General features: G+C 53.5%; 10 protein-coding genes, 1 long non-coding RNA gene and 5 other non-coding genes across 27 annotated transcripts in view; 11 read left to right on the forward strand and 5 right to left on the reverse strand.

The window, feature by feature from the left end:
- Nucleotides 1–504: 504 nt before the first annotated feature.
- LOC128154052 (40-kDa huntingtin-associated protein-like) lies at nt 505–3281 on the reverse strand. The gene is given in 4 exon segments (XM_052814109.1): nt 505–1202; nt 1204–1560; nt 1562–2346; nt 3203–3281. Coding segments are annotated over 4 exon segments (1674 nt in total). The 3' UTR covers nt 505–749.
- A 6279-nt stretch (nt 3282–9560) lies between these two features.
- Nucleotides 9561–11457, forward strand: LOC128153894 (probable G-protein coupled receptor 34). Its single transcript, XM_052813810.1, has one exon. The coding sequence runs from the start codon at nt 9652–9654 to the stop codon at nt 10735–10737; it is 1086 nt and encodes a 361-aa protein (XP_052669770.1). The 5' UTR covers nt 9561–9651; the 3' UTR covers nt 10738–11457.
- A 1564-nt stretch (nt 11458–13021) lies between these two features.
- LOC128153978 (40-kDa huntingtin-associated protein-like) lies at nt 13022–14530 on the forward strand. The gene has a single exon (XM_052813976.1). The coding sequence runs from the start codon at nt 13044–13046 to the stop codon at nt 14136–14138; it is 1095 nt and encodes a 364-aa protein (XP_052669936.1). The 5' UTR covers nt 13022–13043; the 3' UTR covers nt 14139–14530.
- A 9940-nt stretch (nt 14531–24470) lies between these two features.
- LOC128153954 (uncharacterized) lies at nt 24471–31313 on the forward strand. Its single transcript, XR_008239172.1, has 2 exons — nt 24471–25800; nt 26365–31313. It is a non-coding gene; the product is annotated as an uncharacterized LOC128153954 (long non-coding RNA).
- Nucleotides 31314–32017: 704 nt separating this feature from the next.
- On the forward strand, nt 32018–44344 carry DKC1 (dyskerin pseudouridine synthase 1). Of its 3 annotated transcripts, none has more exons than XM_052813287.1 (15): nt 32018–32160; nt 32985–33046; nt 33373–33459; nt 34039–34130; nt 34674–34858; nt 35366–35430; nt 36008–36134; nt 36519–36649; nt 37629–37772; nt 38230–38350; nt 39643–39761; nt 40903–41006; nt 41468–41534; nt 42301–42459; nt 42964–44344. In XM_052813287.1, exons 4-15 carry the CDS (start codon nt 34060–34062, stop codon nt 43030–43032), a joined length of 1362 nt encoding a protein of 453 aa, XP_052669247.1. In that variant the 5' UTR covers nt 32018–32160; nt 32985–33046; nt 33373–33459; nt 34039–34059; the 3' UTR covers nt 43033–44344. The 3 variants fall into 3 exon arrangements, with proteins under 3 accessions (XP_052669247.1, XP_052669246.1, XP_052669245.1); XM_052813286.1 differs by lacking the exon at nt 32018–32160 and adding an exon at nt 32406–32428; XM_052813285.1 differs by lacking the exon at nt 32018–32160 and adding an exon at nt 32600–32682.
- LOC128154082 (small nucleolar RNA SNORD17) lies at nt 35533–35782 on the forward strand. The gene has a single exon (XR_008239236.1). It is a non-coding gene; the product is annotated as a small nucleolar RNA SNORD17 (small nucleolar RNA).
- On the forward strand, nt 36340–36415 carry LOC128154084 (small nucleolar RNA SNORD83). Its single transcript, XR_008239238.1, has one exon. It is a non-coding gene; the product is annotated as a small nucleolar RNA SNORD83 (small nucleolar RNA).
- Nucleotides 36823–36957, forward strand: LOC128154087 (small nucleolar RNA SNORA36 family). Its single transcript, XR_008239241.1, has one exon. It is a non-coding gene; the product is annotated as a small nucleolar RNA SNORA36 family (small nucleolar RNA).
- Nucleotides 38609–38860, forward strand: LOC128154080 (small nucleolar RNA SNORD17). Its single transcript, XR_008239235.1, has one exon. It is a non-coding gene; the product is annotated as a small nucleolar RNA SNORD17 (small nucleolar RNA).
- On the forward strand, nt 40080–40155 carry LOC128154079 (small nucleolar RNA SNORD83). Its single transcript, XR_008239234.1, has one exon. It is a non-coding gene; the product is annotated as a small nucleolar RNA SNORD83 (small nucleolar RNA).
- A 459-nt stretch (nt 44345–44803) lies between the features above and the next one.
- MPP1 (MAGUK p55 scaffold protein 1) lies at nt 44804–65431 on the reverse strand. Of its 3 annotated transcripts, XM_052813288.1 has the most exons (12): nt 65187–65429; nt 58336–58479; nt 57911–57989; nt 56809–56894; nt 55498–55566; nt 51468–51664; nt 51077–51183; nt 50083–50163; nt 49379–49459; nt 48696–48898; nt 47993–48067; nt 44804–46181 (listed from the first exon to the last, which is right to left on the reverse strand). In XM_052813288.1, the coding sequence occupies exons 1-12, from the start codon at nt 65286–65288 to the stop codon at nt 46005–46007; spliced, it is 1401 nt and encodes a 466-aa protein (XP_052669248.1). In that variant the 5' UTR covers nt 65289–65429; the 3' UTR covers nt 44804–46004. The 3 variants fall into 3 exon arrangements, with proteins under 3 accessions (XP_052669248.1, XP_052669249.1, XP_052669250.1); XM_052813289.1 differs by lacking the exon at nt 55498–55566 and having other exon boundaries at nt 65187–65431; XM_052813290.1 differs by lacking the exon at nt 49379–49459 and having other exon boundaries at nt 65187–65431.
- A 7364-nt stretch (nt 65432–72795) lies between these two features.
- On the reverse strand, nt 72796–101214 carry F8 (coagulation factor VIII). Of its 3 annotated transcripts, none has more exons than XM_052813756.1 (26): nt 100706–101213; nt 96861–96985; nt 96444–96566; nt 95728–95940; nt 94611–94682; nt 94039–94146; nt 91861–92082; nt 91347–91581; nt 89515–89689; nt 88429–88522; nt 86099–86310; nt 85656–85806; nt 85300–85509; nt 81230–84002; nt 80750–80915; nt 79707–79913; nt 78894–79122; nt 78614–78796; nt 78291–78407; nt 76977–77048; nt 76576–76661; nt 75924–76079; nt 74967–75111; nt 73949–74097; nt 73457–73633; nt 72796–73222 (listed from the first exon to the last, which is right to left on the reverse strand). In XM_052813756.1, exons 1-26 carry the CDS (start codon nt 100855–100857, stop codon nt 73067–73069), a joined length of 6708 nt encoding a protein of 2235 aa, XP_052669716.1. In that variant the 5' UTR covers nt 100858–101213; the 3' UTR covers nt 72796–73066. The 3 variants fall into 3 exon arrangements, with proteins under 3 accessions (XP_052669716.1, XP_052669715.1, XP_052669717.1); XM_052813755.1 differs by having other exon boundaries at nt 80750–80918; XM_052813757.1 differs by lacking the exon at nt 72796–73222 and having other exon boundaries at nt 73526–73660; nt 80750–80918; nt 100706–101214.
- A 9304-nt stretch (nt 101215–110518) lies between these two features.
- Nucleotides 110519–116022, forward strand: FUNDC2 (FUN14 domain containing 2). Of its 2 annotated transcripts, none has more exons than XM_052813201.1 (5): nt 110519–110622; nt 111148–111298; nt 112679–112754; nt 113948–114082; nt 115853–116022. In XM_052813201.1, the coding sequence occupies exons 1-5, from the start codon at nt 110604–110606 to the stop codon at nt 115928–115930; spliced, it is 459 nt and encodes a 152-aa protein (XP_052669161.1). In that variant the 5' UTR covers nt 110519–110603; the 3' UTR covers nt 115931–116022. The 2 variants fall into 2 exon arrangements, with proteins under 2 accessions (XP_052669161.1, XP_052669162.1); XM_052813202.1 differs by lacking the exon at nt 110519–110622 and adding an exon at nt 110696–110942.
- A 3454-nt stretch (nt 116023–119476) lies between these two features.
- CMC4 (C-X9-C motif containing 4) lies at nt 119477–130025 on the reverse strand. Of its 2 annotated transcripts, none has more exons than XM_052813207.1 (3): nt 129970–130025; nt 124299–124366; nt 119477–120968 (listed from the first exon to the last, which is right to left on the reverse strand). In XM_052813207.1, exons 2-3 carry the CDS (start codon nt 124354–124356, stop codon nt 120799–120801), a joined length of 228 nt encoding a protein of 75 aa, XP_052669167.1. In that variant the 5' UTR covers nt 124357–124366; nt 129970–130025; the 3' UTR covers nt 119477–120798. The 2 variants fall into 2 exon arrangements, with proteins under 2 accessions (XP_052669167.1, XP_052669166.1); XM_052813206.1 differs by lacking the exon at nt 129970–130025 and adding an exon at nt 129516–129564.
- MTCP1 (mature T cell proliferation 1) lies at nt 124325–126197 on the reverse strand. Of its 2 annotated transcripts, none has more exons than XM_052813204.1 (4): nt 126077–126197; nt 125805–125975; nt 125600–125651; nt 124325–124366 (listed from the first exon to the last, which is right to left on the reverse strand). In XM_052813204.1, exons 1-3 carry the CDS (start codon nt 126182–126184, stop codon nt 125604–125606), a joined length of 327 nt encoding a protein of 108 aa, XP_052669164.1. In that variant the 5' UTR covers nt 126185–126197; the 3' UTR covers nt 124325–124366; nt 125600–125603. The 2 variants fall into 2 exon arrangements, with proteins under 2 accessions (XP_052669164.1, XP_052669163.1); XM_052813203.1 differs by lacking the exon at nt 124325–124366 and adding an exon at nt 125384–125518.
- Nucleotides 130026–130224: 199 nt separating the features above from the next.
- The window catches only part of BRCC3 (BRCA1/BRCA2-containing complex subunit 3), a 6095-nt gene continuing 1512 nt past the window's right edge, over nt 130225–134807 (forward strand). The window contains exons 1-7 of one of the 3 annotated variants that reach the window (XM_052813719.1): nt 130225–130560; nt 130984–131103; nt 131743–131830; nt 132527–132615; nt 133247–133302; nt 133886–134017; nt 134597–134640. In XM_052813719.1, coding sequence (XP_052669679.1) covers nt 130456–130560; nt 130984–131103; nt 131743–131830; nt 132527–132615; nt 133247–133302; nt 133886–134017; nt 134597–134640 — 634 coding nt within the window. In that variant the 5' untranslated portion in view covers nt 130225–130455. Of the gene's footprint in view, nt 130561–130590; nt 130911–130983; nt 131138–131742; nt 131831–132526; nt 132616–133246; nt 133303–133885; nt 134018–134596; nt 134641–134807 lie in introns of those variants that run through there. The other 2 variants (XM_052813716.1, XM_052813717.1) reach the window with 2 other exon arrangements.

Below are 134807 nucleotides of genomic sequence, written 5' to 3' on the forward strand. Positions count from 1 at the left end.
GGACGGAACAACTCTCTCAATAGCAGGTTAACATCGACCCAGGATGGATTATATCCCAAACAAATATTAGAAAATAACGACACACATCGACCCACATCTTCCCTTAACCTGCGCATCATCTTCCCCACACAACCAAAGCCCCGGGGTTCCAGGGTGATGGGTGTACGCATGTAACACACTGGAGGTGGGGGTGGAACGTTTCACACACAGACACACGTCCCCCCAGCTGCACTGCAAGAGCATTAAGGATAACATTAAGACACCACAGGGTGAAGCCCAACAGAAGCAGTGGGGACAGCAGAGGCAACGGGGGACGGGACATCAACAAGCAGTACAGCGGGAGGAGTATAGGGTGGTGCAGAGACCGACTCTGCCAGCTGTTCTACAGCAGATGTAGTCAGGCAACCACTTGCAGGTCCGCGACCAACTCCTCCGGTCCACCCCGAGAGCCAAACGCATGGCCTCACGCTGGCTGCAGTGTCTTTCTTCAGGAAGCACACAATATTAAAATCTCACTTTAATGTGGTGGTTTTTTTTCTAAAAGGCAACTCCAGCAACATTTTACTCCCAGATGTGCAAACCCTCCAACACACGTACCCGGGGTGATACGCTCCCAGCAAGTTTTCCTGTCTGCAAACTGCAGCCGGTTCTTTAAGGAACAGCCTGGTTCTGCCTCGAATCGGCCTTTCTGCTTTGGGATTACACTTTTTCGATCATGACAACTTCCAACACGTACAGCGAGCAGTTTACTACGACGCAAGATGAACGGGTGAAGGCGTTCGCTTGTCAGTTATCACTCGCTTCTGTTGGAGCACTCCTATTAACGCTGACACAGCTCGCGGCTTAAGTAACAAGTCCAAGCCTGGGCAAGGCCTGTCCGTGCCGGCGGCGCTCAGAGCCCCCTGTCCGGCGGGGCTGAGCATCTCCTGCAGCACCAGGTGCAGCAGGTGGTTCTGCTCGGCGCTGAGCAGCGGCCACAGCTCGGCCTGCAGGGCCTTCAGCGCCTCCGCGTCCTTCTCCTGGCACGCCAGCACGGCCGACTGCAACAGCAGGAAGAGCTCGGCCGGCAGGTAGCTCGCCGCCGGCGGCAGCCCGCCGCCGGCCCCGGGGCCGCCCCCGGGCCCAGGCCCCGGCCCCGCGCCGCCCTCCGGCGCCTCCCAGCAGTACTGCTCCAGCGTCCGGGCGTGCTCGGGCAGCAGCTTGGCGGGGCGGCGGCTGCAGCAGCAGCAGCAGCAACACCCGCGACACCTCGCAGCGCGCCAGCACGTCCAGGAAGGCGCCGCCGGGCGCGGGCGCGGCCCCGCCGCCGCCCAGCCCCAGCCCGGCCCCGGCCAGCGCCTGCGCCCGCGTCAGCGCCGCCAGCGCGCCGGCGTAGTCGCGGCCCAGCAGCAGGCAGGAGGCGCGCTCGGCCAGGCAGCGCAGCGCCTCCAGGGGCAGCCGCGCCGCCGCCAGCAGCTCGGCCGCCCGCTGCAGCGGCGCGGCGGCGCGGGCGGGCCGGCCCGTGTCGCGCAGCGCCGCCGCCAGCTCCTGGCACAGCCCGGCCGCCAGCGCCGGCTGCCCCCCGCTCCAGGTGCAGGCGGGCGGCGAAGGCGCCGCAGCTCTGCGCCGCCGCCACGTGCTCGCCGAAGCCGCCGCGCAGCCCCAGGCGCTGCCGCAGGTCCCGCTCCTGGCGCAGGAAGAGCCGCGCCGCCTCGGCCAGGGCGGCCGCCTCGGCGGGCCCGTGGAAGAGGCTCTGGGCGCAGCGCGCCACGGCCAGCTGGCACCAGGCCGCGTAGGGCAGGCTCTCCTGGGCGCGCAGCTCCCGCGCCAGCGCCGCGAACTGCTCCGCCGCCTCCGCCACGTTCGGCTTCCGCAGGAACCGCCGCCGCAGCTTGGCCGACACCAGCCGGTACCGCGACAGGAAGTCCCCGTCGCCGCCGAGGCCCGGCCCGGCGCCGCCCGCCCCCGCCGGGGCCGGGGCCGGAGCTGGAGCTGCCCGCCGCCGACAGCATCGCGCGCCGCCCGGAACTGACGCGCGCCGCTCCGCGCCGCGCCGCTCCGCCTCGCGCGCCGCCGGCCCATCGGCGCCCGCTCCGGGGTCACGCGGACGGCGGGGCGGGGGCGGGGCTATTACAGACAGAGACTGGATCTCGGCGGCGCCCCGCCCACGGGGGGCGTGCTCATATGTGGCGTGCCCCGCGCCCGTCGCGGGGCGTGGCGGCAGTGTGCTCTTCTGCGGCTGGGGCGGCCCCGGGATAGCCGCAGTGTAGGGAGGCAAGGGCTCTGGGATTAAGCCGGCAGCAGCCACGTTCAGACAGGAAGAGTTCACCCGAATGGTACTAGGTGGGTGAGACTCTGGGCCAAAGGCTTTGTGGGGACAGGAATTTTACATGAGTTCAAAGGGTGACAGATAAACATTTGGATGAGAAAGCTGTTGGGGTTCATAAATAGATAAATCACATCTGACTCTGGAAATCACCAGCACTGAAAATATTTGGTCCCAGAGCATGTAAGTGGGTGGGGGAACTATCACGTGCTCACCTGCTTCTTGCTTTTCCCTGAGCATCTGCTTACAGAACTGCCAGGGGCAAGGTCCTGTGGTGGGCAGGCCCTTGGTCTGGCTGAGAGAGGGTGTTCTTACACTCCTATATATATGAGCACATATGCGAGCTGAGGTGACATGGCTGGGGAGCCCTGCGGGGTCCTTTGCAGCCAGACTTCCTTTCTGCTCTTCCCCCACTCCTGAATATCATATTGCACAGGCTTGGTGCGGGGCAGCACTCAGCTTTCAGCTCGTCCCAAAAAAGTGCAGAGCAGCTGTGTGGTTGCTGTGACGTGTAGGCATTTTCCTACACCATCCTACTGATGTCCCATGAGTACGCTGGTAAAAGGTTAGTACCAAAGGACAACATGGGTGTCAATGCCTGAAACTGAAGTTCAAGTTCAGTACTTCATTTTGATGCTCAGAGTTCAATTCCTGTAATAAAAAAACCCAAACAGAATTATAAGAAAAACCTACTCTGACCTATGCTCTTAGCTCACAAAACGTACTGCAAAGCTGGCAAGTGAAACTGAAGTGTGATTGATAACGTAGCTCATCCCTCTGTGAGTCTTCAGAATGAGTAAAAAATTCTCCAAGCAAGTGATGATGGTGCAGCATAACAATGCTCACAAAACACCAGCTCACAACAGCTGCGGAGACCACAATCTGCCAGTGTCTCACTGTGGTGCGAGACAGCCTGCGAGCTGCGGGTCACTGTGCTTCCTGTGCTTGAAGCCAAGCACGGGCAGTAGCCACACATCCTCAGGACTACAGACCTTATTCCTGCTCCCAGTCCTAGCAGGTCCCTCTGCTCTGCCAAACTCTACTGGGGACTGGGCTGCACAGCCAGGCTGGTGCCAACCCAGTGGTACCAGCCAGTCTAATGGAAGACGTCCCTCCCTGCAAACCTGGCCCCACTTCTCTCCTTTACGCCCTCGTGGCTCCCACCCAGGGTGGTAGGGACCGAGAGCTCACTCCTCCCAGCTCGGTCCCTGGGCCCTTTCAGGAACTGGGTTGCTACAGAAGGGCTGGGCAGGAACACGGGGGACGCAAGTGTGGCGGTGTGCTTATCCATATGGATATGTTTGAAAGTGGCTGACACCAGCCAACTGGTGCTGTAGAAATGCCCTTTCAAATCTCCTGGCCTTTCTCGGTTTACAGTTACTTCTCTGCCTGCCAGCTGGAAGGTCTGCTTAGGTGCATCTCTCCTAATATCATATTGCATTACTCAGCAAGGGCTAGAGGTCAAGCTGATACAGCACAAGATGCTGGGACGAGCTGGAGAAATCAGGAGTTTGACAGCCTCTGACCTCCATTCTTCAGGTTTTAAGATTTCCACGGCCGGAACAAACCCTCCTCCCTTACTCATTTCCTACACTGGCCCTGCAGGGAAGCCATGGTTTCTCTCTGGAGGGAAGCAGCACCTGGAGCTCACCCAGGGCAGGGATGCTGTCGGGGCACAGGTTGTCCGAGGAGCACAGCCAAGGTGTTTCAAATCAAGCCACATGCACCAGCTGGTAAAGCAACCTGTGGATCTGGATTTCATTCCTGTTTCCCAGAGCCACTAAGTCGGTATGTGATAGTGCACTGTGTGGAACAGAGGATGGCAGGTGACCCAGCCCATCCCCAGGTCTGGCTTAGGCTTCAGGGTCAAGCCTGAGGCTGCTGATACTGGGAAGGCAGGCTGGGGGGCTCCTGCTGAGGGGAGACAGATGAGCAGCAGATTTCTGCTGGCCTGGGAAGTGGCATTGCTGCAGGAGGGCAGCTGGTGCTGACACAAGCCCCAGCAGCACAGCGCCTGCCTGCAGGCTTCCTGTGCAAGTCCCTGCCAAGGGTTAAGAGCACAGGCAGGTACAGGCAGGGGTTTCTCTCCAGCCTGCATGACTGGTGACTTGTCCTATTTTTGAGGGGTCTGAACGTGTCTGGACCTAAAGTCTCTCCCAGGGCATCTGCAGGGGTGGGAAGCAGGAGGGTAGGATGTAGACACCTTTCCCCAAGGGGCTCAGACCCCTGTAGCCCTCACGAGCTGCCTGGCAGTCCCCATGCTGTGGTCACAGCAGGGATTTCTGGTGCAGAGGGCTCTGCGCTGCCCGCGCTACTGACAGACGTTTCGCACTGCTGACATTCAGACGTATGTGGCCAGAGGGACTGACTCACTCCTTGAGACCTGCTTCATTTACTGCTTTTTGGGAGTCACCCTGGAACATGAGTAGCAGATGAAGAGATGCTGAGTTCAGGTCCCTCCAGGGGGCACGAGGAGCTGCCTGTGTGGCTGGAGACAGGTGTATTTGTGGAAGAGGGGCTGCAGGACTTGCCATGGGGCTGGGAGGATGCTGGGCTCGACACTGAGCTCTGCCCAGCCACCTCGGCTGTTGTTGCCTCCCCTTGCTTGCGTGTACAGCAGTGCTGACAGCACAGAGGGTGCTGCCCCATCCGTGGTCAGGACAGCTGTGTACAGCTCCGTTTGCTCTCTCAGCCCCGGCCAGACCCTGCAGCAGCAGGCGGTGGTGAGCAGCATACAAAAGGATTTCTCCTTTCCACTGCCACCACCTGCCTACTCCTCCCCTGCCTGCTGGGGCTATTTGCATCTGTGTGGGCGCACCTCACGCTGCTCTACGAGCTAAATTGGGTAATGTGGAAACCGTCTGCAGAACGATCTGCTCCACACAAGTGGCTGTTGTGCTTTCAGTCTGGAATGAGGGCTGGGGGACAAGCCACCTGTCTCCTCTCTGTGCAATTCCCACGCCCAGAGGAGCTGTCCTGGCAGCTCTGGTCTGTCTCCACACCACCCCAGCCAGACACTTGGTGCAGGCAATGCTGGGAATATCATTTGGGCAGGGCTGAAGCCAGTGCAGGACCAGGCCAAAGGTCTCCAAGAAAGTAGATGCTTCAAGGACTTCCAGCTGAACTGCTTCCACCTCGGCATGGGCAAAAGCTGGGAGAACTCCCCTCCTTCTGCCCGCATAGACCCACGCTCGCAGCCCCGACACCCATGGGGTAGCTGGGAGTAGCAGCGCACCGCTGTGCCCCACCTCCCTGTGGCTGAGCTCTCCCCTAAGTGCGTGGCATCCCCTGTGGTCCCCAAGTGCAGTGGATGATGCAGCATGGGGTGCTTTCATGAGGCATATCAGGTTTGGCTTGCAGATTGACCCATGCTGGTGCGAATGAGCTGATTTGGAGAGAGTAGCACTCTGGGCTGGACCACTGCTCTCTCCAAATTGGCTCACTAACATGAGGTGCTGCTGTGGCCAGTGCTTGCTTGGGGAATTGGGTGCATGGGGTGCATTGAAGAGCCTGCATCAGGCATAAAGATGCCTGCATAAACCCCTGCAAAATGCACCCCTTCTCCAGGGCCAGAAGGGGAAAAACCCACCAAGCCCACATGGGAGGAGCAGGGAAACCACAGAGGATGTTTGTCACGGTGAGAGCTGTCGTCACCAGCCAAGGGGTTATCGGGGCCCAGTGAGAGCAGGAACCACTGTCACAGCAGAGGAAGGAGCAGAGGAGAGGTGCTGAGAGAGGTAGGTGACTCTGGGGTGGCTTTTCTTCTTGCTATGAGTCACTGGGATGTTTTTGTCATAGGGGTGAGTGTTGGGGGGAAGAGGGAGCGGGGGCTACTGAGGCCACCTAACTCAGGTGGGGGCTACAGCTGGTGGGAAAAGCGGGGCTGGGGCTGGGTGGGGAGAGCTGCAGGCTCAGCAGAAGGTGCCCAAGACAGGCAGGGACACCTGCCACATACATGGGCTCAAGCATGGCTGGAGTCACACACAGGCATGGGGACTGTGGCACAGCCGTGCACACTCAGGCAAACTGTCACAGCTCCATAGTAGTCACAAGTGTGCAGACACATGCAAAGCGTGTTTATCGCTCTACCGACTCTCACTTGCACGTGAAGGTCACGCTGCCATGCAATTGTACATGCATGCACATACCCACACAGAGCTGTACATACATGCATGCACCCCTGCACGACACACATGCAGCTCTCTATATGCTTGTATCGATAGTCAGTCTGTGCACACACGCAGTTCCTGCCCTTGCAGGGACCTGCACAGCCTCCCGAGGTAGGAGGCACTGTGGTGAGTGCGTATGCAGGTGCACATGGATGCTGCAAGGATCCAGCTTGAAGCAATGAGGTACCCGGTGGCATCACCCCCATGCAGCAAGGCAGAACTGTGAATTTGAGGCATTCAGCCCATGGTGTTTTTAAAGCACTGTGTGTTGCAAGCAGCAAATCCAGCTAGCTCTGCTGCCTTGTCCTAAAGCACCCAAGGCTGGCTCTGCCCTGCAGTCCATGCTGGGGAGGTATGAAGGGAGCAGAGCAGTCTGTTAGAGAAGTTGTGGCAAGTGGGAAGAAAGTTGGAGGGTTTTGCAGCTATGGGTCACTCGACATCATGGAAAGCAGGAAGGGGAGTGAAGCATTGTCACAACCTGGACTGGACAGACCAGGAAGTCATGTTGAATTTGGAATTCCCTCGGGCTAAATTAAGGTGAAACGACACCAAACAATCAGTTAAACATCTTATTCATGACAGAAGCAAACTGAACTTCGGAGGCATAAGGTTTCTCACAACAGGAATTGGCATGGAACTATCTCAGTAAACCAGGTAACCTGTGGTAACCATATACATCAATTTAGGGAAGAAGGAGATCCCTTCCGTTGAATCACGAGGTTCAGAGCAGACCAGCTTGCTTTCTAGACTCCTTCTCAGAGAAGGGCCATGGGCAGCTGGATTCATTCTTAGTCCCAGACTTGGTCAACAGTTTTATGTCTTAAAGGGATGAGGTGTAGGGATTATGGAAAAGGAAAAAGAAAGAGAGAATAAGACAGAGAGAGAAAAAGGAAGAGAGAAAGATTTCAACGGTCCTGGGTCCAGCATTGGTTCAGTCAGCCAAGGGGTCCAATTCCAGTGGACTTGCACACCTGGGGCTTCAGTTTGTGTCCTTTTATCATCCTTGCCCCTCCTTTGGGCGGGCATTCAAACTTATTAGGCCAATTAGGTGTCATTGTTAAAGAATTCTCAGTCATGGGTTTCTCTAGGTTTGCTTTATTAACAACTCAGAGTTGGGCCACCACCGCAGTGAATGGCAACCCACAAAATTTTCTCTCGATTTTATATACCCTTTAGGTAGTTCATTATCTCAGTCCAAAGTCTTTGTAATTTTCCAGTTGATCTCGGGATCCCATGTCGTTATCATTCATCATCATCTTATCTCATCAATTCTTGTCTCATTCAGTCTGGTCATCATCCTCTGGTTTTTGAAGTCCATCTTGGGTCAGTCATCTTCTCATCCCCCTTACCTTGAAGTCTGATACCTACACAATTCTGAGAAAACCTCTCTGGTTGTTCCATTAACTATTTCACCTTTATCTTTGTAAGCTCTACATATTTTAATCACTCCCCAGCTAAGCACCTGTATCTTGCTGATTTTTCATCTTTTGTTTGATCTGTCTCTACCGATTACCTTGACTGGGTTTTAAACCGGTCCTGGATTGGGGCTATACAGGGGGGCGGGCTGAAAACGCTGTTCATGGCCTGTTGAGCAGCTCTGTTCCAACAATAACCTTAACTCATTTTATATTAATTTCTAACAGTCTTATAGTCCTAAATTTCTAAAATCTTCTACAGTCATGAGCGGTTTGTGAGCCTTTGGGACTTGGGGTTTGTTTGGGGAGTAACTTCCCCTTCCATGCAGACGTGATCTTTTGTCATGCATGGTGAGCTGTCCTGCTCAGCATATCAGAACAGCATCTCAGAACACAGAGCAGTGCACCCTCCAGCATGCTCTCCCTGTCCTGTTGCTGATCAGCTTCTTTCCACCTGTGGTTCCTTGCTAGGCAGAGTTCATTTTTATGAAGAGTTCGTTGTTCGTAGTTAAGCAGAACTTGCCTCACCACAATGTTTGAGATATTAACTCTTTCAGTCTCTCACAAGCATGAGGGACTGGAAGGGGCCAGGCCTCCGATCCCTGTCCAGGGGAAACGGGAGCTTGTGGGCATGCAAAGTGTTTCTGGGGTCAGTCCCCAGCAGGGCTGGGGAGAGCTGGGCCACCACGGCTGCAGTGCCTCCATCCCTGACGTGGGCTTACTCTCTGCCTTCTGTCGCTGGCGGAGGAGCCCTGTGGCTTTGCACCATGGATGGAAAAGCACCTGTGGGTAAAGTCATGAGAAGAGGGCTGAGACCAAAACCATGCAGGCACACACATGCATGCAGCGCCCGGCGTCAGAGCTGCAGCCTAGCCACTGGGACCAGCAGCATGACTGCACCCCCCTGCACCATCACTGCTGGTGGAGAACTGCAGCCCTATGCCACTGTTCTGCACCTTGCAAATGTCAGGATCACAGGGGGAGAAGGGATGGACATGAGAAAGAGTTGGATGGGAGGGAAGAGTCTGGTGGAGGGGTCTTGCTCCTGAGTGAAGCCCGGGTATCTGACGTGAGAGCAGGGGAATGGCAATGAAGGAACAGCCAAGTGTGGGTTTGTTTTCCCAGCCTCAGAGAGGATGGTAGGGAGCTCTGACAGACCTCAGCAGTGTCCCTTAACAACATCAAGATACCCATATGTATCATGCTGCATGTTGTCTGAATTCATGTTTGCTATACCCATTGGGTTGCTCATGTACAAGCAAAAACGTGGTCCTCCCCTGCTGAGGAACCGCAGATTTTGCTCTTTAGTAGGGTGTGCTTACCTAGCACACAGCAGCCAACTTCCACCACTCCAGCCTCACATCCTTCCTTAGCAGAGGGTAGCACAGAACAGCACGAGAGAAGCCAGGAGAAAAGATGGTTACCACACCTGGGACAGCAGAGTGCTGCTGGCTGCCCAGACCAGCCTGTGGCAGCAGTGTGGTGGCCTGTCTTCTCACCAGTGTGGAACAGTAAGATTCTCTGTGCAGGCTTCCCTGAAGGCCTGAGCCCCACAGGAGAGAAGGCAGTGCTAAAAAGCCAGTGTGTGAGGCTGGCAGGCTCATGCTCTTAAGTCCCCAGTCTGGTTTTCCATGTGCTACGCAAGCTGGTGGCCTTCACGTAACAGTTTGGGGACCGTGAAGCTGTGTTTGCAGTGACCTGGGGCACCAGGGAACGACAGAGGTACCGCAGGGGTCTTCAATACCTACAAGTGACGGTATGTATGGAGCCAGCTCATGCAGATGTCTGCTCCAACACCTCCTGCATTTTTCTTTCCAGTTCCGTGGCCCTGACGATGGATTCCCAGAGCACCCCCTTTCCTGCCAGCCAGCTCACAGAGCACAGACTCAGCAATTCCTGCTATCAGATCCAAGACGAGTTCCTCTCTGTGACGCTCCCTGTGATGTACTCCCTCATCTTCATCATAGGGCTGCTCAGCAATGCCCTGGCCCTCTGGGTGTTCTCATGTGGTGTGCAGCGCAGGACCTCCATCACCGTGTACATGAAGAACCTGGCACTCTCTGACCTGCTGCTCTCCCTCTGCCTGCCGTTCCGCATCACCTTTCAAAGCAAGAGCGAGCCTCTGATCTTCTGCAACATCATCGGGGCCTTCTTCTACCTCAACATGTACGTCAGCATCACATTCCTCAGCCTGATCAGCCTCAACCGCTACCTGAAGATCATCTGGCCCCTGCAGAAATTTAGGATTCACACTATATCCTGTAGCACTATGGCCTCTGGGGTGGTTTGGTTGGTGCACACAGCATTCATGCTGCCTTTCTTTTTTGAGACAAGAGGAAAGGGGCCCTGTGACCACAAATGCTTCCACTTCAGGAGCAAAAGCACCACAGCAGCAGCTTTTAACATGGTTGCAGTAGCTACTTTCTTCATCCTGCTACTGCTCTTCCTCTACTTCTACAGCAAGATATTTGCCAAGCTCCACAGAGTGTCCTCAGTGAAAGCTCAGCAGCTGAACAAGAGGACCAGCATGAGAGCCATTGCCAAGACCTTCGTAGTCCTGATCATCTTTATTGTATGCTTCACTCCCTATCACATTGTCCGCATTCCTTACATCCTTGCGCAAGTGGGGGCCATTTCTACTCTGCCCTGGAAGCAGGGTCTCCACCTCGCTAATGAGCTTGTGCTCTGCATCTCGGCCCTCAACAGCTGCCTTGACCCAGTCATCTTCTTCTTCTTGTCCAGCAGCTTCCGGAGGGCTGTCCTCTGCACCATCCGGGGCAGGCTGAAGAGAGCTCTTCTAAGGAACCAAGGGGGGCTAAGCCACAGCAGGTCTGTGACAGAGATATAGGCTTTCCAGTGGGCCCAAGGTCTCAGGCATGGGACCTTCTCATCAAGGATTTGCTCTGACTGCTGGTATTTACCAGCAAGACTTGCTGGGAAGATGGAGAAAGAAACTGGAACCACTTCATGTTTCTTCCACTGATATCACCAGGGCTTGAGCTTCCTTGAGGGGGGTAGATGAAGAGGAAAGGATAACTGGGACCTTACTTTTTCCTGCACCAGCTCTGCTGACACAGCTGAAGAACGTATTTCCCAGGAAGAATGAAGGCTGGAAGTGTCAAAGGAGAAACAGCCTTGGCCTAGGGTCTCCACCCAGCCTGGGGAAGGGCAGGTACAGAGCCCAGGACTGAGACAGGCTCCTTCAACGCGAGAAAGGGGAGCGATGGGAGGAATGAGAATCTGCTGTGAATGTTTCCTAAGTACCACATCATCTCCACACCAGAGAAAGCAGGAAAAGGGAAAGGGAGATGAAGAGTGCAGAAGCATTGGGAAGAGGGAGACACCCATCAGAGCATTACTTGGGGAGTGGGTGAGTATTTTGCTCCATGACGGAGCCCAGAAATGTGCACTGCAGGGTTTGGAGGACAGGCATGCCAGGAAACATTGCAAACCTGTAACCCCAAACCAGGATAATGATAACTTTTCCTCTCTTACCCAGAGTCTTTGTAACTCCAGGTTTTCTGTGTACTCAGACAGATAGCTCCAGGCCTTCTTTAGCAATTTTCCTTTGCTCATTTCACTGCCATGTTCAGCCAGGACCAGCAGCCGTGCCTGGCCATTGCACAGCACTTGTTTGGTGCTTGAACCGTGCCAAGAACATCCAACAAGGGGTCCAATGCCCAAAGGGAATGCACCACAGAAGGGCCTAGCAAGATTTTCTGCTTTTCTTCTTCTTTGGTGTCCATTCTCTTCCTGCAAAAGAGAACATTTCCCTGATTGTATTTTTTCCATTTTATATGCTCATCCGTTTGCTTATTTTAGAAGACTGCAGACTTGGAGACAGAGACTTAGCCATTCACACATCAGGCAAACACAGCCTGGGCTATGAGGAGGATTTTCACTCAGACTGTAAAGTGTTCTAGTAACTTTTTAGCTCAAACACTTGAATAATACTTGGGAGAATAAAATGTTTCATTAAAGACTGAATCCTCTGACCTTTGCAGTTAAGGTCTGAGCAACCCCAAACCTCACTGTAGTTCTGTTGAAGGAGCACCTTAAAAATCAGAGGATAAGACTCATTGTGCTTTTTCATCTCTGCTACTAAAACCGTTAAGACCAGGAGAGGGATATTTTTCTCTTTATCGGGGTTGGGGTAAACACTAAAAGCCAAGCTCTTCCTGTGGAAAGCTGCAAATAAAGGTCACAAAACTGTTCACATTTTCCGACTAGTGTTAACAAGAGTCAAAGCAGAAACACTATGTGGTTCAGAAGCCTCAGCATCGCAACACCACGGTATGTGCACCCTATACAGCCCTTCCCTTGTGGGAAGTCAAGTTTCCCGCCTCGTAAAGCGGAGTCCCCCGACACCTCCCTGCCTGTAGAGTAGCACAGAGGCTAGAAATCCTCACAAGCCCAGACCTGGCCAGCACCCCGCGCCCTGCTCCACAGCGGAGGTCCGTGCAGGACACAAAGGACCAGTGCAGGTTTCCCCTTTGGGGGAAACAAGACGGTGGTGGCAGTGAGAGGAGATGGGACCCCGAGTGCAGGTGGGGGGCCGGCAGGCAGGAGGAAGCAGGAGGCTAGCAGAGGAGCGGAGACAGCCCCCGGGCAGTAGGGGAAGCCACAGGGCGAAGGGGCTGACGCTCACTGCCGAGAGGCAGGTGCCCCACGCCATGTCTTTTCCTTGACGGAGAAAGGAGATCCTGCCGCTGCTCAACCCCGGCACAGAGGGAGGCGGGCTGGGCCGGATACTTCCCGGAGCTAGGGGCACCTCCCAGCACGGCTCCTCGCAGCGCAGCACGTCCTGGACTCACGCAGCTGGGCGCTGACCCCGGCCCCGGGAAACGAGCCTCGGGAGCGCGCCCGGAACGGGAAGGCATAGCACGAGGCCGGCCGGGGCCCGCCCAGGGAACGGCCGAGGGGGGGCCCGAGACACAAGGCGGGGCAGCCGTCCTCCGCCACGCCCCCAGCGGCCCGCACTGGGCCCGTCCGCGGGGCGGCCCTACGCGCCGTACCGTTCCGCTTCTTCACGGTCAGCTCCCAGCCCCCGCCCCGCCGTCCGCGTGACCCCGGAGCGGGCGCCGATGGGCCGGCGGCGCGCGAGGCGGAGCGGCGCGGCGCGGAGCGGCGCGCGTCAGTTCCGGGCGGCGCGCGATGCTGTCGGCGGCGGGCAGCTCCAGCTCCGGCCCCGGCCCCGGCGGGGCGGGCGGCGCCGGGCCGGGCCTCGGCGGCGACGGGGACTTCCTGTCGCGGTACCGGCTGGTGTCGGCCAAGCTGCGGCGGCGGTTCCTGCGGAAGCCGAACGTGGCGGAGGCGGCGGAGCAGTTCGCGGCGCTGGCGCGGGAGCTGCGCGCCCAGGAGAGCCTGCCCTACGCGGCCTGGTGCCAGCTGGCCGTGGCGCGCTGCGCCCAGAGCCTCTTCCACGGGCCCGCCGAGGCGGCCGCCCTGGCCGAGGCGGCGCGGCTCTTCCTGCGCCAGGAGCGGGACCTGCGGCAGCGCCTGGGGCTGCGCGGCGGCTTCGGCGAGCACGTGGCGGCGGCGCAGAGCTGCGGCGCCTTCGCCGCCCGCCTGCACCTGGAGCGGGGGCAGCCGGCGCTGGCGGCCGGGCTGTGCCTGGAGCTGGCGGCGGCGCTGCGCGACACGGGCCGGCCCGCCCGCGCCGCCGCGCCGCTGCAGCGGGCGGCCGAGCTGCTGGCGGCGGCGCGGCTGCCCCTGGAGGCGCTGCGCTGCCTGGCCGAGCGCGCCTCCTGCCTGCTGCTGGGCCGCGACTACGCCGGCGCGCTGGCGGCGCTGACGCGGGCGCAGGCGCTGGCCGGGGCCGGGCTGGGGCTGGGCGGCGGCGGGGCCGCGCCCGCGCCCGGCGGCGCCTTCCTGGACGTGCTGGCGCGCTGCGAGGTGTCGCGGGTGTTGCTGCTGCTGCTGCTGCAGCCGCCGCCCGCCAAGCTGCTGCCCGAGCACGCCCGGACGCTGGAGCAGTACTGCTGGGAGGCGCCGGAGGGCGGCGCGGGGCCGGGGCCTGGGCCCGGGGGCGGCCCCGGGGCCGGCGGCGGGCTGCCGCCGGCGGCGAGCTACCTGCCGGCCGAGCTCTTCCTGCTGTTGCAGTCGGCCGTGCTGGCGTGCCAGGAGAAGGACGCGGAGGCGCTGAAGGCCCTGCAGGCCGAGCTGTGGCCGCTGCTCAGCGCCGAGCAGAACCACCTGCTGCACCTGGTGCTGCAGGAGATGCTCAGCCCCGCCGGACAGGGGCTCTGAGCGCCGCCGGCACGGACAGGCCTTGCCCAGGCTTGGACTTGTTACTTAAGCCGCGAGCTGTGTCAGCGTTAATAGGAGTGCTCCAACAGAAGCGAGTGATAACTGACAAGCGAACGCCTTCACCCGCTCGTTCATCTTGCGTCGTAGTAAACTGCTCGCTGTACGTGTTGGAAGTTGTCATGATCGAAAAAGTGTAATCCCAAAGCAGAAAGGCCGATTCGAGGCAGAACCAGGCTGTTCCTTAAAGAACCGGCTGCAGTTTGCAGACAGGAAAACTTGCTGGGAGCGTATCACCCCGGGTACGTGTGTTGGAGGGTTTGCACATCTGGGAGTAAAATGTTGCTGGAGTTGCCTTTTAGAAAAAAAACCACCACATTAAAGTGAGATTTTAATATTGTGTGCTTCCTGAAGAAAGACACTGCAGCCAGCGTGAGGCCATGCGTTTGGCTCTCGGGGTGGACCGGAGGAGTTGGTCGCGGACCTGCAAGTGGTTGCCTGACTACATCTGCTGTAGAACAGCTGGCAGAGTCGGTCTCTGCACCACCCTATACTCCTCCCGCTGTACTGCTTGTTGATGTCCCGTCCCCCGTTGCCTCTGCTGTCCCCACTGCTTCTGTTGGGCTTCACCCTGTGGTGTCTTAATGTTATCCTTAATGCTCTTGCAGTGCAGCTGGGGGGACGTGTGTCTGTGTGTGAAACGTTCCACCCCCACCTCCAGTGTGTTACATGCGTACACCCATCACCCTGGAACCCCGGGGCTTTGGTTGTGTGGGGAAGATGATGCGCAGGTTAAGGGAAGATGTGGGTCGATGTGTGTCGTTATTTTCTAATATTTGTTTGGGATATAATCCATCCTGGGTCGATGTTAACCTGCTATTGAGAGAGTTGTTCCGTCCAGACGAGAAAGATAAGATAATTGTAAAGGATGCGGAATTAACCCTACAGCCAGGAGGAAATGGGACTGCCTGGCCTCCGGTTGATCCTAATTGGGATTATAATCAAACAGATCAAGATAATTGCTGAATGTGGGGGGTTAGAAATCTGATAAATGCGATCAGAGCTTGCGAGGAGATGAGAGTAAATTGAAGCAGGGTTACGAGGGGGCTTTGGAGAATGGCGGGGGGTCAGCTGGGTGCTGGCTGCCATCACAGCGGGATGGGCAGGGTAGGTGTGCCTGTTGTCCCATAAGCGGGGTTCGATACCCGGTGCACAATAAGCCAATCTTACACGCAGAGCCGAGATCCTTATTTTCATGTTTGCGCAAAGGTGGGTGCGAGGTGATCATTCCACAAAGCTAGCGCACCACACCAAAGAACTACAATGTATTTATCCTGTTACATGATTAGTAAAAACCCGCCTAAATTTACGTTTATTGGCACATTGGTAGTCACCATCTCACCTACTATTGGTCAGTTATATTTCAATGAGCCTTGCTTGCTATGTAAATTAGGAAGCATGGCCCTTGCAGGTGGCGGGGGGTGGCAAGAGCAAGTCTTTCCAGTCTTGAATTGAGGCGGCGGTCGTGATCTCCTCCTGCTGCCTTTACCTTTCCCTTAGTTCCTGCAGTATTTCTGACTTCATGTTTCTTTGGCAATCATCTGGCCTTTGGCGCCTTCTGGGGCAGCATGTTCCCTTTTTATCAGTCTCTTAGTTCTTCTTCAAGGGCATAGTCGTTTGTATCATACCTTACTAAGTAATCAGGCCTGCATAGTGAAACTGTTGAGCAATGCTCCTCCTTAAAGGACAGTGCATCACGTTTAACCCTAAATTAAGCAGTATCATCGCAGCCTAGGCATTAACTCAAACACGGCTACCCCCCCCCCCCCCCCCCCCCCCGCCCAGTGTTTGAGACTGTAAAAGAGGAACCTCAGTGTGGTTTCTCTTATATCGGTCTCACCTCAAGTTATTTTCCCATAAACCTTAGATCCAATAGTAGAACAGCCTTTAACAACACAAGATATTAGTGCGTAAATACATGCAAAAGCTATTAAAGCAATTGTTACATGGCTCAATAACCTTTTTACCCGTAAACTTAAATGGGGGAAATGAGTACAGATCCAACAATTGGACTTGTTTGCCATTTATCTTGGTTTTTGCATCAAAGTAAAATGCCAGTTCTGCTCCTGTGGATTTCCTGGTTCCCCACAGAACACCCTGGCATCTTTTAACTTTATCCATAGGCAACAGAGGAGTATTACCCCCCCCCCCTTAGTTCCTTCATGTTTTTTTCTTAAAGAAATCTGTCTGTCTACATAATTTACATTCACAAAGGTATGAAAATAGTTATCAAAATGCAATACAATGTTACTAGGCCTTGTATACAGTCTAACTCAATATATGACTTGTTCAGAGTCCCAGCCACAGTTCACTGGGATCGAGAGAGCTTCAGCTTCGGTGGTCCCACCTTTACAGAGATCCATTCCTTCTGCAGAGCTTTCTTCACGCAGGTATAGTGTACCCACGAATCTGTGCCCTTTACTTTCACAGCGGTGTAAGTAATAAGTAGCACCAGGTAAGGTCCTTTCCGCCTTTCTTTCAAAGGCTCATCTTTCTAGGTACGGATGTAAACTTCATCTGCGGGTTAAAATTTGTGCACCGGCGAGTCTAAAGGTGAAGGAGCTCGCTGGTTAGGGTACCCGTGCAAGGAAGATAAAAGTCTGCGACAAGGATAATAATTGATAACCGTTTCCTCTCCCTTCAGGTGCATTTGGTCCCCTTTTCCTGTCATCCAGTTTACAGGATATGGTTTCCCATACAGAATTTCAAAAGGACTCACTCCTCCTCTTACTCTAGGAGTGATCCGAATTCTCATTAATGCTGTAGGTAGGACATCTACCCACTTCATTTGTGTTTGTGATGGGTTAACGCTGGCTGGACGCCAGGTGCCCACCAAAGCCGTTCTATCACTCCCCCTCCTCAGCTGGACAGGGGAGAGAAAATATAACAAAGAGCTTGTGGGTCGAGATAAGGACAGGGGAGATCACTCACCAATTACCGTCACGGGCAATACAGACTCAGCTTGGGGAAAATTAACTCAATTTATTACAAATCAACCGGAGTAGGGTAATGAGAAGTAAAACCAAATCTCAGAACACCTTCCCTCCACCCCTTCCTTCTTCCTGGGCACAACTTCACTCCCGGATTCTCTACCAACCCCCCAGCGGCACAGGGGGATGGGGATGCGGTTTACGGTCAGTTCATCACACGTTATTTTCTGCCGCTTCATCCTCCTCAGGGGGGAGGACTCGTCACACTCTTCCCCTGCTCCAGCGTGGGGTCCCACCCACGGGAGACAGTCCTCCACGAACTTCTCCAACGTGGGTCCTTCCCACGGGCTGCAGTTCTTCATGAACTGCTCCAGCATGGGTCCTTTCCACGGTGTGCAGTCCTTCAGGCACAGACTGCTCCAGCGTGGGTCCCCCACGGGGTCAGAAGTCCTGCCAGAAAACCTGTTCCGTGGGCTCCTCTCTCCACAGATACGCAGGTCCTGCCAGGAGCCTGCTCCAGCGCGGGGTTCCCATGGGGTCACAGCCTCCTTCAGGAACCCACCTGCTCCGGCGTGGGGTCCTCCCCGGGCTGCAGGTGGATATCTGCTCCACCGTGGACCTCCATGGACTGCAGGGGGACAGCCTGCCTCACCATGGTCTTCACCACAGGCTGCAGGGGAATCTCTGCTCCGGCGCCTGGAGCACCTCCTCCCCCTCCTTCTTCACTGACCTTGGTGTCCGCAGGGTTGTTTCTCTTACATGTTCTCACTCCTCTCTCCGGCTGCCGTTTTCCTCCGTCCCAACTTTTTTTCCTTCTTAAAAATGTTATCACAGAGGCGTTACCACTATCGCTGATTGGCTCGGCCTTGGCCGGCGGCGGGTCCGTCTTAGAGCCGTCTGGTATGGGCGCTCTCTGGAACACAGGGGAAGCTTCCAGCAGCTTCTTACAGAAGCCACCCCTGTAACCCCCCCCGCTACCAAAACCTTGCCACACAAAGCCAATACAGTGTTTCCTGACACAACTTTGAGATTTGTCTCTTTAGGGTCCAATTCATCCTTTTTACCTTCCCACTTGATTGGTGTCTCTAAGGTGTATGTAGATCCTGTTGTATTTGTAGGAACTTGGCGACCCCCGAACTACTTCAGCTATAAAGTGAGGCCCGCTGTCTGATGACATCCTTTGTGGAATGCTGAATCTCGGAATTGCTTCTTTGAGCAAGATTCTAACTCCTTCTCTAGATTTGTTGGTATGGCGCGGGAAGGCTTCAGGCCACCCAGAAAAAGTGTCTGCCAAAACCAAAAGATACTTAAACTGATTACATTTTGGTAATTCAGAAAAATCTATTTGCCAGTATTCCCCCGGGGTTCGGCCTTGTCTTGCTTCTCCGAAAGGAGGCTTTCTTTGAATTTTTGGATTATTCTTGCAATACCGCTGACCTTGTCGTACAATTATATCGGCTAATTTTTGCATTTTTGTTCCTACAGCATATCTTTTAACGCTCGCAACCAAAGCATCTGCTCCCATATGGGATGCATTGTGGGTTTTCCTCAGTATTTCTCTTACCGCTGGGGTGGTGCTCAATACCTGCCCGTCTTTAGTTGCCCACCAACCTTCCTCTGATTTGGTACATTCCAAATATTTGGCAAGCCGATCCTCTTCTTCAGAATATTCCGGAGGTTCCCATTGAACTTCTCTTGGTGGGATCAATGCCCCAGTCAGTGATGCCCTTTCTGCAACTCTTTTAGCCGTTCCATCTGCCTTTCGATGTCCTTTGACTATCTTGGTTTGCCCTTTCTGGTGAGCTTTGCAATGTACAGTTGCAACTTCTTTTGGTCCGAGAACAGCTTGCAGCCGTTTTAAAATCTCTGGTCCGTATTTGATAGGGGTTCCTTGAGAGGATAACAGTCCACGCTCTTTCCAAATGGCTCCATGTGCGTGGACCGCTCCCAATGTCTATTTGGAGTCTGTGTGTATGTTTACCTTTTCATCTTTGGATAGCTCTAGAGCTCGAGTTAGAGCTATCATTTCTGCTTTCTGAGCGGAGGTATTGGGGTGGCAATGCTCGTGCTTCAGCTTCCTCTTGTAGGGTTATCACGGCATACCCAGCTTTCTGTTCTCCATTCACCGTGAAGCTACTTCCACCTGTAAAAAGTTCAATTTCTGGTTTGATTAATGTTGTTACATCTTTCAAATCAGGTCGGCTAGAGCATACCTGCTCCATAACCTGCAGGCAGTCATGTTCCAGCTCTCCCTTTTTGTCTATGGGCATTAGAAGTGGCAGGATTCAAGGTCAAAGACATTTTTAAAGTGACATCGTCCTGTTTGATCAGCACCAGCTGACCTTGGGCTAACCTGCTAGGAGAGATCCAGTGGTCCCCCTTTTGTTCAAGTACAGCTATCACTGCATGTGGTACAAAAACTGTGATAAGGCTGCCCCAAGGTTAATTTCCGGGCTTTAACTAACAGCACCACTGCAACCACAGCTCTCAAACATGCAGGCCATCCTTCGCTTGCTTTGTCTCACTGCTTGGAGAAGTAAGCTACTGGTCTTTTCCAGTCTCCCAGAGTCTGAGTCAGGACTCCCAGTGCTATGTGTTGCCTCTCGTGCACGTATAACGTAAAGGGCTTGCTTAAGTCCAGCAGACCCAGAGCAGGGGCTCTCATTAGTTCAGGTTTAATGGACTCGAATCCTTTCCGGCACTCTGGTGTCCATTCCAAAGTTTCTCCAGGCCCCTTCATAGCCACGTATAATGGTTTGGCAGTCGGGCTGAAATTTGGTATCCAGAGTCTACAGCATTCCAGCCGTTCCCAAGAACCCTTGTCGTTCTCTCTTAGACCGGGGCGGGGGAGGTATTTGACAAGTAGCTGCTTTTCTTTCTGCGCCTAGTTCCCTCTTTCCCTGAGATAGCTCAAGTCCCAAGTAAGTTACAGTGGTCTGTATTATTTGAGCCTTTTTCTGAGATACTCGATATCCAGCCAGTCCCAAGAAATTTCAGCAACTCTATAGTTGCAATTTTACATTCTTGTTCAGTCTTTGCCCCAAGTAGGGAGTCATCTACATGCTGTAGGAAAGTAATGGCCAATTTTCTGATTCCTTGGCAAGTACGTGACCAAACAGTGTCGGGCTATTCTTGAATCCTGGTGGCAGCACGGTCCAGCAGAATTGTATTTTCCTCCCTGTGGTAGGACTCTCCCACTCAAAGGCGAGTATCTTCTGGCTTTCTTCTTCCAAGGGGCATCTTTTGGATCTAACACTGTAAAATACACGCTATCTTCTGGTATTGCCGACAACAAGGTATAAGGATTTGGGACAGCTGGGTGTACGTCAACTGTGACTTTCTCCCAAGTCTTGTGCCAACGGATACTCTTGAGTTCGAGGTTCCTTAGCTGCTAAGATGGGGGTGTTACACTCTGACTGACATTCCCGCCGCAGTCCATACTGCACAGAAGTATGAATCAATGGTTCTAAGCCCACTCTGGCCTCTTAACTTCATAGGATACTGTTTTTTTCCTTACCGGTTGAGCTCCCAATTTTAATTCAGCTTTTACCGGAGTAGCGTTTTTGTCTCATCCAGGTTTCTTGGAGGCCTATGCCAGGGGTATTACAGCATCCAAAATTTCCTCTGAGATTCTAGTCCCCTCTTGTTTCTTTTCAGTCAATAGACACAATTGGGCTCCCCATGCTGTTTCTTCAGGCACGTGTAGCTGAATAGACTTACCAGAAAATGTTAGTTGCGCTTTCAGTTTACACAATAGATCACGTCCCAGTATCACCACAGCCTAGGCATTAACTCAAACAGGCCAGCCCATCAACAGCCAGCGATTGGCTTGTGGATTCCCACGGCACCCCATCAGAGTCAGGTAGTCTCTGCTCACACCTACGAGGTGTGGCCTGGGGCAGCTCTGAGGAGAGCTCCGCCGGCAGCACCAGGGGAGGGTCGTGGTGGGGACCCCAGGGCCCTGCCATGAGGCAGGGTGGTTGTGCGAGGAACGGCTGCTGTGAGCCACCCAGCTCCTTGCCCGCCCTCGGGTGCACTGGGCTGGCTGTGGTGCACGCAGACGCTCCCCTCCACGGCCTGTGTCCGGAGGAAGCAGGGACACATGCTGCGGATCAGCCCGGTGGCGTGACCTGCCTGGGAACCCACACCCAGCGGAGATGAGAAGCTGGTGTCTCAAGTGACAGAGGGCTGAAAAAGCCTCATGCAAGTGCCGGGCTCCACGCTGCTGTACAAGGAGCCTTTGCAGTGGCCCTGGCAGTGATTACATTACAGCACCAAGCAGGAGATGCAATCACCCTTTGGCTTGATTGCATTCTGACCATCACCAGGCACAGATGTGAGGAGGGGCTGCCTGGCAAGTGGGGCCTGAAGAGAGGAATTGGAGCCATAAGCTTCTCAAAGGGGAGCATGCCTGCCTGAGGCAGGGTAGCCTTCAGCCTGGGAGGCCAAAACCTGCCACCTTGGGCCCTTCTCAAGGCAACCTTCCTCAGCTCCAAGGCAACTACATCTCTCCTGAGCGCAGTGGCCAATGCTGCACAAGGACAGCTGGCTGCAGTCTCTGGACCAGCAGTGCAGAGGAGCATCCCGGGCATGGTGAAGGGCCTGGTGGCAGAGAGAACAGAGCCGAGACATCAGCTCAGCCCCAAACAGCAGCTGGACTGTAGACAGAGACCTGCACGCACTCGCTGAGGAACTGGCCCGGTCCCCCTTGCTGATGCCCTTGGAGAAGGGCAGACACCTGCACCCTCTGCCCATGGCTACCACTGCAGACCAGGCTGGGCCTGACCAGCTGAAGCTTAAATACCCATCAGGGTGAGGGGCTGACAGGGACTGGTCAAGAGCAGGGGGTTTTGGCAACACAAAGTTGGTGAGGACCACAGGCCCACCCAGGAGCTGGCTCAGATGCAGGTGTAGCCAGCCACACAGGACTGGCTGCTCCGTATGGTCCTGGCTGCCTTGTCTCTCAGGGCTGGTACCCAGCTCTGCTTGGTGAAGCAGGGACACGGTCCCTGCCCGTACCAGTGGATGCTCGGGCTCATCCTGCCTCCAGAAACAGGCTGCCGTGTTGCGGCACATTTGTCCGGTGACACAGGCTTAGGTCAGAGAGAAAGCTGTGTGCACCAGAGTCCCCTCTGGATCATTTTCAAAGAGGAAACGGGGCTCAAATCTTCTGCAGGTGACCGAGCAGCGTCCACCAACCAGCCCTGAGCAGCTCCAGGATGTTCTTCAGCCGCCCGGGAAGCAGTGAAGGGGCGGCTGTGCTGAGCGAAAGCACTGGGAAGGGGCTGTGGGCAGGCCGGCAGACGTGTCAGAGCCTGCCAAGCTCTGGTGTCCGTTACTGGAAGCGCCTCTTGACATTTATCTTGTGGGGAATGGAGACCAGGCGCCGTTTCCTCCTAGCGCGATGCAGACCTGAGATGCATCACAGCCTCCCCCAAGCTGCAGACGTTTCTGTGCAGGGGAAGGGCTGGACCAGCACAAAGCCCTCTGCCTCTCGGCCAGGGGATGCCCTGCCTGGTCACCACCCCGCAAAGAGCCCTGCTGCGGCAGGGCCTGCCTGGCCGAATCCTCCCGGGCGCTGGGGATCTTACTCTTTCTCGTGGCTCGGCTGCTAGGATTGCCTGGGCTGGGGGATCCAGTGATCACGAAGCTATCTGGTGTCTCCAGGAAGACAAAACACATCCCTGCCCTCCCTTTCCAGCATAGCCCAAGCTGAGATTATTTTGCAGTCCAAAGTGTGCAAAGTGTTTCAATGCTGAGCCCCAGCCAGATGAGCCACGGGCCAGGGCCGCTTCTGAATCTGGCTTCTCCTGTGCTGGATGGAGAGCCCCCCGTATGCAGCCCCCACCTGAGCCAGACGTGGGAGATGTATGCAGGTGTTGCAGCTGGGCAGACGGGCACCATTTTCGGAAAAAGCTGCCAGCACATAACAGAAACGGGCAGCAGCATGCTGAAGAGAGCACCTGAGCAGGGACCGTGGCCGACGGGGAGCGAAGCGGACTCGGGAAAGCACAGCTTAACTCCCAGCTCAGCCATGGAGCTAGGGCCAAGCGGCTCACCACCTCCTGCACCTCGGTTTCCCCCTACGTAACCAAGAGGGAATGAACAGACCTAGACTTCCCTTTTCTGTCTGTCAGGTGTCTCTTGTCACATTTCTCCCTCCTACTATGTGTTCCACGATTAATTGCAGGCCTTCTCTCTGCTCTCTGTACCCCTTGCCTCCTACCCACCACTGTTACCAGCCTGTTTCTAGCCCGTGAGTGCAAGAGGAGCCTGGAGCCAAGGCGTCCTGCTTCCCGGACGTGCTCAGGGCAGCACGTTTCAAAGCCATGCCCCCCATCCCGCTGTATGCCTGTACTCTCCCGCCAGCCCGCTCTCTCCAGAAGACGTGAGGCTTGCTCTCGATGGGTACTCCTCCTCCCAGGCTGCCTCAGCCGCTGGGTAAGGATGCTCCAAAGTGCTCTGCAGATCCTTCTTGGTCAGCCGGGCAGGGCTAGGGGAGATGACGGTCCAAGCAGCATCCTCCAGCCTACTGGGCACGTCTGTTGGTGCTGAATGCAGTCGGGCACCCCGGGACTTTTCTAGGCCCCCGACCTACTCCAGTATTTTCTCATCCTAATCTGATTTTACAGGCTTTCCAGGGAACCCTGCAGACGAAGCCTGGGCCACAGGTCCCACCATGCCCAGCTGCAAAACATGGCCCTCATAGCTGTCTGTCTTCTGCTCCTGGTGCTGACTGCCCTGATCTTCTACCGTCACTGCAAGCCTGTCGCGCGATTTGGTGTACTACTTACACAGAACTTGCTTCGTATAACTTGCTTAGCATTAGTAGCTAAATTTGCTGAAGCCTTAGGCTGCAAGCTGTGAACTTGCATCCAGATACACTGAACTTTTACCTAGTTAAGTAAAAGAAGGCCCCAGCGCTGGTTCGAGCTGGAAGATCAGGAAGCAAGGAAGGCCGGTACCGTCGTCAGCTGACGCAGCAACCTTAGAGAGAAGAGAAGAAACAGCCCGCCTAGAGACAACGAAGGGACCCAGTGAAGAACGGGAAGACCCCAGACCCTAATACTACTACTGGTCAGAACTGTTGCGTGAGGAGCGAGGAACTTGGACTGTAAGGGTATAATTGCCCAGGGGCGTCTTTGTTGGGCGTCCCTCTTTGGAGGCACCCAGCTGGAGCTGCTCTGCACGTCAGATAAATATGCCACTTATTTACTCGGTGGATTGATTGGCGACTTGTCTTCTCTGAGCAGGAACCGAGGGCTAAGCCCTGTTGAGAGTGGCATAATTCCCTCAACAAAGCCCAGGGCCACCTCCCAGCTGGGCAGTGTGAGGCTGAGGAAGTGGATCTGGAGCTCCATGTGGATGATGCAGAAGACTCCAGCCAGGTGATCCCACATAAGTGCGCAACAGCTGCCACAGGAGAGGGACTGCCGGGAGGAGCCTGCCCCGAGCAGCACTGACTGCCCACCCCAGCCACCTCTGAGCGGCAGAGCCATGGGTTTCTGCCTCTTCATCCCCATCCACTTGACTTACCTGCTGTGGAGGAGAAAGGGGTGGGCAGCTAGCCCTACGGGGCAGTCCTGGGCTGGAGAGCACTGCAGGAACTTCAGCCCAGGGGGCTGGAGTTTTCCAGGCAGTTCCTTGGGAAGGATGACGTTTTCCAGCGCCGGAGGGGTGGGCACACTGTCCCTCGTGATTTGGGGGCTCCCTGTCCACCCTGTTGGCCTCAGCCTGCAGCAGACAAGGCACCCAGCAGCCCCAACCAGGGAACGCTCTTTGTGCTGCCCCAAATGACCCTCTCGTCCTCCGTGTACGTGGCTGCACGACCAGGCTCGCTCCTCCGCTTGCTGTGCACGCAAGTAAAACCGGTTTGCACAGAGGGCGCTGGCTTTGTCCCGGGGCTGAAGTTCCTTATGGTGGCTCCAGAGCGAGGGAAGTGGCGCGCGCGCAGGCGTGCGTCTGCGTGTGTGTGTAGTGAGAGGGGCTGGATGCTGCACGCCAGCACAGGGAAGAAGGCCTGGCCCTGCCTCAAAATACACTCGGATCTAAGAAAAAGGAGGGTTTCTGGTGTCCCTCCGCTCTTCCCAGTAGGGAGTTTTACTGCAAGACTCAAAAGAGCTGCTGGGATCAGAGGGGTTCTTTTTGGCAGCATCGGGTGCGTGAAGTTGGAGCCGGGATTGAACATCCCTGGGTCTGCTACCAGCAAACCCCCCGAGGCGAGCAGCCCTGACCACTGCCTGTCCCACAAAGATCTCCTGGGAGGGTGGGCCCTGGCTCACATCCCTCTCCCATCACTTCCTCGCAGTCACTAGGACACGTCTCTTCCGCAGGCGTCCGCTGGTCCTGGCTGGCGGACTATCTGAGCGACGTGTGTTCTCACCTGTACGAGAACTTCCCACAGGCACTCCCGTACATCCTCCCTGGCACCCTGCTGCTTCTGCTGCTCCTCTGCTGCCTCACGTACGTGTGTGGTGGTCCCTTTCTCTGGGGCGGGTTTGCTCCTCTGGGTCCTGCTCTCTGGGTCATAGCTCCGAAATCCCCACTGTCATGAGCAAGACATGGCAGCGAGGAGGTGCACCTCTGGCCACCTCTGGAAGATGCAGCAGGAGAAGATTTCCAAGGGAGGATGCTAACCAAAAGCTAGTCCCCAGTCTGCGAGGCCACAGTTAAAAGTAAGTTTAAAAAAAAGCAGACAGGGCCCCAGAGCACAAAGCTCATATCAGAACTTTCCCCAAGTTTCCAGATCAGGGCGTCTGCTCAAGAAGTAAGCTTTCTGGCTCCATTTGCGTACAAAGGTGATGCATTCCCGGTGACACGGTCTGAATTCCCCTGTGGGATGTGTTACGGGCAGGCCCCCAGCACCTTTCCCGCCTCTGAGCACCCGCCTTGTGAGGGGCAGGGCTGGGCTGCCTTGCCGCAGCAGAGCTCTCCCCTCGCTCCCTGCCCAGGCTATGCTGCTGGGGCTCTTTCCTCCCGGCAGCATTGCAGCAGCTGTCGGAGCCGGTCGCATCAACGCCTGCAGCTCCCACACCTCCTCTTCCCCACGTCTCGCAGCACTCCGGGCTTTCTGATAGCCCAGTCAGTCAGGAGCAGTTTTATTCCCACAGGGCAGGAGAAAATTGCTGTCAGAGCAAGATGGATTTTCTGTCTTTTCTTTTTCTCCTCCTCTTACTCCCCTGCTTTCTTGTTTCCTTTCTCTAGGGATTTATGGTCGTCTTTTTTCTTGTATTTCTTAGGGTAACTTTAGACCGAGGCAACCTGGGGAACTCGTCGAGCAGCAGCGTGGGAGTCCGGTGCAAGGAAACCTCAAAACCTGCAGGATCCCAGGGATGGCGTGAAAAATCCTTTCAGTGATTATCTTAGAGAAGATTCCACCAGAATTAATTTCCCATCCCCCAAGTCATTTTTGAGTGAATTGTTCCACCCAGACAGAAGGACAGGGTAATTGAAAAGAATGTGGAATTAACAGTACAGGCAGGGGGAAATCGGACTGCCTGGCCTCAGGTTGACCCCGGTTGGCATTAGAATAATCAAACAGACAGAGATAATTGCCAAACAGTGGTTAGAAATCTGATAAACGTGATTAGAGCTTTGGAGGAGATGAGAGTAAAGCAAACTAAAGTACAGGAATGTAGACAGAGGCCAGAGGAACACCCCAGCGACTACTGGGGAAGATTGCGACAGGCTTTGTTGACGTATGGGGGAATGACTCTTCAGAATTTCAATAATGAACTGGCAGCAAGTGTGTTTGTGGAGCAAGCCACCTCTGACATCTGCAGCTATTTTAAGGATCACATGCTGGGGTGGCAAGGAGAAAATTTGAAAGATGCTGTATTACCTGGAGGTTCTATACTTGTACAATATGTAGATGATTCGTTAGTTGCCAGCAAGACGTACGAAGATTGCTTGAAAGATACTATTTGTCTATGTACTGCTTTAGCAGAAAAATGTCACTGTGCATCTCTTTCTAAGCTTCAGCTGTGTCAGCAGGAAGTGAAATATTTAGGATTCGTATTAAAAGAAGGACAAAGGTTAGTAGACCCAGAACGGGTCCAGGCTATTGTAGAAATACCTCGACCGGTAACAAAGATGTAATTGAGAGGATTTTTAGGTGCAGTAGGATACTATGGCTATGAGGGCTAGGGGAGTTAAGTAAGCCATGGGCAGAAGCTACCAAGGCAGAGGAAGTGGAGCCTGGACGGTGGGGTCCAAAGAGAGAAAAGGCTTTCCGAGCTATAAAAGGAGCTTTAGCTTCTGCTCCGTCATTAGGATCGCTAGATTACTCCAAGCCCTTTAAACTATTTGTGCCAGCAGAGTCCTTACTCAAAAGCTAGGTCCGCACCGCCGCCCTGTGGCTTACCACTCGACTCAACTGGATCCTGTAGCGGCAGGGAGTAATTCCTGTGTTAGAGGGATAGCAGCAACAGTGACTACCATAGAAAGCAGCAGACCGTTAGTCCTGGGTCACCCAACAACCGTGTATGTCCCGCATGAAGTGGAACTGATTCTTAAGCAACATGCTACACGAGCATTGTCCCCACAAAGAGCACATCGTTGTGAATTAACGATTTTAAATGCAGGTAATGTTACTTTGAAAAGACGTAATGTTTTGAATCCAGCAACTTTACTGCCCGCTCCCTCCGACGGTGAGCCGCATCATGACTGTGCTAAGGTCGTGTTCCACTCCAGCCGCCTACAGGAAGATCTGCGGCATCAACCTCTAGAGAACTTGGATCTAACCCTTTCCACCAATGGATCGTCATACTGTGTGGATGGAAAACGACACGCGGCTATGCAGTGGTGAGAAACTTAGAGGTACTTGAAGCAGAACCTCTCCAACTCTCGGTGGGCGCCCAAGGGGCTGAATTAACTGCATGAGCAAGAGCAGCCTGGGTGGGGCATAATCAGCAGGTAGCTATTTATACTGACTTTAAATATGCCTTTGGAGTGTGTCATGCAACGGGTATGCTATGGAAAGAACAAGGGTTCCGTACCTGGGTGGGCAAAAATATTTCTCATGGAACTGAAATCCAAATGCTGTTGGAAGCTGTTAAGCTTCCAAGGGAAATCGCTGTAGTCCACTGTCCAGCTCATACCAAAGGATCCAGCGAAATTGAAAGAAATAATGAACGGGCAGATAAAGCAGCTGTGTGAGTCAGCGCAGGCAGAACAGAGGAACAACCACAAACCCATGGATGAAATGCAAAGAGTGAATTTATTTTTGTTACCTCGCCAGCCGGGGCATCCCCGAAGCAGCACTCAGGCAGAGGCACACGAGCAGGGACGCAGGCACCGCTGAGCTCGGTCCATGCCGGAGGATCGCCGACCCTGCTGGTTTTGCGTGTTTATCAGGGATTCGCGCAGGTGTAGTTTACCACTGTGCTTTGACCTTCTGCGTAGCAGGGCAGGAATTTCAAGCGTGTCCAATAGGGTGCCTCTAAGTCTGCCATCTGCCTGTGTTAGCTAAACACAGATGTTCTACTTGTCCAGCAGAGAAGGATAAATGACTATCAGTATGATCTATTTATTTTTCTACACTCCAGCTGCAGGTCACTCGAGGGTGTTTACAATCCTCCTCGCCAATATTCCGTTATTATCCTTTGACCTTAGTTGAATTGAAAGCGACAGAGAACTATACTTATAAACAACCCCTCCAATTCACCTTTCTGGAATAAGACTCTCTTAACTCGGACCAAATGGCAGGATTGGGAATATACCACCGCCATGCTCACAGAAGGAACTTTCTGTTTCACTCGTAACCAGTCTGACCAATGTGCCTACCCGGCAGGAAACAGCTCATGCCTCATAACCCAGTGGAGAGATGGTTACCGGTTTAAGAACACCCGCACTTTCTGTAAAGGTCAAACCCCATTTTTTGAAACTATAAGCTTCAGGCCACGGAGGAACAACTGCAGTAGCATCCCAACGTATGACACCAGAACGAGCTACAAGTGGTGGAAAGGTAAAGGACAACGTAGTCTAAGTGGAACTCACATATCGGAAGACAAAGACGGTTTTGACCTTCCGTTGGGAAGATATGGGATTTTAATCTTACACACCAGTGCACTGACAAGTAGACATCACTCCCCACTGTGGGCCCTACAAGGCCATTATTTTGCCTGTGGCCGAAAAGCTTATAAAATACTACCAGCCAATTGGACAGGCAGTTGTTACGTCGCCCGCGGGGTGCCCTATTTACACATTACTTCTAAGTTACCTCAGGGAACAATTAGAAACGTCACAGAAACTTCCCTCATTGAAACTTGAGAACAAACTCTCCAAAGACTAGAAGAAGCACTAGATAGCACACGGAAAAGTCCACCAGCAGAGGGAAAACTAATAGGATGTTCCATTTCAAGAATGATTCCGTAAGTGACCGGCCCCACCATGCCGATATACCATCAGACTACAAAGGGCCTTAGAAGAGGTTGCTTTAGAACTTGAAGACTCTATCAATGATCGAGGAACAGCCATTGAATCCCTGGTTACAAAACTTGTTCTCTGGATGGCGATTATCCTCATGGTTTAGTGGTTTATTTAGTTCATTGCTAAAGAGTCTTTTAGCTGTGGTTACTATGCTTCCGGTAGCCTGCTGTGTTTTTACTTGCATTTGGAATTGTTTACAGAATATGCTTATGAAATCTGTACAAGGGTATCGAAGAGTCCTCATACAAGACCAACCATAGACGGGCAGGGATGCCTGAAAGAAACAAAGGGAGGACTGTTACAGAAGAAATGCAATTAACTGTATTCTTCTCTCTGAACAGTCTCGTTTAGCGTTAGTAGCTTGGCAGTAGAAGCTAAAGCAGTTGAAGCCTTAGGCCGCGAGAGCTGACTGAGAGTAAACTTTTTGATAAAACTAATGCTGCTAACACAGAACTAGCTGAATCCGGCAGATACGAGCAGAATGAAGGAGATGAGGACCAAGGAAACAATTCCAAGAGAATGAAGTAACTTCAGAAGAAGGCTGGCCCGGCGACAGTGAAAACCAGTAAGAAATCAAGAGACCGCTGACCAGAATTAAGTGATTAGACTTGGGGACTGGGTGCTGGGTGGTAGGGGTATAATTGAGGGGTGCGATCTGGGGTCGGGGTCCCTCTCCGGAGGCACGCAGCTCGAGCTGTGACCTGAGAACTAATAAAAGAGGAATCGGAAACCTTCACTCGGACATTGCATTTTCAGCAGGATCCTAGGGCTGGACCCTGTTAGGGCGGCCGGCGTGCATAAATCCATAACTGTGGCCTGACTACGTTTTCTGTAGAACAGCTGGCAACCTGGAGAACTGAGATTGCAAGATGGCAAATCCACTACATTACTGAGGGTAATTAGGAACAAAAATTAATGGTGGAGGTGGAGAAGGATGAGTTATTTGAATGGACTGTTTGCTCAGTTCCCTTCAGCTGCTATTCCTGACTGCTGTTGGGCACTTCTGCCTCTTGCCTTCCGCTTATTGGGACCTTTTCCAGTACCTAGGTGAAGGCGGCCTGTCTTCAGATCAGAAAAGAAAGGCACCCGCTGTCTTTGCTGCACCCAGCTCTTGCCTACAGGCCTAGCCAAATTTCTGCAGCGTTAAGATGCAATCTCAAGAAGGGGATGCTTTATTCTGGAAGCCAGAGACGCCCTGGCGGTCCCCGAATAATTGTGTGTGTCGCACAAATAAAGAGCAATTCTAGTACACCCGGCTAACGGTAAATGAAACGAACGCTTGCAGCAAACGCTCCCCAGAGTCCCCGCAGGAGGCTGAGGCTTTGGGAGAGAGAGCAGTCCCGTTTGCACAGCTAGGGGAGAAGACAGAGGCAAGAGGTAATTCTGGTATAACGGTGGTATTACGTGCACTTCTGATTTTAATATTTGGGTCGAGAGACAGCAGTTTTTTTCAAATGCTTTTCCAGGGTTTGTTCTTCAAATGTTTTTCAGGTTCCGCACTTAAATAACTAGGAACTTGCGGTGTTCCTAGCCGAAGGGCAGCCATTCATCCCTACAGTATCTAAGAAGAGCCAATTAGCACAAAGCTTTTTTTTGCCTAGATAAAATTACAGTTGAGAGATGCTTAATTCAGAATTTGATGTTATTTTATAGTGAAGTTAGCTATGGACGTGCCATGCCGTGAAGCAAAAACCAAAAATCTGTGCATCGAAAGTACTTACGAGCCTCTCCTTTTCAATTAAAACAGACAAACCCGTTACTAGACTATGATGTGGTGGTTATCCAAAGACCGTGACCGTTCTACCCTCGCTTTTTAGGGGCTCGAGCGGCAGCTGGCTGTGTGAACTCCCAGACAAGAGACCTCTCTAAGATGCCTAGATTGTCTGAAATCAGCATACTTAAAAACTGTGCACAGGTAATTCTGGGCCGCTGTGGAGAGCCCTCCTGGAGGCACCAGGCCTGGGAGCGACGGCAGCTGCAGTCATCGCCATTTGTGCCGGCAAAACGGAGCAGCCAGCCTTGTCTGCCCGCAGGAGCCCGGCAGAGGCTCTGGGCTCTGTGCGGGCGCTGCTCCGGGGCAGCTTCCCTCTCCCGCAGTCCCGGGAGCTCCAGGGCCGCTCCTTCGCAGAATTCTCCGGGACGCCAACACCCCGGGGGGCAGAACGGACGGCAGCCCGCTCGCTCCCGCTGCGGCGCTCGCTGCCTCAGGCGCCCGTTCGGGGCGAGCTGCGGTGACATCGGCCGGTGCCGCCCCCTCGCCCTGCTCGGCGGGCTGCTCTCAGGCCCCGCGCGGCTGCCGCCCTCCTCCGCAGCCTTCCCCGCGCAGGGCGCTCCCGGCCGCCGGGGGGGAGGGGGGGGGGGCTGCCCGGCCGCCCTGCGCTCCTGCCTGCGCAGAGGGCCGGGGCGTGCAGCGCGGCGGCCCCGGGGCGTGCCGGGGCTCCGCGCCGCGAACAGGAGGCGGGCGCCTGCGGGGCACGGCTCGCCGCCCCGGGGCGGCTCGGGGAGCGGCTCGGGCACCGCCCCCCGCCCCGTTGCCGCGGACGGGCCCGGAGAGCGCCGGGCGCCGGGCCGGAGCCCGCGGCGGGGCCGGGGCGCTGCGCCGGGAGGTAAGGCGCGGGCCCCGGGAGCGCGGCGGGACTGGCCGCCGAGCAGAGGGCCCCGTCCCGCCGCGGGGCGTGGGGGGGGGAAGCTGGCCCTGGCGCGGGGCTCGGCCGGCTCGCGGCGCGGCGCGGCGCGGCGGGCAGCTCCCCGGGCCGGGGAGGCTTCTCAGCCGTGGACGCTGCGCAGGGCGGCGGAACCGCAGCTCGGCGAGACCCGGGCGCGCGGGGAGGCGGCCGGCCGCCAGCGGAAGGAGCGAGCTTTTCGCCGGGCGAGGTGGGGGGCCGAGCTCCGGGAGCACCGAACTACGAGAGCGCCCGCTGGGCAAATCGGGAGGGGGGCGGGGCCGGGCTTGGGCGGGTCCCCGCGGGCGGGGCGGTCGGTTATGCGGGGGAGGGGGCGGCCTCGTCCCGCGTAGCGCTGGGCGGGCATCGAACACGTACCGGCGCGGGGCTTGTCGGGAAGGGGCAGCCCTTCCGGTCCCTGCGCGGCGGCGGCACCACGCGGCACGGCCATGGCGGACGGGGACGGTGCGCAGCGGCGGGAACCGCCGGGGTGGCCCCTCCCCTCCCCGGGCGCGGTGTGCATAGGCGGCGGGGGGGGGGGGGCGGCGCCCCTGGGGGCGTCTCGGGGAGTCCCGGCGAGCGCCGGCGGGGAGGCGCGGCGCCCGCGCGGGGCTCGGGGCCGCCGTGGCGGCACGTGGGGGCGGGTCGGCGGCGCGTCCGGCCCGGAGGGTTTCGGGGCTGCGGGTGCCCTCCCTCGCCTGCCCCGCTCCCGGCGCGGTGGGGTTGGCAGGGCCTCGGCGGGGACGCTCAGCGTGTCGCTCCGGCAGGTTCCAGCGTGAAGAAGCGGCGGAAGAAGGAGAAGCGTGCGCTTCCCGATGAGGATGTAGCGGTGAGTGCGGGGCCGGGCGCGGGGCGGCTGCCCGGGGCCGGGCTGGGGGTGCCCGAGGGCTTCCCCAGCGCGATCCGTGGCGGGTCGGTCCGGGGGTAGGGCTGGGAGTAGCGGTGCCTCGCAGCGTGCGCAAACGCGCTTCTCCCCGCCGTCACCGGCGGGAGCGTGGCCGCTCCGCGGGCAGAGGCCGCGCTGCGCGGTGGGGAGCGGAGCCGCCCCGTCGGGTGCGGTTCGCGGGCCGCGTGGAGGTGGCGCGTGGCAGCGGGCGGGAGCGCGGTCCTGCGGATTTCCCTTCTCTGATCTCGAGTAACTTCATCTGCTCTCAGGACATTCAGCACACGGAGGAGTTTTTCATCAAGCCCGAGTCCCGGGTCGCCCAGCTGGACACGTCTCAGTGGCCCTTGCTGCTGAAGGTAGAGCAGGTTACAGACAACCTCGTGGCCCATCCTTGCTCCTGCTCCTTCTTCTGTCCTCTGTCAGTGCAGGCCCTTGGAGATGCACAGCTCCTTCTCTGTGTAACCCTACTGCTAAGAAATAGCATGCGTGACACTCAAAGCAGAGGCAAAATCTGCATGCAGAAATCATGTTATAAAGTTTGTCTGGCAGGATCATTTGCATGCCTGCTTTCCAAGTTTACTGTCTCCTGTAAAGACCCCACCAGATTTGTTCAGCTATTTGTTTCGGTCTGATAGTGGTCTGTGTAGACTTCTGAGTTGCTTATGCTGAGTTTCTGGGGCACACTGGATTTATCCTGCATTGTAAAGATTGGTATTCTGCTTTCCCATCTCTTTCAGTGTAGGACTTCTGTTTCTTTGTCTTTCTGTAAAACATTGTTGTGGTTTCATTGTTGGGCCATTATCGTTTTGGAAGATGCTCTTTCACTTATATGTACAAATCAGATGTTGCATAGCTAGGGAGGTGTACTGGGGCAAAGCAACGCTGAAACCAAGGTGAGCTCAAGAACACTTGTAACTTTTGCTTTGATTTTGTAGAACTTTGACAAGTTAAACGTGATGACAGCACACTACACGCCTCTTTCTTCTGGTGCTAATCCCCTGAAGAGAGAGATTTCTGACTATGTTAGGTGAGTGCAATAAGGGCCAGAGTGGTTTATTTTTCTTTCACAGTTAATATCTTCAAAACATTTTCTGTTCTGGATTCCTCTTGTACCTTTCTGCTTGACTCTGTGTCTTGCTACTAACCAGTAAATGTCTAAATAGGACCCACTGGTCACTTCTTGTAAAGTCTGCTTTCTTCTGGGGTTGTGGGTGGTCTGTGGTTCCTCAGTTGGAACACTTGAGGAATTCTCTGGGGTCTTAGGGAAAGTCTTTTGGCCTGCTAGGCTTTGGTGCACTGCTTGGAGTTTGTAGCATTTGGTTTGGTTTAAGTGCAGAGTAGTGATGAGCAGTCTGGGGAGAAGAGAGTTCTTTGACTGTGGATTATATCACCTGTTGTGCCCAGAGCAGATTGACATGTGCTCACTGGGTACAGCTGTGAGGCTCATAGCTTATTTGGCTGTATAGAAATACATTTCTTTAAAGCCATGACAAATATTGTAAAAGTTTTTGCGCTCTTGCTGTGTTTGCCCTGATGCTTAGGTCTTACTCTCTGTCATCTTGCCCTATAGGTCTGGCTTTATTAACCTCGACAAACCTTCCAATCCATCTTCCCATGAGGTGGTTGCATGGATCCGACGCATCCTTCGAGTAGAGAAGACTGGACACAGTGGCACTCTGGATCCTAAGGTGACTGGATGCCTCATTGTGTGCATTGAGAGGGCAACACGACTGGTCAAATCTCAGCAGAGTGCAGGTATGTTTATTGCCGGGACCATTTACAGTCTAAATGACTGGGGAGGTGTGGAGTTCTTTTGGAGACAAAATGGAGATTTCCAGTCTTTGAAAGGGCTACCCTTGGTCTTCAGTGCCTTGAGCTTAAGGGCTGCTTATCCTCACTCCAAGCCAGTGAGGGCACATCCACAGTGTCACAAGTTTTTTTTTATTTTTATTGCTTCTTGGGCTTGTGCTGTTTTAAGTCAGTGAAAACATTTCTGACAGACTGGTTTCATGGACTAACTGAACTTAATGGCCTTGGCCTCTACCAGTCCAGTGAAATAAAACTTAGTGAAGAAATAAATGTAGCTTAGATTTATTTTGTTGGAAGAATAACCAACTCTGTCATAAACTGGGTGCACTTCCTAGGAGAGGTGGTTGTGAAAATTTCAGGGCTTTGTGGATGTGTGGCTGTGAAGCATTGTGGACCTTGAGGTCAATATTAAATGTAAGTGGCCACTCCTGACTGCTCTTGTCGTTCTTTCAGGCAAAGAGTATGTGGGAATTGTTCGGCTGCACAATGCAATTGAAAGTGAGGCTCAGCTTGCCAGGGTAAGTCTCGGCATGCTCTTAGCCATGCTGGCACTTTACGTGCAAAGTGTTCAGCACTGGTGGGAGATGAGAGGGTAGGAGCGGAGCTCAGGTGCGCTCTGTGTGAGGTGATGACAAAGTTTATCCATTCTCTGAGTGCAGTGGCGCTGCCCTCCTGCAGCACCCCGATTTCTGTTCTAGGGTCTGGGTGCTGTGCAGCCTCCAGAGACTCTCCAGTCTCCCAGTGTCCTACTGGGGGCTGCTGTGGTGTGTGGCTGGTTGCCTGCAGGAGTGAAGTGGTGCCGGCAGGGTTGAAGCCCCTCTTTGCGGGGTGGCTCCATCCTCACTGAGATGAGGGAAGATGTCTGATCACATACTGCCACCTGATGAAAAAGCCCAGCTGTGCTCACTGGCAGCTGGGGTAGCATTTTGACCACATCACTGGTTCATATCAGCTTTATTAAATATGACATCACCAAATTATGATGGACCGTGTGGTTTCTTACTCATGGAAGTGGTCATAGTTGCTGGGGACCCCAAGGTGCTCCTTCCTGAGGGCATAGGTATGAGCTGTTACTTCTTCTGCTTCTACCCTCAGGCAATAGAAACTCTGACAGGTGCACTGTTTCAGCGACCACCCCTCATTGCTGCTGTCAAACGACAACTGAGAGTCAGAACCATCTATGAGAGCAAGCTGGTGGAGTATGATCCTGAGAGAAGATTAGGTAAAACAGGGCTTTCCTGCCTTCTTCCTATTAAGCTGACAGCTGATAAAATTTCCTGTGAAATCGGCTGCTTCCTGTTCTTGGCAGATGTCTCAAGACCTAAATCCTCACCACCATCAAGCAGTAGCTGCTTCATGCATTACTTTGGTGTGCTGAGAAGTAAATACCATCTATTTTTTATACTGCTTGCATCCTTCATTGAAGAGCCAAATGATGTCAGCTAGATGGCATTAGCACTCAGTGCAAAGATGACATTGATCTATCACCCCAGGCTGATGGCTCTGTGAACGGTTGGACATACCGCTTCTCATGAAGGGAGCTTCTGGATGTATTTCATTTCTAGATATGTATTTAAATACTCTTTTGTCCTGTCTTGCATTTCAGGTATCTTCTGGGTGAGCTGTGAAGCAGGCACATATATTCGAACACTCTGTGTTCACCTTGGTTTGCTGCTTGGTGTGGGGGGCCAGATGCAAGAGCTCCGCAGAGTGCGCTCAGGCATCCTGGGAGAGAAGGTAGAATAGTGGCTCTGACTATAACTAGCAAATTTGAAATTGTCAGAATTGCAAGAGTTCCTTGGAACTGTGTTAGTTTTACAGTGTTAGGAGAAGGTATAGGTGCATGGTGGCTGGGAGGAGTTTTGTGAATAGCCCTGAAAACATGGGAGCTCTTGCCATAGACTGTCTGTAACCAAAGTGTTGAGTTCAGTTCAGGGTGTTGCCCCTGTTCTGGTAATTAAGCTTTGGGACAGTGAGTGACTGGGAAGTGCACCATGGTGACTGAAAGTTTGTTTTATGCCACTTGTGTTTCTCAGCCTACAAACCATGCACATGCCACAAGTTCAGGTGTGTGAGCTGTCTGCTTAGCAATCTGCAACTGCTTGGTGTCAGGGCACGATGCAGGGAACATGCTTCACTTAAATGAGCCTGGGAGATGCAGTCTTGTGTGATCTCGAACACTGATACAGTCTCTTCAGCTCCAGAATTAATTTCTTTCCTTGCAAAGTAGGCATATCAGAGTGCAAGTGTGTCTCCACCTGTCTGTGCTCTTATCACAGCTGTAATCACTGGCATGACTGAAATGAATTCCAGGTGTTGGGTGCTTACAACTGCTTCAAGAATTTATTCCATGTCACAGATTGAAGACCTGGTTGATTTAAACTTCTACTCATTAATCTTTGTCTAGAAGTCCCAGGTATTTGTTTAAAGTTTGGTCATATTCCAAAGTTTCATGTAGACAGACCTTATACACTAGATCCAAGTGCTGTCTGAGATTAGAAGGGCTGAAGTCTGTGGTAGCACAAGTCAGGCTGACCTCAAGCTGTTGATGGAAAGTATTCTTGCCTCTTTTAGGTTGCTTCTTTGGTGCTTCTGAGTTGGGCATCTGTTTTTCACTCCCTTTCAGCGCACTTTGCTGTTGGACTTCAGCTGTTTTCTTGTGTGTGCTTCAAGTTGGTGGCTAGTAGGAGAGTTTAGAGGGTTTGTGTCTTTGCAGGACAACATGGTGACTATGCACGATGTACTGGATGCACAGTGGCAATACGACAACAACAAGGATGACAGCTATCTGCGAAGAGTTATCCTGCCATTGGAGAAACTGCTGACTTCCCACAAGCGGCTAGTCATGAAAGACAGTGCGGTGAGTTCCTGAGATAGTGCCAGTTGACAGCCAGAGGCTGCAAAGTATCCTCCTAACTTGTACAGCTAATGTAATAAATGGAGGATCAGGATCCACATGGTGTGCAGTGCTGTCCTGGTTATGAGCTGTGTAGGATCTAGTATGGGCCACTGCCAGGTCAGCAGTAAGATGCAAGAGCCAAGAATTAAGTGGCAGAGAAACTGCTCTCCTCACTTCAGGAGGATGCTGATGATTATAAGAGATCTACCTCGCATGTTGTTTTCTGTGATGGGTGCTTTGCTTTGCTCGCTTTTTCCAAAGCCCCCAAGTTTTCTATAGTGGACAATAAGAAATAGATACATAGGGATGCTATTGCTGGGACAGTAATGGCAATGGGAAACTAAAATATTAGAGGCACTTCTTACGTTGTTTTTATTCTCTAGTAGTTTATAAGCCCTCCTGTTCCTTACATTTTCAGGTTAATGCCATTTGCTATGGAGCCAAGATCATGCTGCCTGGTGTCCTGAGGTACGAAGATGGTATTGAGGTTAATCAGGAGATTGTTGTCATCACCACAAAAGGAGAAGCTATCTGCCTAGGTATGAAACTCCTTGTTCTTGTTGTGCCCAGCTAACTGCAGAAATAACAGACTGCGTTCCAGTGAATGCACAACAAATGAGTCCCCATGTGCAGAAGGTTTAAACAGTGCTTCCTCATGGGGACTGTGGGTTAGTATGGCCCAAGGCAGCTGGTACTGGGCAGGATATTAAGAAACAGCAGCTGCATCAGTCCTTGGCAAGGCGTGAAGAGTTCCTCAGCCTGGTTTCAGCTGCATGATGCTCAGGTGTGCTCTGTGTGTGAGGTGATGACAAAGTTTATCCATTCTCTGAGTGCAGTGGCGCTGCCCTCCTGCAGCACCCCGATTCCTGTTCTAGGGTCTGGGTGCTGTGCAGCCTCCAGAGACTCTCCAGTCTCCCAGTGTCCTACTGGGGGCTGCTGTGGTGTGTGGCTGGCTGGCTGTCTGCAGGAGTGAAGTGGTGCTGGCAGGGTTGGAGCCCCTCTTTGGGGTGGTTCCATCCTCACTGAGATGAGGGATGATGTCTGATCACATACTTCTGCCTGGCACATCACACTTCATGAGCAGATCAGTGTAAAAGGGCTTGAGCAACTACCAGCTTCTGTGAAGTGACTTGAAAGGGTGCTTTGTTCTAACCAGGGTCTTCAAAGAAGCTGTGTAGATGATGGGTGCTGACATACTGTACAGATGGTCTGTTATGGTGCTCAGTGCTGCATGGTCTTACACTCTGTCCAGACCCATGGGACTGAGGGGCCTTGGAGGTGTAACACAGCCAAGCTGTTCCACCCTGTTGTTTGTACTGCCTGCACTCTGGTCATCTCAGGGACCTGGCAAGAAAAGCATAATTTATTGGTAGGCTTAGTCTCCTCTAGTTTGGCTCTGCAAGGTTTTGGGAGCTGATGAAGGAGCAACACTGCTCCTTTCTATAGTGGTGCGGTTCTCTGAGCTGCCTGGAAGTGTTCCAGCAGCTGCTCACAGAGCTCTTCCCTATCCAGTGGTGGTGTTGGTGCTGCTCTGGGAAGTGGTCTTACTGTGTTCACTGATCCAGAATGGTCTTCTGGTGTAAGCCAGAGAGGCCTGTGCTTATGGTGTGGTTAATCCATGACTGATGCTCTTGCTGCCTTTGAGCAGGGCAGCTCTCTGAAGCATCCAGAACTTACCTCCAGTGAGGTTTTAGGGTGAAATGGCACTGGTGGAGTGTGTTGCTCCTCTTTGTGCTGACAGAGGAAGAACAGGCTGAAAGCAGCAGGTTCCTGCGTCGCTGTTGCCGTTCTGCTGTTAAAGAGTTAATGAACTCTCTGCCTGCTTCTGCAGCTATTGCCTTGATGACCACAGCAGTCATTTCTACCTGCGACCATGGTATTGTTGCAAAGATCAAGAGAGTGATCATGGAGAGAGATACGTATCCCCGCAAATGGGGTCTTGGTCCCAAGGTGAGTGGTGTGGGGGTGCGGTCAGTCCCAGAGCAGAGGTGGGAGCCTGGCTCTTGGGATGTGGGACTCCGGGCCCCTTGGGCAGAGCTGTGCTCATGTCTTCTCCAGGGCTTCAGTGTAATTCTGCTGTGCTTTCCTGGAGCCACAATGGTGGTGCTTCCCAGTGCTGGGGCCATGCCAGCCCAGTGACAGTGGGAGTGAGGCTTTCCCTCCCAATGGAGCCTGGGCAGCTCTATCCGAGGCCCAGCTGGGGCTGCCGCTGGTGCTCAGACACGGGCTCCTCAGGTCTGTACAGCACCAGCCTTCCTCTGGTAAAGAGCCAAATGATGTGAAGTGGTTGGCATTAGCACTCTGTGCAAAGATGACCTTCATCTATCACCCCATACTGATGGCTCTGGAGGGGCTGGGCAAGGAGCTGCTTTTCCTTCTGGTGCAACTACAACAGTGCCAAAATGCAAACTGTCTCGTGAGTACTAAACTGCGCCTGAAGGACAGGAGCAGTGGGAACACCTGTTATTGGGTTCCTCTCCTGTCTCAAATATGTGGTAGTCATGGAAATCAGCGGGTCAGCAGTGCTAGCTTAACTGCAGCCAGACTGGTGTTTCACTGTGGCAAGTGATGCAGCTTGGATTTAAAACTCAGTGTCAAGTTGCTGTGGCTTATTCCCATTCCTGTGGTTCAGGTGAAATGTAGAAAGCTGTGGAGATGCATGCACATCTATCTCACAGCAAATGTGAGGTAATGTGGGCCAGTTCAAACATCTTGGAGTCTTTAGCAAAGCCTTTTATTTGCAGCTGGAGTGGTTCAGCTGAAATGTGGCAGGTCATTAAGCTGGAGGAACCCAGTCAAAGATCTGAGCTCCATGATGTGCAGAGTCATCTTACTCTGTTGCTGTTACTTCCCCCACAAATTAGTCCTTATTTACTGATAAAGATGCTTCCTTTCTGAGATTGCTAGGCTGCTGTGCAAGGGATGTTTTGTGTGATTTGTTAGAAGGTCCTTGGAGAAGTGTTAAATCAGTAACACTGTAGTTGGCTTGGCTTGTTCCTGGATTACCTCCTCTTAGGCTGAGTGGCTGAAGCCCCAGGGAGGATTTCTCCTCCCTGGAGCGGCAGTCTGACTTGTTGCACGTTGCTTTCAGGCCAGTCAAAAGAAGATGATGATCCAGAAGGGTCTACTGGACAAGCACGGAAAGCCCAACGAGAGCACACCAGATTCCTGGAAGAAGGAGTACGTGGATTACAGGTGGGTACAGGGTGCGTGGCTCCCGCATAGTGGGTAGAGGGGAGTCCTGTGCAGTGAGGGCTGGGCTGGGTGCTGCCATTTGTGCTTGGAGCATGTTAGGCCTGGCCCAAGACAGTCGGCTGTCCGGACCTGTGGGGTGCAGTGGCATTTCTTGCAGTCCCAGGGAATGTGCTGCTAGTGGGCAGTGCCGGAGGGAAAGGCCCTGAGCAGATGGTTATCCCTTTCTAGCCTGTGTTTGTGGTTTTAGAGGGAGTCAGTCTGCTAAATTAAATGGGGGAGGCCTTGCTGTTACCCAGCCCAGCTGGCCCTGGTGCAGGCTGCAGGTCTTCCACACACCAGTTTCCCCACCCAGTGCCTGGCATGGGTTACGGAGCCCTTGCGAGGGGGACAGGGCTTTGTACTTTTATAGAGCAGCGTGAGGCAGTGGCTGTCCTGCTTATCCTGGGGATCTTCTCTTTCAGGGATGCTTCCAAGAAAGAGGCAGCTGCTGTTCCCCAAGGTGTTTCAGAGCTGGAGAGGGCTCCAAAAGTAAGTATTGTTAGTGCTCTCTGGCTGTAAGGTTGTTTGGGCCCTGATGAAGAGTGGATATGCACCTGTTCCTTTAGGCAGTTGGTATCAGGTGCTGGATTGTGTGCTGCTTTGGTTGGTTGTTTTACAGGCGAAAGTGTTTTGTATTTTGGGAGCCTAGTGCCCTGATGTGTGTTGTGGTTGCGTGGCCCGTGAGCTAGCTGTCAGGTGACCTCTTCAGGGCCTTACCCCTGGGTGTTTGTCTCTGGGATGTTGTACTTTGGGTGCAAGTCCTGTAGCACAGTATGAGAATGAGGAGCTCTGACTTGTGGCATACAAACTGCAGCATCCAAGGAAATACGTTGTATGGAGTCATGGTGGAGGTTTGTTGTGCCAGAAAACCTTTCTGGAGACTGCAGACAGTTGCAGAAATGTCTGTGCAAGAGTTGCATCTAAAGTTCCCTAAGCTGGAGCTTGTGCTGTGATCTAAGGATCTAAGTCAGGGCTTGTGCATGCACTTGGAAAGGTGCAGCAGTGTTTCTATCTCTGGAGCATTTGGGGTACAGGAAACACTAAGAAATATGGGGCGCAATTCTGGCAGGAGCAAATCCTAGACTATGTATGCTGGAGGCGACCACTGGCAGTCTGTAGCTCACCCTCCCACTTGAAGCATTAACTGTGAAGTTTGGTTGAATTGGGCAAAATAGTTGCAATGGGCTTGCAAAGTTTTCTCATCACTTGAGCTCCTTTGGAAGACGGTGTGTCTGACAACATGTTCCCCTAATAGAGGAAGCGAGAGTCGGAGAGTGAAAATGAGGAGGCTGTGACCCCACCATCCTCTGCCACCCCACCACCAGAGGAGCTGAGCAAAAAGGAAAAGAAAAAGAAGAAGAAAGAGAAGAAGGCCAAAGAGGCAGCTGAGAGTGGGGGAGAGCAAATAGAAGTGGTATGTAACTGGGTGGTGCCACAGTACTGTCCAAGCATGGCAGACATTGCTGTCTCTCCCTAATACCTCCAGGATAAATGCATCAGCATCCTGCTGTGCATGTCCCCAAAGTGCCAGGCTCCGCACAGTCAGAGAAAGATGTCTATATAGGTGCACTTGTAAACTGAACTGGTTGAGGGTGGTGGGAGACTGGGCAGGTGAGGCTTGATCTGCAATGGGGCAGGGATGGGGTGAACAGCCATCTATGCCCTGGGGCAGTTGCAGGGTACATGTTCCTGCCAGGCCGCCTCTGTGCTCTGGTGCCCTGTAATGTGCCCCAGTGGGAGGATGGTTCCTGGCATGGTGCTGGTGTTTGGTCAGTGTGCTTGAGGGCTTGTATGGTGGTGAGGGAGGATTACGGCCATGGGGAGCCTGCAGTGTGCCTGGAGTGAGGCTGTTCCTACTGAAATGAGCAGTGGGGGATTCCTTTTTGATTCCTGCCTGACCTCTCCAACCTCTTCACAGACCAGTGAGACCAGCACCAAGAAGAAGAAGAAGAAGAAACAAAAGGAGGTAGAAGAGAGCTTGGAGTAAGCGACTGGATCTGTCCAAAGCAGGAGACCTCGTTGGTAGGGAGGGAGGAGTCTGAGGCCTTGAGAAAAAGAGGACTGGCTGTGTGGCAGAGGGGCCATCAAGTTCCAAGTTCCTTTTCTGCTGTGTATATGAGTGAGTGGGTGTGTTTGCCCAGGATACGCCCTGTTCCAGTACCCCTCCTCATCCTGTTTTAAGGGTTGCCAGAGGAGCGGGGTGCCTGACTGCCCCTGCACTGGCTTGCTCTCTAAAGCTGAACACCATGATGCCAATAGAAGTGGTATCTTCAGGGAAGCTGTAGTTCCTGGCTCTTACTTGGTGTCTCTGTTTTCACCTTCAGAGGGAGGAATACTGTTTCTCCCCTTTCTTGTCCTGCCTCTTTCTTCCTTTTCTTCCAAGGTTGGAGCTGTTACCTGACAGTCACAGAATGTGTTGGTGTCTGAAGGACTGGCTTTGTTATGGCCCATCTGAATGGGTTTGGATGGGGACGGTCAAATTGGTTATTTGAAGGGCTCTGGTTTGCTTTAACCTGGCCATGTGCTTGGTTTGACCCTCAGCTAGATGAGATCAAATAGTCCACCAGATATTCTTCAGTACTTTTTTTTTTTAACTTTATCATAAAAGGATTAGAATGTTAAATTCCTGCTTTTCACTTTATAGTGCAGGGACCTGCTTGTTAGTTGTCGGCTGATCCCCAGACCCAGTGCCCCAGTGACCTTGTCAGTGTGTACCTTTTGCTGGCTCTTTGATCTTCTCTACCCAGTTGTTGGAATGGGACCGCAGCGCTTTCGGTTGCCTTCCCTGGTTTTGATATCTAATATGCTCTGAAGGCTAGAAGTGGGGATGCTGCTGGGTGGCAGAAGTGAAGTGACCAGAAGGCGGCTGGCCAGTATGCTGTTCTAAAGGGCTGTTGGGACTGGAGTCCTTGTGAGGAAAAGCTTGGCTAGAGGCAGCTCTGCAAGGGGCACTGGGTGTGGGGCTTGAGCAGTTTCAGAAACACTTGTCCTAATTTCCTTATCTGGGGTGGCTCACTGGGGGCAGGAGGCCTCTTCTCTGGCACAGGGGTAGTGCTGAGGCAGGATTTTAGCCCCTTTTAATGGGGAAGGATCCAGGCTGCTTCATCCCTGCAGAGGTTCTGTAATGTTTGTCTTAGCCTCGTGCATTGCTTTTGTCTTAACTGTGTGACTTTTCTCCCATCCAGTGCTAGACATACATGCAGGCAGTGGGGCCAGCAGCTGGTGGCTGTCAGAACCTGAGCAGAAAAAGTCCATTTTTATTTACTTTTTTACATAAAAATAAAAGCCCTATTTTTGAATGGGTGATTTTCTTGCTCCTCTGGTTCCTATAAGAAGTCAGTGGTCTGTTCGTGGGGGGGGGAGGCAGCTTAATGCATGTGTATGCTGCAGCTGGGCAGGTAAATGGCTGCCCCTTCTGCCCAGCCTTTGTGCTGCTTTCCTGAAGAAGCTGCTGGTGCAGAGAAGTCATGTTGATGTGGACTATCACTAGAGGGGCCTTTGTTGCTGGTCAGGACTTTGCAGGTGCTTAGGGGCCACCCTCCACTTTGGTAAAACCCACTGGGGCGTGTGCTTGGAATCTGGGTGTTCTCTTTCCTCCTTTGCCTGTGCTGAAGTGAGCTTCTGGAGAGGTCTGATGGTGGCTGGAGGGACTGTTTGGCCCTGGCCTGCTGAACCTTGAGTGTTAGAGTCAGAGAGGTGGGAGCAGACTTCAGCTGTGAGCAAGTGCTCAGCTTAAGAGGCAAAACATCAGTCACAGCAATGTTTCAGCATATGTTTATTGCTGCTCATTGTTTCCCTGTAGTGGATCAGAACGAAGGTCCCTATTGCACATCAACAGATTTTATTTTTGGCATCCTTAAAAAATTGCACAAGACTTCTTAACCCCGTTGCCCTTTCCCTAGCTGACTGCTGAACACAAATGAGATTTTCACCTAAATGATGGCTACATTTTCCCCGGGAGGCATGGTGGTGCTTTCTGGGACATGGTCATGGTGGGGCTTATGTGTCAGTACACTCCTGCAGAAGAAAGAACCCCTTTGTTTGGGTGGCTTTTATGTTTGCATACAATGTGTGAGACACCCTAGACTCTGGAAGGCATGCCTGGATGATCTTTGTAGAGACACTGTTTCTACTGCATGCAACAGATAATTGTAGCTGGATCCAATTTACCCATTGAACTGTCCCTCTGGGGTTTGATCTGTGGGACTTCTCGGCTGCTGCGGAGTTTCTCTGGCCAGGCAATAACAATCCAAGCTGGACAGTGAGAATTTAAATACAGTGAGTTTTTACAACTACAGTTGCACAGGGTGAATCGGAACTCCCAAGGTCAGAACGCAGGGTGAGACCTGCCTGGGCGTGGCATAGAGCATGCCACCTTTGTCAAATCCATGCTTGCCTTTTTCTGCTTTTCCCCATTTGTGAGGGGAAATCCTTGGATGTAGGAGCTCTGGCATGGTCTGTGCAAAACCTCCTAAGCTGTGGGCATCCTTGAAGCCTTGCAGACACCATCCAGGCTTTCAAGGTGTTTGTGGCACAGTGTGCACTCCCATGATAGCAGGGGACATCTGCCTGGAAAGGCCCTGCTCTACCACTTCCCTTGGGACTGATGCAGAGAAGATTGGCTGGGTACTACAGCAGGACTGTGCTTTCCCTTGCCCGGTGAGGTGGGGAGCCGTCCTCTGAGCTAATGGGGTGCCCTGGGCTCTGCTGTAGCCACTTAGTGCTGCACTGCAGTGCCGAGGGAGGTGGCCATCCCCTGGGCAGCCCCTGACCTGCATTCTCCTGGGAGAGGGGATCCGGAGACTCTGTGTGTGTCCATGTGTGTCAACCAATTGAGACCATGTCTGTGAAGCAGCAGAGGAGGGGAGTTGTGCTGGGTTGTGTGTGGGAGCTAAAGAGAAGGTTTCTCCCCATGGCTGCAGGATGGTTGATGGGAAGCGGCTGGGGTCAGATGCCTTCTCAGTAGACCCAGGAGACAGGCACCCACTGCGGAGAGCTGCAGGCCTGCTCAAAGGCTTCCTGCAGCAGCTGGAGGCTTTCTTCCACCCCGTTGTTGACCAGTGAGAGGTCAAAGTAGTGTGCATATCGGCTCCGGATGCTCTCTGAATCCTTCCGGAGCTGCTGCAAAGCCTCTGACTGCAAGAAATGGGAGAGAGTGCTCAGGAGGCTGGGGAGGAGGGGAATTTCACAGCCCACCCCAACAGGCAAATTCCCTCCCACCACCAAAACCAACTCAAGTGGTTGCTAACTATCAGAGCACAGCGCATCCCTGCAGCTTGTCTGACAAGCTAGGAGCTGTTGTGTGATCTTTGGGACTGTGTGTCTGGGGGTTTTGCTGGACTTTTATGCAATGCTGGGAGCATCAGGTTACCTGCTAAGTGAGGCCAGACCTGCTTGGTCTCGTATTTATCTTCAAAATGCTTTGCGGCAGCTCCCTGGGAGGAGAATGTTCACTGAGCAGCAGGCTGCTCTTTACTACACTATGCAGTATAGCCAGCTCAAGGCCTAAGGCTGGTTTCAAGGTAGGATCCCCGCAGGATGGTCTCTCCCTGCTGGCAGTGCTGTACCAGCCTCTCTACTGGTTTGGGCTGGGATAAGAGTTAAATTTCTTCATAGTAAAAGTAAGCTGCTTGCTCCCTCCTGCCAATTTTGCTGTCCTGCGCAGCTCCCCAGCTAGCAGGGGCATCCTGGGAGTGTGTCCCTGCGGGCAGCTGTGCCCTCAACAGCAAAGTCCAGACCGATTTTCACATAGCTCCCTAATGGAGCTTGAAATGCAGGTGGCTCCATGCTTCAGTGCTGGGGGTGGGATGGGGCATGAGCTTGGGGTGCTGTTCTCACTGCAGCTCTGCTGTGTCTTGCCCGGCAGCTCTTGGGGTTGGAGAGGGGAGAGCAATAAGCAGTTTGCCTGGGTCATGTGAGCTCTGCTGGGTCACATTTTGGCTCTGCTGCATGCCTTCTAGTAAGCAGTTCCCTGAGCTGCGGCAGCTAGCTATATATAGTGCTTGCACCAGCAGAGCTGGCCCTGCCCACTGCGGCAGGACTTAATTCCTCTGGAGGCAGTGGTGGGTGATGGGGCATGGAGGTGGGGGCAGCAGGCTGCCTAACTGCCCTTTCTGCCCTGACACTGGCCCCCCTTCCCCCCCTCCCCAGCCTGCTGCATCTGGGTTTACAATCCTCTGCAGGTTAACATGGCTCTAAATGCCTGTGTAGTGCTTGCTCTGAAGGTTGCATAAGTATCTGTATCTTAAGCTTTGTGAACCCCAAATTAATAGGTTGGAAGAGGTGGCTGGCCATGAGTCCAGGAGAAGCACAGCTCTATGGATTTCCCTGCTTCCCCATTGCTTCCCGTCTCCCTGTGGAGGTGAGCCCTCAGGGGTTGCAGGCTGCAGCAGGGCAGGGTAGGCAGCACTGCTCCCTGTGTTGGGGGGCTTCCCGGGAAATAGCAGTGTGTGGCTGCCAGCCTTGCGGTGCTTGGTGCTGTGCGAGTTAACTGTGTCATCAGTGCTGCTGTCATCCTAATTTTGGAGGGATGAGCATCTTGAGGCAAAGAATGAAAGGAGCTGCTCTTTGTGTGTCCCATTTGCATTGCTGATGGCAGGATAAATGTTCCTGCTCTGCAGCACTGCTGCAGCTGGAAATGGCCCTGGGTGCTGGGCTGTGCTCCCTACTCCATGTTAGCAGCTGATTATGCTGCAGGGATGATGGTTGCTGGGCAGTGTCAATCTGGGAGAGAGTTTACAGCTGCAGGAATTGCCAATTCCTGTTTCTCAAGTCTGGCCTGAGGAAGTTGCTCTGCTCTCCTGGACCACAAAAATCAATGCAGACAGGAAGAAGCTGATGTGAAGCAGGGAGAGAGTCCTGGGCTGCTGGAGCAGGCTCCCTGCCCTCCCTGCCATAGGCAGGCAAGCCTGGCCAGAGGGAGACAGCCTCGGTGCCCTGCCACCCACCTGCTCTGCCTTGTCTGTTGGGGCAATGAAGACTATGAATGGGGAGAGCTCAGCCGTGCGGATGATCTTCAGGGTCTGTGGAGAGAGGGGTGTAGTTAGAGTGTGGCCATTCCTCAGGGTGGGAGCAAGTGCAGCTGGCTGGCTGCTGTCCCCCACTACCCCATGCTGCCCCCCAGCCAGGATGTGATGGTGCACTTGATGCAGTGGTGGGCTAAAGGGGCCACCCCTAGTCTGGGTCCGTGGGCTCTCTGGGTGGACTCCTGAGCCTGGGTGTAGTTGGGTGATGTGGGGACAGTTTGGCAAAGCTGGAGCAGGAGTTCCAGCATGGCTTCCCCTGCATCTCATGGAGCAGGACATTAGGGCATCACCAGCCCCACTCTGGGCTGGCTACTGGACACAACTGTCTCTTTGCAAAGCAGCACCCAGATGCTTGGTGTTGGAGAGGGGAAAGGGTCCCTGTGTGGGGCCTGTGCTGGCCCTGCACCCCCACAGCAGCCTGGCCCTGGTCTTGCTGTGACGTGGAATACCCTCACTGCTCTTGTGTCTTGGGAATGGAAATGGCACTCCAGCACTCCCTGGCTTTTTCCTTTGGGAAGGGCAGGTGGGCAGTGCAACAGGGAAGGCAGGGACAGTTACAGCCAGCACACAGGTAGCTCAATCTGTGGCAGCCCCCATCCTACCCACCCCCTCCCCTGCTCACTACCTGGGGTTCAATGTCCAAAATAGCGACTTTGTCCTGCTGGTGGATCTTGTGCACTGTTTCAAACTTGGTGCCAAACATGTTTCCCTGGTAGCTTCCAAACTCCAGGAACTCGTTGGCCGAGATGTCCCGGGTCATCTCCTCAGTAGACACAAAGTAGTAGTCCTTCCCATCCACCTCATTCTTCTTCTGGGGGCGTGTGGTGTCTGGGGAGGGAGGGAGATGGTGAGTGCTGGCCCCCAGAAGGACTGGGGAACAGAGCGGAGCAGACAGCCTCTGTTCTGGGTGACCTGGGTGTCTTGCCTCCCCTTTCTGAGCATGGGGCTAGGGCATGGAGGACCTGTGTACCTCAGGACTAGGCTGTACTAATTCCCTTTCAACTCCCTCCTGCTTGGGAGAAGTAGGGAACTTGGCCAGCCTGAGGAGAGCCACTGGGATATGTAGAGTGAGGTGTCTCTGCAGTGTGGGTGGTAGCAGCCCTGCAGCCATCTGTGGGTAGGTTCAGCCTGTGGGACAGCAGGGAGGGAGGTCCTACAGTGCCCTCTGTGGTGGTCTCTGACATCAGGGGCTTGGTGGCGCTGGAGGAACATCTCCCCATCTCCCATCTGCTGTCAGAAGGTCCCGGCTCAAGGAGGTGAGAGGAAACGTGTCCTGTGCTGTGCCCTTCACCCTGGCTGGGTACTTACATGGGGGTGGGTACATGAACTTCTCTGGGTTGTTGCTGAGCAGAGCGTTCTTGATGTGGCTACGGCCCACACCACTGGCCCCTGCAGAGAAGGAGGGATGGATGCTGGAGCTGGGCTCAGAGAAGCCTCGTAGGAGATGCTGGGGCCCCTCTGCAGCTTTGCATCTGAGGAAAGGTGCAGAGCTCCTGGGGCCTTGCCCAGGATCTGCTTTCTGAGCTGGTCCATGGTGTCTTCCAGCCCTCACAGAGGCCCTCTCTGCCCTGGGTGTACTCACCTCCAGCCCCAGCTGGAGACAGGACCTGTGCCTGCTGAGCAGCCACCACAGCTGGGCCATGTGGGCTGCCTATGCCCATGGCGTCCACCGACAAGTGCTCAGCACCCACAGCTTGGGAGTGCTTGCTTTGGTGCAGCTGTGCAGACCACAGCTGCTTTTAATAAAAATTATCCATAAAGATACTTAGGAGCTGGAAACTCCTGAATTAACGCTACCTCAGCATCACAGTGCAGGTGGCCAGACTATGCACAATGCTGCATGGAGGAGGTCAGCCTGCTTGGTGACTGCTGCAGGCAGAAGAAATACTCCCCAGAGCTTACTAGGTTTTGAAGGGCAGCACTGCTCTAGCCCCTGTCCAGTCCTGTTTCCCCCCCGGGGACCTACCACACACAGCCCCTGTGCTGTGGAGGATGCCTGGGGCAGGACCTACCGATAAGCACCAGAGTCTTCCTCTTGAAGGCAGGCAGCCTCACCACCTCCTCATATGAAACCACATCCAGCTGGTCAAAAACTGGGGTGGAGGAGAAACAAGACAGCAAATGGTCAGAGCTGGCTCGGCCACAGCAGCAGGACTGCATGCATGTTGGACCACAGCCAGGTCCTTGGGCATAATGGAGGGAGTGATCAGGACTGGGCTGGGAGCTTGTCCCTGTTTGGCCTCAGCAGCAAGCAGCATGTGAGGTGCAGAGGGGGTGCTGGAGTCCTGGACCAGCAGCTGCCGAAGGAGAAGCCAGGGCTGCTCTTGCTCAGTAATTCTGCTCAGGACAGTAGGACATGGGGCAGGATGCTGCAGGGAGCTTTTTGCTGGTGGAGCTTTATTTATCTTCCTGATTTACAGCCATGTTTGTTGCTGGTTGGAGCTGCAGTCTGGGCTAGGAGCCAGGATGTCCTCAGGCACCTATGTTTGCTGGCCCAGGGCATGCTTAGCATGAGGCATTTGCATGGGCGACTGAGGGGCAGGCTCCCTGCCCCACCAGGGACACGGCTTGGCAGCTGTGGGGAGCAGTTCAGGCTGCTCCCTTATTGCTGAGCAGCAGCAAGGCCACCACCTGCCCTGCATGCAGCAGCTTGCAAGGTTTGAGGCCTGGGAGCCTGACGTCCCAAGGAGCTCGGGGCCAGGAGTGCCAGGGCTTGTCACTGCAGGAGAGTATGGGAGCTCAGTGCCTGGCTCCTGCATGAGCTGGCCCCAGCCTTGTGCACTACACAGCTGCATGGGTACACAGCTGTGTCCACCTGAGGGGTATGAGGACTTTGGAGAAGGGACTCAAAAAAGCTGACAGCTGTGGGGTATCTTCCAGAGGTCCCACTGCCAACACAGGTGGGCCGTTTTGTCTGACTCCCATGGAGGACAGACCTGCCTCTGCCCAGAGGCAGGAGTGGTGGCCAGGGCTGGGGATGGAGCCCTTTGCCCTGCTCACACTTACTTGAGCTGTGCTTGGCCAGGTATTTATCTTTGCACTTCTTCTTCTTCCCAAATGGGCTACAGCTCGGGGATTCACTCTGACTGGATTGGGTGATGCTCGCCACGCGCCTGCCGAGAGAGGAGGACACCACCATGGTCCAGCTGTTACCCCAAGACCTGGGAGAGCAGTGGGATTGTCCCTCAGACATGCAAGGGCAAGAGGAGCAGGGTGGCTGCTGGGACAGGTAAAGGCTCACTCTGTGGCAGATGAAGGGGAATGAAGGGGACATTTGCCTCCTTTTCGTAGCAGTAACGCTGGTGTTAACCAACACAGTCACACTCCTGGTAGCACATGGTCACTGCTCCCGCCTCCACTCCCAATCCAGCCCTTCTGGCCAAATCCAGGGACCTACCACTCCTGCAGCTCCGGAGAAGGGATGAGTCCTGCCGACTCGGTGCAGGACCCCTCCACCCGGCCCTGCCACCAGTTGCTGTCATCCTTGTTTATGATTTGAATCACATCGCCGGTCTGAAACTTCAGCCCTGCTTCCTTGCAGGGGATTAGGTTGTCTTTTTTGGGGTCGTAGTCAAACTGCGCCCTCATGAACATCTGCAAACAAGAGAGCAGGCTGGAGTCAGCATGGCCATGCAGGGTGGCTAAACTTGGTTGTGTCTAGCTGCCGACCCCACATTGCATCCCCTGGCAGTGATTGCAGAGCTGGCTCCAGGCACAAGGTCCCTGCTCCAGGAGGGACCCCAGTCCCTGCTGCTTTCCAGGCCTCACAAGGCCAGGTAGGGAGAAAGGAGATGCACAAAGCCTTGGGGGAAGCTCTTGGGCATGGAGCTGCAGTGAGACATGCTGGTGGGTGAGGGAGGGAGGGAGGAGGACAACATCTTGGCCCTATTGGGAGCCAGTGAAATGCTGCTGCCTCGAGGCAGGCCTGCATGCCCCACAGCTGGTGCTCGAACCCTGACATGTAGCCCCTCCTGCAGTCCCACATGTGCTGCACAGTGCTGGTGAGCTGAGCCAGCCAGAGATGAGTCCCACTACCTGGACCAACAGGGTGCACAGCAATTGGGGTCTGCAATGGGATGAGCAGAGAGGAGCCATCGCAATGGTGCACCCTGCAATCCCATGTCCTGGGGACCCCAGGAAAGGCCACGTCTCAGCTGTACCTTGGCCTCTCCCCAGCAGCAGACACTCCCCTGAGTGGCACGGGGCCTTTGGGGAGCCAAGGCTGCGGTGTCATGTCCATCCCTGCCTGTGTCTGGCCTCTTCAGCATCAACTACTCTTGCAATGTTATGTTCATCACAGCTGCAACTGGAAAGGAGCTGCTGCTGCTTCCCAGGCCACTGTGCCACCCTCCTGGGGATGGGTAAGTCCTGGGAACCAGGAAAGCATGACAGAGCAGCCTTTCCCTCTCCCTTCTGCTCACTCAGCTTTTTGGAGGGAGTCTACAGCACCTGCTCCCACTGGGGCAGCCCACCCTGCTGCCTTCCCCTGGCCTCAAGGCCTCCTGAAGCCAGCAGGCAGCTGGGCGCCTCTGGGCTCTTGCTGCCCCCCAAACGTCTTTGCAAGGTCAGGAAAGAAACAGCATGTGGCTTTCGCACACAGACCTTGTTTTCCAGGAAGCCTGTTCAGGAAGAACAGACCATCAGAGAGCAACAGGATGGATAAGAGTCACCTATCCCCAGGAGGAGGGCAGACCACGCATGTGCACCCAGCGCTTTCTGCACTGCTGCTTGCTCTCAGTGCCTGGATGAACAGTTTCTCATCTAAAATGCTGATGCAGCTGCAATTTGTCTCTGGCCAGTGCTACTGGCAAGATCAGGACCAGGTCAGGACTAGGGTGGGGGCAAAGCCAAGGCAGGGTATGGAGGATGGGGAGTGAAAGGCAGGGTTTAGGGAACAAAGTAAGGCTGTGGCTAAGCACAAACCTCACATTGCCTTTGTTACCCTCCTGGGGTTTTTTTGTCCTGTGGGCCTGAGGCTGCTGGGAGACCCCAGTCATGGTGCAAAGTCCTGCAGGCTCTCCCACAAGTCATGGGTGGTTCCTGTTGTTTGAGACTTCTGTGATCACTCAGGAGGGTGCTGGGCCCTGAGCCAGCAGTGTGCCTGAAGGGCTGCCCAGCAGTTGTGTCATCAGCAGGAGATCCTTCTACAGGGGAAGCAGCACCATCAGAATCAGCCTCATTCTTGTTCTAATGCAGGCTTTCCCCAAGTACAACCCCATCAAGTTATTTATCCCAGAAACACAGCACGTAGCAAGCAGGCAAAAGGATTCATGTGGGCTGATGCCTATGTCCTGTCCTCAGATGTGGTAGGCAGGGCCTGGAAAATCATGCTCCCTGGGTAGGGTAGACCATGCTGTCATTGTTCCACATCAAAACAATTTCCCACAGCATGTCCTCCTTCAGCAGTGCTGCCGGAGGCACAGGGCCAGCAGGACACAAACATGGTTCTCTTTCACTGCCAGAAAAGCAGAGCATATGGATCAAGCTGTGACATGAGATCTCTCACAATGGAAGACAACAAGAGTGGAATCTCCTTTCAGTATGAGGACTGATGCTTGCTTTGAAAGCACTCTCTGGCACCAGGAAGCTGGTCATCAACACAAACACACACGGGTCATACAGCAAGCACTGCCCAGGCGCCTTCCTGGAGCCCCCTGCTCCCGCTTCTCAGCCCTGATACCCCAAACCAGACATAGCTAGGTCACTTTTGGAAAGACCTTCTCTTACACCAATTAGGAATTAGCATTAGACAGCTCCAGGCACCACCCACAGACTGCAAAGGGCCAGCTCCAAATGCAAGCTATTTAGTTGCTTGCCTGCTGCCAGCCACCTCTCCGGGGCTAGAAGCCCAGGTACTGAGCAGGCTCCAGCATGAGAAGCCCTGGTCTTTAAAGTCAAAAGGCTGCAGTTTGAGCCTGGGAACAGGCTGGAGGTGACCTCGAGAGCCCTGAGTGCTCAGTGCTTCTTCTCATTAAGATCCTCCCAAGCAGACCTGCCCCAAGAGACACTCAGTTGGCCTCAAAATGGCTGGCTGCCAGGCTGTGGGGCAAGCCAGGGCAGGGGGTCATCGTGATGCCAGGATCTGCACCATCCTGCCTGCCAGGCCCTGAAATGACGGTGATCATGTGGATCCAGGAGTTTAAACAAAATCAAAAGTCCATTCTCGGCAGTGGACTGCAACAAGCAAGAGACACGGGCAGCCCGTGAGTTGTGTTTCTGGGGAGCAGACAGCCCCACGGCCCTGGAGACAGGAAGAGGAAGGACAACTGTTGCTGGGAAGGAGTTTGACCCTGTGTCCTTTCCTGAGCCCACAGCCACCCTTGGGCAAGCCAGCAACTATGTTCTTTTTCTGAGGTAACTTTTCCCCCCCTGGCACTGAGCTGGCCTGGCCGATTGGAGCTGGCTGGGTCAGGCCAGGGAGAGCAGATGGACAGCAGGGAAGGGCAGACATGGGCCACTGTTTAATAAACAAACATGTGCAAGGCTGGTTGAGCTGGAATGGGGACAGCATGGGCTGAGCAAGAATCAGAGACAGTTTTCACTTGCCACCATGTTCAGAGACTTCAGCTTCTCTGGGTAAGGAAGGAGGGTGACATGGGCTCCCCCAGCCCAGCACCATCCACCCCCACCCTCTGTCTCTGAGCTCCCCTCCCACTCCTGCCTATCCACAGCGCTGGGTTGGTTCCTGCACCCAGAGATAGGACAGCATCCCAGCCACCACGCACTGAAGTCTTGGCAGAGGAGCCAGCCCTCCCCACTATCCCGAGTATTTTGGCCACAGCAGGACTCCAAAGGCAAAGCCAGGCAGGTGTCACCCCCTGCCACAGCACGTCACCCCCACCCTGGCAGTGGCAGCAGGTGCAAGGAGCTGCCTTCCTCTCCCTCACCACTTCCTTCCTCCCACTTGCTGCTCACAAGCATGCCGGCAGCATCTGGACCTACGTCACCCTTCTTGCGGCTGATGCACTGGGCATCAATGACGGCAGGGAGCAGCGAGAGCCTGGTGCTGCACCTGGAGGTGCTGCTGTGGCCCTGTAACGGGGATGTGGTTCTAATGGCCGTGGCTCTGAAGGTGGCAGGAAACTCTCTCACGCTTCCTGGTGTGCACATGCCGCTGCTTTCCCATCACCAAACACTGCACACGTGCCACTGTGGCTCAGGCATCCCAGGCGCATGTTCCTACATACACATTGGGTAAATACATCCACACAGGGCCAAAATCTGCTCGTCTGCAGTGACGTAAGCACAGGACAGGTCCCTTCATCCTCCAGCAGCTCAGGCAAAGTGACTGGGCAGCCATCCCCTTGTCCTTCCCCTGGCTCAGCACAGCTCTCTCCCCAGCGCTGGTCCCTCATGGTTTGCTCTGGCCCCACCCGGCCCCACAACCGTGTCCCGGCACAGCCCACAGGTCTGGAGGCTGCACTTACCTGGAGAGCAGGGAGGCGGCTTTGTTGGTTGGGAATGACTTTTATTGAGACCATCCCCTTGGTTTCTTTCTAGTGAACAAAGGAAGGGGAGAAAGAAGAGTTGGAGGAGGTGATGCCTGGAGGCAGCCTGACAGCAGCAACCTGTGTAGGGAGCTGCTGAGTGCCAGGACCTGCAAAGGCAAGCGTCCTGGATGCTCCCAACCATGCTGTGATGCTTGGGGACACCACAGCCTGGCCAGAAACAGCTCTGCTGGGGCTGGGCTAAGAGCTGTGGCAGCATAGCTTTGCCATGCTTGTTCCATCCCCATGGGGGTACACCAGCACCCCCACAAGGGACTGGCTGTGGGCACTGCTAAGCATCACTGGAACAAACATGGAGATCTGTATCGTCTCCGGCCTGGCTGCCCCAGTGAGGAGCCTGGGAGGAGAGGCTGGTTCTGCCAGGTCCCCTCATCTGTCCTCTCCATGCTGGCTTCTCGCTCCTGCCCTCCTGGTGACATCAGAGGCACAGCACTCCCTTGCCTGCCACAGGCCAGATGCACTGTTGCCCCACGTGCTTCACAAGACCTACGTGGTCCTGTGGGGACAACCACATTTGGAGGCTTCGAGGGGCCTCCTGGGCCAACTGCCCTTCTCAGGAAGCAGAAAAAGACAAGCTCCTCCTTGGTCCTGCTGTCTGGAGCAGGGATGTCCTGCCACCAAGCAGGAGAGGACCATGGCACTGCAGCAGGGCCAGGCCTCCTGTTGAGGCTGCTGGTGGATGTCCTTAGCACCACCACCACCTCCCTCCAGCCAGGTCCCACATGCTGGGCATGGACCAGAATGGCCTTAGTGTGAGAACCCAAGGCAGGTCTGAGACTCTGTCTAAAGCTCTCCCTAGCAAGGGCCTGGCAGGATCACCATGACCTCAGCAGCAGGAAAATGGCACCAAGGTGACCTGCAGGAGCAGCTCAGGTCTGCAAGAGCAGCTAGCCCCTGGGCTGGAGCTGCACACCAGCCTTGGCAAGCAGAAGTGGTTTCCAAGCCCCACACCCATCAAGCACATGTCAGGACCCAGCCAACAGCCTTCGCTGCTGCTCTCAGGAGGCCAGAAACAAGCAGCAAGCACAGACCACCAAGGCTGCGTACATAGATCTGGCATTTGGCCGTATTACGGCACAGCGGCCCTTGCTCCTGCCACATCACACTGCTGCAGGCAGCTGTGTGTTGGGTCTGGTATCTAGGAGCGGGGTGAATGTTCAGCCAGCATGCACATCTGCAGGCCAAATGGGTCCTTCCTGGGGAACAGCCCTGCCAAACACAAATACCTACCAGCATCTTCTGCAGCTGGTCAACTGAGTGGTTGCTCACACTCTGCCCATTGATTTCTATGATTTCATCACCCACATGAAGGGAGCCTGCCAGCAATGGGAGAAACATGAAAATGCAGGACTGAACAAGAGCTGCTCACCAAACCCAAACTACACAGCTCCACCAGCCTCCCGACCCCCTGGGCAAGCTGTGGCCAGGACACTGTGGTGTTTGCCTGGGCAATGCTTGCAGAGCCACACATGTCACCTAAGCACATGGGACCAAAGAACAAGGGGAATGAATTCTTCCCACTCCACCCAATATACACACTTCATCCAGTCTGAAGATCATCAGGTTGCTTTCCACCATGTGTCCTTCAGCACTTTAGACTAGTCAAAGCACCTGTTTCAGGTACAACCCCAAGTACCTCACCTGAAGCCAAATGACAGCCTCCTTACAGGGCCCTTAACACAAGTATTCCTGACTTTGTGTGTTTTCAGTTTATATACCCAGCCAGATTACAGCCTCAGATATACTGTTATAAATCAGCCTCCAGTAGCATTATTGGAATGGCTCCTGGGTTATTTTGCCAGGGGTAAGCTCAGACTTTCCACTTAGATCCAAGGCTGGAAAAGGGGCCTCTTCTAAGAACAGAACATCTCATTTCCATGCCCCCTTGGCAGGACCCAAAACCAGAAAATAGCACCTATTCATTTCTTTTGGCATCTTCTTTTGGTCTGCAGAGCCAATCCACAGCAAGCCTGTCCCACCTGTGCACTTTAGGAATTGGAAGAGCTTTCCCTGCAGTCTCTGGGGTATGATCCATCTCTTGTTACAGTGACCCCATCATGAGACAGAGACAGATGGTCTCCAGTTCCTTTTTGGAAGAGCCCTTCCCCCAACCCTTCATTTCTCCCTAAAGCCTCCAGTATAGTAACATGACAACCATGCAGCAAGATCAGTGAGTCCTGAGTTCCTGACATATTCCTAGTGGAGGAACAGACACAGATGTCCACATCACAGGGGAAAGCCAGCAGTGCTGGGGGGCTGCCTCATCTCTGCACAGAAAGAAATGAGCTGCAGACGTGCACCCCATACACTGCCTCTATGAGGGCCTTGTTACCTTGTCTGTGAATCATGCCCCCGTGGAAGATCCTGGCCACCATGCAGCTCTGCTTGTCGTTGAGCTTCAGCGTGATTCCCTGGAAGACAGGAAAATCTGTGACTGCTCACTGGAGGGGAGAGCTCCTGTGCTCTGAGCAAAGTCCTCTCCAGGCCCATGTCCACGGTGGGCTGTGCAGCGGCTGGGGGGAAGCCCCCTGCTTGGCCAGCTCAGCCTGCTGCAGCTCCTCTTGGCACAAGCGTCACCACTCTTTGATGGGGCTCGCTCCAGGTCCCCAGACAGGAGGCAGGATCCAGCACCTTCTTCCCGTGGCCAAGGTCTCCAGCAATCTCCTGCTCCCCCTGAGGCCAGCCCACTGGCATAGATCTACCTGCCCCTCCACCCCCTTGGGTGCCACCAGGCTTTGGGATCTTGCCAGCTCTCACCATGGGCTCCTCCGTGACCTTCTCAAACTGGATGAGGCGTATCTTCCGCACCTCACGGCCGTTGCTGTGGGAGGGGCTGCCCAGAGTCGCTGAGCCATTGGTATAAATGTCCTCAGTCATGGTGTTCAGGGACTGAGTGATGGCCTGTCGGGGCAAAACAAAGACCACGGTTTAGGGGCTCTACCTGAATGGGGCCTGGGAGTGCTGGCTCCCCGCTCTGGGGCTGAGCTACTCCACCGTGTTAGGGTGCCTGGGGTGCAGGTGGGGCACAGAGGGAGGAGAGACCCACGGGGTGGAAGAAAGGACAGTAAGAGCAAGAAAAGAAAAAGAGCGAAAGAGCTTCACCCTTGAAGATGTGGATGTGGGCTTGATCTGCAGTTCTCCAGCCTGGGAAACACAGGAGGTAAGACAACTTTGGAAAAGCTACAGGTAGCAGAAGCCAAAGGAGTCCACAGCTGGTCATCTTCTGCAGCAACAAGTCCCAAACACTATTTGTGTGTCGCAGCAGCGCTTGACCCACAGCTGGCTTGTTGCAGAGCATAAAGCCAAGGACAGCTTCACCAAGTGAACGGAGCAGTTTGGGACTCATCCCTGAGAACTGGGGCCAGGCTCTGCTCTTGCTCAGTGTGCAAGTTCAACCTTTCTTCATCTACATCAATGGGCAACCGACACAGTGCAGAGCCATGTCCACATCCAGGCACTGAAGGCAATGTGCTCCCAAACCAGCCAGAAACTCCCCATTCCCCTCCCCAGCTCCCAGCTCCAGGCCAGTTCATGCTGGCCAGTACTGGGAGGCCAAGCAGGGGCTTTCAGCCACGGGGAAACCTCTGTTCTTCATCTCCAGCAGGCGCTGGCACCAGGGCAGGTGGAGGGTGCATGGGGTCCCAGGCAGAGACCTCCAAACCCACCCTGTCATACTGCAGGGACACTGCAAAGTGAGCTGCCACCTCCCAGTCTGAGAAAGCCTGGTGCAGTCCTGTTCAACCCCTCGGGCACGCTGGGCAACGACTCTGCACAGCTTGCAGACGTGCCGGTTTGGTGCCAAGTCCAGTGGACTTCCCTTGAGCCTCTCCCAAATTGGTGCTGGCCTAGCAAAACCTAGGCCAGCTTTGATCTGCAGCCCCTGCCCACCTTGTCAGCACACTCAAATCCCCACACCAGCCTGCTAGGCATGGCAAACCCTCCTGGCTGCCCCGCTCTACACCAGGCTGCCAGCTTTGCTGCCCAGTTCGCAGCTTGCACCCTCACTCCCAGCAACACCTGGGTTGGGAGCCACAGCCAGCAAACCTGTGGGGACACCCAGCAAGGTCCTTGCTGACTTTAGTCCTGCATCAGCAACACGGCACACCATGCCCAGCCAGCCAGAGCCAAAACCTCTCCCCACTGCATGCTGACTTGCCAACACCTGACTGACTGCCGGGCTCCAGGGCTCCGTGCCAGTGGCTGGGGAAGCGGCAGCCTGACCCTGCCACCCCAGCTTGCTCTCACCCACCACAGGCACCCGACCCAGTGTGGAGGAGGGTGCAGCCCCATGCCACCAAGCAGCAAGATCCAGCCAGGCCATGGGGAGGTTTGTGCAGGTGCAAACGGGGTGAAGAGCATTTGCTGGTGGGGTGCAGCACAGCACTAAAGCACAACAACATTAGCTTTGGTAGGGATGTGCTGGAGTGCTGCCAGGCTTAGACAGCGGTCCAGCCCTGCACAACAGCCCAAAGCAGGGAGGGAGCTGAAGGCAGGGGCAGCAGAGCCAGGACTAGCCAGGCCAGTGGGAGAGGTGCTGGCAGAGAGGGACAGATCAGCATCGAGGCATGGGCACTGTCGCAGCCTCAACGAAAGGGTGCTGGCGGGGCCGGGCTGGGGCAGGAAGGGTGCAGGGAGGTGTGTGCCCATGCTGCAGCAACAGGGAAGATGTGCGATTTATTTTTAAGCCAACTACTTCTAAGAGAGCCAACCAACCTCCTCCTCAGAGGAAAAAGGCAACTGCGTGGGCTCCGGCTGCCAACGGCTTAAACGTGAAGGAGGAAGCTGAATCCCAGCCCAGAGCAGCACCCAGGCCAAGGACTCACGGGTGGAAGGAAGAGCAACTCGCAGCACCCCAGCCTGACTTGCCAGCCCCAGCAGGGCATGCTGCTACCATGCCATTCACAGGGCAGAGGGACAGATCCAGCAGTGCGGGTGCCTAGAGCTGGCTCTCGGTGCTCTGCCGGCTGTCCCAGCTCTGCCGAGCGGGTGGGAGGAGGAAGAGGATGAGGAACTTCTCCAGCCCTGTCCGAGGCCAAAGTGCCCATGTGGTGGTTGAGTCAGCACAGATCACACTTATCTTGGTCATGCCTTGGGAAAGTGTTACACCGTGCAATCTCCAGCTTCAAACCTCTAGGCTCAGCAGAGTCCAGTGACCCAGGACACAGCACAGTCTGCTCCAGGTGCTGGAAGTTCCCATCCCTGCTGTCCCCACCATCCCCACTAGCTGAGCCTCCCAGCCCTGACCTTTGCTTTTTGCTGAGAGCTGGAGAAAACACCCAGCCCTCGACGCTGACGCAGCACCAGCGTCACCCTGGTGACTCCCAGAGAGCAAGCCTTGTCACCAGAGACTCTCTGCTGTGCCTGGAGATGGCCACCAGCACTTGATGGCAGCTCTGAACCCAGCAGGGTCCTCCGGCAACTCCCTCTGCCCCAAACAGAGCCACGCTGGGATGGTGTGGGCTTTTGCTGACTGCACTGGGCAGCCAGTGGATGGGGATGGGAAAGCACCCAGCTCACGAGGAGGACCAGGACCCACAGGGTGGCAGATTCCAGCCCCAGTGTTGGGCATCCAGAAGCCAGAGACAGGAGATGTGCATGGCTCTCATGCTCCATGCATGTGAGCTGGCCGACAGGACTGCCTACCCTGCACTCTCCTGGCAGCCGCCACACTCTTGGCCGGCTTGGCGTGGTGTAGCTTGTGACCTCAAGAGCCTTTTGAGGCATGCTGGCAGCGGGCCAGACACTGCTACTTATGCGCTGCTCCACAGGAAACATCTGCGAGTGCTGCTAACAGCCGGCTCCGTGGCCACCAGCCACTGCCAGTTCTGCACAGCCCTGGGCTTGGTCACCACTGGAGCCAGCCTTGGGGCAGACATGGGATGAGGAGTTTGGGGGGCTGAGCTGTGCAATAGGGCTGCTGGGTTCTGGGCAGGGCCGAACCCTACGGGTGCCTTGCAGCTGGCTGCTGAGGGTACAAATCCTCACACACAAATCCTGCTCCAGGTGGCAATGTGCAGAGGAGACACCAGTTCCACGGGTCAAAGAGGTGCACCCCAGCCCCCTGCTTGCATTTTGCTCAAGACCCCAGACTGCTGCCTGCCCTGTATCCTGGGGCAGAGGGAAGGGCACCAGCACCCTGGGCAGTGTTTGCCACCAGGGAACTCAGTGAGTGTGGATTAATCCCCGGCGAGGACCCCAGGGCTTGGTGTCCTGTCCCCTGGCAGGTCAGCGTCATCTGCCAGGGTTGCTCCTGCTACTGTGCTGGCTCAGCTGGGCTGCACGTCACTGGGCAAATCAAACATTAACTGGGCAGCTTGTTTGCAGGAGGCTGAAGCAGCACTTGGGGAAAGCAGCACCATAGTGCAAAGGGCACGTTCGGTGGTTTGGTTCCTGGGCTCTCCTTGCTGCTCTAACCAAGAGACTTCAGTATCAGGTAGCCTTGGAAGAGCAGGGCTCCCTGGTGAGCACATGGAGAAAGGTCAGATGATGCTGGCTTTGCAAAGCGGGCCCCCAAAGTACAGCAGCTCGGAGGCAGGAGGGAACCCTGGAGCTGGGATCCCCCAGGACTGCCCTCTCAGCTGGCAGGGAGACATGCTCCGCTGCCCACAGTGAGCAACAAAATCCCAGCTCCCTCCAGGAATCATCACCCCTCACATTATAATCACTGTAGGTGTGTGCAGGGAGGCTGGGGCACTGCTTGGTGTAGAGATGTCCTGGCCCAGCAACATCTCCTCTGGCCCTCTAGTGCTCCAAGCTCACTGTCCGGCAGATGTGTGCATCATGGTCTCAGTACAGCTTAAAAAACACAGCAATGTGTAAAAAGAGCAAACTAGCAAAAAAAGAAAATTGAGCTTGGGAGTTGCTTTTGGGCTGCTCCAGCAGGCTGGGGAGCAACAGCCATGTGCACATTTAGAAGTAATTCATCCCTGCCTTCTGCCAGGGGCTACTGCCTTCTCAGGTCTGCCAGCACAACTGCAGGAGCAACCTCACCCAAGACCCCTTCCAGCAACATGATCCAGTTTTTTAAAACAAACAAACAAACATTTAAACCAAACAGGATTACATTGCTGATGCTGGGAAAAGGCCCGGCAACACCAACAAGTCGCAGTGGGAAGGGGAACTGAGAAATAGAGATACAAGCAGCCGTGGAGGCCAGAAGATGCCGCTGGCTCTGCATGCCCTCGCACTGACTCCAGATCATGGAGTGCTGCAATGGAGAAGGGCCAGATTTTCAAGGGAGCACAGTCAGTTTTGCTGAGGCACCATCTTCCCACCAGGAAAGGCTGACGCAGCCTTCCAGATGTGTCTGTGAAACCGGTCACCTCCAAGGGAGAGTCAGTAAAACCACAACACTTACAGAAGAAATCTTGAGGAGCTGCCCAACTGCTCCATCCCCACCTTCCAGAACAAGCCCTTCAAAATGGCTTTTTCCCTGCAGCTGTTACAGACTGGAACGCTGCAAAATGCATTTGAGATGAAAAAGTTGGAACCAGCCCTCCCCACTTCATTTTGGTAAAGCCCAAAAGTTTTGCTCAGCTTTCAACCACTGGTTTTGCGCGCAGTCATTTCAGGATTTGGTCCCTGGGGACTGTGGCCTCAGTCTGCTCTGGAGCTGGCACCAGTTGGATGCTGGGATCTGCTGACCACAGGGAAGCACAGTGTCCCCTCTGCACCCTTAGGCTCAGCTCTCTCCAGAAGTACCCTCCTTTTCTCCACCGGACTCTCAAAGGTCACATTTGCTGCCTATTTTACAGCTGGGGAACTGAGTCATGGCCGATAAGAGGACATGCCCAAGGTCACCCTGCCAACCAGGTACACAGCTGGGAATAAAGCCCACACCTCTTTGGTAAATCTGTATTTGCAACTTGGGAGATAAGGAAAAGATATGCAGGCATGTGGTGGGGCTCAAGGGAAGACAGAAAGTGGCTTCCTCCACTTTGGCTTGTTTTCTAGCAATGACACAGCTTCCACTTGCCGAGGGTTTGCATGCCCTGCCACCATGGGAGGAACACAGGACAGCATTTCCAGCATGTGGCTTTGCCAGAGGAAATGGGGAAGAGAACATCCCGGCCACCCTGTTTGACTCCAGCCAAGCAGCAGCCAGCTGGACCCAGCACCCCTCCCAAGAGCTGCTGCTGGGCAATGTCCCTACTGTCCCACAGAGGGGCCCACAGCCACCCTGGGCCACCACCATCTCTGCATGCACGCGACACAGAGACGAGCACGTGAGCGACTGGAAAGCTCAGGACATGTAATGCCAGTTGGGTGCCAGCCTTACAGAGCTCCTCTTAAAAGGCCCCAGGCAGATCCCGGTTTGCCATCTCTCTCTTTACCCCTAGTGGAATAAATATACCATAATGCCAGGGAGCTGTAGGCCAGCTCCTGCATTTTCCATGCCTTGCTGCCACTGGCAATTTATCCCTGCTCTGCCTGTGGTCAGGCAGGTCCTCTGCCTGGATCCTGCAGGCAGAGGGATGGGAGAGCTCCTCACAGCAGCTGCCTGATCCAAGCACTTTGCTTTAAAAGCCTTTTTCTTTTTTTTTAAAGCACTCTACCAGAGTTGAGCCATAAAAAGCGCACAAACTAGTGTGGGACAGATCTGACAAGCCTCTTTTGTGTGGTGGACGGGCCAAGGACAGCACTTCAGGGAAATTTCCTCCCTGCTCTCAGAGGCTCCCCACAGCTGCAAGGAAACCTGGAAACCTCAGCCCAGGCATGTTATGCCATGGCTTCGTCAGGGACTCCTGTTCAAAGTTGAAAATCTCTGCTGGGAGAAAAGCACCAGCTGCTTAGCACCAGGAACTGTTGACCTGTTCCCGGCTGCACCCAAGCTACCCCAGATGACACCAGCTGGGGAAGGAGCCCTGCCAGCAGAACCGAGACGGCTAGTGCAGCCTGCTCTCCTTCCACTGGAGGTGGGATGCATGCGCCCCCCCAGCCCACTCCCTGCCCCGGAGTAGGTGTGAGAAGGGCTGATTGCATCCTCCTTCTCTGGGGCTGAGACCCACCACCACCACCACCCCTCCAGCCCATGCTGCGGACCTGGAGATTGCTCAGCAGCTGAATCAGCTCATGTGACAGGCAGTTCCAGTTCAGACCAGCTACAACTTTGCAGCAAAACAAGCACAAGCTCCTCCGTGGCAGGATGCTGAAGCCTTCCTCCCCTGCACCCACCTCCTTCTTCCCTGCCGGGCCATGCTGTGCCGGCCACGCTGACTGGCCATTCCCCCAAAGCGCCTCCCGTTCCCCAGCGAGAAGCCCTGCTCCTGGGGTGTTGGGGACCGGCAGTGGCACACACAGGGCACGTACCTGGACGCCCACCTCCTTCCCGCCGTAAGGTCTCTGCCTTAGAGGCCCTGCTCCCCGCTGCGTGTGCGGGAGGGGCGGGATGGAGGTGGACCCCCGGGGGCTCTGTGCCGGGCCAGAGCTGGGTGCAGGGTGCTGGGCTAAGGGCTCGCGCGGAAGGGGGGGCACTCCGGGGCTCCCTGCCCGGCCTCGGCGGGGAAGGGGGCCGGGGGGGCACAGGCGCGCTCTCCTTGGGGGTGCCGGGGCCGCCGCGGGGGCGGATCGGGGCTGGAGGGCGGCGCTGCCCTCCAGCCGCCGCTCACCTCGGGCTTGGCCCGGTTCTGCAGGAGGTGCTCCAGGTAGAGGTCGGAGAGCGCCGTCCGCATGCTGCCGGCGCTGGCGCTGCGCCCCGACTTGAGGGTCATCCCGCCGCCGATCCGCCGCCAGCAGCTGCAGCCGGTTCCGCTGGCTCCAGCAGAGCGCCCCGGCCCCGGCTCCAGCAGCGGCGCGGGCCAGCCGCACGCTCCGCCCGTGTGGCAGCGAGGGGAGGCCTGCGGGCGGGCAGGCCTCGCGGCGCCGGGCGGAGCCAGGCGGCCGGGGGCGGGCCGGGGCCGGGGCCGGCCCCGCGCCGGCGCACGGGTGCTGCGGACTCGTTGGGCCACCGTCGCTTGCTGCGGGCAGCTGCCGGGCGGCCGGCGGCCGGCGGGTGGTCCCAGAAGTGGCGGGAATGGGGCACGGCGTCGCCGCACAGACGGCACATCAGCACCGCCTGCTGCCAATCAGAGCCTCGCCTCGCTGCCCGCGTGGGGTCTTTTCCCCCGTGAAACAGTGTCCCCATCGTGTCTCTGCTGGGAGCGGCCCCTGGCCCGTGCCAGCCCCTGGACGTGGCCAAGCACTAGCAGAGCTGTTAGCCTGCACAGGCCAGGGAGGGTGCTGACAAGCCTGGACGCACATGGGACCCTGCTGGGGTGGACTGGCTGCACCAGCTCGCGTGGTTGCCAAAACCAGGGCATGAGGCTGGATCTGAGAAAGGCTTTGTCCCCTCACAGCCAGGGCAGAGGCCCAGCAATGACACCGGGAGCACCTCTCCCAAGCAGCACTGGTGCACACTTGGCTCTCATAAGCCAACAGTCATCCCTGCGCCACGCTGGTGCGCAGAGTGGGGTGTGCTGTGCGCCAGAGTGCCTCCAAGGTGAGAAGACCAAGGGATTTCTCTGTGCTGCGGCAGAGACTGCCGTCTTCTCCTTGTGCTGTTCTGGGTTTTCCACCTCCTCGTGAATCTGTGACTCGCGTGGCTATGGCTGGGATGGCAGACCCCTGCATTCAAGAGCTGTGTGCGGTGGGAAGGGCTGTTGTCAAACTTTTTGTGCTCTTGCTGTGAGTCTTACTGATGCCAGAGCACAGGTGAAGTCTGAGCTTTATTTGGGCATGGGAAATTAATTCTGGTGGAATCTTCTTTAAGATAATCACTGAAAGGATTTTTCACACCATCCGCAGGATCCTGCAGGTTTTGAGGTTTCCTTGCACCGGACTCCCACGCTGCTGCTCGACGAGTTCCCCAGGTTGCCTCGGTCTAAAGTTACCCTAAGAAATACAAGAAAAAAGACGACCATAAATCCCTAGAGAAAGGAAACAAGAAAGCAGGGGAGTAAGAGGAGGAGAAAAAGAAAAGACAGAAAATCCATCTTGCTCTGACAGCAATTTTCTCCTGCCCTGTGGGAATAAAACTGCTCCTGACTGACTGGGCTATCAGAAAGCCCGGAGTGCTGCGAGACGTGGGGAAGAGGAGGTGTGGGAGCTGCAGGCGTTGATGCGACCGGCTCCGACAGCTGCTGCAACGCTGCCGGGAGGAAAGAGCCCCAGCAGCATAGCCTGGGCAGGGAGCGAGGGGAGAGCTCTGCTGCGGCAAGGCAGCCCAGCCCTGCCCCTCACAAGGCGGGTGCTCAGAGGCGGGAAAGGTGCTGGGGGCCTGCCCGTAACACATCCCACAGGGGAATTCAGACCGTGTCACCGGGAATGCATCACCTTTGTACGCAAATGGAGCCAGAAAGCTTACTTCTTGAGCAGACGCCCTGATCTGGAAACTTGGGGAAAGTTCTGATATGAGCTTTGTGCTCTGGGGCCCTGTCTGCTTTTTTTTAAACTTTTAACTGTGGCCTCGCAGACTGGGGACTAGCTTTTGGTCAGCATCCTCCCTTGGAAATCTTCTCCTGCTGCATCTTCCAGAGGTGGCCAGAGGTGCACCTCCTCGCTGCCATGTCTTGCTCATGACAGTGGGGATTTCGGAGCTATGACCCAGAGAGCAGGACCCAGAGGAGCAAACCCGCCCCAGAGAAAGGGACCACCACACACGTACGTGAGGCAGCAGAGGAGCAGCAGAAGCAGCAGGGTGCCAGGGAGGATGTACGGGAGTGCCTGTGGGAAGTTCTCGTACAGGTGAGAACACACGTCGCTCAGATAGTCCGCCAGCCAGGACCAGCGGACGCCTGCGGAAGAGACGTGTCCTAGTGACTGCGAGGAAGTGATGGGAGAGGGATGTGAGCCAGGGCCCACCCTCCCAGGAGATCTTTGTGGGACAGGCAGTGGTCAGGGCTGCTCGCCTCGGGGGGTTTGCTGGTAGCAGACCCAGGGATGTTCAATCCCGGCTCCAACTTCACGCACCCGATGCTGCCAAAAAGAACCCCTCTGATCCCAGCAGCTCTTTTGAGTCTTGCAGTAAAACTCCCTACTGGGAAGAGCAGAGGGACACCAGAAACCCTCCTTTTTCTTAGATCCGAGTGTATTTTGAGGCAGGGCCAGGCCTTCTTCCCTGTGCTGGCGTGCAGCATCCAGCCCCTCTCACTACACACACACGCAGACGCACGCCTGCGCGCGCGCCACTTCCCTCGCTCTGGAGCCACCATAAGGAACTTCAGCCCCGGGACAAAGCCAGCGCCCTCTGTGCAAACCGGTTTTACTTGCGTGCACAGCAAGCGGAGGAGCGAGCCTGGTCGTGCAGCCACGTACACGGAGGACGAGAGGGTCATTTGGGGCAGCACAAAGAGCGTTCCCTGGTTGGGGCTGCTGGGTGCCTTGTCTGCTGCAGGCTGAGGCCAACAGGGTGGACAGGGAGCCCCCAAATCACGAGGGACAGTGTGCCCACCCCTCCGGCGCTGGAAAACGTCATCCTTCCCAAGGAACTGCCTGGAAAACTCCAGCCCCCTGGGCTGAAGTTCCTGCAGTGCTCTCCAGCCCAGGACTGCCCCGTAGGGCTAGCTGCCCACCCCTTTCTCCTCCACAGCAGGTAAGTCAAGTGGATGGGGATGAAGAGGCAGAAACCCATGGCTCTGCCGCTCAGAGGTGGCTGGGGTGGGCAGTCAGTGCTGCTCGGGGCAGGCTCCTCCCGGCAGTCCCTCTCCTGTGGCAGCTGTTGCGCACTTATGTGGGATCACCTGGCTGGAGTCTTCTGCATCATCCACATGGAGCTCCAGATCCACTTCCTCAGCCTCACACTGCCCAGCTGGGAGGTGGCCCTGGGCTTTGTTGAGGGAATTATGCCACTCTCAACAGGGCTTAGCCCTCGGTTCCTGCTCAGAGAAGACAAGTCGCCAATCAATCCACCGAGTAAATAAGTGGCATATTTATCTGACGTGCAGAGCAGCTCCAGCTGGGTGCCTCCAAAGAGGGACGCCCAACAAAGACGCCCCTGGGCAATTATACCCTTACAGTCCAAGTTCCTCGCTCCTCACGCAACAGTTCTGACCAGTAGTAGTATTAGGGTCTGGGGTCTTCCCGTTCTTCACTGGGTCCCTTCGTTGTCTCTAGGCGGGCTGTTTCTTCTCTTCTCTCTAAGGTTGCTGCGTCAGCTGACGACGGTACCCGGCCTTCCTTGCTTCCTGATCTTCCAGCTCGAACCAGCGCTGGGGCCTTCTTTTACTTAACTAGGTAAAAGTTCAGTGTATCTGGATGCAAGTTCACAGCTTGCAGCCTAAGGCTTCAGCAAATTTAGCTACTAATGCTAAGCAAGTTATACGAAGCAAGTTCTGTGTAAGTAGTACACCAAATCGCGCGACAGGCTTGCAGTGACGGTAGAAGATCAGGGCAGTCAGCACCAGGAGCAGAAGACAGACAGCTATGAGGGCCATGTTTTGCAGCTGGGCATGGTGGGACCTGTGGCCCAGGCTTCGTCTGCAGGGTTCCCTGGAAAGCCTGTAAAATCAGATTAGGATGAGAAAATACTGGAGTAGGTCGGGGGCCTAGAAAAGTCCCGGGGTGCCCGACTGCATTCAGCACCAACAGACGTGCCCAGTAGGCTGGAGGATGCTGCTTGGACCGTCATCTCCCCTAGCCCTGCCCGGCTGACCAAGAAGGATCTGCAGAGCACTTTGGAGCATCCTTACCCAGCGGCTGAGGCAGCCTGGGAGGAGGAGTACCCATCGAGAGCAAGCCTCACGTCTTCTGGAGAGAGCGGGCTGGCGGGAGAGTACAGGCATACAGCGGGATGGGGGGCATGGCTTTGAAACGTGCTGCCCTGAGCACGTCCGGGAAGCAGGACGCCTTGGCTCCAGGCTCCTCTTGCACTCACGGGCTAGAAACAGGCTGGTAACAGTGGTGGGTAGGAGGCAAGGGGTACAGAGAGCAGAGAGAAGGCCTGCAATTAATCGTGGAACACATAGTAGGAGGGAGAAATGTGACAAGAGACACCTGACAGACAGAAAAGGGAAGTCCAGGTCTGTTCATTCCCTCTTGGTTACGTAGGGGGAAACCGAGGTGCAGGAGGTGGTGAGCCGCTTGGCCCTAGCTCCATGGCTGAGCTGGGAGTTAAGCTGTGCTTTCCCGAGTCCGCTTCGCTCCCCGTCGGCCACGGTCCCTGCTCAGGTGCTCTCTTCAGCATGCTGCTGCCCGTTTCTGTTATGTGCTGGCAGCTTTTTCCGAAAATGGTGCCCGTCTGCCCAGCTGCAACACCTGCATACATCTCCCACGTCTGGCTCAGGTGGGGGCTGCATACGGGGGGCTCTCCATCCAGCACAGGAGAAGCCAGATTCAGAAGCGGCCCTGGCCCGTGGCTCATCTGGCTGGGGCTCAGCATTGAAACACTTTGCACACTTTGGACTGCAAAATAATCTCAGCTTGGGCTATGCTGGAAAGGGAGGGCAGGGATGTGTTTTGTCTTCCTGGAGACACCAGATAGCTTCGTGATCACTGGATCCCCCAGCCCAGGCAATCCTAGCAGCCGAGCCACGAGAAAGAGTAAGATCCCCAGCGCCCGGGAGGATTCGGCCAGGCAGGCCCTGCCGCAGCAGGGCTCTTTGCGGGGTGGTGACCAGGCAGGGCATCCCCTGGCCGAGAGGCAGAGGGCTTTGTGCTGGTCCAGCCCTTCCCCTGCACAGAAACGTCTGCAGCTTGGGGGAGGCTGTGATGCATCTCAGGTCTGCATCGCGCTAGGAGGAAACGGCGCCTGGTCTCCATTCCCCACAAGATAAATGTCAAGAGGCGCTTCCAGTAACGGACACCAGAGCTTGGCAGGCTCTGACACGTCTGCCGGCCTGCCCACAGCCCCTTCCCAGTGCTTTCGCTCAGCACAGCCGCCCCTTCACTGCTTCCCGGGCGGCTGAAGAACATCCTGGAGCTGCTCAGGGCTGGTTGGTGGACGCTGCTCGGTCACCTGCAGAAGATTTGAGCCCCGTTTCCTCTTTGAAAATGATCCAGAGGGGACTCTGGTGCACACAGCTTTCTCTCTGACCTAAGCCTGTGTCACCGGACAAATGTGCCGCAACACGGCAGCCTGTTTCTGGAGGCAGGATGAGCCCGAGCATCCACTGGTACGGGCAGGGACCGTGTCCCTGCTTCACCAAGCAGAGCTGGGTACCAGCCCTGAGAGACAAGGCAGCCAGGACCATACGGAGCAGCCAGTCCTGTGTGGCTGGCTACACCTGCATCTGAGCCAGCTCCTGGGTGGGCCTGTGGTCCTCACCAACTTTGTGTTGCCAAAACCCCCTGCTCTTGACCAGTCCCTGTCAGCCCCTCACCCTGATGGGTATTTAAGCTTCAGCTGGTCAGGCCCAGCCTGGTCTGCAGTGGTAGCCATGGGCAGAGGGTGCAGGTGTCTGCCCTTCTCCAAGGGCACCAGCAAGGGGGACCGGGCCAGTTCCTCAGCAAGTGCGTGCAGGTCTCTGTCTACAGTCCAGCTGCTGTTTGGGGCTGAGCTGATGTCTCGGCTCTGTTCTCTCTGCCACCAGGCCCTTCACCATGCCCGGGATGCTCCTCTGCACTGCTGGTCCAGAGACTGCAGCCAGCTGTCCTTGTGCAGCATTGGCCACTGCGCTCAGGAGAGATGTAGTTGCCTTGGAGCTGAGGAAGGTTGCCTTGAGAAGGGCCCAAGGTGGCAGGTTTTGGCCTCCCAGGCTGAAGGCTACCCTGCCTCAGGCAGGCATGCTCCCCTTTGAGAAGCTTATGGCTCCAATTCCTCTCTTCAGGCCCCACTTGCCAGGCAGCCCCTCCTCACATCTGTGCCTGGTGATGGTCAGAATGCAATCAAGCCAAAGGGTGATTGCATCTCCTGCTTGGTGCTGTAATGTAATCACTGCCAGGGCCACTGCAAAGGCTCCTTGTACAGCAGCGTGGAGCCCGGCACTTGCATGAGGCTTTTTCAGCCCTCTGTCACTTGAGACACCAGCTTCTCATCTCCGCTGGGTGTGGGTTCCCAGGCAGGTCACGCCACCGGGCTGATCCGCAGCATGTGTCCCTGCTTCCTCCGGACACAGGCCGTGGAGGGGAGCGTCTGCGTGCACCACAGCCAGCCCAGTGCACCCGAGGGCGGGCAAGGAGCTGGGTGGCTCACAGCAGCCGTTCCTCGCACAACCACCCTGCCTCATGGCAGGGCCCTGGGGTCCCCACCACGACCCTCCCCTGGTGCTGCCGGCGGAGCTCTCCTCAGAGCTGCCCCAGGCCACACCTCGTAGGTGTGAGCAGAGACTACCTGACTCTGATGGGGTGCCGTGGGAATCCACAAGCCAATCGCTGGCTGTTGATGGGTTGGTGCACCTACCCTGCCCATCCCACTGTGATGGTAGCCAGCACCTGGCTGCCCCCCACCATTCTCCAGGACCCCCTCATAACCCTGCTTCTAACCCCATGGCAGCTACCAGAGGTGTTTGTGGGGCTGCCTGGTTCCCCTGCCACAGAGGGAGGAGTCACAGCGCTGGGGATGGGCTGGCGCAGGCTCTGACAAGCCAGCAGCAATGACAACGCTGCCACTGCCATGCAGGAGAGGCGTGATGCCCAGGTCCACAGCCTGCTGGGCTCTCCAGGCCCTTGTGAGGTGGCCATTGTTCTGGAAGGTCTCCACTCCATGAGAGGCATGAGGCAGGAGCCAGTGCTCTTCCTGGGAGGGGAAACATCTGCCACTGCTTGGGGCAGGTGCCAGGGAGGGAGCAGCCACCAGTTGTGGGAAGATGGCTCTGGCCCCGACACACCTTGCTGGGGATCATGGCAAGGCAGCAGCTCATCCAGCAGTCAAGATCCCATCAGAGCCCCCGGGAGCCACAGGCACCTACAGAACTCAAGTGAGCAAGGAAGGAGGGCTTGCTCGAGGCAGCCTTGGAAAGCAGGATGATGGCACTCAGCCACGGCAGCAGGGGCATTACGGGAAGGAGATTAAGGGAAGTGGAGGACCAAAGCCCAGTGCCGAGTCAGGTTGAGCAAGTGCTGCCTCCTGTGAGCCACTGATCCCCACCGATTGTGAAATGGACGCTGGGGCCTGGAGCAGGGCCTCCTCCCCCAGCCCTTATCTTTGCTGCTTCCTCCTCCTCCAGGACTGTGACCAGGCAGTGGGAGCTCGTGCAAAACGACGCTGAGAAGCTCTGGGGCTAATTAATTACTAGCTGCTGGTAATGCTGACTGAGCCCCCAGGGACTCCAAGGCTGGAGCAGAGGAGAAAGTGCAGAGAGATACTGGAAAATTACTGTTTAATTCTTCAGCATTACACTGGAAAATTACTGTTTAATTCTTCAGCATTATGTCTGACTATATGGCATCTGGTAGATGAGGGACAGGAAGAGGCTGATAACGAGTCAGCCACCGTGACAGCTCTGCAGGCCTTCTCCTCCCCGGCAGCAGGGCTGGCCAGGGCCCTGGAGGGCTGGCTCCGGCCCTGGTGAGAGTTCAGTGTCTGGTTGGATGCAGGTCCTCGGGCCAGCACCGCCCATGTCTGGCCCTGCAGCCATCAGTACTCCTGCTGAGTGTCACAGCCGAGGAACTCTATCCTCAGGGCAATGTGGTTGTGCCACTGGCGGGGGTGTATCCTCACATAGCGGGCAAAGAGGGGGGGCTCCAGGCTATTCATCACTGTGCTGGTGTGGTCTTGGTTTGCCTTGAAAATCTGGAGAGGAGAGAGAAATCAGGGGTGTGCTCTCCTCTGCTGGTATAGTAAGCCCATGACTTGAAGACATGATCAACCCAATCACCACTTGGGAACACTTTAGGGAGGAAAAAGCACAGCCCAGCTCACCGCTCTTGCAAAAAAATCCTGTGAGCATGTTTGCTGCCAAGGGCTGTGCTTGCTGCCCTAGGGGTGGCCGTGGTCTGTCTCTGGCCGTGGAGCATCTCTGCCTACCTTCTCCTTGCCGTCCTGCAGGACTGGGCTCCAGTGCTTGCCGTTCTGGCTGCTGGAGACAGCAAACTCCTTCACAAACATGTGGGTGAAGACAGCTTTGGCACCTTGGGTTATGACTGCAGTCACCTTCTTGGTTACTTCAAAGTCCACCTGCAACCACTCGCTGGGGCTGTTGCTCTGGGGAAGGACAGACTTCCTTCAGCCCTTCAGCAGCAATGAGAAAGACACGTTCGTTGCAGCAGAAGCCAAGCTGGCCCTACACATAGTTCTGGGCTTCACCTGCCCTACCAGGTGTCTGGCTGGAGCTGCTGGGTGCTAAATCAGTGCAGCAACTCTTCTGCCTGTGTGCAGGCAGCTTGCACAGTGCACATGGCTGTACACACTCCTCATGCAGCCCTGGCTAGGAGAGGTTGCAAGTACCCTGCCTGCTAGGATCCCACCTGCCTGCCCATGCCCCAGCTGCCTGCCTGGGGATCACCTTGCATGGGCTACCTTTGGCCTCCATGCGTTGGTCCTCCCCTGCAGGTTCAGGCGGGCCTGTGAGGGTGACCAGCTGGAGAAGAGGTTGGTGCTGTAGGAGGACGCGGAGATGCGCTGGTTAGGGATCCCTCTGTTCTCCATTCCTAGGGGCACAGAGCAGCCTGGAAGAGAGGAGTGATGCTTGTCAGAGGGAGGAACAGCCCCATCACGGAGATGCCTTCTGGCTGTTCACTGCCCCAGCCACCCTCCGTGCACTTTCCCTGGTTACAGGTTCTCCTGTGCCTTGCTGCAGTGTCATGGCACGGCTCAGGGCCCCTGTGTGCAGCATGGCTCTGGCTGGGGAGTGCCAAACGACACCTGCCACTAGTCCCACCTTCTTTTCTGCCTGGCAATTTTATCTAGGAGGAATGTGAAGAATCTGTGCATCTGCCAGGACATAAGGAGAACCTGCCTCCAGGGGAAGAACAAGAATACCTGGCAGGGAGACACCCTGCATATGGTGATCAGGTGTGCATGTGCACAGCTGCCTCAGAGCCGGCTGGCAGGCTTGTGGCATGGGGCAACAGCACAGCCGCTGCCACTTGTAGCTGCTGGAGAGTCCGCCCTGCTAGTGTGTGAAGCTAAAGAAAGGATCCCAGAGCACCACTGCCCCAGGTCACACTGTGGGCCAGAGCAGTCTTGCCTTGGAGTGGAGGAAAAGCCAATAGTGTCTGTCTCTGCTTGTTCCCTGCTCCCCCAGACTGAGGCAGCAGCTCCCCAGCTATCAGCTTAGCTGCTGCTGGAGGTTTCTGGTGGTTCAGGAAAAAGTGGTGGTGAGAGCTGGCCCCGTGTTCTCCCTCTGGTATTGCTATCTCGAAGACCATAACGAAATTTTCCAGCTTTGTTCCCCCAACACCTCAATGCCATCTTCAGCCTCCTCCTTCCCCCTCCACAACTGCCTGGGGAGTCCTGAAACACATGGAGCTGGCACTCAGCACCCCACTGGATCAGGCCCAGGCTTTGGTGCTTGGTATCTGGAGGTGGGACATACTGTTCAGATCGCAGCCGATGAGCTCCATACGCAGCGTGGTCTGGATGCTGTAGTGAGTGGGGTTAATGCGGATGTACCGGGCTATGATTGGAGGGTTGAAGCGATTTTCTTTCACGCCGGTTGCATCCACATTTGCAAAGAACAGCTGCAAGGAAAGGGAGAAAAAGGATTGTTGTACCAGTGGAAAGAGAGCTAGACAGGACAAGGATTAGTGGAGAGAACATTTCTGTCTGACACTTCTGTATTTTATCACCATCCTTACAAGAGAATGGCAGCTCAGGGAAATGATTTGAGATGTGATTCAGACCAAATAAGTGTGAATGGGCCAAATCAGGGTGAACCACTGAGAAACAGGAGGAGGAGAAACTTAGGGTCCGTGCAAATGAACATGTGTTTATATTTTCACCAAACAGAGGGGAGAAAAAGAAGAAAAAAAAAGTCAGTCCTGGGGCTTTTGAAGCTGGGAAAAGTTCTGGCCACAGCTGGAGTACATGATGGAGGCTTTTCTGGATACTTTTCTTCTCCCACTGGAATGATCAGCTTATGCATATTTAGGTTGTGTTTTTTTCTAAAGAGTAGAGATCCTACAAATCATCGGCATCTGCACAATGTTCTTAGAAAGCCAAATTTGCCTTTGGGGTCAAATAAGATATTCAGGCAAAATCTTATGCCTAGCTTTAAGTAACATGCAACATAACATTAAGTGGTGGATCTTACAGCCACCTGGGATTGTGGAAAGAAATAGCTCAGTCAATTTAAAATGAGACAGATGGACACAGACAGCAAGTCCCTTGCAGGATTCAGCCATCCTGGCAGTGAATGCTCACTGTTCCTGCCCTAATCAAATATCTCAGGGGCTCAGGAGATCTCTGTCTTGTATACAGAGCTCCCTAGCCCTCATCACCCCAAGAAACCCTACTCTGGGAAGACACTCTCTTCAAGACACATTCGCCTTACCATCTGGGTGCTAGTGGCATTCCCCTTGTATTTCCTCCACCTTTGCCCATCAAGGCTGTAGAAGACAACAAACTGGGAGATGTAAAGGCTGGAGAACTTTTGACGGGCCCCTTGGGTTTTTATGCCATGAATAATCATGAGATGCAAAAGGTCCACCTGAGGAACAAAAGTTAGGGATTCATTTCTGATGGAAAACCCGAGCCATGTTCAGGCAATGCACTATAAACCCATAGAACTCACTTACTCATGATGAAACTGCGCACAGATTATGAAACTAGTTAAAACAGTCATTCATAAGGGCACAAGTCAGCCAACAGCTAGGAGAGGGCAGGGAAGAACTGTTTGGAGAGGTGAGCTGTTCTCACCCAGTCTTGGGGGGATTTTTGCACAATCCAGTGCTGCAGCTGGACCATCAAGTGATTCTTCTGCTGCACTGAGGGTGGATCTGGGTGTCAGGCCAGCAGCAACCGTGGCCAGAACAACTGCTATTAGGATCTCAGAGCTCCCCTCCCAGAGGGGAAGCAAGGGAAATAGCAGGACACAGATGGGGAGACACTGGCCATCTGCGCAGGTCCTTCTGCACAGGGCATCAGCCATGAGCATGCCCTTGCAATGCCCTCAGCAGTGCCTCCAGCCACAGGGCCCCTCTTACCTGGATCCAGGCGTTGCTGCGGTCAGTGCTCCAAGCATTGATGGAGCCGGTGTTATGCAGCCTGGCCAGGTAAGGAGCCCACTGCCCTGTGAGGAGAATGCACAGATATAAGGATGCTGCCCAGCCTGAGGTGGTGAGAAGTCCATCCGCAGGATGGAGCCTGATGATCACCTTAGGGTTTAGTAGCCATGTACGGGGTGGCTGAGCACTGACATGATGGGCCAGACGTGTGGGAAGGCACCTCCAGGTCCCGAGTGGGACACAGACATGGGCATGGATGGAGGATGGACTCTGCCAGAGACCTGGTGTAGCAGAGCCTTGAGCAGGCAAGCCCATGAGTTGTGTTGGCTGAAGCTGGCCCAACCTCACCTGTCTCCCTTGCAGCAACAATCCCTACTCACCATACTGCCCTGAAGCTGTGATCTGAGAATCTGCAATATGGCGCGAGGCCAGGCCGAGGGCATTTCGGCAGTCTGCAGCCAAACAGGGAGAAGGAGGGAGAAAACCAGGGAGAGTTGATTAGATAACAAGGCTTTTGAAGGAAAAGCTTCATGGAAATTGTCTCAAGCCTCCAGGAGCCCCCAGGCTTGTTTGTCTCACACCAAATGGTGGGCTTCAGATGCTGCCGCATCCATCCCTGAATTTTAGGGGTGCTGGAGGTTCTTGCTCCCCACCCCAATGTCAGCAGCAGAGAGTTCCCAGTATCAGCCACAGCAGCCTCTTGCCAAACTCCTGTGCCTGAGACCCCGACCTCTCATTTCCATGTCGTGATCTCCCAGCAATGCTGACAAGTGTCTCTTCCTTATACCCCCCATGTCTTGCTCCTGGGCCTTTTTGTTGCTAGGCCGCATCTTTTAAACACAAGTATCATGTCGCTAAAGGAAAGTCTGCCTGACACCCCTGTCTCTCTGTGTCTCTATTCTGGTCTACTGAGCACAGGGCTGTTTGTCTTTTATAATAACCATTATTGTTAGTGACTTGTCACATCTTGGCATCTCTGCTGAATGGCAAATGCTTCTGGGGAAAATGCGAATTTGAAATCTTAAGCAGATTTTTAACTTATGGAAACATTTTCTGGCTGACATTTAATACTCCTTTAGGAAGAGGAGAGAGACTGTCATTGTGTAATAAAATACTACTCTCACAAACCACTTCCCCCAGTGCTTACATATGGTGAGGTAGAAACATGTTGTTCTGGGGTGAATGGAGTCAGAGATTTCCTGTGGATTTTTGCAGTTGCTCTTGGGGCTCTTTCTATCAGAGCAACCTGTAGTCAGGTGGTGTTGCTTGCTGCCTCCTGCCATCACTCCGTGCCTCAGTTTGCCTCTTGACATGTGGTTAGGCAGCTGGGTACTGTACCTTCCTGACAGTGTGGGCAGGCACCAGTGTGTGCATGCAGTTGCTGGGGTAAATGCATTTTACAGGATGGCCAGGGACCCTCAGTTTTGGAAAACAAGAGCTCTGGGAGCAAATATTTGGAGGCAAATGAAGCTGGTCTCCCAGCATTCACCCCAACCATGTCCCTGACTCTGTGCTCTCTGCTGGGCTGAATAGGGTTGCAAGGGCTGAAGTTGTGACTTTCAGAGTGAAAACCCAGAAGACCCCACTTGGGCCACCCCAGGGGAAACGCTGAGAGACCTGGGGGATGGAGCTCAAAAAAATGCTGGCCATGGCCATGGCAGCAAGCAGGCCAGGGCATAAAGAGGATCACTCACTCAGGTTGTACACGAGGAAGAGAGCACTCATCCCAGCTTGCTGGTGCTCTCCCACTTTGCACTCTACCCGCCAGATCCCGGCATGTGAGGGCCACATCTCCACCGTCCCGAAGACACCTGGCCAGGAATGGAGAGCAGACCAGAGGAGAGTTACTGGCTGTAATGGGATGCCACAGTGCCAAGCACTGTGCAAACACAGAGCCAGACTCTTCCAGATCCATTCACCCTTCTTGCTATCACCCCACAGGCTTAGCACTTCCTAACCGGCATGGACATGAAGCCCTGGCACTTGGGGTGTGCACAGTGCCCCTGCTGCATCTCACCAGGATAAAGGTTGTAGACTCCCATACGATACTCCTGGCTAGTCCTGACGCTGAACATCTGCCCATGAAAGTGGATGGAGTGGATATCCTCAGTGCTGCCCATGTTCAGGAGGTGCCATCGGACCCGTTGCTGCTGAGCCATCACCAGCCCAGGCAGCGTGTCACTCACATAGCCGTTGATGGCTGGGGAAGGCAGCAGTCAGGAGCGGCTCAAGGCTCCAGGGTTTTTCCATCCCAATATAGACTGTGGGAGGGAAAGGGCAAGGGCAAGGGTCCTCACCGTGGAAGGAATGGTTTCTCTTAAAGTCAGGGTTGTCCTGCTGGATGTGGCAGGGAGGGCGGCAGTTCCTCTCCATGTTCTCCAGGAAGTACCAGCTTTTGGTCTCGTCAAAGATGGTAAAGAGCAGGGAGAACTCCTGCACAGCCAGCTGCCGCCTGAAAACGAAGTTCAGCACGCCACGGCGGCAGATGATCAGTGGCCCAATGAGGCCTGAGTGCAGGTCCTTCTCCTGCCAGAGAGCCAGGAAAGAAGGGTTTGCCTCGGAGAGGGAGGCAACGCTGATGCCCGCAAGTGGCACAACAGCGAGGAAAGCAGTGGCCCTGTCAGCATCCCTGGCCTCGCTCCCCCTTATGCACAGGGCATGGCATGTGCAGGGTAGGAAGGCCATGCTGGGTTCACTGCGGGATCCCCACTCTGCCCCTAGCTAAGAAAGGCTGTGCAGCAAGTGTTTGCACATGCTTTCAAAGGAAGTCTGTCCAAGTGTCCAACAGTCCCTACCCCACTAACATTGGAACCCATGGGCCAAATTCAGCCAGATTTGGCAGAGGGGTAGGGGACTGCAGAATGCTAGTTCCCTACAAGTCTCATAAGCTCGTACAACTGGGGAATGGGGGAAAAACCCAATTAAGAGAAGGGAAGAGAAGAGAAACCACCAGCATGCATTCATCACTGTATTAGACACCTGAGAACCTACACCGCCACAGGCTGCTTTCAGCACAGCACCATATGAAAAGCCCTGACCTCACAGCCAGGACCCAGGCATGCTGCCCATCTCTTCTTCCAGGATGCCCCATGGAGCAGGATCCCACATACCAAGTCCACGTTGGAGAAGTAAGCCCAGGCCTTGCAGTCGAACTCCTGTGTGGTGGGTGCCATCTGGGGCAGGACTTTCCAGGAGTACTTCCGGAGCTCGCCAGGCTTCACCACATCTCCACCCTGTGTTGCACCCTGCATCTCCTCGTAGGCTTGCAGAGTGGAGTGGAATGAGAAGGGCCGCGAGGCCAGGTTCTTGAATGTAACCTGCACAGGAGGAAAGGCAAAGCAAAGGGAGTGTGGGAGGAGGCTAGGTTCAGCACTGAGAGTGCCCTGGGCTCTGGGGTTGGATCCAGCCAGCTGGCGGGAAGGAGGCAGTCATGTCCCCTGTGCTTAGACCTCCAGCTGGGATCCATGCAGTGGCCAACTCCTGCTGAACCACAAGCTGTGGCTGTGCAGTGTGATCCCCAGTGGAAAGCACATCCCGGTTGTGCCAGCAGGATGAGGCCCTCTCCCTGCTCAATGAGACCAAGGTCAGCTACACTACTGTCTCTGGAGCCCAAAGGTGCTGAATCCATCCTGGTGAAGATTTCAGTGAAAACTGGCCATCTTCTCCAGGCGTACGAGTCCCAAGCCTGGTGAAGAGCCTTTCACCTCTTCCTTAAGTGGGTGCTGAGGGACCTTTGGTGGTGAGGGAAGCCCAAGCCTGCCCTCACATAGAGCACCCAAAGAAGCTGTACTGAACCCTGCTTAGCTCATTACGCTTTTTACAATCCCTTCACCCAAAAGGCTCTCCATGGAGCCCAGGAGCTGCTCAGGCCATGATGTTACAGGGGTTGGGTCTGTCTCGGGTCCAGGGCTTTGCATCTGAACATTCCAAGGTTCTTGCTGGCCCATTCCTCCAGCCACTGAGGTCCCTCTGAATGGTGGCTCTGCCTCCCAACCTGGTGCCATCCACATGCCACGCAGGGTGCCAACAGGGCAGCTCCTGCCCCCGAGCCCTGAAGGTGACCTGCAGGCCCACCTCAGCACTCCCACTGGCTGAGCACAGACAGCAATGGGGGGATTTTAGGTTTTATGGGAAATGGGAACTTTCAATTCACCATGATGACATCTTCAACTTCTGCCCTGATGTACGGCCCGAGGATGCCCAAGTGCTCATCCAGCTCTCCTCGCAGCAGCGGCTGTGTGAAGGAATCGTCCATGTACTCTCGGAAAACCACCTTGCGGTACTGCCGGAAAGGCTTCCTTCTGCCACTCCAGGGGTCCCTGCTGGGGTGAGGGCAGTTAAGCAAGTCAGGTGATACTGTCCCATGGGGAGGGCATCCATGGCAGGGCTGCTGCAGGGCAAGGGTGATGCAGAGCCTAGACCATCCCTGACACATTTGCAAGGAAGCTCAAGGTTGCTGGAGTTACTAAACTCCCCAGGTGGAGGGGAGGAGCTGGGAGCATCCTTCCCCTGGGCTGCTTGGCTGGATTGTACAGTCATAGACCTGTGATCCTGCCTGCCAGGACATGCCAACTCACGCATCAAGCCATGCCACGCAGTGCAGGAGGAATACTTGCGGGACAGTCACACTTACATGGCTTTTAGGAAGTGCTGGGGTCTCTGGTTCCCGTATTCCCACATCACCTCCACCGCTGCAATGAAGTATTGCCGTACCTCCCCCTGGAAGGAGCGTGGGTCATGCTCCTCTTCCCCATAGATGTTGAAATCCTCCATGGTCTGCTCTGTGTCACCATACTCGTCATAGTCTGGCTTGTCAGCCTTTAGCCTCGAGGGGCTTAAATAGGTCCCGTTGTTCAATAGTGGTCTCTCCCTATGTCCTGGGGCATGGTTCCTCTTCCCAGCTGTGCTGTTGCTTTCCTGATCTTCCTTAGGCTCTCCTAGGCCCTGGTCCTCTCTCTTCCTGGTTTCTCTGAGGACGTCTTCCCCACTGAGCACCTGCCATCCATCCGGACTGGCTTGCACGTATTTGGCTGGTTTTTTGGTAGTGCTGTGGTTGTGAGCAAGGCTGCTTGGAGACAGGGAATAGTTCTCTTTGGAGGCTGGTTTCATAGGGATTTCTTCTGGGCTTTGCCCAGATGTGCTCTCAGGCACGTAGTCCTCCATGACATTGGCCTTGAGCTGCTGAGGCTGAGGACTGAACTGACCTAGCTTCTCCACAGAGTTTGTCTCCTCCTCCATCTGGCTCCTCCCCTGAGCTTGCTCACTCCCGGGAGCCCCCCAGACAGCACCTTTGCCCAGCTGCAGCTCAGCCAAAGCTGGGCTCTGCGAGCCCCCAGTGTGTCCCGCTGCCCCCAAAGAGACTGGGTCCCAGTTCGAGGCCAGGTCTGCAGCCACAGCACCAGCCTGTGTTTCTGAGCTGCTTGCTGCCATTGCCACCTTGCTCCCCAGTGCTCCCTGCATGGGGAAGGAGCGTCCACTGCGCTGGGCCCCCTCACTGCTGTTCTGTACACCCTCATCTGTGCTTGGCCTCTCCTCAGGATGCATCTCATCAGCACTATCTCCAAGCAGAGCCTGTGGAGTATCCCGGCCCATGTGTAGTCTCCCTTCAACCATGTTTGCTTTTTCTTCCAGGCTTTGTTGGGCCACCATCACCTCAGACAAAGTGTCACTTGATATCAAGGACCTCTTTTTGAAGTGAGTGCTGCAAAAAGGGGGATGAGGTCCACACGCCTTTGCAGCTTTCTTGTTCACTGCTGTCTCAGGGGTCTGGCTGGCCAGATCCTGCTCTGTTTTGTTACCCTTAGAAAGGGGCTCCCTGCTGCCAGGCCAACTGATGTTGTGAAGACCCAGACCATGCATCAAGCCTTTGCTCTCCAGTGACCTGGCTTGTCGAGGCCTCCTGTCAGGGCCACTCACACTCGGGGCTGGATTTCTGTGTCTCAGAAACTGCTCAGGGCTGTTTAAGAAAGCATTTGGGAACTGCCTTGTGTCATTGGCCACGACATTTGATTCAGGAAAGGCAAGATTGTCCATCTCTGGCAATTCCTTAGTAGCTGTAGCATCCTGAAACACTTCCTCCAAGATTAATTCATCCCTCTCTTCCGTCATTACATAGCTGGAAGGCTCAAGGTCATTGGTGTGTGCAAAGGTGGTTTCAAGAAGGCTTGTGCCTTTGGCAAGTTCACTGGCTTCTTGTTCTGTGCCACTTTTTGCAGGCAAGGAGTTACTCTCATCTGTGAGGATTTGTTCCTGTACAGGTTTGCTGGGTCCCAGGTCTGAGAAAGAAACATTTTCCCTTTCAAAAGATTCATAAAAGCCTTGCAAAACCACTTTGTGAGGTCTTTTTTCCAGCCTAGCATTTAGCTCATTTGAAGAATAATTGCTTTCTTTGGTGTGACTGTGAACCACAGCATGAGAAGTCCTGTTGTCTTCTGTCTTGTCTGAAGATGCAGAAGGATTGTCCAGTGTGGAGGAAGAGTTATGATCAGTACTTAAAGCCAGTTCTGTATTGATTGTCTGCTTTGACTTGTATAGATTTAAGGATATTTTATCAACCCCTCTTAGCAACTTGTCCTCAGCACCCTGTGAAGATGTGCCTTGAAGTCCCAGATTGCGCTCCAGGTCATTCTGGTGAAATGAGCTCCTGTTGTCTTGAAGAGGAACTTTGCTAGCAGCATAAGCAATTGAGTCCCACAAGCTTGTTGCATGAGTAGTTGTCTTCAGAGGCTCTGCTTCCAGGATCTCTAATGTACCACCAGACTGGACTATTGTCATTTTTACTGGCTCCTGAACCTCTGAGATTTTTGTCACCTTCTTTCCTTCCAGAGTATCTCCTGGAGTTTGTATGGCTTGGTGCAGCTGTTGCTGACCTTCTGAGCTCACAGTACCATGGACCCTTCCACTGACACTCGCCAAGTCTTCTCCAGGTGGGAGAGCTCCAAACCCTTCATCCCGGCTGATGATTTTTGACAATTCTTCTTCATCTTCCAGGAAGGACTCATAGGACACTGTCTCATACTTTGTCTCTGGCAGAGAAAACATGGAAATATCAGGTGGATGTGGGGTTGTTCCTAAAAGTGTTGATGTGCCATTGGAAGAGGGATCAGAAATCCTGCCATTGCTCAGGAGGGCCCCATGGCTGGGTTCTGTCAAGCACAATCTTGGCTTCTCTGTCTCATTTCTGGAAGAGGTGACGTTGTTCAGTTGCTCATTCACACATGGCCTATACCATCTCTTTCTTTTAGAGAAGGCCCTGGGTTGGAAGTCAAAGGCACCTTCCTCCTCCTCAAAATCCACATAATCTTCCCCATCAGGGTATTGCTCATGCTGGCACTGCAAGACTGTGAACTTGGCATGCATCCCTCGGTCTCTGAAATCAGGATTCAGGCACCCCAGCGTCCAGATGCCTGTCTCAAGAGAGGACAAGAGGACACCATCAGCCCACCACAGTGGGAAATCAGAAGAGCTGCCATCCCCATGCTGCTCCCTTGCTAGTGCAACCTGTATTTTCAGGCAGCCTCCGGTTTGTGGCAGTGATTTCATGTTTTCATAATCCCTAGAGTATCTTACAGCTGGACTCACAAGACATCCGGGTTGCTGGCAACATCAGAGCTAGTCCTGACAAGCACCATCAGCAGGGCCGGTGTTTCCTGCCAGAGCTTAGAGAGCTACACACACCTGCGAGGCCCCAGCAATAGCTTGGTGAGAACAGTTAATGCACTGAGTACCCACAGAGCCTCCAGGATTATTGCCAGCAGCAGGGTAATCAACTAAATCCACCCTCAAAGACATGCTGGTGCTGTCAAATACACCTCTCTCCCAGACAGGGTCATCATGTCTCTCCCACTCAAGGAGAAACAAATGAAAAGGCTGCCTCTTGCTCACATCCCCAGTCAATGCATTTGCTCCCCACAGCGGGCGCCTCTTCTCCAGGCACCAAGAGGTGTGTAATAACCAGGCTCTGACGCTGGAGAGAGCAGTCATCTGCTGCTGGGCGAGCTGCTTGCCTGCTTCGGATCAGCAGGCAAAAATCAGAGCTCAAACTGATACAATGTTTGGCTGGTTTTAGAAAGCTTCCTGAGGTATCTAGGAACCCTGTCAGCTTGCTTGGGGTGCAGTGCTCATGACCATCATATCAGTGTTTGCAATCACATGGTAAATTCTGTTTCCGCTGTGAGCGAGGAAATGGTTAATGGCACCACTTTCGCAAATGCTAAGGAAAAAATGCTGAGTGGGGGGAAATAAAACCAAACTCTGAAGCAAATCCTTCCTAGGACTTCTCCATGGTTGCGATTTCTGTCCTTGCAGAAATCTTGCAGGAGATAAATGGTATGCCATCAGCAGCAGCTGAACCCACAGCAGGGACAGCACTGCTGCTCCCCTTGACCTCCGAGCTTGGAGCCAAGGGTGCAGATGTAACATCCATGGGGTTCACATTACTGCAGCCAGCTTACTGGCTTGGCAGCATGTTTGACCTTAACACACCCTATTAATAAAATAAAATACAGTAATTTAATTTCTTTGATTTAAGCTTTGGAAGGATTTAATCATTGCCTCTCACTTTGCTCTTCCAGCAGGTTGCGTGTCTCTTTGCTCTCCGGGCTGCCAAAATGTGATAGGGTACCAGAGACCTGGCTGGAGGTCCTCACTTATCACTGCTGTGATAACAAGCCCATGGTTTATAGAATAGCCCATGTTACTAACCTGGCTTTTCCAAACTCATGAAGACCGTTTCTCCAGAAAATGGGAAAAGGGTAAGCACGTCCTCAAAGACCATGTTGCGCTTGAATGTGTTTCCAGAGAAAAAGATGGAGAGGAAATCTGTTTGGGCCCCAACACTCAGGACATACCAGTACACAACTTCATGCAGGCAGAGTTTTGTTTGGAGGTTGTCAAACACATAGCCGTTAATAGCTGGAAGAGAGTGGAGTGAAACATTTCATCAAGACCTGATTCCCCCATGGCTGCCGAGCTGCTGTATGGTCCCTGTTTGTTCCCTGGGGCAGAGATAAGCCTGTGTCTGCCAGGGCTTTGCAGGGACCCCCTGGCTGAGCACTCACTGTGCATCACGTTGGAGGCATAAAACTGGGGGTCCTGGGTATCCACATGGGCTGCGTCAGTGCAGAACCGCCTGATGTTCTCCTCTAGGTACCAGCTGCGGTTCTCATCGAAGACTGAAAAGAGCACCAACCTCATGTTGTCTGACATTATCTGGAAGGCAGAGAGGGAAGCGGTTATTCCTGGTCTGATCGGAGTGCCCCTGGGGCCCAGTGTCTTAGCCTGGGTGCATGGGGAACAGTTTACTGCTATTTCACAGGAGTTAGTGTCCACGTTTGGAGAGAAGGAAGTATGCAAGGGAGTATGGGGAAGGCAGGGGCATTGGGACTGATGGTAGGGTTGAAGAGAACAGGACAGACAAATTTGGTTTTACCCAAATATTTCACCCACCGCAGTTATTCCAGCCTTTCAGCCTGGCAGTTGAGGCGACAAAGGAAGGACCCACCTGATTTCCCCTCTGATCCATGGACTTCTTAAAGCAGATCAGGAGGGGCCCAATCAGGCCTGAGGCCGTGTCTCGGACTGGGTCGATGGAGCTGTAGTAGAAACGGGTGAGGCAGCGAGGATCTGCCTGCGTTGGCCCATCCTCAGTGGTGACCCTCCAGCTGTAGGTGAATGACTGGCCAGGGGGGATAGGAAAGTCCTTCACATCCTTATCTAGCAACACACAGCCCAAGGGCAGATCAGTTAGGTCTGGGCTGCTCCTGCAAGGGGTGATCACACTTTTTAAAAGAGCTCAGAAAGGAGGTTTCCTGACCACACAAGTTGCATAGAAAACTACCCAAACCCATGCCCACACTGGGATGGCACACTAGCTGCTAGCATATGCTTGCATGGAAAGTTGATCTGGACAAAAGGAGCCCCTGGGACTAGGTGAGAATGGAGAGGCATATGCCTGATTTTGAAAGCCCTTGAAAATCCTGCAAACTGGAAAATTTGCCCAGTCTCAGCTGTGTCTGGGCTCTGGGCTGCCTGGAGGAATTTGCAGATGAAGGTACAGAGCTGGGTACCAGACGTGGCTGAAAGACAATGCAAGAAAAGATAGATTTTTAAGCAAAAACAGCTAGACCATGAGAAAAGCAAGGAGAAGGTCTGGAAGGAACAGAAGGAAAACTCAAATGCAAATAAATCCTCTGAGCATTCAGCAGGATCTTGCACTGACATAGCTTTAGGAAAAGACCTTTCTCTGTTCCAAGTGCCCAGCTGAGCAGCTATAAGAGCATGGTTTGCAAAGCTCATGTGTCAGTCAGGGTAGGAATAGCTCTTTTTATTTATACTCCCCTAAAGAGCATCATCCCTGTGCTCCAGGACCATGACTTGCCCGCTTTCACAGAGTTAAATCGCTGGCAAAGCTGGTGAGACATGTCTGGCTGGGGGATGTTGACAGAGGGGCAAGGACAGGGCTCTCAGGTCCCTTGCATGGCTTGGCTCCTTTAGTCCTGCCAGCTGATGGGCTGCTTTGCCCTTTTGACTCTCCTGAAGGAAAACCTTAATTTAGATAGTAACACATCACAAAGCTGACCTAGTTCACTGAACTCCTGCTGTCCCAGTTCTGCCACCTCTGCTGCAGCAGAGGAGCTTTTCTCCAGCCTCTGTACTTGCGCCTGTCATAGCAATGCACCCAAAAGGGCAGAGAAGAGGAGGGGAGGCACAATTTTGTCCTGGTGGGATATGGGATTGCCTTGCACAAGTTGTGATCCTGGGAGCATGCTGGCAGGGGATGAAAGTAGTCTGGGAAAGGGACCTGGTAACTCAACAACCCCAGAGCAAAAACAGCTGTCGTGGTTTAACCCCAGCCAGCAACTAAGCACCATGCAGCTGCTCACTCACTCCCCCCCCCACACAGTGGGATGGGGGAGAAAATCGGGAAAAGAAGTAAAACTTGTGGGTTGAGATAAGAATGGTTTAATAGAACAGAAAAGAAGAAACTAATAATGATAATGATAACACTAATAAAATGACAACAGTAATAATAAAAGGATTGGAATATACAAATGATGCACAGTGCAATTGCTCACCACCCACTGATCGACGCCCAGTTAGTCCCCGAGCAGCAATCCCCCTGCCCTCACTCCCCCCAGTTTATATACTAGATGTGATGTCACATGGTATGGAATACCCTGTTGGCCACTTTGGGTCAGCTGCCCTGTCTGTGCCAACTTCTTGTGCCCCTCCAGCTTTCTCACTGGCTGGGCTTGAGAAGCTGAAAAATCCTTGACTTTAGACTAAACATTACTTAGCAACAACTGAAAACATCAGTGTTATCAACATTCTTTGCATACTGAACTCAAAACATAGCACTGTACCAGCTACTAGGAAGACAATTAACTCTATCCCAGCTGAAACCAGGACAACAGCACAGCTGCAAGAGGGAGAGTCTGAATCATAATGAACACCCCACATTAAAGCAGGGAGGGGTGACCCCAGGGAATGAGGACAGTAAGCAAACTGGCAAACACAGGCAGGATCACTAGGGTGGTTCCTGCCTCATCGGAAAGTGGAGACCTCCAGGATGGATCAAACAACATGGTCACAGCTCCCTGTTTGACAGTGCCCCTTCTTCCAGCCATCATCCAAGCCTTCCTTAGAGACAGGGTTACATGGCACCAAGGGGTACATGAACCAAGAATCATCATCATCTCTGGGATTGCAGGGCTGAGGCACTTGGATGGATGGATTGGTCAACCAGTCTTACCACGGGCTGCAGGAAGCTCTCCTGGCCCAGAAGAATAGCAGTGGCCAATTGATGTCCCAAATTCTCGTGGCCTGCCTTACCTTGAGAGGGCTTCATGGCATGGTATGGCCTTACACTGGTGAGGCCGTGAGGGTAGATGTTGTACGGTCGGCTTGCCAGGTTCCTGAACACGATCTGAAATAAGGACAGCCAGCAGGAACATTTAATGCCTTCTGAACTTTTTGAACCCTTGAGGCTGTTCTCAGTGTCCTCACAGGGAGGCACACACTGGGCAGCTGTGCTCTGGGATCGGCTGCCTGCCAGTGTCCAGTGGGGAGGAGCCCAGATGTGTCTGGGACCACAAAGTAGGAGTCAGAATAGAAGAAATGAATGTTTATTTCTCTACTAGTCTACACTGTCCATCTTTCCAGGAGATGCCCATTTTAGGGAGGGCATGAAAATATCAGATTTATTAAAGGGAAAGTTGCTGTCTTTAGTCTCACTTTGCATATGAGACAGAAGAGGTCTGTCAATCCAGGAGGCCTCAGAGGACCAAGACGCTAAGTTTGCACAGCAGTCAACAGCTTCAAAGTGCTCGCCACTTCACTGCATGAAGCCCTTCATTTATTTCTCTAAATAGCTCTGTCGGGGCTTTGCCACAGGTGTTACCTTCAGGTCCATGCCCACAACTGCACAGGAAACCCCAGGCAGGGAGCAGAAATGTGAAGTTCCTGGAAACCATCCCATTCCTCCTAGCAGTAAACAAGTCAAGTGGTCAGTAGAGACACTTGAGGAGACACAAGCGACAGTCCCCAATACTGTATGGTAAGAGCACACAGATGGAGAAGAGTGGAGGATGAGAGGACACTCCTGCCTCAGAGGAAGGTGCTGGATGCCATGTGTCATGGATTAATTCACACGATTCCTAAGACGTCTGCAATGAAGTCAAATCAAGGGGACTGGGCCATATCCTGTGCATCTCTGCTGATCTCACTGAGAGTATTTAGCTTTAGCTTTCAGTAACATCTGCCTTTGTGGTGAACTTTGGACATTACCAAACATGATAGAGCACCTCAAGGACTTATGTCAGACCTTAGCCACAAACCAAGAGCTATTAGGAAGAACAGCATCAGGCTTCGAAGTTTCCCCTTCCAGTCTCTCTTTGTGGAAAGCAATCTTTCTCTTACCTTAAACTGATCTCCAACCTCCCCCTTAATGACAGGCCCCAGAATTCCCTTGTCCAGTTGATCTGACACCTTGCGCTTCTTGAAGGTTGCATCCTCGTACTCCACGAACATCACTTTCTTATACTTTGAACCGATCTGCTGAGGGCCAGCCTCCAGGAACAGGCTTGTGATGTTTCTGTAGGCAAGGCAGAGAAAGAGCAAACGGGATGCTGTCAGAACCAGAACAAGACCTTCCATCATCCAAGGACCTACACAGCTGTCCGGGGACGACCAGTGCACAGTGGCGACACCCACCCCTGCAATCATAATATGCATCCTGGGGAATAACGTTTCAAGTGATTCAGTGCTTCTTTAATGGAGAAAGCTTCAACTGGGTTGCACAGTAGCAGTCTTGGGCTGACACTGCCTTGGAGGGAAGTGGTGACTGTAAGAGCTGAGAGCATGGCAGATTGTCTTGTGTCAGGGAACACCCCCAGTGTGCGGGCATAAGGCAGCAAAGCAGCTGCCTTTTCTTGATCATCCCAACTCCTTCCCAGGAGCAAGGCCAGCCCTAAGCTGTGTCCTGGTTTTGGCTGGGATAGAGTTAATTTTCTTTCTAGTAGCTGGTATAGTGTTATGTTTTGGATTTAGTATGAGAATGTTGATAACATAGTGATGTTTTCAGTTGTTGCTAAGTAGTGTTTAGACTAAGTCAAGGATTTTTCAGCTTCTCATGCCCAGCCAGCAAGAAGGCTGGAGGGGCACAAGAAGCTGTGAGGGGACACAGCCAGGACAGCTGACCCAAACTGGCCAAAGGGATATTTCATACCATGTGTTGTCGTGCCTAGTATATAAACTGGGAGGAGTTGGCCTGGGGGTGGATCACCGCTCGGGGACTAACTGGGCATCGGTCGGTGAGTAGCGAGCAATTGCATTGTGCATCACTTGTTTTGTATATTCCAATTCTTTTATTATTATTATTGTTGTAATTTTATTATTGTTATTATTATCATTATTATTTTCTTCCCTTCTGTTCTCTTAAACTGTTCTTATCTCAACCCATGGGTTTTATGGGTTTTTTCCCCGATTGTCTCACCCATGCCACTGGGTGGGGGTGAAGTGAGTGAGTGGCTGCGTGGTACTTAGTTGCTGGCTGGGGTTAAACCATGACACCTCCTCTGGCTTACCCTCCAAGGGGCTGCAGATGGGGATTTCTGCCCCACATGCCTTGCTCCAGCAGCCACTGGCTGGGATCTAGGGCAGAACCTGGTGACCCCAATACCACGCCAGCCCCAGCCCACACAACCTGTGTCAGCAGAGCGACGTCAGGACTGGTGACAAGCATCATCACCATTTAGTGCTGACTAAGGTACTTCTGCTGAGATATTGCACTTGCATCACCTCTCCCTCCAAGAAGTGGGGCAGCAGCAGGGGCTAATTGCCTCTGCCATCTAGAGCAGTTCCTTCCAGACAGGGCAAGGACACCCACACTCTGGGGCTGTGGGCACATGTCCCAGCTGTGCACAGTCTCCTGGCTGGAGGGTGAGAAGGGTCACCAGGCATTGCTGCCTGCTCAGAAGGGACTGACCCTGGAGACCTGGGCAACAGAGAGACAAATGCCCCAGAGACAAGTGCCTCTGTGGGTCATTTGGTAAAATGGAGCAAAGCCAGGTCCTGCCTTCCCATGGCCTCCCCAAGACCATCCTTGTCCTGCGTCCATACTGTTAGTGTTAATAAAGAAGAACAAAACTGTCCAGGTTGGGCAGAAGGAAAATAAATTTCTGGAGAAAAGGGGAAGAGCTGGCAGGGCTGCCTCAAGGAGCAGCTTCATGGGCACGCATGCCCACTCTCACCTGTCCAGAGACACTGGCTTCACAGGGGCATAGTCCCAGTCCATTTCTTCAGCTGCAATGTAGTGAGTCCAGGTCACAGGCTTCTCTTTGGCAAAAGAGCGCACTTGGATCACATGGTATGTTTCCTCATCTTCTTCAGGGTAATCCATGTCTTCTGGCTCATCTGACAGCTTCCCCATCTTCATTAGGCGCTCCTCCAGACACTCCTCCACTTTCACAATGGCCTCCATGCCAGCTGGGTTCAGACAAGCCGGGCAGAAAGGGTCACATTGACATGCCAGCACAGGCGTGCACTCCCCCAGGCTCTGCTTGGGACATGTCCTCTCCACTACTGTCCCCATCAAATGGGCCATCACATGGGTCAACCTATAACATCCTGGTCACAGGCCAGACTGCATGTGGATGTAACACTATGGAGCAGGAGGGGCCTTGGAGCTGCAGCACTGGATAGAACCCTGAGCCCGGGCCATCCCCTGAACTTCATTTCCCCTGAGCTCTTGCAGAATAAGGTTACCTTGATGATGGGACAGAATCTGGCAGAACATCCGAAAGGAGCCAGCTGTTCCTGGCATGGTCTGGGCTGTGAGATATGTGGCAGGGGAGATTTCTAGGCTGCTGAGACGGTGGCTTCTCACCAGGAATGTGTGGGCTTCGAAGAAGATGGAGTGGACTTCTGGCCCAGTGCCCAAACCGATCACGTGCCAGTGGACCTGCTTCTTGAGGCACAGTGTGAGACCTGCCAGAAGAGAAGGACAGCATCCAGGAGTCAGCACTGCACCCATCCCTTGTCCCTACTCTTGGTGTCATGGACTCAGAGCCTGATATGTGCTAAGTCCCCTGCACCACAAGGTGGTCGCTTCAGGCTGGAGAAGTCTCATGTGAATGTGGACTGTCTGAGCAAAACAGAGGCACAGGCCACATCATCCCTCTGAGATAAGACTAGATTTACAGAGTGGGGGACTTTGGCAAAGGCTTTGGGAGGCATGCTGATGGGAGCTCACAGCGGGATGCAGTGGAAAAAGAGGTAGATGTGCTCCTTGACTCTATAAACAGGGGAATTGGGAACTGGAGAGGGGAATAATTCGTTTGATCACAACACTGAAAAGCCTGATACTAAAACATTGCATCTGGGGCAGGGCTCCAGCACGTCCTCAGCAGTAGTTGAAATACCGCAAAAAGGGCAGAGAGAGGTCACCAGGATTATCTGAAGGCTGGAGAAAGTTCCTTCCTCTGAGAGATTCAAAGAGCTCAGTGTGCTTAGGAAATGGGAGAGGACTTGACTGCACTGTAAATATATTTTCCTGGGGAGAAATTAAGTGTGTGCTGAAGGGCTCTGTAATCTGGCAGTGAAGTGAATAACAAGAACAAGTTCCTGGAAGCTGAAGCCAAACAAAGTCAAATACAGAGTCAAGCACTTGGTTTTGGCACTGAGTGCGATAGATGACTGGAACAGATCCCAAGAGCCCAGGAGGAGACAGGGTGGAGGCTCTGTCCCAGGGCCCTCAGCTCTCCATTGCTGAGAAAAGCAATGATTTCTCCATTGCTGAGCTTTTTCTCCTCTCCATCAGACACCTCTCAGACCAGGTCCCGCAGCCAGACAGGGGGTTGCTGGGTGGAGGTGGATATCTTCTCAACGGGAAAGCCACTGTGCAGCTACAGTGGCTGACCATGAGGTCTACTCAGGTCTTAAGCTCCATGGATCTACCAGGACAGGGAATTCAGGTGAGTTTTGCTTTTGCCTTTTATTGGAGAATGGCCAGACCCAGGTGGGAGGTTGCAGGGTGTGGTTCACCAAGGTTGCTTATGGTAATGACTCTCCTGACAGTGCTTCCCAGTTTGCCTTGGAGATTCTTCACTCAGGCAGCTCTGGACCTTCTCCCAGAAGAACATCAGAAAATGCCAACTTTTGTCTTCACTAAGACCACAAATGGCCTTTTCTTTTGCTTTTCTGGAGAAAAGGAGGCTGAGGGGAGACCTTATCACTCTCTACAACTACCTGAAAGGAGGTTGTAGCGAGGTGGGTGTCTGTCTCTTCTCCCAAGTAGCAAGTGATAGGACAAGAGGAAATAGCCTCAAGTTGCTCCAGGGGAGGTTTAGATTGGATATTAGGAAAAATTTCTTCAATGAAAGTGTTATCAAGCACTGGCACAGGCTCCCCAGGGAAGTGGTTGAGTCACCATCCCTGGAGGTATTTAAAAGACATGTAGATGTAGCACTTAGGGACATGGCTTAGTGGTGGACTTGGCAGTGAAAGGCTTATGGTTGGACTTGATGATCTTAAAGGTCTTTTCCAACTTAAATGATTCTATTCCCCAAATCCTAGAGGTGTGTTGCCACAGCCAGGCTAGTGAGAGCTGAATTTTCCCCTCAACGCTACCTCCAGCCTCGTTCACAGGGTTACAAGAGATGAAACTCTTTGCTACCAGCACTATTCCTGGAGACCGAGAAGGAGGTCAGCTGCATTGGCAACACAGACAGCCGGAAACAGGTCGTGCCCCACTGTAAATGGGCAAGGCAGATCAAGGAGTTGAGATGCAATAGTTTCTCTGGGGTGAACACAACCTAACAGATCCATCACCTAGAAACCCCTCTTGAAGTCCCTTCTCACATCCTTTCACAAGCTATCTCACAGACCTGGCTACACCCCTGTTCCTAGCACCTCCCATGCCCTCTGTCCCTGTCCCGTACTCACCAGGCAATGAGCCATTGATGTAGCCATTGATGGTGTGCAGCTTTGTTCTGTTGTGAGGCAGGGGCTGAGGAGCTGCCGGGGAGCTGGGTTCGGAGTACCAACTTTTCCCTGTAGAGAGAGGAGGATGCAGTCAGCTTTCACTTGAGAGCATTTCCAATAAAAAGGAAACCTTCCCACTGGGCTGAAACAGTATAAAAGCCAAAATCCAGGGAGGTCAAATGTATGGTGCCTGTTGGAAATCCACAGCAGACCTGGCCATGGCTCTGCATGAATGTGGTGGTGACCATTGCACATGATGGGGCATAACTCCCCACAGCTTTAGCCTGTGTGATGGGAACAAGGCCAGGGCATGGGATGGGGGAGCTGGGGCGGCTGCAAGCTCCCCGCATCTGGGGAACTGAAGAAGGAGTGTCAGTACTGCACCAGGAGCACATTGGTTGGGGAGGCTGTATAAGGCTCAAACCCTCAGGAGGCAGTGTGGGAGCTGAGCAGCTGTGCTCACACCATGGCCAAAGCATGTGCCCCGGACCAGGCTGAATTCAGGGTCTGACACCAGTCAGCAGGGTAGTTACCTTCGTCAAACACTGCGAAGAGCATCACAAACTCTTGCCACGTGTCCTCGTTCCCATCGCTCGCCAGGGTGCCTGCAAGATGCCACAGGTTGCATCTCTTTATAGGTCAGCAAGTACCATGCCCATCTCCCAGGGAATTCCCTTTGTGCCCTCCAAGAACTGGTAAATCAAGGACAGGCTGTGGATTGCTTTTGTCACTTCTCATGACTGGCACAGCCCTGTTTCCAGCCTTGCAGTCCCCAAAAGCTCATGGCTGAGAGGCAGCTGCACTCAGAAGGCATCAAAAGGTCAGTTTGTGCTGCCTTCCACTTGAAGGCTCTCAGGATCCACTTAGTCACCTGGAAGAACCCATTTTATCTAGCCCCCTCATCAGCACCATTGTCTGCGTGTGCTCATTGCTCAGCGTCTAGACTTCGCTTAGTGGAGAAACTGCTTCTGGTGAGACACTGGAGCCTGCAGACAGTGCCCTGGGAGGAGGTGACTCATGCCCATTCCTCTCCAGTGACTACAAAGGGGTCTAGACAACTACCTCCAGGAGTTGGCTGAACCAGGGGTGACCAATCGCACCCCAGGTACACTTCTTGGTGCCTTGCAGGCAGCAAGGATTAACAGCCAGGATTTCATCACCTCCATGTTTACTGAAGGAAGAGGAGCAGGCACAGGTACTGTGGACCAGGCAGTGCCCCAGGTGTCCTGCCTCATCCTTAACCTTGCAGATACAAACTTCCCTCTAGTTCTTCTGACAAAACCCTGTTTGACAAAGCACCCTGGCTGACACTGAACTATCACAGCTTGGTGAAGCTCTGAAGGAAAGACAAACATTTATGCCTCCATAGCAATTCACCTTAGATAAGGTTCAGATACAAGTCAGGAGATTTCATCTGTGGTCTGAAATCTTGCAAAGGAAAGAAGCAACTGATTTCTCTCCAACAGGGAAATCCAAAGTGTGTTTGGCTTCTGCACTGGGAATAGACTCTTTGATGAAAGGGCCAAACCCCAGAAGTGCTGCTGTTGACCACAGCTTACTCACTCCACTGCTATGTTCAGCCTCTTTTGAATTTTCTGCTTTTCAGTTCACGATTGCATGGGACCTGTCCCCATCCTGTGCTGTCCTTACCAGGTCGGCACACGAGCAGAGCTCCGATCAAACCAGAGTTGATGTCCTTCACGCTGTCAGTGTTGGAAGAGTAGGAGTGGGTCAGGCATGGTGAGTCACCATCCGTCGGGCCCTTGTTTTCCTGGATTTCCCAGATGTATGTGTGTGTCTTCCCCGGATCCACCCTGTCACCCTCCTTCTCTGGCTGGCTGGTCTCATCCTCATACCCTGCACCTAAAGCCAAAGGAACAGGCAAATGTCACTGAAGATTCATCCCCAATGCACCGTAGCTACAGAAATGCCTCTTCCCTCAACCCAGAGCACAGCCTCCCTCCACCCCAGCCCCCGGGGCCAGCCCAACTCCCACCAGTGATGGCTGGTCTCAGGGCAGTTAGCAGAGCTGTGCCGGAGACTTGCTTGTTGGGCTGTGCACCCACCACCTGCCCTGATGCTGGAGGGCACAGCCTTCCTGGCCCTAAGCATCCAACCTCAGGTTTAACCTATGTATTACTTCTATAACTGATATGGGTTTGCTCTGGGCTGTTTGCTCATCTCAGCTTATGTCTGGGCTGGGCATGGTCTTGTTGCTGCCCCAGGCTAAGCCATCTCTGTGACTGTCCTCATAGACGGACCTGAATAGCAGGGTCAGCGAGGGACGTGCTCCCTCCTGGCAGGCAGGTAGCAGAGCAGGAGGTGCTGCGCAAGCGCTTGCAGCACCTTGCTATTGCCTGACTTACCCTCTGATGCCTTCCAGTAGGACACCCCGACGGCGTGGAGGTTGTATGGGCGAGAGGCCAGGTTCTTAAACATGACGACCACCGTGTCATAGACTTCTGCTCGGATGGTGGGGCCCAGGAGACCTGAAGGGGGAGGACAACAAGGTCAGGCAGCTAGGGTCAGGCAGCTCACACCCATGGCCCCAAAAGTTCTGGGCTTTCCACCTGCACAGTTAGTGGTTGTCCCTCGCATAGTATGGCACCATCAACTGCTCTGGCACCAGCAAGGCTACCTGCATCCCCAGCAGCTCTGCCATACTGGGACTCCACCCAGGTGCTTTCCCATCGCTGGCCAAGGGGCTGCCAGCACCCAACCCCGGATGAGTTTGGCCGCTGTCAAGGAGAGCTAGGGCTCACCACGCTGCGGGTGCTTCTTACCCATCCACGCTGGCTTGGGCTTGGGCTGTGTGAACGAGGCATCAGGATACTCCACAAACACGGCCTTCCTGTACCGGGGAGGGACACCAAGTATGGGGGGCCGTGGGCCTGGGTGCCCTGACGCACTGTAGAAGGAAGGAAAAGCCAAGGCTGATTGCGCAGCCCTGTCCATGTATGGGCAGCAGCCATCCTCTTCCTCCCCTCCCCACCAATTTGCCTGTACCATGCCAGCCCTAGAGATTTCTCACCCTGTTGTGTCCTTTGGGTTTCCTGACAACCCACAGGTGTGTTTGGAAACATTTTGCTCAGCTCACGGATGACAACATGGCAGTGATTAATGTCATGGTGTTAGTCACGATGGAAGAAGACAGAAGGGCAGGAGGCACAGCGCTGTACCCAGCTGCAGCTGGGAGTGGCCACAGCCACAGGCATTGCGGCCAGCCTCCCACCTCGTGCCTTGCCTGGCTTCATGCTTCCCCACCAGCAGAGACCTCAGGCACTGGGAGTGCTGTGATAGCAGTGCCATGGTGGCCTCTGTCCCACAGCCACCCCCCACCCCATCCCCAGCACCTTCAGGTGTGGCAGACACATCACATCACGTATAACCTCAAGCATCCTCCTGAGCTCCCCCTGGGAAAGAGCCTGTGTCAGGCTGCATGGCAGGTCGTGGCAGTTTGCTCTGCAGTCTGAGCAACGTCCCCACATTTGTTTCTTTTCTGACCAAACTGGGATTTATAGCCAGCCCCTAAAAAACTACTCCTTGCAGCAGTGGGATAAAGGAGCCTTGAATGTATTTCACCCCACTTATCTCTGCTGGCCACTTTCTATCTGTAAGCAGCTTAACAAATTCATTTTCCAAAAGGAATCCAGCACGTTTATCAGGATAACAAAGCCATGAATTTCTCCAGGGATTTTAGATGCTGGCTTATCAGCCCCAGGACTGAGACCATTTCCAGTAATCAGACAGACTGCTTCCAGCCTTGTTTTGTTTGGAGCAAAAGCCAGGTGGTATTTTCTTCCCTCTGAAGAAGCATTGCTCGCCCCTTCTGACTAAGCCTTCATTCAAGCAGCAGTTCCCTTTGTGACTCTTCTTCAAAAGGAAGAGGAAGGAGTCAGAGTGACTCAAATTTAGGAAAGGGCGACGCACGCTCACCCCCATGCCGCCAGCTGGAAGTCACCTGCAGCCGGAGGACGCTGTGGGGAGAGCAGGGTTCAACTCCCTGGTGGCAGAGCAGGATGGGCACCCACGAAAATCCCACATGCGCCCAGCTCCCGCCTTTCCCACCATGGCTATAACCCCGTGTTTGGGCTGGCAGGAAGCCCCCAGCAGACATGGCCCCAGTGAACAGGGCCACTGCATTCAGCTGACTTTGCCCACAAGCTGTTACCATTCCTGCTCGATGGCTGTAGGGTCTGGACCAAGCTTTGCTCTCCAGGGTGACCCCATGCTGGGAGGTGGCAGTGCTGCATGGTCACTGACACTGGGCTGTCCACTGTCAGGAAGCTGTGCCTTAATCTCTGACTCAAAGAAAGCCCAACTTTGAAAATACATCCCTGAGATATGAGGGTCTGGTCCTGCTAATTCTGTGGTATACAAGGCAGAAATCCTCTGAAGCCAGGGGGATTTTGCTGGCATGCAGGGGCAGGGCCAGGAGGAGACTTGGTGACACCAGGGCTCAGCACTGGGTCTCAGCTGGCATGGCAGAGCCTGACGGCCTTTGCAGGGGACGAGGAGGCAGAGTTCAGTGCAGGGACATCTGATCCAAGTGCTTCTGGCCAGTCCTCTGCACTTGGGGTCCCCATGGACTTCCAACCCCAAGGGCAGCTGAAGCCAAGGCAGGGAGATAAGTTCCTGGCGCCTTCAATCAGCATTGTTAGCCGCACTATCTGTTCATCTCTCAGAGCCGGGAGACTGCCAAGATAAACACCCTGCACTGCTGAAGCACTCAAACATGGCCTGCTGCTATGTGGCCGCCAGCTCCAATCCCTGGGGCCATCACAGGACATGCTGGTCCTGACTCTGACTCTGCTGGTAGGGTTGTGTTTGGGAGGAAGAGAAACTGAAATCATGGGGAAGGCATAAGCAGCTCTGGCCTGGTGTGCCATAGCCCATTCATTTGTCAGAGCCTTCCACAAACGTACCACAGAAATCACTGGATACATTCAGGGGTTTTGGATGTCCTGCCTGGAGGTGCACCCTTGGGGGTTGCCATGAGATACTGGTACCATGAGGGAGAACAGGTGGAGCAGAAGACACCTTACGCACAGCTTGGAGGCATCCTAGCTCCAGTGGCAGTTCTGCTCCTGCCACACTCTCCTGGCTTGCTCCTGCATGCCCCTTCTCCCCAGCCTGGCTGTTTACCTGTGCCCTCCCAGAGCAGGGGGAACTGGGCTGAGGCTGCAGGACCAGGGAAAAGGCACCGTCATCCAGCTGGGAACAGCTATGCCAAGCAAGCCCTGGTTCCCGCCATGGCTCTGCCAGGAGCCACACTGCCTGGGCACACCCTGCCTCTCCAGGGTGGAGCACACCAAGTCCCTCTGAGAAAGCCAGAGTTATCTTTCTCCATTTTAGAGAAGGACAAGTGATCTCAGACTGCCTGCCGATGCCCTGCTCATCCCCAGGGCAGAGCCAGGTCCCTGAGTCACTCCTGGGTCAGAAACGGTGTGCAAGCATGTCATTAAAGCCAGTGCCAAAATGGAAAGCCGCAGGGTTGAATTAACAGCATGAGTGACCTCATCTCCACTGAAGCCTAATGGATCTGAGTGCAATGTTAGTAAAAGCAGGGCAGGGGGGGCATTAGTAAAACAGGGGGGTGCTGGATGCAATTTTCCTACTGAAGTAACCAAAGGGGGGGAAAAAACAATGTAACTCTGATACAGTGATTATGGCAGCTAGTCATGTTGACTGGGATCATCACTGGAGCCTGACCACAGCTCCTCGCTGCTCAAGCCAGTGTGGGTCTGAGATGGGGCCATGGGCTCACATCACCCCAGCACAGAGCCTGGGGAACAGGATGTGGCAGCAGGGCGGAGGGAAGGGGTACAGCTTGATCCATGGGGGATATAGCCATCCAGCTCTGCTCCTCATGCTGAGCTCAGAGCAGCCCATTCACAGCCATGAGCATCCAAGCCAGCTGCGTCTCCAGATAACACTATCCTGATGCCTGAGCAATGCAACTACCACTTTTCCTTCCTACTCCAAAGTATTTGGGAAAACCCACTATGCCTTCCTCCCTCTTGTGACTGTGTACAAACACCATTCTTTGACCAAACACTAAAAATTATTTTCATTCCCTAAAGGAAAAAATTCAGCCCCAGCAATGTAATGTACACAAAGGTATAAATAACTAAAGCTGGGTTTTACCAGGGGCAGACACAGTGAAGAGCCTTTGTTGCTCTGAGTTATGTCACGGGGCCACAGCCAACCTCCCTCTGCAGCCCCTAGGCAGGGAGGCGCAGGACCCCATCTCCCCTCACATATCCCCAAAGCTCCCAGGATACAGAGCAGAAGAGAAAGCACAGCTGGAGAACCAGCTCTTGGCTCTGGGCCATACTTTAAAGTGTCACAGGCAAACGGCATTAAGGTAAAGCAGTGCAGTAGTGCAGAGCAGGTCTGCATTTCTCTCTGCAGATTTAGTCCACCTGTGCATTATCAGGGGTTGCATTTAGTGACTCCTCATTGCACTGAAATACCCATTCCCAGCTGTACCAGCAGCTCAGTGTACTCACTGTGCCAGGTTGCCCCCATGCACCTGCCTGCCTGGACCCAAGCTCACAGTGCTGTGCATGCCAGGTAGCAGAACACCCATAGCAGGCTGTTGGAATTGCAATAGAAAGAGCTTTACCTTGCAGGCGCTTGCAGCACAGAGAGCAGGTCGCTGTGCGTGTAGTCCCAGGCAGTTTCCACTGCACCAATGTAGTATCTTCTGACTTTGCTGATGCCCTCCTCAACCAGGCAGAGGAGCAGGAGATTGTGCAGGGCTCCCACCAGCATCATGCCTGCTGGCGGGGAACCGCTCTGGCTTCAGAAGGAAAAATGAAAAGGAAGGAATGAAAAGGGAAAGAGGAGAGAAAAGCCTTTATCTTCTCATCCAGCTGTTGTAATCCACAGGAGATGATGACTTAAAGCCAGCACCCAGAGGCTCAGTCAGAGCTCTGGAGAGTTTCCCAAAGACATCAGGAGAGGAATCACTTGAGTGGGTTAATGCAAAGAGGAGCGTGTGAGTGACTGACTCTCCCTCTCTTCCTCTGGGGTGGCAATGACAGGAGGAGAGGAAAAAACAAAAGGAAAAGGGAGGGCAAGAGCAGCGGTAAGCTCTGCTGAAGGACCCAGCTGGCTTGGTGTCCTGGCCCATGTCCAGGAGTGAGGTGAGGAAAGGGAGGGTTGCAGAGGAAGGGGAATTTAGGTGCGGCCTCTGCCTGGTCCCACCTTCCCTCTCACCGCAGAGGGGAAGGAGGAGAGTGGGTAGCAGGCCAGCGCCCTGCTGCTGCTTCTGGTACAGGAGCCTTTATTTCCCCCGCAGGTCAGTCTGGGCTTGTGTCTGGAGCTGGAGTCCCCCAGGGAGCTGGCAGCTGCCTTCTGTACCTGGTAGCCTGCATAGTTGAGGAAATGGCAATTTATGGGAAAATTTGCCTTCAGGATGCAGGTGGCTTATTGCTATGAAGCAGGAGAGGCTGCCCTGTGCCCCCCAGTGCCTGGAGCCCACAGGGCACTTTGTATCTGCAGGGGCAGGGCTGGAGGTGAGGAAATAGCCAGGGATGCACATATGCATGTACATATGTGTGGTGTATCCCTGTCCCCTGGGTGCCTGCACCCCAAGCAGTGATGATTTAGCCACACGATCTCGCTTCCAGCCACATGGGAGGAAGAGGGTTGGGGTGATCCCTGGGAGTCCCCCTCCCGCCAGCTGCTCCTCACGCTTCTTCTCTTGTCTCAGGGTCCTGCAGAACAGCTCAGAGAAGATGCACTGAAATGTTTTTGCAAACTTCTTCCATTTTAAACTCACAAATTTTCAATGTTTCTTTTTAAAAGCCCAGGAAATCCCCCCACCCCCAAATGCACACTTATGTGCTCACGCGCACACGCTGGCACATGGTTCTCCCTTGGCTCACGAAGGCAGGAAGGTGAGGAGGAACACCCTGCATGGTTCCGGTGTTTGCTAGGCAAGCGAGGTGGGGAAATGTCCCATAAATGATGCTGTAGGGCAGCAGGAGTGCAACGGGGGCAGTGACCCATTTGGTGACAGTCCCAGTGTGTGCAGAAGCATCCATGTGACAGGTCTTGGTGCCTGGCCAACAGAAGGAGGCAGTGGGGATGGTGGAGGGATGGGTGTTTTGGGGTCCCAGATGCAAATCCTTAGTGCGGGGCGGGTGGGACTGGTAGGGGATGGGATGGGGGATAGGAGCTGAGCCCCCCAGGTAGGGGTAATCCCAGCAGATGTGGGAACACATTCCCCGATGTCCCACTGCCCCATGTAGCCCAGCATAGCCTGGGAATGACCTTGAGGATCCCAGCTGCATGGGCTCACTGTGCAGGAGCACCCTATGTCCACGGGGTCAGTGACAGCTCTCTGTCCCCCTCCCCCAGAGAGGGGCCAGTTCTTGCCACTTTGCTGGGGACACCCCCTCTCTTCCCACCCCTCTTCTTACAGCAGCCCTGGGCCTGAGGGGGAAAACCATCCCGGGTAGCTGTGTCTGGCCAGGGCTCCCATGGCAGCAGCAAGGAGCGCCTGGGGGAACTCCCCCTCGGCTGGTGTAAAACCCCAACCTGCCAAGGGGCTGCCCACTCCTTCCTGGGCTTGCCTAGGGGCTGGCTGACACAGCAGGAGCCGGGACAGAAAGCACTCCCCCCTGCACCAGCCAGCCTGCTCCAGGAGAAGCAAAAAGCCAGTGAGAAACACATTTCCTCCAGCTCATGCGCTGGCGGCTGGCTCTGTGCCCAGCCTGGGGCGCCTTTTCTTTGCGAGGAAGATGAGCAACAACCTGCCCCATGTTTTCCAGCAAGTATTTTGGGGCAAAACAAGCCGTGTGTGACATTCGGGGATGCCCTGGGTGCTTTGCACCACCTGCCCTGGCATGGTAAATCAGAAGGGTATTGTACAGTGCTGGAGGGGAAGGGGTTGTCTGGAGCTCTGGGAGAGACATGGGAGATCCGAGCTGTGCTTCTGGCACTGGTGTCCCCTGCAGTATGGACGTGACTTTATCCCAGTCATCCTGTCTGGGAATCTCTTGGTGCTGTGAGACTGTGCTCACCCGGAAAGGCTGGAAAAGGTGTTTCTTCCAGAAACAAGCAGATGGGGAAAATGTCACCAAGCAGACAACATGACTGTGAAGAGGGCAGTCGGGGGGTGGCAGCATGGTATAGGCATGTGGGAGGATTGGGGTTGCCTGTCAGGAGCGCTGCTCCAGTTCTGGGTACTGGAGATCTGCATGGAGTGGCACGGGGGCTTCTTGCCTCTAACCCTGGCAGGGATGCTCCAGGCACTGTGGGATGACAACATCCAGGGATCATGGAGGGGAGTCAGGCAAAGGTTCCTTTGGGGGCTGCAGCAGCAGGAGCCTGGACACAGTCACAAATTAATGGTTGTGACACTAGCAGGTGCTGAATTGCTGGGTTTAAACATTTTCAGCTACCGGAAGGCAGCTCCAGGTTCTTGACCCAGAGACATAAGAGTAAACTGGAGAGATGGGGTCTAACCCAAGGAAGCAGAAAGAAAATTATATTATCAAGGTACTCAAGGCTGTGGGAAGAGGAATCCAGGTCTGAAACTGGAGAATACTTGGAATTAACTTGGGGAGGGGGCCCAGATCCTGGCACTTGCTGCACGCAGTGGGTAGCTTTGTGCAAGCACATAACAGCCAGTGCAGAGTGAAGCATGCCAAGGACAGCTGGGCATCCGCAGGGACCCTGGCTCCTCCCCCAGCACAGCCTGCTAAGCTGGAGCCCACATGCCCCAGCAAAAGCACGCATGGCCCCAGCAAGTAGGGTGGCATTAGCAGCCCTGGCTCTTCCGAGGGCTCTGCTAACCCATATGGGTGCCACTGCAAAGCATCAGCATTGCCCATGCAAGGATGGGCCAGACAGTAGCAGACAGCTGCACTTTTGAGAGAGCTGCAGAGAGGCATTGGCATTCTGGGCCTGCCTGGAGCAAGGCACAGCGTAAGCACACTTGCCCATCCCCAAACCTCCCCATGAGACAGCGCCAGGTCACTGTCCTCCCATGCAAATGTGATGGGGAAGCCAGGACAGGCTCCTGCCACTGAAAGTCCCAGAGAAACCTGCTTGGCCAGAGCCAAGGATCCACATGCATGAAGAAAGTGCTGGTTGTTTCCCCAAACTGTGCAGTTCTCAGCTCAATACAGGGCTGGGGCAGATAAAAATGACTCAGAACAAAAAGTGAGCCATGTCTAATCTCTCCTGGGACTTTTTTGTGTGTATGTGTGTGTATGCGAGAGAGCGAGTGACTCATGGCAGCTTCTCAGGAATGCAGAGTATGTCAGAAGCAGCAGCCACCCACAGGCACTCGCCCTTCCCAGCACTCACATGGGCAGAGGGCACCAAGACACTGGCTGTGCTGCATGGCACCAGCAATCCAGTGGAAGGACCAGGCATGACCCCTTGTACCAGCGCTTCCAAGCTGGAGCATTTCCCGCTGCTGCCCGCATCCCACCTGGACCCTGCCTGCCCTGGGGAGGGCTTAATTTTGGTACGCAGCTGCTCCAGAAAGAGGAACAGCAGCCCGAGGGTCGGCAGGACACATCCCTGCTCTTCCACAGATCTGCCCTGGCCAAGTCCCTGCCACATGGTCTTGCCATGCTTCTTCCCCATGCCGCCGGGTGCATGCTGCTGGCTGGCTCCTGCCCAGCCTACTGCCCATGCCCACCTGGATGTGTGCCACGCTGACTCATTTCACCAAACGCTGCAGGAAATCCCTGTCACCTTTCCAGTGCCTCCCTGCACAGCTGGAGTGAAGGATGCTGCAGAAGCCTCCTCTCTGGAGCCAGCACTGGGGTTTAGTCACGGGGGATGTGTTTATCCCATGTAACCAGCCCCACCGTGCTCTGCAAGGGCAGAGGTGCTTTAGGGGAGCTGCTTTTTTCAGAACCCACTGTCTCAGTTAGAAGGAAAAAATATGAAAACAAACCACCAACCAAAAGAGTCACCTCCTGGTGCTTTTGTCTCCATCCAGGCTGCTGCAAAACCAGGCCAGATGGAGAGACAAACCCTAGCCTTAGTGCAGATAAATCACAGCAGGAACAAAGCCCACACTTGTCCTTGGGGGAAAAAACTCCCTCCTTTGGAACCAAAGCTCTGGGCTGGAGGAGAAAGGCCTGGCAGACCTTGCTCAGCTGCTGCACCCCAGCAATGATGGAGCAAGGAGAGGCTGCAGCCCCGTGTAGTTTGCAGATCAGCCGACCTGCAGACAGCAGGACCCCAAGGGAGCAGGACCACAGTAGGATCAATGGCACCAACACCCCTGAGTATCTGGCAAATCCAGCCCTGAGGTTCCCTAGACCCAGAGCACAAATGCTGATGTGGAGGAGGTCCCCAAAACAAGCCATCTCTCCTCCCCTGGCCTTCCCTGCAGTAAGTGGGTCAGCGGAGCGTTTCTCCTTTCTCTCTCATTTCTCACATCGGAGGCATCTCTGAATGATTCAGGCAGCAGAAGCACAACAGCCATGCTCCTGACACAGGGTGCTCAGGGGTCTGTGCCTGCAGGAGCTGGGGAGGACAAGCATTCAGGGATCTCACTGGCCAGAGGATGCTCCCTGCAGCTGCTGGCTTTGCACGGCTATTGCTAAACAGTCTTTGCTCCTCAAGTGTCAGAGCAGCCTGGGGAAAACAAGAGCAGCCTCCAGGCATACATGTCCTTCATAAGTCACCTAATTACCCTGGCTGATTAAATGAAGCTCACAGCAATTGCTCTCTCCTGGGCTTGCTTTGAGGGTTGCTGCTGCTGAGTCAGCCTGGAGATGGGGTTATGTTCCCAAGAGGTGTCTGGTTTTTGGTGTCTGTTGTGCGCTGTGCTTAGCTCATCTCTTGAGACACCCTGGCTGCTGCAAAAACTCCTGGAATAAGCCCCCAGGGCTGCTCATATTCAGCAAAGCTTCCCCTCAACCCCCGAAGAAGTGGCTCTCCTCCACAGATGCTGTGCTTGGGGCCGTGGGGAAGGGACATGGTCATGTCCTGCCTTACCCCTCTTCCCTGGTGCTCAGTGCTGCTCAACCCTGGCAACCTTGCACTGACAGACCTCCTAGTGAGCCAGAAAAGGGTCTAAATCTAATAACAGGAATTTAACAGCGCTCCACGGGAATGGCTATTCAAGAGAAGCACTGCCTCAGAAAATTCCTCTCTTCATCATTGCCAAGAATAAAGGAGAGCTGGATGCAGGGAGCTGTAGCAAGCTCCTGTGCAGCCTGAAGATGTCCACCCAGCTGCCCCCCAGCCCCAGGCTGTGCCAGTCGCTCGGGCAGAGCCCTGAGCCTGGGGATGCCACTGCAGCTAGCGTCCATGAGTGTCCATGCACTGCGCTCACCTTGTCCCCACATGCCCAGCCCAGACCTTGGGGCTGGCAGGGGTGCCTGCTGGCCAGGCAGCAACAGGAGAGGCTGCAGACTCATGAGATGGAGGGATTGTCAGGGAAGATCGACCAGGATCCTGGCCAAAGGGGCAGAAAACAGGCAAGAGTTGAATAAGGAGCTTATGGCACATCCAGGAATTGTTATTCACCTTGTACAGCTGGGGAAACTGCTGCAGGGAGCAGCAGGACTTGCCCACAGTCACCTGCAAGGCAGCAGCAAGTCAGAAAGAGAGCGCCTGTATCACCTGAGCAGCCGCTCGGTATCACTTGGTGTGCTCCAGGCTGGCTGCATCCATTCACTGTCCAAAATCAGTGCTTCTCGGCAGGAGGGACGGCTCGAGGGGTGGTTGGGGGCTCACTGCCGCTCTCAGCACAGCGCTGTGCCTGGCGCCAGGCTGTTCAGCCTGCCCTCCTGTTCCCTAAACCTGGCTGGCAGAAATCCCAGCTGCTGGCAGGAGAGAGCAGAAAGCCCCTTCCTTTGTGGCATGGAAGTGGGGGAGGCTGGGGGAGAGCTGGCCTACGCTAAAAAGTCCCCATGGCAGCTGGGAGGGGAGTGAAAAAGAAAGGCTGTTGCCCCCATCCATAGACACTGAGTGGCATGACGGGCTGGAGCCCAAGTTTGTTTCATTTCCAGAAAATGAGAAAAGAGAGAGAGACAGCAGCAGTGAGAGAAACCCCACTGAAAATCCCCGTGCTCTTGCTTTGACAGGGCTGAGCTGCAAATTTCCTTTCTGCAAGCTGCAGCGTGCCCCCAGCCAGCCGCCAAGCTGGGGCTGTCCCGATGCAGCTGCGTGACACCAGCGTGGATGTCCCAGCTGGGGGAAGGGGAATTCAGACGTTGCTTCTCATCGTACTAAAAGCAGCGACACGGTGGCAGCCTCGGCAAAGCGCCATGCAGCCTGGGCCACGAGGCCAGCAGCATTGGGACCACATCATGCGGAGCCACCGGAGTAGCAGCTTGAGAGTCCCAGGACACTGCAGCCCTCCAGGTCCCTGAACACCAGGGACACGTTTCCTATCGACGGGGGACCCTGGCATCTGGCGGAGATGGCCAGGTATGGTGCCTCGCTGAGGTGCCTGGGGGGGCACCATGGGTCCATTTACAGAGCATTTTGGGGGGCTCTGCTAGTGGGGGACATGGTTTTGCTGACTGTGTTATTGCCTGGTACTGCTTGCCCTGACTGTGCACAGCCACTGGAAGCCTGCATGGGCTGGTGAGCTGTGGGTTAGCCCAGCCACACAGGCTGGGAGGTGGTGGTAGTGCCAGGAGGGAGGGAAAGCCCTGGAGACAGGGAACAGCTTTTTGTGCCTGTGTCTTCTGAGCTGACCAGGGCTGCTCGCCAGGAAAGTGCCTTGCAGGGAGCTCCAATAGCTGCGGGGTGCTGAGGTGCTAGTGCTGGACTCTGCTGCTGCACCCACTGGCCCCTGTGCCACCCTCTGTACCAAGCTGGGCCTGAGCCCGCTAGACAGGAGCCCCCAACCCTGCAGCCTCTCCAGCCTCCCTGTCAGCCCAGCTCCTTCCCCACTGCGGGAGGAAGCCGAGCACCTGCCCTGGGTGATGGTGCAGGTGAGCTGGGAAAGATAGGTCCATGCTGCAGATGCTCAGGCCAGTGGGTGCCCCTGGGACCAAGTGTGTGTGGGATCCCCCAGGTGGCACCGGGGAGGAGGCACAAGAGGAACCCTGCCTGGCCCCAGGGTATAGGGGCAGCTGTTTGCCTGCAGTGGGACAAAACCTACTGGACTTGCTGCACGGGGATGGGAGCCCACCACCTACTGGACATGCAGGAGACACAAGCGCCACCTGACACGGGTGTTCAGATGGGATTTCCAAGATGAAACACTGCTGCCAGGCGTCCACTTCGCCCCAGCAATCCCTCCCCATAGGCCATGCCCTCCCTGGTCACATCTTCTCCCAGGGGAAGCTGCACTGCTTGCTGCCAGCCCTGCCTAGAGCCAAACAGAGACCCAGCAAAGAAATGGTGCTCTTGGCTGCTCAGTAGTCGGTGTAGGATCTGTCTGACAGTCTTGCTAACAGCTACATCTGATTACTGGGTCACCAAAGGGTGACCACGCTGCACCTGCAGGAGCTGCCCTCTGATCTGCTGGGGACAGGACGACCGGGGCTGTCTGGGAGCATGGTGGGGGCAGAGGGGAGCCCTGATCCTGAGTAGTGCCATGGGGCTTTGGCTGCCCAGGAGAGCAAATGCAGGAGCTTTCCAGTTGCCAGAAAGTAAATAAACCCTTGTGGAGTGCAGTCTCCTTCTTCGGGTGGTTATGAGAGCAAAAGCCCTTTGGACCATCCTGTCTACAGGGTCCCTGGAGCTCAAGGGCTGGGCACTGGGCTGGACACCTGGATTCTCTCCTCCTGCACCCCCACAGCGCCCATCCGTCCAGCTGTGCCTTGCCTGGCCCTTGGGACCTCAGATGGCTGAGTCCCAAGGCCCAAACCTGCTGTGGGTAGCAGCCACCAGCCCCCACGGGACGACTGTGTGCAAGACATCACGCCTTGGTCCCCATGGAAGTGTCCTGCCACTTTGGTTTGGGTGTGCACACAGTGCTCCAGCCAGTTCGCCCTAATCAGGGTAGTGCAGGAAACACGTGTGATGCTGCTGTGGCTCCTGACACGTCCCCGCCTGCTTGTGAGGGGGAAGGAGGTGCTCTGCTATTTGCTGCGGGGTGTCCCGGCCACCACAGCAGACTGCTGCTCTTGGTTCCCAGAATGTTGTCTGTTCCCCCACCCGGTCTACACCACCTGTGCTGCTGCTCCCACTCAAGCACTGGTTTCCGTTAACCCCACAGGAGGGTCAAACCCACTCCTCCTTCACTTACAATCTCTCCAGGAGGATCTCTTCTTTTTGCCTGTTGTGTCTCAGGTTTTCCGGCTTTGCTACTTCCTGGGCAGCCGTGTCCCCAGGTGGGAAGTAGGTGGCTTTTGTTCTGCAGGAGTGCAAGTGAGTAATGGCTCAGAAATTGGAGGGATCATTGTAGAGGACCTCGGCTGGACTGAGGGGCCTGGGGAGGATATTGACCTTGACAAGATTGCAGTGTTCCCATGAGAGAACAAGAAAGGATGAGAAGCATGCCTGGGAAACTAAGTTTAAGGAATGTGTTGACCGTTTGCAGTTGTGATAAGGAACCTGAAAAAGTCACCCAATCAGGGGTGAGAAAAACAACTTCTGACAACTTTCTGACCAATAAGGGACAGACATATGTACAGGGTAACAAGTATAATGGGTATAAATTTGCTGGCTTGTAGTAATAAAAAAACCTTCTTTGCTTGTACTATAAGAATGCGTACTTGTCGTTTGTCCGTCTCGACCGCGACAGATCATTGTTTCAGGGGAGACAGTAACATGTGTTCCTGCCAGGCAGCGTGCCTGGGCTGCCCAAATGGGCTTGGGGTCAGGCAGGGGCACATCAGGGCAGAGCTGGGTATGCATGCTGCACACAGTGCAGCGGACCCTCCATACCACTTCCAACACGCCTGAGTCCCCAGCTCCACCACACACCTGCACGGCTCCTCTGTGTGACCCAACATGAGAAAAGAAGTCCTGGCCCATGTGCCAGGGTGCTGAGCTGCCCACAAAGGCTGTGTTTGTTTTAAGCAAATGGCAAAAGGCGCTGCTTCTGTGGAGTGACAGCTCGCAGGTGAGCAAGAGCCTCCCATGTCAGAGGGAGCAAACTGCCATGGGCTTTAGGAAGCTTTTAAGACACCCTTGGAGCCCCCTTTGTCCCGCCCCTGGATGCCGCAGGCCCCCTCGTGCTGCACTGATACTCTGTACCTGAGCCAGTCCTCCTGGAAGACCCCACGGCAAAAGCCACCCATGGCACCAGGGACACAGGGCCTGACCAGGTGATGCTACTGCAGTAGCAGAGGGCACAATCTTTTAAAGGGGCACACCGATGGACACCAGTGGGCGCACAGTCGAGGCCACCGCGTGCCCACAGGCATGGCCGCAGCCGCTCTACACCCACACGCGTGCCCGAGCTCCCCCCACGCGCGCCGCCGCTACGTGCTCGCCCCCCTCCCAGTGCGTTCCTTCTCCCAATGACGCGCCGGGGGCGTGGCGGGGCGCGGCCACGTGATGCGGCGGTCGCGCGCCTGCGCCTGTGCAGCCTGGTCACGTGCCCGCGGCGGCGGCGAAGGGAGCCCAGCGGCGCCATGGCGGTGCCGGGTGGAGGTGGGCCGGGCCGGGCCGGGCCGGGCCGGGCCGGGATGGGATGGGATGGGATGGGATGGGATGGGATGGCGGCATCGTCCCCGGCTCCCCCAGCGCGGCCCCTCCGGCAGAGAGCAGAACCCGTGCCCTGCGCGGCACCGTTTCCATTGGCAACGCGCGGTGACCGGTACCGGGGCCTGGCACCGCCTGAGGCCCCGAACCGCCGCAGGACGCTCTGGAGGCGGCTCCCGGAACAGGGCTTCTCAGCCCGCGTCCCGGCCTCAGGGGCATGACCTGCGGGAGCACCGAGGGGCGTGAGGAGTCCCGGGGACAGAGTCCGAGTGGGTCTGAGGGGCTCTGGGGGGCGGTCTGAGGCCCTCGGGGTAGGGTGTGGGGCCTGGGGGTTCCCAAAGGCCCGGTGAGAGTGCCAGGCCCCATAGGCTGTGTGACTGGGTGGAGATTCGGTGTCCCTGGGGAGGCCCTGGGCGGCTGGCAGGGGGCTGTGGGACAGCAGTTCCGGCACTGAGTCTCACCAGGTGCCTGCAGGTGTGAAGGAGGACTCGTTCAACGTGCTGGACCTGGCGGAGTACACCAAGAATCGGCCCTGGTGGCGCAAGGTCTTTGCCCCCAGCTCGGGGTCGAGCGCGGAGAAATACAGTGTGGCCACACAGCTGGTGATTGGAGGGGTCACGGGATGGTAAGATGTGCTGGGGTTGCTATTGCTGCTCGTGGCAGGCAGGATGCCTGTGGGCATTACCCATGCTTTTGGGAACCCACTGACAGGTGCAGGGTGGTCATCTGGCAGTCTTTCAGAGAAGGCAGGTGTCCAGCTTGCTCAGCCAACTGTGCCCTGGCATGGTCTGCTGAACTGTGGGAGGTCTTAAAAGCTCTCTCTACTGTGGAGCTGAAGAACTGAGACTGTCTCGTAGGGAAGAAAATGGCATCAGGCTTTAATTTTTGAGATGAGATAATTCTCCTTTAACTTCTGGTATAAAGTGGTAGTTTTGAATTTAGAACAGGCAAATATGAGCCTCTTGGAACAAGGATACTGTCTTCCCTGGAGGTGGATGTGCTTTAGGCATCTGCACAAAAATCTCCTGTGGATGTGGCTTATTGTGCCTGTGGGCATGGTTCCTGGGGTTCTGTGTTGCTTGTAGCAAGTGCTGGTGGCTTTTGGCTCTATTTGCAACTTCATTCCCGCAGCAGTGTTGTTTGAGTTGAAAGCTTGGTGTAATCACACTGCTTTGCGTCTTGCTGTGCCTGTGTTCTTCATCTGGCACAGGGGTAACCATTTAAAAGTGTAAGACAGATCACCATTTTCTGATAAAAATAGGAGCTGGCTACCCCTCTCTTGTATCTTCACTTAAGTGTGTGTATTCAGAAATGGGTAGGAGCAGGTTGCTTTGTTGTTTTGCAATGCCGATAAGGAAACTGTTCAAAGTAAAGTCTGTTTTGGGTGATAACAATACGCTAGCCCTTTGCTGCATGACTGAGCAATGGGGTGGCACTTGCTTGAGTTCTGGTGGCTGCAGTGATGTCTTTCATGTCAGAGAGCATGTAACCCAGTTTGGAGACCACTGTAGCTTTAGGCCACCGCTGTCTGCTTGTTTCAGCATTTTTCTCTTCTGAGAAATGAAAAATAAGCAATTGTTTGGGCAGCAAAGAAGCTTGCTTTGTGATCTGCTCCCCATGCTCTAGCATGGAGCAGCAGCAGATGTGCTGCCTGATTTCCCTTCAGAGATGATACCAGCTCAAAAAAAAAAAAGCTAAAATCACTTGTTGATTTGATCACGTGATTCCGATTACTCCTTTGGGAGAACGTTGATGTTGAAGAGATAAGAATCAAAACTGCAAAAGGCAGTGATAGTGGGATGTAAAAAGCTATAAAGCATCACTTTTGGCTGGGCACAAACCTTTTCTCTTTCTCTCTGGTTGCACGTGGGTTTCTTCTGCCATTCGTCAGGCTGTCTCTGAGTTGTGGGTAATTACTGCCAAGGCAGCCTTGCCTGTGGGAAGCATGCTGAGGAGTGTGTGCTTGGTATCTCATTCACCTGACTGGATCCTGGTTGATTTGTAGGTGTACTGGATTCATCTTCCAGAAAGTTGGAAAGCTGGCAGCGACAGCGGTGGGAGGTGGCTTTTTCCTACTTCAGGTGTGTATGAATAGTGGGCCAGGCTTTCTGAAAACTGTGCTGGCAGGGACAAAGGGCTGTCTAGTGATCATTACTTGTTGGGACATGTGGGGCCAGTTCGCTGCTCTGCCAGGAGCTCTGTGTGGCCATGGATGTCAAGGGTGTGTGTTCCCTGGGGTACGTAGATGCAGCAGCAAAGCAGGATCAGCGTGTGTAAACTTAAGGATTGCCAAAAGGTGCTATCCATTTAGGGTCTGCTAACAAAGGCCAGGCCAAAGGCATATGGGGGCTGTTACCGCAGGGGCACCTGAGTGAAGCAGGAGGCAGCCTTCAGCTGCGGCAAACCATGCTGCTGCTGCGGGACTGTCTGGTCAGAACTGGCTACTGTACTTAATGCTGTGCCTGTGGAGATGGTGTCCCTGGAAGAACAGCCCTGGCTGTCAAGAGGGATTTGTCTGTGTCTGTTATATGGTTCTGGTCAACCTGGCTACTTGAGGAGTCAGGCCAGCACAGATGGGGCTCTCTGTAAAGCATTGGGGAAGAGAAGAGAAACAGAGATCTTTCTGTCCTCAAGCATTTCTCCTGGTTTCCGAGAACCCTGGTACTGAGGGGAGCTGCTCAGATGTGGACTTCTAGCTTGTATGTCCTGCATGAGGCAGAATGGCTCTCAGGCCTTGCTCAGCAGTCTTATTTGTTTGCTTCTCAGGTGCTGTCTCATGTGTGACTCGTTGTCCCTGCTCTTCTGGCTCTGCTTGTTCTGATGAAAGCCAAAAGCTTGCTCTGAGCAGGGAGAGTTTCACTGCTGAATCATCCTGACCAGATAAAATACTTAGAGAGGAACAGGCTATTAATAGCTGTGTCCACCCACAGCAGCAGGAGAGCTGCAGAGTCCCAATGATACATGTGGCAGTTGTGAGGGGGAGGTGATGCCAGCTTTACATTAGAGAATAGAGGCTGAAACAGGCTAAGCTGCAATGTGTGCCCTGCTGTTAGGGGATTACTGTGGGATACAGATGTTGTGGGACAGTTAATACAGCTGCAGGGGTGGTCCTTTGTCCAATTTTTAAGCTAGTGTGCTCATCCTCTCAGCCCACTGGACCAGTGTGTGGGAGGTGGCCATGGTCAGGGAAAGTGGGTGGGCAAGGGGGTCTGTTTAGCCGTGGTCATGTAGGACTTTACTCCAGGAACTTTCTTTCCACCCCTCAAAACTCTAGATTGCAAACCACACAGGATACATTAAAGTGGACTGGAAGCTGGTAGAACGGGACGTGAACAAAGCCAAGCAGCAGCTGAAATTTCACAGCAGTGGTAACAAAATGTCTCCAGAAGTGAAAAGCAGAGTGGATGAGGTGAGACAACTTTCCCAGGGCGTGTGCAGGTGCTTAGGTGGAGGGACAGCAGAAAACAGGATTGACTCCTGGGCTCTTATGGATCTTCCATTGTGCAAATACAAGGAGAGAATGCTTCCATGACAGCAAAACTGGAGAGATGGCAAAGGCTGTGGATGTTGTCTACCTAGACTTTAGTAAAGCCTTTGACACCATTTCCCACAGCATTTTCCTGGAGAAACTGGTGCCATATCCTTTGCTGGGTAAAAAAGTGGCTGGATGGCTAGGCCCAAGGAGTTGTGGTGAATGGAGTTAAATCCAGTTGGTGGCCGGTCACAAGTGGCGTTCCCCAGGGCTCAGTATTGGGACCAGTTCTATTTAATATCTTTATCAATGATCTGGACAAGGAGATCGAGTGCACCCGCAGTGACTTTGCAGGCAACACCAAGTTGGGTGGGAGTGTTGATCTGCTTGAGGGTAGGAAGGCTCTACAGAGGGATCTGGACAGGCTGGATCGATGGGCCAAGGCCAGTTGTATGCGGTTCAACAAGGGTCACAACAACCCCATGCAACGCTACAGGCTTGGGGAAGAGTGGCTGGAAAGCTGCCTGGTGGAAAAGGACCTGGGGGTGTTGGTCAACAGCCGGCTGGCTGAATATGAGCTGGCAGTGTGCCTAGATGGCCAAGAAGGCCAATAGCATCCTGGCTTGTATCAGAAATAATGTGGCCAGCAGGACTAGGTAAGTGACTGTCCCTCTGTACTCAGCACTGGTGAGGCCGCACTTCGAATACTGTGTTCAGTTTTGGGCCCCTCACTACAAGACATTGAGGTGCTGGAGCATGTCCAAAGAAGAGCAGCGAAGCTGGTGAAGGGTTTAGAGCACAAGTCTTATGAGGAGCAGCTGAGGGAACTGGGATTGTTTAGTCTGGAGAAAAGAAGGCTCAGGGAGACTCTATCACTCTCTACAACTGCCTGAAAGGAGGTTGTAGCGAGGCGGGTGTCTGTCTCTTCTCCCAAGTAGCAAGTGATAGGACAAGAGGAAATGGCCTCAAGTTGTGCCAGGGGAAGTTTAAATCGGGTATTAGGAAAAATTTCTTCACCAAAAGGGTTGTCAGGCATTGGAACAGGCTCCACAGGGAAGTGGTTGAGTCACCATCCCTGGAGGTATTTAAAAGATGTGTAGATGTGGTGCCTAGGGACACGGTTTAGTGGTGGACTTGGCAATGCTAGGTTAATGGTTGGACTTGATCTTAAAGGTCTTTCCCAACCTAAGTGATTCTATGATTCTATCTATGCATATTTGAGACAGTCAGGGTGGCTTCTAGGCATGACACCAGCTCACTGTGTGTTGCTGCAAATTCTTTGGGGTTGGGAGAAAATGTGCTGGGGTTGCGCGGAAAAGTGTCTCTTCAGTCTGACCAGAAAAGCACAGCAGAGTGGCCTAGTTACCCTGGACTCTGCTGTACCCTGGTCTGGCACGCACAGCCAGCAGCCCCTTCTGTCAGACTGATCATGCTGGTTGTGAGAGAGCCCGGGAGCATGTAGGCTTGGACTGCAGCTCTCAGAGATCTGGGCTGCACTGGGACTGGATCAGTTCAGGAGCTGTACATGCAGCAGGGAGATGAGGGAGGAGAGGTCATTAGGCAGGATACTTTCCCAGACCCAAGCAGTGGCCTGTCTCTGAGCATCACTCACCTTGGAGAACAGCCTGAGGGATGTCTTCTTATGGGGAGGGTGGGTGGGTGACCTGCTGTTGTTGAACACTGTTGGCTCTTCTCTCCCCTGCTTAGGTGATCATATTTCTGAAGAAGAATATTATCCTGACTGGAGGGTTTGCTGGAGGATTCCTGCTCGGAATGGCGTCCTAGAAACTGTGCTCGACTCTCCCTTCATGCCCAGCCTTCCCTCCCCTCCTCTACTGCTGTTCTCTCTCACTTATAAAGTCAAAGGATGTTGCCGACAGGCTCAGTCCCTTCTGCTCACAGGTTCCAGCCCTTGTTTCTTACAACACTGCTTCTGATGTCCAACTTTTTCTGCTGTCTGGGCTGTTAGGGTGCTGGGATCAGTCTGAAAGCTTATGACTCCTGGTGTATTGTTGTGATTCCTTTCCCCACCAAATATGCCCAGTCCCAGATTTTCTGATGAGCTGCAGCCTCATAAACACGTAGTGGCAGAGAAATCTCTTAAATGTGCCTCTTTCCAGGTGCTCAGGGCTGTTACGTGTACATCTGTCTGCCAGTATATGTGTACAACAGCTGTCAGCTGTTCACTGCTATTTAGCTTGCACTTTTTATGCCCCGGTACCTGAAAGCCTGTGCTTCTTTATGCACAAAGATGGTGTGTGCAATCCAAAATGTGCTCGGTTGTGCTGGGGTGGATGCAGAAGTGCCAGGGGACAAACTGGGCTGTGTCCAGCGCAGGTGGATAAGGAGCAAGTTGATGCTATATGTCGTGCTGGGGGTTCTCCTGCCCTCTCCCTACCATTGCATTGCACATAGATGGCCGTTTGGCTTCTCCTTTGCTGTTATTTGTACCCTTACTGGAATTGCAGCACTGGCACTGCTCATGGAAACTGAGCACCATGGATGACTCTCCAGGCCCTTTCTGAAAGTCACCAAGCTTCCTGCACTGTAGAGCACCTTTCTCGCTTGCTAGCTGACTGCACAAGCCTTTGAAGTGTGCTGAGGCGCTCTCTTGTGGTGGGCAGTCTTCCAACGTGCTTGACTTGTCTGTGTCAGGCTAGCTGGCACAGGCGGTGTGCGTTTCAGCTGTGCCACTTACTGTAAATCACTTTGGGCCTCAGACTGCTGTTTCTAGGTCTACCATGACCTTCTCTGGCCACTTTGGCGTTGGTGATGCTTTTAGAGCTGTAACCATGTGGGACAGGATTGTAGACAGGAAATGCATCCCTGTTTAGGGTACGTTGTACTGGTCCAGGGTGCCTGTTGCCAGCTCTACTGGAGTGGGGGGTGGGGGGAGGATGTGAAATCGAGTGCAGTCCTTTACCTGCCTTTGCAGAGCACAACCCTCTCTGCGAGCAGCTGAAATGACAAAACTGTTGGGTAAACTAGGTTGTGTTCTTGTGGAGTGGGTCATTTCCATACTTTCTGCCTTGGTTATGTTCCTTCCTTCTTTGCATTTACCATTGCCACAAAAAAAGCTGCTTGCTTAATTCCTTCAGCTGCAGCCCCTCTGCAGGTGATGAGGCAGCCCAGATGCAGAGCTCAACTGCTTTTGGACAGTCTGTCCCAGTACAGCTGTGTGCAGAGCAGAACTCTAACCTACAAGAGAAAATTACCAAAAAAAAAAAAATCCCTTAGAGGTGTTCTGCATTGGCTGCTGGGCTGGCATTACTGCTTTCCAGAGTGTGGGGACTTGCATGACGGTGTGGTGATGTCCTCCAGCAGGTCCATGTAGGATTTCTTGCCAAGAATGGGGTTTTTTAATGTGAAAGTCAGCCCATCCTTCAATGGGAAACACGCTAGGGAATGATGATGCACGTGGGTGATCAGGATGCAGTACATGGCACAGTGGCTGCACCCCATCTCCAGCACCGTTTAAGGCCTTTCTGATCATCTGCTGCTACTCTCAGTATAGCTAGAAATGGGTATCTTCCCCTGAAGCTGCTGGAAGAGCTGGAATGGTGCATTCTTCCACCAGAGGTTTTGGGATGAGCACTTGCAGTTGTTAATTTTGCTTCAGCTTTGTTGATTGAAGTGTCAGTGTAGCAACACATTGATTTAGCTGAGGTTTTCTCACCTTCAGGATCTGAAAAGACGCTACAGGTAATCAGGAAACAGAAGTTGGTATTCTTGCTCCTGTTCTGCCATACATGGCCAAGGAGAATAAAAGAGCAGCTGGGCTCATGTTCTTTTAATGATGGTCTTCCTAAAAGCCATTCAGGACTGCAGGAGTGATGTGATGCAGCAAATAAGTCTTCCGTAAATTGATGTTTGGAAGTGGAGTAACAGATGGTGGTTTTGGTGGGGTTTTTTTAGGAACCCTGCAGGGCTGAAAGTGCATGAATTGATACATTTGTATTGCAGGGTATCTCTTGTTCCTCTAGGAAAACAGCATTGCTGTCCCTCTGCCTGGTCTGCTGCGTAACACAACTTCTTCTGAGACGCACTAATCTCCACAAAGCTTTCTCCAATGACAAAACTCAAAGTAAATCATTAACAGACCTTAGGGATGTTTTTCAGCCTTAAATAAGCCACTATTTCTGCCCAGCCGCAGGGAAGGGTGTATTGGGTTCTGCTCCACGGGGTCCTGACTTGCTGCTACAGAGAGAAATGGCCCAGAGAGGGAGTTAAAACGCCTCTGTTGCTGCTGGAAGGGGAAACAAGTGACAAATTCATGTTGAGTTTGATGTGAATGCAGGCAGGGAATCGACAAGGACATCAGGATCTAGTAAATCAAAGCCAGTGTCGGGCTTGTGGCTGGCACCATTTGATGCTGTGGGCCTGCACTGGAAGCTTTGATGTTGAATGAGCCCCTGTGGGGATGCATTTTCATTGTTGCAGGTGCCAAGATGAGGTGTTTCCCTCCCACCCCCCGCCCCTGCTACTTTTGGTCTCGTTTCAACAACTTCTGGTGTCTGTTCCACTATAAGGTTTAAAACACATTAAGCTTTTAAAGTGTTTTTATATATTGTATGTAAATGCTTGTTGAAGTGATATTTTATTAAACAGTTTTGCTCTAATAGCTTCTATGTGTGAGGTCTGTTGACTTCTTGGGAACCAGCATGGTTTTGTCTTACCCTGCATGTTGTGTTTGACTCACAGGAGCAGTTACAGCCAGTCCAGTAGCATGAGGCCACCAGCCTTCCCTCTCCTCTGCAGGTAACCATGGGCTGCCTTAATAAATCCCTCTCCTTGATGATCCTGGCACCAGTCACCCATGTTCCCAGTAGGTGGGATGCTTCTGGGGTAGGAGGTGATTCTGCTGCCAGCCTGGCTTCAGAGCCTCCCTGCTGAGCAAGTTTGCTCCACCCAAGTAGAAGTGGGCATGGAGATGAGGCTTTTCTTCTTAATAGACACAACAGAAGACTAAGTATTTATTTTTTATCATCTATTAGTGACTTTCCACTGTTCCTGCTCAGATAGGGCAAAAGGGAAAAATGAGCTACTTGTCAAATGTTTGAGCTGCTTCACAACATTGTAATAACTTTCCCCTACTTTTCAAGAATACTAAAACCCCAATTTTGTCTTAAGGGTTTTTTGGGGGGGGAGGACGTTGGGAGGGGAAGGCTAGCCCTGAATTATTCTCATCTTGAGCCCCAGTTATAAAAATATCAAGCAGCTTCTATTTAAACATGATGATACCACATGTAGCTCTGGACTGTGAATAGAAGCCAAGCTGCCCAGCTTGCAGCTATGGTGTATTCTCAATAAACAACCAAACTGAGACTACAATTTGTTCCAGTCATTTATTTTGTATCATGGTATTTCAGAGTAGTGAATACAGATGGTTTGCTCTTCTAGGCTTCAATACACTCAAACTATTGTGCCTAGACTACAGTGGTCTGTTTATAGAAGCTTATTTCATAAGTAAGTTGTACTTTATCACAGCACAAAAGTCCTTTACGGCTAGATCTAATGACAGAGTTAGGGGCCTAGGGGGTTTGAAGTCTGATATTTAGGTGCCTAGGCTGTGTAATGGACTTGGCACCCACTGAGGTGCTGGACTCCAGCTACAGGGGACAGAGAGACTTAGGCAGCTCTGAAGAGCAATGCAGGAACCTGTCTACCGAGCTCTTCCTACAGGTCACAGGAAATTCTGCTGCACGGGTGAGAGCTTCTGAAAAGCCATCTCTCCCTGGGGTCCAGACACAGCCAGCTTGTGAGTGAGTCTGGAATGCTGTGTTGAAAGCAAGTGCCTACAACTGCTTGTTCAGTAAGCAGCACCTAAATCAGTTCTTGGATCTAGCCCAGGGCTTTGTGACAGGCCTCTGGGTACCAGCGGGTTGAACTACGCTGGGTTCATAACATATTGCTTAAAGGTGTTCAATTATACATAAATTCATAAATTTTACATCAACAGTCTGATCTTTTAAATGAATATTGCTTTAAAAAAAAAATCCTATTCCTGTAGCGATCCCTGAAATAATGTTCCTGTAACATCTCTGTCATGCAAATAGCAGCGTGTAGGCAATTCAAATATAAAGTAACCAAAAGTCTGTCCAGTGGGAAAGTGAGGCACTTGGGCAAAGTGACTTGTAGTCACTCGTGATCTATGCAAGACCTAGGAACAATCCCCAGACCTGATTCCCATTCTTGAGTTTGAACCACTGGACAGGCAAATGTCTGGAACTTCTGCATGATGGCAGCAATACCTTTGCTGTGTCAAGATGGGCTTGTTTCATGTGTCAAGCTTAAACTCACTCACTCTTCTGAGCTCATTTCCTGTACCTCTCGCTCCAGAAGCCAGAATAACTTTGTTCCAGTTCTCCATTTTGAGAGCAAGGATGGATTATAGTAAGGTAAGCATTCTAAAAACATCAAGTTGACTTTTCACACACACAGGTGCGATGCAGAGACAATGTAGATGATGTTTTGGTACAGAAAAAGTCTGTTAACCAGGCCATCTGTTGGTACTGCATTATACTTTTTGGTGTGCCAGGTAGTGTGTTCTAGGAGCAATCTGGCTTTCCTGAAAGTCTAAAGAAGGCTTGAAAAAACACAGATCAGGTCTGCAGGTGAGTCCATGCTCTGGCACCTGCTGGAGCTGCATTGCGTTACTGAGGTGGTGGGGGAATTTCTTCTGAAGTTGCCTTAAACTTTTCTCTCTCCCTTTCTTCTTTTTCAAACCCCGAACAACAGATGGATCTGCCCTTGGGGTACTGGGCACAGCACTTCCACATTTCCTGAAGCACGGTTTCACACTTAGACTCCATGTAGTTGTTCACTGGAAAATAAGAAGGAGACACTAAGTCTGCAGAGGGGAACAGGTTTTGTCCCTGGAGGGGACACATCTAGCCCAGCCCTTCAGCTGCTGGCAGCGTGTTTCTCTGAAAAGCAAGAGCTGCTTACAAGCATTTCATCACTTTTTCTGCTCATCTCTTTAGTTTCAGCTATCTAAAGCCATACAAAGGCAGCCTTGCTGTTGTGGATGGGAGCATCTTCAGTCCCACAGTTTTGTAGCTATCACATCTCACTACAGTAAGAATAAGGTTTCCCTTACTGCTGCCCTTCAATCCTTACTTTCTTTAGCCTGTGTGCTTTTAAGCTGGATCTTGTCATTCATGGTCTTCAACCCAGCTGCCATGTCACTATAAGGTTTACAGCTGAGTGTAAATATAAAAGCATCCAAAGACGACTTGGTATAAACAGGGACATGTGCACCCTTCAGCACTGCGGCATTTGTAAAAGGAAGGGACGAGGAGCATGACTGCCAACCTCCTACCGGTGGCCTATTGTGGGCAGGCTGTAGCTTTGGAGCGTAACCAAAGCAGGCAGCATGCTAGCAGGAATGCTTAGCCAGACGCCAGCTGCTGAATCCAGCTGCACAGAGCCAGTGACATGAACACCTTCCACCCAAAAGTCCCAGCTCTATCTCAGGAGGTCCCTTACTTGACCTCCTCTCACCTTCCTTCCTAGGCTTCTTCACTTGGACACTGCCAGAGCTGGGAAACAGGGCTAAACGAGCTCCTAGTCTGACCTGGGATGACCGGGCTCATGTCTTTGTGGATGGCACAGCTATGCCCACCTCTACTTTCTCCATATTGTCCTTGTTTCAGGCTCAGAGAGATTTCACTGCACTGGCAGTTTCAGGCATTGCAGGACACAGGTGATTTGTCCAGCATCCTTTCTGCCCTAGCGCTTTGCTGGCTGCCACTGTCGGCTGAGGTGGCAAAGCCCACAATGCTTTGCAGGGCTGGCCACCAGGCTCTCGGAGAGAAGCCCTGTGGGTATGTGAGCAGGTTGAATCTGTGGCTTGAATAAATAACTACCTGCCTGTCTGCATAGAAGTGCAGGGTGTGCAGAGCTACCCGCTCTGCCTTGGATGAGCTACGCAACCACTACACAGCTGCACTCACACCCCCCCGCCCCGATTTTTAGAAGACTAAAAGAAGCAACAGCAACCCAATGTGAGACACACACAGCACCCACTGGAGAGCCCAGAAAGCAGCAGTGAATGCCTTCTGGTTAACAAGCAAGCCAGCCTGCTCTGATTGCTGGGCTATGAATTCCCTAACTGGGTTGGTGAGTGACCTGTAACACAAGCACAGAGATCACCCCTGAGAAAAAGATTATGGTGATGTTACTGCTTTGTGCAAGCTGGCAGCCTAGGAGGCATGGCAGGCCCTTGGAGAGGAGAGCTCATCTCTCTCTGCTATAACCCGCCAATGATGAATGCTCCAAGGCTTTCCTAACTGTTCCTCTGCCTGTGCAGGTTTGTTTCCAAAACTACAGCTACATACAGGCACACCCTGCTATCTGTCAGGGATGCATTCCTGAAAAGCAAAAGGATTAGTCATACAATGGATAGCAAAACACAAAAGAGATTTACAATGGACATTCAGTCTCACAGAGGAAGCAGGCAAGATCTTTTGGAACAACGACCCACTCCAAAACCAGCATCTCCCAAAGGTCCTGCTTCTGCCCTTCATCCTCCACACTGTATACGCCACCTCTGAGTATTTGTCAGTTAAGGCTCTGTATGCATCCTCTATTGCATTAATTCTTACAGGGAAAAATTGTTTTGCTGTTGACATAGCTGCTTCATCTGTGCAACTCAGCTCCACAGCATGGTAATACATGAACAACAGCAGCACTCCAAAATGATAGCTAGAGAAGCTGTGGACAGTGGAGTGTGCATATAGCAGAGTCAAAGAGCTTCTTTGCTAACACTTAACCATTCAGATCAAATCTGTACACAAACCTACACAGGTAAACCACTCAGAATAACCTCCATGAATGTTATAAAAAGAACATTGTCACAGACAGGACCAAAACAAGGTCAAACATTAGCTTTTAAGTGCAGTTACTGTGGGGAGAGAAGGCAGCCAGCCGTTCATGGGAGAACACTCCAAACCATGAAGACAGTACAAAGTAGTATCTAGACAAATATTGGGGACATGTAGAGGGAGTTGTTTGAGCCCTTGCTTTGAGCTGAACACAGCTTCCAAAATACAATCCTGGGAGAGACAGACATCTACCAATAACTGACTATTGCTTTTCCCTTTTTCCCAGATGCTTTTCTTCCTGTGCTCCTCCCCAGCCACTGGGACTGTTGTGTTACCCATACAGATTGCAATCGCTATGTTTGCTGCAGCCTGCAAAACCATCCCTCTACTTCCCCAGCAGGACCCCCTCCTCCCTCCCTGCTATATTTTAGCTAACCTGCCTGTAGTCTGTAGATAAAGGCAGGAATGAGTTGCTGTGGAACTGGCATGGCTAATTTTAGCTGCGGCATTGCTAGCCTCCTGCCTCGTCATCCCTGGGCTAACATCATGAGTTATTCTCATGTAAAGCTCAGAACATGCTGGCTAAGGGCTCCACCAGGTGAGTTAGGAAGAACTCTTTCCCATATGGCTAAGCTGCCTTGGCACAGAGGAATGTTTTCTCTTATTCATTCCATAAGGCAAATCCTTTCCCAAGAAGCAACCAAAATTTTTAAAAATATTGTCCTCTGCAAGTAACAAGTCTACTCTCCCCAACTCAGGCTCCCAAAACACATTAGCATATAATCTCCCTTGCCCCTACAAATATTTAGCTAAACTAATACAAAACAGGTGTTAAAGGTTTCCAGAGGGACACAATCTCATACCTTGAGGCCAGGTCACATATACCTAACCCATTCCTGAGAGACATCTGTCTGACCTGCTCTTAAAACACCCCTAGAGCTAGAAGCTCTGCAGTCTTCTCATACAATTCACCCACTACCTCACTACCCACTCTGTAAGAGAGCTTATTATAATGTCTAGCTCTCCCTGCCTACAGCTGAGTCCCAAGACTACGCATGGGATCTCACTACCAACATGGAGAACACTCTGAAACAAGCACATTACTGTTACAAATGCTCTGTTTTGGACTAATGGTGTCTCATTACTTACAGCAAGCACAAGGGAAATCTATTAAACCCAGACATTATAATTTTGTTTGCTTTGCAACCAGGTGATGCTAATGTGCTTGCTTTCTTCCGTCTCAAGGTGAAAGGAGAACAGGGTTAAGTTAAAAGAATTAAGTTCCAGCAAAAATCAAGACACCAAAAAGACAAAATGACACTTGGTACCTTGCAAGCATTTCTGTATTTCACAGGCTTGTTTCTGGCAGGGATCCTTCTGGGACATGTTCAGAGAACTAAAATGATAGGAAAATGTTACTGTAGAAACAACATGCTTTTCAGGGGGTGGGGGGGGGCAAGACACTGTCTTAAAGCCAAGGCTTTAAAGAGCTCCCAATTTCCCTCTGTCACAGACAGTTCAGAAAACATCTATTGCTGCTTGCAGATGCCTGCCAACATACACAAGAATTCTCTGTGTCTGGCTAAAGGATGATAATGTGGACAATGGATATGGGAAGTTTTATGTTGCTACGCTTGAAGGCCTTTTTCTTTTCTCTGGTCAAAATGTGTCCTTTTCCACTTGGATGCACAAAGATTCCAACAAAGATTCAAATTAACATGGCTGACTAATTTTTAACAGTTCTGTGTCTCTAGACCTTATACTAAAACATGTATTTGTGTAAAAGCCCTCTCTGTGAGTTCTACACAACCAAGGATTTGGTGTTAGTCATATAACTGCAGCTGGAGGAGGCGTTTTAAAAAAACAACAAAACAAAACAACTTAGTTGTGTATGTCCCATAAAGACAACAAGGAGGGCTTTTTTTTTTTTTTGTTCCAGGAGAAAGTCTCTTGGAAACCCCCACCCTCCAAAAAAACCCCACCAAAACCCCAACAGACTGGAGGACAGCTCCAACTTGTTCAAACCCCTAGAAAGCAGGACTTCAGACACTCAGTTTGACTTTCTGCAGCTGTGACAACTGTAACTGTGATCTTCCGTGAGAAATCAAAAGATGAGCAAAACCGAATGGTACTAGTAGTTGGATGGGAGACCTCTACAGGACAGCACCGCTGTTAACCAAAAGTGGTGGTGGGGCTTCAACTCCCTCTGAGCCACAGCTCAGCTCCTGCCCCAGCCCAGAGCTAGGGAGGTGCTGCCTTTCAAATTTCTGATAATTCAGCTGCCCACAGAACTTTTCAATACCACTAGGGCATTATTTCCAGCATCCTGGCCAAACTCCACTTGGGGCAATTACATTCTGCCTACCTAGAACTCCCCCTGATGTTTCACTTGGACACAATACTCCTCTTCACTGCCTGTCCTAAACTCTCGTATGATGTTGCTGTGTGATGTTTAACTGCTTCCACCTCAGAGGTGGCTGCATTTCAGTGGAGAGAGAATCATTTATTGTACAAAATATACAACGACATCTTCCTAGAGCCACTGCTCCTGAAAGACAAAAATTCGTATTAAAGAATGACTGGGATTAAACAGAGCACAGTACAAATCAGGGGTAATGTCTACACATACCAGATTAATCACCAGGCACGAGTTTAAGCAGCAGTTCTTCAACACCACCAAGCTGTAAGCAACAAGGAAAAGTTCAATACGTCTACAGTTACTGTGGCTGAGCTAATGGACTTCAACAAAATAACAGTCCTTTGCCGTCCCTCAAGGATCTCAAATGACTTCACAAACAGGCATGACTATGGTCTATTGTTGCCACCATCCTTACCATGAGATGGTGCTCTATCTCCCAAACGCGAGAGTTACTATCCCTGTACTGCTCACCCTGGGACAGCTGCCACATATGAGGCAGCCGAGATGGGGGGAGCTGGCTGGGTCGCAGCGCCTCACCCAGGGGAACCTGAACTCTTTGGATCCGAGCCCTCAGCATACCTTCCTCCTGGGGGAAAGTAACAAAAAAAGCAGGCAGTTACTGGCAATGCAGTAGAGGCACCTGCAACAGCAAAGCTAGAATCACTGGGAAGCTCAAAGGACACTTGCCTCTTCCGCAGCCACAAGCCACGTTTTGCGGTGCTCATCGCAGTAAACACCTACGCGTCGCACCCACAGTCGGACAGGAGGAGCGCCAGCGTGCCCTCCTTCTGCCATTCCCTCAGTCACTTCAGGATGCTCCCGTTAGGTGGACGGCATCAACCCGCAGGATGCATGCATGGTCTCTTTAGCTCTGAATACATTCACGGAGAAAGCTCTCAGACCTGAAAGGCACCTCTGGGTGGCGTCTGACTTACTGTATGAGATGCTATGTGCTGAAATGTCCCTAAAAGTCAGCTTGGGAAACTAAGGTGGTGCCTAAGTGAACAGAAATTTCATGACAAGTTGTACGTTGGGACATGCGTGCTGTATGGCGTTTGTAAGGCATTCTGGGGCAAAAGGTGCTATTGGTACAAAGTTAAACCCTGTGAATATTGGCTTTGCTTATTCCACTAACAGTCTTATTAACAGTCTTTGTGTAAAATAGGGAAAAACAGAAAAAGAAAAAAATGATTTACACAGGAGTTCCGTGGCTAATGATGGTCTAAATCCCAAAAGGAAAACTTGTGACAACAGGTGAAATTAGCTTAACAAGAACGAAGATCACTCTGGAGACAAAGCATGAAACTCCGTATGCACGACTCTCATATTTGGAACTTGCAGAGCTGTCATTGTGAAGGGTCGTTCGTCTCATCTCTCAAGACGATGGCAGCATTGTCCATTCATATACAAGCTTCTTGTGAATAGCTCTCGTGACTTTGTGTAGTTCAGCTTTTAGATGGTTACAGAGAGCCACCGATACCAGCAGGGGCAAAGGAATTTTGGACATTGAGGTGGTTCTTCCTACCGGATTTTTTGTTTAACAGCAAGTTTATCTGTATACCAGTTAGATCAAGCTGAGTCATTAGCAAATGAAGGTCAGGGGAAATGATTCTCTCTTTGAACCCTAGAAGAGGTAATCAAAATGGTACAGACAGTCTTCATTCTTTATCTAGGTTTAAAGTAGAACAGAATTAAGCTGTAATACATATAACATCCTCCTGCTATGAAGCAGATGCAATATTCCTATCCCAGTGAAACACAGTGGTCTTCTGAAAACTTGTAAAGTTATAAGGCATATTTCAGACAGGAGCAAGAAAATCTGGGTACAAAATAAAGTAGGGAAAGTCAGGGAGAAAAAAAAAATTGTTATACATTGGGGTACATATATAACAGGAAATACACTTCCATGTTGCCTTCTATATCTTACATCAGTGCTTCTCTACCTTTTTGAATCGAAGGATCACTTAGCCTTTTTGAAACAAAACACCAACCACAGATCAGCCTGAACAGCACTGTCACAGTATTTTAATTTCCAACAAAGAAAACTTGAATATTCTTTTATTATTTCTTTTTCTCCCATTCTGTTTGTTTCCTTGCTTGATGTGTGGGAACGTGTATGTGCATTATAAAAAGCACCACTTTTCTGAAGACCATCCTGTGATGTGGTACAGCCATTTCAAGCAATGCTCCAACAGCTGGATCACTGACATTTAGAGGAACGTGACAGCAGACTGACAAGTCTCACAAGGCCTTCAAGAATAAGTTATGAGGGTTAAAGGGACATTTCTGGAAGTCTTTTTCATTCTGCTTTACCCTAAGTCACTTTACAAATTTAACCCCATGTGTGGAAATCACTTTGCCCAACAGTGAAATGTAGCAATTGCCACTGCTCATTTTCAGTCAGCTGAATGTAATCACCCAGGTTGGAATTCGGCCAGGATACTCTCTTACTCTGCAGTAAACTGCCAAAAGCTCCATCATGACCAAAAATGCTCAAGAACTTGCTTTTATTGCATACAAAGGTGGAATTTCTACAGCTCGTCATCCTTAGAACCAGAAGACTCAAGACTGACTTCAGTAATGGAAAAATATTACTCAGTAAGTGAACATTATTTCCTACAGCAAGTAAACTCTCCTGGAAGGTCTCCTATCCAAATACTAACCTGGTTCAGTCTTACTGAACTACAGGTAGGAGGACTAAAGCACAACACGTATGTTTGTGTTTATTGTGTACGAACATGGTAGTAATGATAGGTACAGGACCGACAGAACAAGGTCTCATGCAGAGGACGCTGTGCAGAATGGGCAGCAGTTAATGTGTTTTCACCCTTTGGCCCACTAATTTGTCCCAAACTTCCTCGGAACTCCATAGCTCTGAGTTCAGTTGCCAAAGTTCAAAGGCGCAGTCTGGCCTCTCTTTTCAACAGTCTCTAAGACTGTTATGAAGGTGCCCAGTTAGCGCCACAAATAAAATCTTGAGGTCAGGCAAAACCATCAATTGGGTTTAAAGTAAGACAGGTCTGTCTTTAGTACTCAAACATACAAAAGAAACAGGAGATTTGAAAAAGCACGCGTTTAGACATTTGCATCTGAAACTTTAAGAAGGGAAAAACATATACAATTCCTATTTTTGCACATTTTATCAGAAAGCAATAAAAAAGTCTGACGAAGACATGGGTGAAAGGAGAAGTAAGCTTACTTATATTTAAAACAAGTTGTAAAACCCATTTCTTATATTGCTTGCTTCATAATCCACTAAAAACCCCACCACATCCAACAAAAAACCAATCAATCAGCTTAAATTTGCAGGATTGCAGCGTCATCCTTTGACACAGATTTTAATGTTCCCATCAACATAGTTGCAGAAATCTGAGCTGTTTAAGGTATTGATTGGGGGAGATTTAAAGCCCAACCCCCCCGGACAGGAACAAGACTTGCAAGTATTCTGTCCATCTGAGCATCAGGCCTTAGAAATTTAATGCTGTTCTGGGACCTGGGTGGATTTCTGAGCCATACAATAAATGAATAAATGCGGAAATGGCCAGGAGGAGGACTGCATCTTGTGGTGAAGACAATTTATTTGCTTTTAAATCGGGTACATTAGAATACTTTAAGAAAACAGTGAGAGAAATTGCTCCAGCTGCTGCTTGGACTATCCCCATAGCTGGAGCTCAGCATGCTGAACAAAGTCCACCCTTTATTACCTTCTGTTTTAAAAGGGGACTGGGTCAGATTATTAGAAAAGTTCAGCTGCCATTTAGGCACCAAGGGAAAAAAGCAATGCTGAGGCTCAGTGAATTGGGCATAGCGTTGTACTAACCCAGCTTCTGGACCACAGCTGGCCAGTTCGGCCTTCGTGGAGAGTGTGCAGCTGCCTGCACACCTCTGTCTGTACAGCCTTTGGGGAGCTAAAAAGGAGCTGAGCTTTCCTGAAAAACCCAGCCTGCATCTTGCAACAAGTCAGGGATCAGATGAGCTGTCTGCTGATGTAAGAGCAGCTTGACTCACTCTAAAGCTTCTTCTTGGGGGTTTGGACTCTACTCTGCCTGGAGCACTCGCCCCGAGCAAGCACATCCGTGATTCCTCTCCGCTCTGCCCAACCTACTGAGGGGTAGCAGATGCTCACCGACCGGCCGGGCCTGTCCAGCAGTTTGGGGAGGGAAGGTCTAGCTTTGGTAGGATCTAAAGAAACAGGAAGACAAAAAGAGATGGACATAGTGTGGGGGGAGCCCCGGAGAAGGAAGGGGAGGACGAGGAAAGGGGTGTGGAAGCGGGGCCTGGTGAAGGGCCGGCCGCGGGGGCGTGGGGGGCGGTGCGGACAAGGGGAGCAGGGAGGGCAGGATGGGGAGGGGGTGTGGGACCGGTGCGGACGGCGCGCCGGCCGTGGCGGGGAGGAGGCAGGAAGAGCCGGGGAGGCCAGGCCGCCGCGGCGGGAAGAGGGCGCAGCACGTCTCCATAGCAACCGCCTCCCACCCGGGCCGGGCCTGCGGGGCTCGGCGGCCGCCCCTCGGCATGAGACGGCACCAGGCGGAGCGGCGGGCGCCGGGCCGGGCCCCTCGGGCCACCCGCCCGTGACCTACCTGCAGCCCCGCGCCAGGTGACAGCCAGCGCCGTGTGCACCGAGCAAAGCCTTCCCCCGCCCTCCCCTCTGACCCCGCAGCCTCCCCCCCGGCTGCTCGCAGGCCCCAATGGCCGGCGCGCAGCGGAGCCCCGCCCCGAGCCGGGTCGGCTCGGGCCGCGCCGCCCCGTCCCGTCCCCCTCCGCTCCGCCGCTCGCCCCGCCCCGCCCCGTCCCGTCCCGTCCCGTCCCGTCCGCCCCGCCCCGGGCAGCGGCTGCAGCGCGGAACCCCGGGGCCGCCGTTCGCGTGGGCGACACGGCGCTTCCGCCGAGAGGCACCGCCCGGCCTCTCCGGAAGCCAGACCGCACCTTGGCAGCACCGATTGGCTGGACGGGCCGGCGACTCCCGCCGGGATTAGCCCTGCTGCCGAGTGCGGGCGGGGGAAGCGGGGCTTGTCCCCGCCCACTTCCGGGTGTGATGGGTGAAGACGGGTGGGGGGGGCGGCAAGATGGCGGTGCAGGCGGTGTACCTGGAGGCTGACGCCTTTCTGGTGTGCCTCAATCACGCGCTGAGCACCGAGAAGGAGGAGGTCATGGGGCTCTGCATCGGCGAGGTACCGGGGCCGGGCGGCGCTGGTCCGGGCTGCCCCAGGGAGAGATGGGTGGCTCGCGGGGGACACAGCGGGAGGAGGTGCTGCCCGGGCGGGGCTCGTGGCCTGCGCCAGCACGGGCCGTGGGCTCGTACCCTCCGAGCGGGACTCGGTCACGGCGGCAGGGAGCGTTGCACGGGGCCGTGTGGTGGCGGTTCCCCGGCAGAGCCGTGCCACTAGGCCTTGGGCCTCCCCTCTCCTGGCTAGCGCCGACTCGTAGTTCCAGCTGCTGTGAAAGTCAAAGCTTAGAGTCAGGAAAGCTTCCCATCTGCACACCTGACTGTACTCTGACGCATACCTTTTCTCTGCTAAAGGTACAGGAGCCAGCCTTTGCGGTGGTTATTTCTTTAGCAGAGGAATGAGGGATTTTTCATTCTTTGTCATTAGGTTGATACAAGCCGAATTGTTCATATCCATTCTGTGATCATCCTGCGCCGCTCCGATAAGAGAAAAGACCGTGTGGAAATTTCGCCAGAGCAGCTTTCAGCTGCTTCTACTGAAGCAGAGATATCCTTTAGTAGAGACAGCAGCAAACTTGCCAGTGAAGTGGTTTACCTCAGACCTCTTTTTATGTGCTGTGGTTTAGACTTGTCGTAGTTGGCTTGAAGTTGTGTGCTCCTTCTCTCCTACAACTGTTTGGTTTGGAGGGCTGTGCTGGCAGTTGCCATTCTCTGGAGTCTTTGTTGGTTCCGGTGTTTGCAGTGGAATTGTGTTATAACTGTTTTTTATAATTTTTTTTGTGTTTGGTCACAAGTAAAACTGAAGTATGTTTTTGGGGGAAGGTGGCAGTTCAGCAGGGAGACTTAGTAGAAGATGAAATGTTGGCAAGTCTCTGTTTCCAAGCGTGGTGCACTGGAGAGCCTTTTCCGTATGTGCACTCAAGGATGCTGTTTTGGACAGCTTGCTGCCATGTTGCTTATTGCCACAAGCAAACAAAATCCAGTTTGCTTCTGCACCAGTAGCATCCTGCCAGTGCTGGGGAAGAGGCTTCCATCAGCTTCCTGCTGCGTGTCTTGTCACCCCTCTAAAGAGATCTGGAATTCTGTTGACTGATGAGAAACTCTCTTAAAATCTGCTGGTTTTCCTTGTATAAAAAAACTTATTCCATTTGGTCTATTCATTTCAAAAGCACCTTGACTCACACACAGGTTGGCTGAAATGACAGGACGTCCCATGAGAGTTGTGGGCTGGTATCACTCTCATCCCCATATTACTGTCTGGCCATCACATGTTGGTAAGAGCAGTCCTGGTCTAGGTTCTATATGAAAACTCACAGCTGGTACAGTATTATACTCATGGTATTACTCAATTTACTGGATTTTCAGAGCTGCACATCCCCACTATCAAATTTTGGGTTCTCAGATGTCCTCTGGTAGGACAGGATTGTCTGGTTGGGCTTCTGGAACCTCTGCCAGTATAGCCCCATTCCTGTGTGTGTGCTCCAGGTGCTCAAATTGTACGTGACTCACTAGTCACAGACCAGCTACTACTAGTACTACTGTTCTTCCAGACAGGAAAACTAGACCTAGGGTGTGGGCAATAGCAACAAAAGCTGTGGGAATCATTGGCCTGCTGTGATGGTTTTTGACATATGTGAGTGTTAATGCACAAACAAAAACTTTTTTGAAAGAAGTACGTATCTTAGATGTGTTGGGCATTAGGGCTATATAGTGATCTGTGGCACCAGGTTGATGCTAAGCTAATTTCTTGTTCTATTAGCTCATCTTGTATTTTTAAGGTTTGCTATTTAATTACATTTTAAGTTGGATTTTTTTTTTTTTGTAACTTAGTCATCTGGAGTAAGGGCTTTAAAATAAAGCTTGTGACACTTGTTACCAAATTCCAGGTCACCCTTCAAAAGGTGGCAAATCTTTTTCCACTTCTTCAGGTGACCAGTGCAGTTCTCATTCTCTTATTTCTTTGTCTGCAGACGTCCGCACACAAGCTATGTATCAGATGATGGACCAAGGTTTTGTAGGGCTTATCTTTTCCTGCTTCATTGAGGACAAAAACACAAAGGTAGGTAACTTAAAAATGGCAATAAATCCTCCAAGTACTCATGAGAAATATCAGCCCCAGGGCAAAGCTGAAATCCTTGGACGCAGCCTGCAAGAAAGGCTGAGCTCTGCTTGGAGCACAGTCAGAGCACGGCTAGAATGGTGATGTTTGGATTGTAATCCCAATGACAAAAGAATGATTTATTAATTACTCTGTGCTGATCCACAGTCTGCCGCTCCAGCCAGCAGAGCTGGGCTGGTAGTAGGTTTCTGGGACTGCATCAGATGGCTGCAGCATGTGTGCGCATTGAAATGTGTGAGTGCCCTTCAGCTGTTCAGTCCAGCAGATACAGTTTATTGCACGTCTGTGCCTCTGGCCTCTTTAGGAGATGCTGCTGTAGTGTGAGATAAGCTGGACAGTGGTGTGTCTTGTCTAGGTTTTCCAGGTAGCTATTGTTTAAGATTTCTTTCATAGTTAATGGGTCTGTCAATATCTGCTTGTAAACAGTTCTAGCGTACCAATCAAAGCAAAAAGTGTGTACCTTTGCAACCTGTTAAAATGCTATTTGAAAGCATATTCTAATTCCTAAAGGAATGTGTGGTTTCAGATGATTTTTTGCTCTTGGAATCTGACTTTCTGCTGTCTCTCATAGACAGGCAGGATTCTCTACACCTGTTTCCAGTCCATTCAGGCCCAGAAGAGCTCAGAGTGAGTACAGCAGAAGAATATTATGTCTAGCGTCAGGTTGTATTTCATCTTGTCTCTCCTTTCAGGGTTGTCTCAAGTAAGTGGTTTCTAGGCTCATCATGAGGAGTAAATATTGTATAGAGATGCCTGAACGAGGTCTCCTTACTTCTGCTGATGCAAGCTGCTTGAAGAGAATCTAAAGATTAGGACTGATTAATTTTGCCTAGATAGATTTGGTGTAGTCTGGGTATGAATTTGTGCTGTAATCTGTTGTGTAGAAGGCTCACCCTTTTGCTTTCAGCTCTAGAGGTTGAGGCTTCAGATTTGCATGGTGTAGAGTCCCCACCAACCACACACATGCTATGCATCATATTGTCGGTACTGGCCATCTAGTTGCTTTAGCATTTTATTGTTAAAATTTAAGACAATTGTGTGGCTATAAAAGGCTTCCATTTGCCCGTCAACTCAGGTATGTGTTCCCAAAAGTAAACCTGTAGCAATGCTATGCATTGGACAGACTGTTGCAGGTTTGTAGAAATCCTTTTTTTTTTTTTTTTTGAAATCTCTGCTGCTTTGAAGTTAATTGTATCTGATACCCTTTTAGATATGAAAGGATTGAAATTCCTATTCATGTTGTCCCCCATGAAACCATTGGGAAAGTGTGTCTGGAATCAGCTGTAGAGCTGCCCAAGATCCTTTGCCAAGAAGAGCAAGATGCCTACAGGAGAATTCACAGGTAACAACACTGGGGCTCCACCCCTCTCCAAGTCTGTCTTTGCTAACATGTTCTACTGTTGCTGTACTTAAAGTACTATAACCTTAGCAGGGGTATAGAAAATAAGAAGCATTAGCAGCTCATGTACCTTTGTAGAAGAACTGATTGAATACCTTCACATTAAGGAGTTCATATTCTCTCAGTCTTGCACACAAGAGCTAAGCGTAACTGCTCCTTTCCTGCAACAAAAAAGAGCTAGAGTGTGTGCAAGCTAATGCTGGCACTTCAGTGATGTGTCTGTGTGTGACAGTAATTAGTGTTTAACCAGGGTAAGAGTGCTGAGAAGTCTGAAAAATGAGATTAAATATCAGGGTTGATTTTTTTTTTTTTTTTTTTTTCTGCCTCTGGTGCTCAACACTGATGTTTCTGTGCTGTAAGCTCTCTGTTATCCTTGTGAATGTAAGGGCTTGACAAGTGAAGAGGTTTAGATGTACCTGCAGTGTCAGTGACTTGTAGGTTGCTGGTTCTATAGCCTGGGTTTGCCTAATATGCAATTCACTGCTATCTTGTCACTAACCTGCATTCTGTTCATTCTCTTAGCCTCACCCATCTAGACTCTGTAACCAAGATTCATAATGGCTCAGGTAAGGATTCTTTTTTTGCATGCGAGAATCCAGGATGCTGCTCCCAGAGTCAAAACAGTAGAGTCTTGAGCAGGGGTTGGTTTGGCTCTAACTTCAGGTGACAGAAGACCACAGCTGTGTAACAGTCCTCCCTTTGCTGTAAAAGGCACTTGTAAATAACTATAAAA

Source organism: Harpia harpyja, chromosome 18, assembly GCF_026419915.1.
Source record: "Harpia harpyja isolate bHarHar1 chromosome 18, bHarHar1 primary haplotype, whole genome shotgun sequence".
NCBI classification, from domain to species: Eukaryota; Metazoa; Chordata; class Aves; order Accipitriformes; family Accipitridae; genus Harpia; species Harpia harpyja.

Excerpts from the sequence above, each read along its gene's own strand:
- LOC128153894 (XM_052813810.1), top strand. The coding sequence starts at position 9,652 with ATGGAGCCAGCTCATGCAGATGTCTGCTCCAACACCTCCTGCATTTTT.
- LOC128153978 (XM_052813976.1), top strand. The coding sequence starts at position 13,044 with ATGCTGTCGGCGGCGGGCAGCTCCAGCTCCGGCCCCGGCCCCGGCGGG.
- DKC1 (XM_052813285.1), top strand. Across the intron at positions 36,135-36,518 it reads TGATCCTGAGAGAAGATTAG|GTATCTTCTGGGTGAGCTGT; the intron begins GTAAAACAGGGC and ends CTTGCATTTCAG. Across the intron at positions 38,351-39,642 it reads AGGAGAAGCTATCTGCCTAG|CTATTGCCTTGATGACCACA; the intron begins GTATGAAACTCC and ends CTGCTTCTGCAG.
- MPP1 (XM_052813288.1), bottom strand. The coding sequence starts at position 65,288 with ATGACCCTCAAGTCGGGGCGCAGCGCCAGCGCCGGCAGCATGCGGACG. Across the intron at positions 57,990-58,335 it reads AGGTCACGGAGGAGCCCATG|GGAATCACGCTGAAGCTCAA; the intron begins GTGAGAGCTGGC and ends CCTGTCTTCCAG. Across the intron at positions 48,899-49,378 it reads GTTCATGTACCCACCCCCAT|ACACCACACGCCCCCAGAAG; the intron begins GTAAGTACCCAG and ends CTCCCTCCCCAG.
- F8 (XM_052813755.1), bottom strand. The coding sequence starts at position 100,857 with ATGATGCTGGTGGGAGCCCTGCACAATCTCCTGCTCCTCTGCCTGGTT. Across the intron at positions 96,567-96,860 it reads GCCCAAGCCAGCGTGGATGG|GTCTCCTGGGCCCCACCATC; the intron begins GTAAGAAGCACC and ends CTCCCCCTTCAG. Across the intron at positions 76,080-76,575 it reads GCAGCAACGCCTGGATCCAG|GTGGACCTTTTGCATCTCAT; the intron begins GTAAGAGGGGCC and ends TTTGTTCCTCAG.
- FUNDC2 (XM_052813202.1), top strand. The coding sequence starts at position 110,891 with ATGACCTGCGGGAGCACCGAGGGGCGTGAGGAGTCCCGGGGACAGAGT. Across the intron at positions 111,299-112,678 it reads ATTGGAGGGGTCACGGGATG|GTGTACTGGATTCATCTTCC; the intron begins GTAAGATGTGCT and ends GTTGATTTGTAG. Across the intron at positions 112,755-113,947 it reads GTGGCTTTTTCCTACTTCAG|ATTGCAAACCACACAGGATA; the intron begins GTGTGTATGAAT and ends TCAAAACTCTAG.
- CMC4 (XM_052813207.1), bottom strand. The coding sequence starts at position 124,356 with ATGTCCCAGAAGGATCCCTGCCAGAAACAAGCCTGTGAAATACAGAAA. Across the intron at positions 120,969-124,298 it reads AATACAGAAATGCTTGCAAG|TGAACAACTACATGGAGTCT; the intron begins GTACCAAGTGTC and ends CTTATTTTCCAG.
- MTCP1 (XM_052813204.1), bottom strand. The coding sequence starts at position 126,184 with ATGGCAGAAGGAGGGCACGCTGGCGCTCCTCCTGTCCGACTGTGGGTG. Across the intron at positions 125,976-126,076 it reads GGCTTGTGGCTGCGGAAGAG|GAGGAAGGTATGCTGAGGGC; the intron begins GCAAGTGTCCTT and ends ACTTTCCCCCAG. Across the intron at positions 125,652-125,804 it reads AGATAGAGCACCATCTCATG|CTTGGTGGTGTTGAAGAACT; the intron begins GTAAGGATGGTG and ends TGTTGCTTACAG.